At 41.0% G+C, this 144179-nt stretch overlaps 4 protein-coding genes across 5 annotated transcripts; all 4 read left to right on the top strand.

Moving 5' to 3' along the window:
- Positions 1–24390: 24390 nt before the first annotated feature.
- Positions 24391–27717, top strand: ccn2a (cellular communication network factor 2a). Its single transcript, XM_088906456.1, has 5 exons — positions 24391–24674; positions 24967–25183; positions 25313–25564; positions 26016–26227; positions 26517–27717. The coding sequence occupies exons 1-5, from the start codon at positions 24606–24608 to the stop codon at positions 26811–26813; spliced, it is 1047 nt and encodes a 348-aa protein (XP_088762582.1). The 5' UTR covers positions 24391–24605; the 3' UTR covers positions 26814–27717.
- Positions 27718–32056: 4339 nt separating this feature from the next.
- Positions 32057–36657, top strand: LOC148840203 (C-X-C chemokine receptor type 2-like). Its single transcript, XM_088939249.1, has 2 exons — positions 32057–32185; positions 34855–36657. The coding sequence occupies exon 2, from the start codon at positions 34865–34867 to the stop codon at positions 35831–35833; it is 969 nt and encodes a 322-aa protein (XP_088795375.1). The 5' UTR covers positions 32057–32185; positions 34855–34864; the 3' UTR covers positions 35834–36657.
- A 2874-nt stretch (positions 36658–39531) lies between these two features.
- On the top strand, positions 39532–116826 carry map3k5 (mitogen-activated protein kinase kinase kinase 5). The gene is made up of 30 exons (XM_088937449.1): positions 39532–40750; positions 66202–66341; positions 68388–68411; positions 74116–74309; positions 76255–76423; positions 78649–78755; positions 82455–82628; positions 83038–83150; positions 84729–84888; positions 86429–86582; positions 87868–87975; positions 88697–88746; positions 91427–91522; positions 91987–92068; positions 93200–93333; positions 94440–94567; positions 95742–95878; positions 97125–97230; positions 100740–100897; positions 103360–103537; positions 104234–104251; positions 104937–105117; positions 107148–107316; positions 107873–108058; positions 109854–109959; positions 111134–111380; positions 111925–112037; positions 113216–113328; positions 114414–114490; positions 115037–116826. Exons 1-30 carry the CDS (start codon positions 40309–40311, stop codon positions 115095–115097), a joined length of 4125 nt encoding a protein of 1374 aa, XP_088793575.1. The 5' UTR covers positions 39532–40308; the 3' UTR covers positions 115098–116826.
- A 1258-nt stretch (positions 116827–118084) lies between these two features.
- Positions 118085–143677, top strand: lrp11 (low density lipoprotein receptor-related protein 11). 2 transcript variants are annotated; one of them, XM_088909277.1, is made up of 9 exons: positions 118085–118982; positions 124746–124903; positions 130168–130309; positions 133201–133326; positions 133938–134156; positions 135536–135706; positions 137108–137164; positions 140717–140821; positions 141944–143677. In XM_088909277.1, the coding sequence occupies exons 1-9, from the start codon at positions 118361–118363 to the stop codon at positions 142096–142098; spliced, it is 1755 nt and encodes a 584-aa protein (XP_088765403.1). In that variant the 5' UTR covers positions 118085–118360; the 3' UTR covers positions 142099–143677. The 2 variants fall into 2 exon arrangements, with proteins under 2 accessions (XP_088765403.1, XP_088765405.1); XM_088909279.1 differs by lacking the exon at positions 133938–134156 and having other exon boundaries at positions 118130–118982.
- The last annotated feature ends 502 nt before the right edge of the window (positions 143678–144179 follow it).

Raw genomic sequence — 144179 nt, 5'->3', positions numbered from 1 at the left:
AGGTCACCCCACGTCCGCTACCTGAGGGCATACAGTAGGTTTCTATACGGCATTTCCTGAACAGCTGAGCCCGGGCTAACCCCCGTCTCGCCGCTACACATAGGGTCTTGTTCGCTCTCCTGCCACTCCACAGTTCGTTCCTTCCGACATCCGTGACAGGTAGTCCTGCAACAGCTGTGCCCCACCAGTTAAATTTTATTGCTCTATATCACTGTCAGGAAACTGCCCACACACACACACCCCAAAAAAACTACTCCTTCTTTCCCACAATACAGAGATGCTTGTTTTAGTTTTCACTGCTGATTTCCAGCTCAGCACAAAATGTTCTTTCCCTTGAGGTATTTCTTGACCTACCTAAAAGCAGTCAAATAATTTTACAGAAAATGAAAAAAACAAGTACACGAACCACACCTACTAAGTTTAGATACAAGAAGGAAACTCCAATGTCATCGGAGAGGAATGGAGGCTATTCAGCCCATGTAGTCTGATTGGCAGCTAGGATTGATCCAAGGATTTCATCCAGCTGTTTCCTGAAGGATGCCAGGGTTTGTCTATACAGTATATATCTTATATTATTCCATATAATTTTATGAATCTCCTAAAACACTCCAACCAGTAGTCATTTCTTCTGTTAATCCGGTAAAAATACAGACTCATCAGTATTTATTATGGTCTATACTAAAGCATCTAAAATTCCTTTAATTCTGTCATAATTAAACCTAACAAGCATTTGCATGAAGATGTTACAAAAATTCACATTTTGCCTTAAGAAGATTTAAAGAAATGTATTCCATTTTTCATGTGTGGAATCAATGAGTGGCTGTTTTTCAGTGCATCTAGATTTGGATCCCAAGTTTTAAGTTTGTATTCTGGATGGATTTCCAATTCCTTTTATTATGTTAAAAAGATAAAATACATCTGGATGAAAACTACAAATTTAAATTGTGACTCTTTCAAATTAGTTGTAATATCCTGTGAGTAAACAGAACAGGTATTTATATTAAACACATTCGTGTTTCTGTTAAACACATTCTACCTGAATCATTAAAATTAAGAAACACTTACAATTAAATTCAGAAATAAACAGTTTAATTTTTTCTGCCTTAACATATCTATATCATTCATTATGCCATCAGATTGTTTTCATGCCCATTGTGTTACCAGAATAAATCCTGGGTTTCAGCAGAGATTGGGTTTGAGGGATGTACAGTAGTTAAGTTTCTTATAAGTTCCAGTGTTGATTCTCAACAAGTGTATCGGGCTGCTGTGTTTAGGTTAAATTCAAATTTACAAACAACAATAAAAATAATATTTCCTTACATTTTTACAGCGCTTTTCTGAACACTGCACTCAAAGCACCTTACAGGTAATGGGAACTCCCCTCCACCACCACCAGTGTGCAGCCCCACCTGAATGATGTGAAGTTTGCCAGTATGCTCACCACACACCAGCTACTGTATCAGTGGGGAGGAGAGTAATTTACAGATGGGGATTATTAGGAAGCCATAGCTGGTTACAGGCCAAGGGGAAATTTGGCCAGGACCATGGGGTAACACCATTTAATATTATTCTTCTTGTTGTTAATATTTAATATTGTTGTTAATATTGTTAATGTAAAATAACCTCTGTTCCTTGCTGGGAGACTGTGAGCTTTGAGTGCAGCTAGTGAGATCTGAATCAGATGTCCACTGGATGCTATAGGAAAAGCTGTAGGTGAGGATTCAAAATTAATGGTGGTGTATAAAAAATAAGATTACAAAATAAGTTTGATGAAATCTGCAGCAGCTAGTGACTTAAGACAAATTTAACTGGCAACTTTTTTCATTATAATGGTGACTGGTGGGACTAAAACATGCTTATTCTACCTTGGTGAAATTATTGGAGGCTCAACCTGAACAGACATGTACCTGGCACACAGCTGAGGTCCTATAGTTCACACATCTGTTAAAATCCAGGATCTGCCACGGAATCGTTGGTGGCCACAGGGGTTCCCTCAGCAGCAATGCGCCAGTGGGAGAGCTCCACCCACAATGTACAGGCCTGAGCCTGGGTAGCCACGGCCTGCTACTCAGTGGTGACCCCGGTGACCTGGTAGTGTCTGTGACGTCAGGGACGGCCACATCACCACATCGAGTGGCGCTGTGGGCCCTTCGGCAGCTGCAGTGTGAAACAGATGGCTCTGACGTCTCACATTTCAGAGAAAAGCACATGCAGTCTCCGTCCGCAGTGTGCAAGAGTCATAATAAGAAATGTATACATGTAGAATATATGTATTATGATAAGAGAAACAACTAGAAATTCCAATAAAAAAACAGCAGTTTTTTTAAAAAATGTCTTTGCTGTAACCTGACCGTGAGTGTATGATGAAGCCAGGATAATGGATGTCCAAGATCACGATGGACTGGTGTCCCATCCAGGGGGTATCCTGCCTTGCGCCCCTACAGTAGCTTGCCTGGCTAGGCTCCGGCTTCCTCATGACCATGACTGGATAAAGGGGTTATAAAATGGATGGATGGTCACCCAAGATGAGCGTCATTTCATTAAGGACACCGACATCCAAGACGTAGGTGCTTTGTGAATGTTGGGATGTTTGGCTGAGGATGAGGAGGCGCGACGCTCGTTCAGAGAGAGGTTAACTGTCTCTGTTGGGCAGCTGCAGGGTGGAGATGGAGTGGAGGAGGAATGCTTGAGACGAACGCAAAGGGAGGCGTTTGTGTTCAATATACACAGCATAGCTTATTATTGTAACGATGGTGATTAGGTACAGCTGTGTGAGATGGGCATGCCATTGTTATCCCTCCCAAATTTCGGTTAATAACTTCCATTTTTCTGCAAACAAGAAAAGTGTGCTACTTTAGCTGCTTTCCTGTCAGGTTGTTAAATTAAAAATTGTCAGCATATCAAGGAAATTAAACCATTCAGAACAGAACTACAGTATACAGTTTATCTGATGCAAACACATGTCACCTTCTAGCACGAGTTACAGTACTTGTAACACAGATCTCTCTGAGCCAGAGGCAGAGCTTCATTTTAGTAGAAGCATGGGGCGTCTACTGTGCAAGCAGGAATACGTGAGATCAGATCCTCGGAAGTAAGGGAAAGAAATTTCCTTCAGTGCTCGTCTTTTATTTCCCCCAGAAAGACAGACATGACTTCAAAGGCGAAAAGAAAAACTGGAATTTACACATTCTTAAAAACTCAATCTGCAAGGTTTTGGCACTGATTCTGTGGGGCCCAAAGGCGAAATGTTCAAAAACACAGCACTTCAGTTCACCATTAGTCAATGCTGAGTCAATATAATATTGTTTCACATTTACACATCTTCTCACAGAAACATGCTCAAGATGTATAAGGTTTCTTCAAAGAGGACTCTGGCTGGCTTAGGATGTCTTTTATGACAAGAAAGTCATTGTATTTTCTTTGTGTTTTTTCTGTTCTCAAAGACCTGAGGTTTTTTTTTTACAGACTACTGAATCATCGGAAAAGAGATGGATTAAGGATTATCGGCTTCTAAATCAAAGGGCAGGAAATATGAGAGAAACTACAATAAGTTGCAGGTGCATTAAAAAGTACGCCCCCGTTTTAATATTTATTCTAAAGCACTCAGTGCCTGGGTGGATAACAATTTCCATTTGTTCAGGATCTAGGATTAAGGCCTTTGTACTTTGAAAATGATATATGCAAGCAAATGTTATTTTTATTACATGCTATATGATTTCGGTGTACATCGATATCAAAACTGTTTTAAGAAGTTACATGTTCTTATTTAGTAGATTTTCCATGTGAACAAAACAGATTACACATCAGATGTGGCCTAGTCGAAAAATAAAAAGATTTTCTTCACCACAGCACTCGTGAAAATACTGTATGTGTTTTCATTATTTGCTTCATCATCTACTACAGTACGTCTTTATTGGGCTTGTTTACAGGAAAGCAGTCCACAGCTCAGAGCTACCCCCTTCTCCAGGGTTAAACAATAAACTTTATTAACATGTGGTAGAGGGAGCCAGAAGTCTCTTGTGGACCGTGACATTGTTCCTATGTTCTCCATATGCTCCTTGCATTAGAATCTTACATTTGCAATTGTTAATTTTTGCATGTAACTAACATGCACACTTACAAACGCCAACTACGATTTGATTGAAACCTCTTATTGAAATGTCTTTCCTAAAGTCACACTGAAACTCACATGGGCATTCAAAAGTCAACAATTGCAACAGGTAAATTAGGTTGCTAACTGGAGTGGGGACTCGCCAATAATCTGACTTCAGTTTATCTGTGTAAAGCAGCTGTACTAGAAAGAACAACCCAGTTCAGATGGGAGAAGGAATAGAATTAAATGTCCTCATCACACAGCAAAAACTGGGAACTCTTTTCTGCTTCAGGCTACATACAGGTTAACAACATCGCTAAACATAGCACCTTATATATTCATTTTCATCTTTAATTTAAAAAGACAAAAAGATTAAAAATTCTTCTCAGGGGACCCATAACAATTCCCATCAACTTGGTCATTTTCACTTTCCTCTTTTCAAGGGGACATGTGGTTTATACAAATTCATGAAATTTTATATAAAACGTCCAGAATTTTACAACTCTATTTGTGAGTTTCAAAAGACAACTGTAGTTTTGTAACACTTGCAGTACCACTAACAGAGCCCTTGAAGGGACTGAATTTAAATAATCATCTAAGTCCAATGCTCAATTTTGCTATGCCCAGGCGGGTCCGAGTGCTCAGGCCCTGGTCTCCGTTGAGACCAGTCACATGCGCACGAGGAGCTCATCCCTGCCAGGCGCTACACACACCAGATCCAGGAGTCTGTCCCCACCACCTGCCGCCCATTAAGCTTCATGAGCACAGTAGCCCCAATACTCAGGGCTTGGTTATTGATCTGCTCTTAGTCAAGCTCTGTCCTGTCCTGCAAGTTCTGTGTTTCCTGGTGATCCTGTGCGTTCCTGCTTCTGATCCCGGCCCAGTTCCTGCTCAACCTGGAGTCTAAGAAGTCTTCCTGTTTCCAGTCCAGTCCTCGTTATCCTCTCTAGTCCTGCATCGAAGTGCAGTCCCACGTCTGTTCTCAGTCCAGTTCCTGCTTGCCTGGTAGTCTGCGCAGTCCTACTTTCTGATTAACCCATCAGCTACTGTACATCACTCCTTGTTCAACCACTCCTCTGTAAATAAACCAGCCTGTGTGACCCGCATGGACCCCTTCATTACTCAAAAACGCTGCTAGATACCGTCCATCTGGCCCCGGCCTAAAACAAGTACAGTATGTCTGAAAACCACTGCTTATGACTCCAGCGAAGTACTGCAATGATCACTTGCGTGGGCTCTGAGGATGAAGTGGCTAAAAGCTGTGCAGACTGCTTCGTTGTGAAAAGGGAAAGGACGCAGATACATCCACAACGTTAGTTCATGAACCAACAACAGTGGATACTTCCAGACTCCTGGTCCAGAGGGAGGGCTGGTCCTGTTATTTCCCACATCACTATGACTCAGAGCCCTCATGGTGACGAGGAGGAACCAAAACAACAGATTCCAGTCTCTCAAGAAGACCCCAGCGCCACCCTGAGTCATTGTCTGTCCCACACAAGAGCACAAGAGCTACATTTCTGAAAACAACTGGCACTCAGAGAACACAACGTCATATACTGTATAAGGCTGAATTAAATATCACCAGGAGAATGAGGCCTTATGTTTGAAAACAAAAGGTACCATGTCTATGGCTAGTGTTTAAGAATTAATGTTCCCGACTAATGAAAAATACTCATGTAAAGCAAGCCTTTGAGAGAAATAGTAAAGAAATCAACTGCTATACATGCTAAAGAACAGGAACAGCTGTGTATAAGCTGATTTTTGTCTTTATTTTAATTCAAATTTATTAATTGCTTGACAAAATATCATTTGATTCAAAATATTTAAAATCTTTAGCCTTCCAATCGAATGTTAGGAGCTGTCCTCTCTGTTTGCAAAATGTCACTCCTAAAGGTTTTTAAATGAGAAATTTGTCTTTTTACTGCTGGCAGACATGTGCTGTTTTGTCTCTCCACATGATGTGAACCTCTAACAACCGCAAAGGAAGGCTTAACAAGGGAAGATAATGTTCGTGTATGACATGTCAACCTTTTAAACTATAAAGTTGTAGCATATGGTTATGTTTAGATACTGTATGTACATGTATATATGGAAAACATACTGTTGCTTATTTTTGCTCAGGGCTTAACACTGTTATCTGTAAAAAACAGTTACAACATGCACTCATAATGCTTTAATCTCAAATAAGACCTAACAGTTGTATTGAAGTCATCCATATATATATATTCATATGCCCTTCATCAGTATGTAAGTCTTTCACTATGTTGGGAATGTTGTGGTGTGATAAACTTGTCCTAAAGATAAAATGAACTTCCTTTACTTAGGTCTCAGCTATGTGATAAATGTCTGCGTCACAGTTCCAGGGGGAAGTATTCTTATAATAATTTACTGTGGGCAATGACAGCTGCCTTGCCTGCAAACTGATAGAAGAATCTTGAAATATCCTTCCTGCGCTCTGAATAACCACATTAAACCCATGGCAGCTGTATTTGACCTGGAAACACTGGTATCCAAGGCAGGACCATGCTACCATCTAGGCAAACAAGTTAAAGTTCACAACTTTCTGACTAAGCTTCATGAGAGGGAGCTGTTGTGAAATTCCTCTAAAGCTGCTGGTAAAAAATTGAATAGTTCTTTTAACGTGTCTGTTGGCCAGTGCCAGAGGACAGTTTTACAGGCATTACTTAATGCAGATTTTCCAGACAGAATCAACACTGTCGTAATAGTGATACACATTTTCCTTGGTTTTACTATGTATTCAATTGAATGGTTGTGTTTTCTGAAATCCGTGGAGAAAAATGGAAACACTATTGCAGCAAAGTCTATGGGCAGTGAAAGTATTCACTATTTCACATTCCTGCAATACTTAGATATTGTAAGTTGTTTCTGTCATTTTTTTAATGATGTGTGAGTTACACTGGTTACTTGACAAGTGGAGAGTAAATGAAAGACTCTTTATAAAATATTTTGAGTGACGCAGACAGAACATACTGTAGCAACTAATTGGTGCCCAGACAGAAAAAAAAATGTATTTGTGAAAGCTCAGAAACAGGTTGACAGTTGTAAACTACTAGTTGCTGTTTGTAATATTCTGAAGTTACTCAGTTTCTGTCCACTTGTTCCAGTTGGAGCATCACCATTATAACAAAATGTAATAACTTATATGAACACAATATATGTATATATGATTATATACATATATAAATGCTATAATTTGTTGTATATGTTATGTTGTGTATATATATCAGATAAAATGAATGCCAGGTCTTTTATTTTCACTTTTTTAAAACAAAGTGAAAATACCAGACCCTTCATTCATTTTATTTGATACAGTATGTATATACAGTATGTAACATAATGGTTGGTATTATCAGGTTTGAAATACTAGGCTAACAAGCAATGTAATTCATGTATTGAATTTATTATTTGGCAGTTTCATAATTTTATTCCATGAGAAGCAAATACTATCAGAATGAAAAGCACGGCACATCAGGATCTGTTATGTTGCCATCAAGGTCTATCAAAGGTGCTCTTGTGTTTTATATACAGTATATAATGCACTCCTGTGACTGGCCTTGACACTGTGACAGTCAACGTAGCATTCATGTGACATTTGCAAACACCCTGTGGCTGACACACGCCGTGATTTTTTGACGTTGTCAGTGCCTGGCCCTGGCTCCTTGCCCTTCATAGACAGTGTCTTCTGCAATTGACTGTCAAGTCCTAGTCTCTGAGTTGCAAATGCTGTTTGTCTGCACAAACAGTCCGCTCTGTTGATCCAATACACAACTTGCTGATCCACAGACTATTTCTTCCAGTATTTTCTTGTGCTGTTGCCTTCTACCTTCTTGTGTGTGGCCTGTCATGATTGGAGAATTTTTTTTTTACTTTCTCTGGACATGCAATGTATGCTAATTGTTGACACAAGACCTCTTTTTATGTACATTATCATTCACAGATATCCTGCCATCAATAATGCTGACAGCAATCAGTCAATCTTTGTTATTCTCACAAAACCTTATTGTGTTTGTGATGAGAAAAAAAACGTTTTTTGAGAGAAATATATAAATGTTTTACACTAATTACTTGTCAGTTTGTACAGTTTGTGTGAGTCATATGATCTGATTATATCCATTGCTGCTGTTGCTGGTTGAAAAAACTGACAATTTACACAAGATTTATCTTTTTAATATTCCTGCTGACTTACAGTCATACAGTTTTACAGCCATGCAGATGTTCCCCTAGTTTAGTTCTAATTATTGTTTCCAAAGCCTTACATGCCAGAAGAAGATTTATTGGTCAATAATTATTTGATCTCTCTTGTTCCTCTAAGTTACAATCATTATAACACCACCAGACCATGGAGAATTGTTTATCTTCAGTGCCACTAGTACAAGTAAACACTTGAGTGGAATCCTCTTTTACAGTAAAAGGGGCAAAATGAATGTAAGGATATTTAGTTAAAAGTGCAGATTTTAAGCCAAGAATTGTACAATAGTAAGGTCTTATTTAAAATGTGCATAGCATTTTGCTCACCACATTACAAAAACTGCAATGCTGTTTTGGAATAACTCCAGAGACGATCAACCAGGTACATTACTATTACTATTATATTACAAGACTATATATATATACAGTAAAAATACTGTCCTAACTCAAAGGAATTTCCTACACTAATAGGACAAAAGAGCTCAACCATTTTAGTCTTGAACAGAGCAGACTGTAAGGGGACCTGGTTCAAGTATTCAGGTCTCAAAGGCACTGTCAAAGTCAACCCTGAGGAGTCAGTACTGATACACAGGGAAACAGAACACAAGTGGAAGCTACAGGCAAGTGTATGTAGAACTGGAAATAGGCAGCTCTTCTTAATACAACATTTTGTGAGAGTCTGGTACAAGCTACCCCCTATTCTGTAGACCCAAGATACACCAGACAGATAGACGAGATCCCTGGATCAATTAGCTAGCAAAAACCAAACCATCTTAATGGGCTGAATGGCTTATTCTCCTTTACAAACGTTTTATGTTTTTATGTTCTTAAAAATATACAGAAATATGTACTACAATAACAGCTGTGACAACAGCACTGAAGTTAAAAAGGCTCCATGGACTTTCCCCCCAACATTAAAGAACTGCTGTCTTAAACCCTATAGAAATAAAAAAATAAATAAGTTTAAACCCGTTTATGTCAAGGTCTGTCTGCACCCAGACTATAAATAAAAACACACCTGACACTACTTTGGTCTAGCTATAAAACATGAAGAGGTAACATACAGGAAAGCAGAAACCACATGTATTTACAAAATGGACATGGAGTTCAGGTTTTAACATTTTGAACGAAAAATAATATCAGGGGTTTATTTTAAATTCTGAGGGAAAAGGTGCAAGACTGTGGGAAATACATACCTTGCACGCCATGCGACACCTGCCTCGAAAAAGAAAAACAGTTCAAAAAACATTTTCGTGGTTCTTTTATGCGTTTAAATAACGTTTTCTTTGGCACATTATGAAACACATCAAGTATGTTTGACCAGCACCAATCTTCATGTTCAAAGCATTCAACAGGAAACCAATTAACACTGGAACCACTTCTGCGACCACTTGCCAAAGTGGTCCGAGAAACTGACATCGCTATTAAATCTTCTCAATGTGGTAGTCTGAAAACCGTGGGGCAGAGAAAGAAATATAATTGCTGTTTAGATTAATGGCTTCCTCCATTTTTAAGAATGGGGTAAAATGGCAGAATAAATGAAGGGAAATGAAGTTTCCTTTTCGCCACACCTATTTATTCAGCTGTGCCAATGAGATCTGTTTCTGCTTTTTACCTGGTCTAGTTAAAATACACAGTAAAAAGAAAAATACAGCATTCATTCTGATGGGAATATTAGTCGTGACGGGCACCTGTGCTTAAGTCATTTTAACTGCCACGATAATGTAAATCAGAGGGAAAGAGCCACTGTTTTGGAGTAAACAAGTACTTTTACATTATAGCACGTAGCAATACTCTTTTAATAGCAAAAAAGATCCTCTGACCAGATTGTGCAGGTCCATAGTTTAAATATTTTGTGTCTGTGATTTAATTCATAAACCCACAAAGTGTTAATTAATCATCACTTTTTTTTTTAATAATGAAGTCTGAAAAACTCTGTTCAAAGTTGCAGACACTAAAAATGATTCAGTTTGCAAAAACAGTGAATATTAGGATATTATTCAATTGCACTGTAATATCAGTTTGACATTCTTTCAAGCAGGCCTCGGCATTGTGAACTGGAGCTGTGATCTCATCTAAGCTTTCCTTCGCTATGCAGGACTGTTTCAGCACTGGTTTCTGATGAATAGGCCTGTCCTGGGAGCTTAAGCAATCCTTTTCATTTTTTTCTTGTTGCCAAAGGTTCCCATTTCACTGAATATGCTCCAAAACATCGCATAATGCAAAAAAATGCCTTTTAAGGGAATTTTAATCAGTCGGTACAGTACAGTATATCGGATAGAAAGAAAAATCGACAGACGTATGTAATGAAACGGATAGGCACAGCTTTTAATACCTTTTTTGTTGTACAGTATTTCCAAGAGATATTTCTACCACATTTTATAGTGACAGACCACTGCTCCATTTTTATGAAACACTACACTGTCTGTCAAGCAAATGAGAAAGGATAGTTCTGCGAATAACCAAAGAGCCTGACCCTTTCTTGCCTTCTGCACACTCCTGAAAGAGCATCGATTTTAATGTAGAAATTGTAATTATACTATACTGTATATGTTCAACAAGGCTGACAGTTTTTCCTGAATCTGTTTTCTTTTCACACTACTAAACAGAGCTTTTTGTACTCTCACTCAAGACTCGAAGCTCAAGAGAAGTACAGTAGCTGCAGCTCTCTTTGTCTTTAATCTTATGACTCAGGTTACAAGTGTGTCTACCGTTTTTCTACCCATCTGAAATCAGGTTTTAGATGAATGCTTAGCTCCATCCACAGAGCTCATAGATGTTTTAATATACTGATTTTTTGAAAAATGTGAAACCTGATTGTGATTTCTTTTATGTCAAAGTGGAATATAATTACTATCTATAAGCCACTGAGGAACAAGTAATTCCACAGTGAAAGTATTTCCGTCTCTTCACCTCTACTCTTTCTCACGTTCTCTGTCTTTTATCCGCATTACCCTGGTCTCATATTTTTGCTCTCTCGTGCTGAAGAAGACTACACTGGCAAATTATATTTTTTCTTCATTTGTGGCATGGGACTAACGCTGCTTTTTCCTATAACTCAGATCCCCATTCTTACCTCTCCTACAAATTAAAGGCCACAGTAGTTTTGAAAGTTTTTCAACAGTCGGTTATTTGGCTAGAGTGTATTGTGGAGCTTCGGCCCCAAGCCCAGTTCGGTGGAGACGGCGGCGACACAGACTAGCCAGAAGGCAGGTTGGCAGCTTCACAAAGGCAGGGGGTTTATTGCCCTTTTAGTTACAGAAGAAGGTGCTATTCACCAGGGAGAGATAAGGGGGGAGAGAGAGACCGCAGGTGGAGAGAAAGGGGGAGCACAGTTTCCCAGAGCCTGCCATGCAGTACAAAGAGGGTGAGCAGGGGGCCCCCCTTTTTATAGGGTGTGGAAGGGGTGGAAGAGCTGCTACACTGCAAGGTCAGGGGGCAACAGCACAGTTCATAACTCCATAGGCAGGAGCAGAACTCTGCAGTATTTTTCAAGTAATGTGTCATAACGGTGATACACATCTGCACTCTTTCTCATGATCCTGCAGTATGTTCTTGATCCGATCCTGATGAAAGATCTTTGGACCGTAATCATGTTTTTGATTCTAATTGCGATCCTGTCGATTCGTTCTTTTACCTGCAAGAGAGCAAAACGGCACTTAATTTGCTAAGATGATGTTTGCTGCAGGGAACGTTGAGTCGCAAATGGCGGATGGTGGTGTGCTGCCCGCCTTCAGGCTGGTGATGTGGATCTGGCTGTGGAAGACAGTGTCTCAGTCTGAAAGAGAAATAACTATTAGCAGGAGCGCCCTGTCTGCCTTCCAAAGACTGTCAAGAAACAAAAATGAAGACTGTTCACGAATGATTATAATTATTTGTTCTCATCAAAGTTGTTATTCCCTCTGGAAAGGAGCTTAAGTTGCATAGGATTTCTTATTTAAAATTTTATATTAAGATTAAACTTATTTCTCTTTTCACCCTCTCCCTCTTGACAGTATTACATATCATCCCTGGAATATATAAAGAATATTGATCAGAATTCTGGTTATAATTGAATCAGGGGTGGCACAGTGGTACAGTGGTACAGTGGTACAGTGGCACATTGGTACATTGGCACAGTGGTACATTGGCACAGTGGCACAGTGGTACAGTGGTACATTGGCACATTGGTACATTGGCACAGTGGTACAGTGGCACAGTGGTACATTGGCACAGTGGCACATTGGCACAGTGGTACAGTGGCACAGTGGCACATTGGCACATTGGCACAGTGGTACAGTGGCACAGTGGTACAGTGGCACATTGGTACATTGGCACAGTGGTACAGTGGCACACTGGTACAGTGGCACAGTGGTACATTGGCACAGTGGCACACTGGTACAGTGGTACAGTGGTACAGTGGCACATTTGCACAGTGGTACATTGGTACAGTGGTACAGTGGCACACTGGTACAGTGGCACAGTGGTACAGTGGTACAGTGGTACAGTGGCACATTTGCACAGTGGTACATTGGTACAGTGGCACAGTGGCACAGTGGTACAGTGGCACAGTGGTACAGTGGTACAGTGGTACATTGGCACAGTGGCACACTGGTACAGTGGCACAGTGGCACAGTGGTACAGTGGTACATTGGCACAGTGGTAGTGGTACAGTGGCACAGTGGTACAGTGGCACAGTGGCACAGTGGTACAGTGGTACAGTGGTACATTGGCACAGTGGTAGTGGTACAGTGGCACAGTGGCACAGTGGTACAGTGGTACATTGGCACAGTGGTACAGTGGCACATTGGCACAGTGGTACAGTGGCACAGTGGTACATTGGCACAGTGGTACATTGGCACATTGGCACAGTGGCACAGTGGCACAGTGGTACTTTGGCACATTGGCACAGTGGCACATTGGCACAGTGGCACAGTGGCACAGTGGTACTTTGGCACATTGGCACAGTGGCACAGTGGCACATTGGCACAGTGGTACAGTGGTACAGTGGTACATTGGCACAGTGGTACAGTGGCACATTGGCACATTGGCACAGTGGTACAGTGGTACATTGGCACATTGGCACAGTGGCACATTGGCACAGTGGTACAGTGGCACATTGGCACAGTGGCACATTGGCACAGTGGTACAGTGGCACATTGGCACAGTGGTACAGTGGTACAATGGCACAGTGGTACAATGGCACATTGGCACAGTGGTACAGTGGCACAGTGGCACAGTGGTACAGTGGCACATTGGTACAGTGGCACATTGGCACATTGGCACAGTGGTACAGTGGTACAGTGGCACATTGGCACAGTGATAGTGGTACAGTGGCACAGTGGTAGTGGTACAGTGGCACAGTGGTACATTGGCACATTGGCACAGTGGTACAGTGGCACATTGGCACAGTGGTACAGTGGTACAGTGGTACATTGGCACAGTGGTACATTGGTACAGTGGCACAGTGGTACAGTGGTACATTGGCACAGTGGTACAGTGGTACATTGGTACATTGGCACAGTGGCACATTGGCACAGTGGTACAGTGGCACAGTGGCACAGTGGTACAGTGGTACAGTGGTACATTGGCACAGTGGTACAGTGGTACAGTGGCACAGTGGTTAGCATTGCTGCCTTGCAGCACTGAGGCCCTGAGTCCAGACCTCTTATCTGTGTGGAGCTTCTGTGTTCTTCCCAGGTTTGTGTATGTGTGTGTGTGTGTGTGTGTGCCCTGTGGTAGACTGGTATCCTGTCCAGGGTGTGTGTGTGTGCCCTATGGTAGACTGGTATCCTGTCCAGGGTGTGTGTGTGTGCATGTGTGTGTGTATGTGTGTGTGTGTGTGTGTATGCCCTATGGTAGACTGGTATCCTGTCCAGGGTGTGTGTGTGTGCATGTGTGTGTGTGTGTGTGTGTGTGTGTGCGCCCTATGGTAGACTGGTATCCTGTCCAGGGTGTGTGTGTGTGTGTGTGTGTGTTTGTGTGTGCCCTACGGTAGACTGGTATCCTGTCCAGGGTGTACGCTGTCTTGCGCCTGTTGCTTGCTCTCATTGCTTGATCTCATTTTGTATAAAGTTCAGAATCATATAACTGTTGTTTTTTCTGCTAGTTTTCATTCAGATGTCCTTATATAAAAAGACATGCACTTTTGTAACTGTTCTGTTTCATTCAAGGTGTAAAAGAACAATGAAAACATACACCAGACAGCAGAAGCACAGTCCTAATCAGACTAGTTTAAGGAATACACGTACAGTAAGAATGATTTTGTCCGATTGCATGCCCCTTCATCTTATAGTTGCGAAATATGGAAAGGGTCTCTCATGACTTTGCAGGTTTATAATTATAATTATAACACACTTTGTAAATTTATTATTTTTTAGGAATCAAAATATTAAAATTGTAAAATGGACCTGTCTAGCTACATGTGAAGGTACAGCAAGCTACAAAAATCACAGTTTGGAATCGTGAGCAAATCTTTCTGAGGGCTGCTTGCCGACATTCACTTTGCCCACATCATTCCGTTTTCTAGAAGGTATGGCTCTGTATTTTTTAAAGCCAGGTATTACTTGTCCCCTAGGAGCGCTGGCCTGTTACTGTGGAGACTGTGTTTTCTGTGGGGCAGAGTTGTGAGGGCATTCCTATCCTGCTTATCTTGGCAACGGTGAATCAGTAAATGCTCCTCCCATGAATGAAAGCTTTTCAGAGCCATTAGCAGTTACCCACAGGTATCCACATGTGTTTTCTGGAAAGTCCAAGGAATGTGAACTCCAATGATAAAATCAAACACGAGTAATAAAGGCATATTATGTAACAGCTGTGGATACAAAAAAAAAACTTGTTTAAAAGTATGAATTGCTTTGCTTTTGTGGGACTGGAGTTAACCGCTCACCCTAGGTGCGTAGCCTGTAGAATGTTTGGCATTTGGTCCTTTTCACTCCAAATATAAGCAAAATAGGAACTAGTTTCTAAAACAGCTATAAACATACATTTTAAGAATGAAAATATTGAATTTGTGTTGAAAAGCATTAGAATATGGGAAAACATGGCACTCCTAACCAGAATTCTGTAAACAGGTCATACTTTGCAAAAAAAAAACTTGCATCTTGAGTTGAATTATCCCTTTAATTAAGTTAGACAATGAATGCTTAATGAGAATAGTGCCTCCCAGCTATACTGTACCTACAGAGATGAACAAGAATAAACAATCATCAATTTCGACAGTTTATTCTGCAAAATGAATGGTTCCTGGTCAAATATGTTAGACAATTTCTAATAACTCCATTGAGTTATTAATTTTCAAAAGTGTAGAAAAAATGATTGAAAACAATGATGGCCTAAGAGAAAATGAATATAAGGCAAGCAAAATATTTTTCATATTCCAAACCCCCTCTATACATTTATGTACTTACAACTTACTTAAGGCATGGGGACTTCTTACAGTAGCTCTGTACTACTTTCAGTCTTGCATACAGTATGTGTCATTTTTTTCAATTGAATTTAAACCCTGATGCAAAATGATAGACTTCAACATGCAGTCTGTGTTCAATGCTCTTTACTGACAGTGCTTTTGGAATGAATCAGATAACAGGTTGCAAATGAGAGGAGGCACCTTTGCCCATCTAGAGTTTCACAGCTTCTTCACTGCTTTGGCACTGTCGTCAGATTGACTCCAAGTCCAGGTTTCTTCCATTGCTATTTAACCATTGTAACAAACTGAATTTCCAACCTGTATTCCATCTAACATCAAAGACATGACTTTCATGGTGTTGCTTGCCGAGATGTTCAGTACCTACAGTATGTTAAATGTTTGATATTTGTCACATGAATGGGTAAAATGTCAATAGAATGAGATTTTACTTGTCCAGTTCAACTGAGTGATTTCCACAAAGTGTCATGATGTTCTGTGAATGGTGAGGTGATACTGGTGTTGGTCTGAGGGAGCTGAACGGACCAGGGCAGAGAGGTGTTAGCAAATGCAAGAGAGAAGAGAGAAGAAACTGACAGCAGAGTTGGCAGAAAAGGGATTTTCAGGACATTTTTCTTCTCCACCATCCGTCACAGTGTTTACACCAGCCTGACACCAAAAAAGAGCATCATTTTTCACCAATAGAATATGTTAGTAGGATGTATTTTATCAATCAATTGCATACTTTTTTATACATCTATTGCTAACACTGTGTCAAACCATTTCCAATGCTTCTAAAACAGAATTTTTTTTAAAGAAATGTATGTGCTATACTGTACATACATTATACTATAGGGACACTATACTGTAGTGGGCGCCGTCTTTCGCATGAGACATTAAACCGAGGTCCTGACTCTCAGTGGTCATTAAAGATCCCCGGGCATTTCTCAATAAGAGTAGTTTACCTCCTTTACCTCCTAATTGTCCTCATGTATGATTGGCTTGCACTTGCCTTGCGGTTGACTGGCGCCCTGTCCAGGCTGTACCCTGCCTTGTGCTCGTTGCTGGCCGGGTAGGCTCCGGCTTCCCGCAACATCGTATAGTATAAAGCGGATTGGCACATGACATGACATGACATGTGTTATAATCTATCGCCTGGACTCACTCTTTGAAGTTTACAGTAGAAACTTTCTGCAAGGAAGGTTTGCAACATTAAAATGAACTTTACAGTATGTCTGACTGTTAATTTAAAACAGTGACTTCCTTAACACTGTATTTGTACTGAGATTTAGAAGAATCTAAGTTAATTTTTAGTACTTCAGAGGAGGCTGTTAATATACATTTCAAATACACATATTTAGGTTAGACCCTGATGAATGTGATAGAGTATTTGGTGTCACCTGGCTGGCGGAGGGAATGGCAGCCTAGCTGTGACGATGAGGAGACGGAGGGGGAGAATGCGGCGGAGATGCAGGATGGGAAGTCCCGGGTACGAGACTTATATACATAGGCAAACGGAAGAGCGCCTCAGCTCTGTGAATGTAAAGTAACATTACTTTTGCCTTAATACCTACCATGCGTCATGCTGAAAAGCTAAATATTTATGAATCGGTTGATCTGTTTAACACTGTTTTATTATTTTAAAATATTTTTCTTTTTATAAAGTTACAGTGCAAAGGGATCATTGCAAAACCCAGTATTGAACTGTTTTAAGAACACTTCCTTCAATTCGTACTTTTCAACTCAAACCTACAAATGAATACATTTCCTTTTTTGTACATAGCTGGAAAAAGACATTAAAACGCAGTGTTTGCAAAAGATCATCTTTAAGACATGAACTCTGTACAGTGGCTTGGAATTCACAACAAATTCATACTTTGCATGGAGAATAAATCACCAAAAGATAAACTGTGCTCCCAAATGGGAAAAATAATCTTGCTTTGAAGCTTTAAAATTACACGGCATTTAACCGTCGCCCTCACAATCAGCATCTCAAAACACTTACTTCAAGGTTTCACAGCGGTCCAGTGATTATAATGAGAAAATAAAATATTACTTTTCTGCATGCATTACATGTAGCTTCAACCGATAGCAGGTTTATAAAATGTAATACTCAAAATGTTCCTTCGTTTTATAAATTTAAGGGTGCATATCAACTCGCTTAGATTAAATATTGAAACTGTAGGGTAAAATTGGGACTAGGATGTTCAAAATAGTAGTAAAGATTAGTGTAATTTAACATTAGAGGATATAGAATCATCATAACACAAGCAGATACCTGTATTTTGAAACAAGGCTAACCCCTGTGGTTAGCAGTGCCGCCTCAGAGTGTCGGGGCCCTGTGTTTGATTCCGGACCTGGCGTGCTGTCTGTGTGAAGTTTGTATGTTCTCCCTGTGTCCCCATGAGTCTCCACCAGGCGCTATCCCACAGTCCAAAAACATCATACGGGTAGGTTTATTGGCTTCTGTAAAACTGCCCCTGGTGTGAGTGTGTATCCTGTGATGGATGGGTGACCTGGCCAGGGTGTACAGAACTGAGAGGGAGAGTAGGACCAATTCCAAGTTTCCAACAGTTGAAGGACCTGCTCTCTATAGACAGTTTGGAGTAACTCCATGACCTATTGTTGAGTAAGAGCCGTAAGTGACCAAGTCAATACTGTAGAAACACACAGAATTGACTTCAACATCACGTTTATTAAACTACTTTTTAATAACTGGTCCATGTGGCAAGAAACAATGAAGGTAAATGTGTCTCGCAGACAGCAAGACACAAGTCAAAAGTCAAGAGAGGCAGGTTTACCCCAAACGTTTCTTATAACTGGGTATCTTTTTCTGAAACCTCCACTTCAGATGCCTGTGGTTTTTTTTTAAATTGACTGTTATTAGTTTTTCTTATAGATGGTATTCCACCAATACAAATGTACCCTTTATTTTTACTATAGATCATATCTATGCATTGGCTAAAAGTTTAAAACGTTGTTTTAACAATGCCTTCAGAAAAAGTAAGTTAAAAAAAAACGTGGCAGTGTTCCTTCTCAAATGTTACTTACAGATGACCTTTTCAGCTTTGTTAGCCTGCATTCTTACAGGACACTGCAAACATTTTTTTTTTTAAAAGAAAGATTTACTGAAAATGGCATTTGCATTGTCTAGATTTCAAAAGGTTAACACAAACAGAAATCTCTCTGGGCTACCCCAAAATAAAAGGCATAACCTGTGGAATGTAATTGAAAACAGTGAGAAGAAGTATCTGGTATAGCAGTTACACTGAGAGTCCATATTCCGAGCAGCAGACCACGCCATGACTGTTCAAACTATTATATGAGATACCAAAAAGAACACAGAGTTCAATAAATCTAAATGCCGCACACATGGAATTCAGTTCAGAGGAACAGTGGTTTTGCGCACATCTGCACTGCATAGATTTGAGCTCATTTGTGTTGTTACATCAGGGCCCCTGCTGGAAAACACGGTGGCTGTGGGAGTATCGAACAAGCTGCCCAGCCATGTCGTTAAAGCTGAACCCTGGCTCCTGTCAAGAAAGGTCTGGATGACATCCTGGGATAATATAGCTACTGAACAAATACATGTGCTGGGCTGTCTGAATGGCACCCACACAACTGTAACCATCCTTATGATCTGAGAGTATGCTGCTCTAAATATTTGTGTTATTAAATTAACTTCACTATTTTTCATTGAATGGTGCTCAATAGTGGCGCATACTGAAGGTCTGAATATACACCTGCATTTTATGGTACCTTTGATCAGTTAGCTCATTGATGCTTTTCAGCTCTTTGTGAAAGGTGCCTTTCCCCAGCTTTTCAAATTCTGTTCTTTCTTACCTGTGCTGTGGCATTGAATTGTGAATTCTAATGTTGGAGATTTTGTAGGCCTATAGGTATATAGTGCAGGTCTGTATTATAAATGCCTTTATGCCTGTCAGATCGCTGCTTTAAAAAAAGCATTAAGCTTTGATCCAACTAATTTGGTCATTTTGAGAACCGCACCACATGTTCAATTCAAGTGGTGGCAGGAGGCATGTGGCTTGCTGTATCAAAGCAAGAAACATTCCTCTGACATCCAGCCAGCAGTCAGTTATAGACCTTTGCTCTTGAGGGCATGGAGCAAATGAATGTGAGGAAAATATGTTCATTGATATTATGTTTTTAAAGGTTAAATGACCAGTCTGTACAGACGTTTTCAGACGTACCCAGTCACTCTTTAAATATTAAGATGCTGACAAAATGAAATGGCCCTTAACAGGAAATCTCTGCTTGAAAGAATTTCCAGTGTGCTTTGTTAAGCCTCTTTGCATTTATTTTTGAACTACGTGTGTAAAAATCAAACTTTGTCAGATAAACCAACTCATTTAAAAAAGACAGAAGCAGAAGGATTTAAAATTAACAAAATATTACTAAAGCCCGACCGTGTAAAATCCTATCCAATGCCAGAAAGTTTCACAACTGCTGTTTTCAGCTTTGTCGTTTTTCAGAACTCTGTGTTCTATGATCCCGAAATGTAGTGGTTTCGATTCCAAACTGAATAAACCAACTCAAGATTTTATGATGAAGATTTAAATAGAATTGATTTTAAGAGTAGGACATGAGAAGGTGGTGAGGAACACAGGCCGCAGACACAGTCATTCATCCAGGGAACTTGGAACATGCAGTGCGCATGACGTAAGCTACTGTAGTGCTGAAAAACTGCCATAAAGTCATTCACTAGGAGGGGACTAAACTCCTGTGTCCATATAAGGCCAATTCAACACTCTGTAATGTGTAATATGTAACTAAACTTCACAAATTAAATACTTTCTGGACTTGTAGCCTTCCCTAAAATCTCATCTTGTTTTAATGTAAAATATCCCTCTGTCAGATACTCAACTCAGAGAGCTCTCAGCAAGTTTGCGATGATCTGCTCTGCTGTTAAACCTACACGAACACCAGTTGCTTCCTGTTATTTCTGAACATGCATGAGGTCATCCCTTGAATGAGGTCATCCTCACAGGGAGACACAGAAACATGAGCCAAATCCCTGGAGGAATGAACAGAAAGGCGTCGGCAGGAATGTGCCTGGAAAATATTTGTGGAAAAAGAGGGGTATCCCTCACCTTACCAAATGTCGTCATGCAACATAAGAGAACATCTCAGGAAACAAATGTTGTCCACAGTAGATCCTGGATGTACTGTGGTTGTTTTGGTGCACACATTCAGGAACACATCACCAATGTAATCATCCATATGACTCCAATACAAAAAAAAACATTTAAAAATGTACTGTATCATTTTTATTTCGTTAAAGAAATACAAGTTTTCATCCATTTTCATATGCGTAATCAGTAAATACATTAAACTACAAATGCAGAAAGATTTTCAGAATGTTCTTATATTAGACAACATCTGTCTGCCTCTTTGTTGTTGTTTTTTTGTATTTAATTTCTTTCAAAACCATGTTGTATGTGTTTGGATTAATCTCTCAAAGCTGACAAAGCAATTCTTTTGAGAGACTTGAAGATATTCTTTATTTTTGTGCTCTTCACCTACAACAGGTAGCTATTAGACTCTCCATACAAGTTTAAAAGAGTTAAAGCCATTAAGATGCACTGATAACAATGCCAGGGCCAAATCGGAATTTCTACTTATTTTCTTTCAACTCAAAGTAACCTTTCCATTGAGCAATGGTCTTGTACTTTGCAATTGACAAATGGCTCAGTGTTGTGATTGGATACCAACATGAAATGTAATTGATAGTATATAATACTTAAATCTCCTACTGTTGGGTAGGAAGGTGTAACCAGGTTTTGAATTTCAGAGGGGAATGGAAATGTAGGACTTCCTGAATATAAAATTAGCCAACAATACTAAACACAAGACTAGATCTTTTCAAAGATGTTATCATAATTACCATAATAATGTCATATCCCAACAGCAGTTTAATTTTTTATTGATACACAAATAAAATGTAACATTCATAAATTAAGGTAACACTGAAAGGTAGAACATCTGATTTTGCTAGTTGAAGTGTTCAATTTATTTATTTTGCTTTAAGAATGCCCAAGTAACATACTGCACTTGTTATCTGAGAACTGTCACAGAAGCTGCCGATAAATATGAGGGAAGATGAAATGCAGTTTTATATAAAAGTGAGAAAGGAATCAGAGCAGTACTGAAAGATCTCAGAAGACTGCACCTTGTTGCACACGAGGAGTGCCAGAAAAAATAAATAACACTGACACACTGCGAATTAATATGAGCAAAAATATTGGGTTCGTTTTTTTCCTGGATCTGTTTTTGCATTAATCGGGAATGCTGGACACTTTTTCCAATGTACAGTAGGTTTAGTCTTTAGAAGAACTAAAAAAAGGAAGACTTAGGTGTACTATATACACCACATAAAGTCACATACCAGAGCTAAAATTACATTCCATTTGAGTGACCATGGAAAACCAGGGTGCATGACATTAAAGGTTAACAGACCTGAAAGTATTTTACTATGCTCCATTGACTGAGGAATTACTTGGAAGGTTGTCTGTCATAAGGCACAGCCTCTTTGTTAGATACTAATGGAACTCTTAGAGGCAGTAATCTAAGATCCAGTGTTAGAAACAAGATGATAGTTGCTTCAGTGTTGCCACACATGGTGTGGCCTTTCCTTCTGAAATGAATTTAATTCAAATGTCCAAATGCATGGACATACAACCACAGCCAGCCGTTAAGCATTAGGGTACGGACCACACGGACTACAACATATGGCATTTCGTGTGTTGTAGCAACAAAGGTTAAATTAGGATGCCCAATCCAGACATAATTAAAATTAAATAACCTGCTGCTTATTAAAAAAAGGGTTAAAAGATGTTGTTTCATTTTACCCCAAATGAAACGGTGTTGATTGATGGGTACACAACCTCTAAAGGTACGAGACAGTACAGCAGATGCTCTTGTACAGTACTTCTGCCTAGACAGAAAAGCTGAAAGTGAAGATTCCCATATATGACAAAACTTCCTCTGAGTCTGTGTGCTTGTAGTAATTGTATGTCTGCTGGCTCGGTTCATGCATTCCTTTGGCAAGAAGTTTTCTCTGAGAGTTTTTCATTTCCTATTTGGCTGGCAAAGACCAATCCTGGCTTTCAGAAGACTGAGTCTAGGGGCTGTGTGATCCTTTTTTTAAAATATACAACCCGAGAGTCTAGTCGCTTTCCTGCAATCCTAAAGTCTGCTCAATGTCTAGAAGAAATGTGGCACACCTGTGTTTTAAAACGCATAGACTAAACTTTATTAGTAAGGTGATAGCAGACTTCTATAAAAAGAATGTGACTAAAATTACACATTAAAGCCGGGCTGTGTATTATGGATTAATGTCTGTTTGAGCTATTAATATAAAATGTAATGTTAAATAGTTGAACCATTATGTATTTTACTTGTTGCGAAGAAATGTGTGCTTTCCAATAACTTTATTTAGCCATAATTATAAAAAAGCTATCAAAACACATAAATGGGACACATCTAGGGTATTTTGTCAGTTTCAATATAAATTGATTTATAAGAAAATACAAAGAAATGATAATACATGTATTGAAATGTTTCTTTATGTATTTTGAATGAATGTTTTGGCATGTGCATGAAATAGTCTCTGTGAACTCTGTCTTATCTAAAGTGAGGTGTACCTGTTCAGAATTGTCCTACTTATTCTTAATACTGTAATACTGTACTGCAGATACATTTTCAAAAGCAAACAAGGTGTCCACAATTAATGGGCTTTCTGCTTAATACAACACAAGTCAAGCACAGTGTGTATTTTGTGGAGTGTTTAAGGCCTTCTGGTACCCTAAATGAAACATATCTGCTAAAGTATTAGTAGTAATACAAGCAGTATTGTTTTTTCAAAATGTAGACATTTCTCATTGCATTAGAGCAAAACTGTGTTCTGAGTCATTTAATTTGAATTCATACCAATATAAAACAGGATGAAAGTATTAAAAACTAATTCACCTTAATTCCAGTTAGAAGTAAAGATAATTCATGGTTTTAACAATAGGTTTGGAGAAGTGCACTCTTTATATTATAGTATAGCCATATAATATGTTTAACTTATTGTCAGTGCTATGGAAGACATGACAATTTTGTATTGTACAGTACATGCCAAAAGGCTTACAAAACACAGCAACTGCTATTGATTCCTGTATTCATTTGTTGCATTTATTAATACATCTAGGTATATTAAAAAGCCTTTAGAAGTTTAAAAAGCAAAAAATCCACATTATTCCTAATGTTTATTTTAGAAATAAAATCAACACAGCAATGTTGTCTGCACGGTCCAAGTGACACAAACCCGGTGAGAAATAAACGCTTAAATGTATAATAAATACAATACTCCTGCGCCTCGCTAAACGACACCTTCTCAAATATCTTGACATATCCAATGGACTAAATAGTCTTGAGAAGCTCCGCCGCTAAAACAGAAAGTTGTAAGGACCTCATTGTGAGGTTAATTCTGTTAAGACTGCACTTTTATTTTGATACGTGTCAGCGCTTCGCTTCAGACAGGAGGAATGCAGGGTGTCAGGGGGTCACGAACAATCCGGTGCGAGTCTAGAAGAGGCAGGGAAGTAGGAAAGAATGCGAAGAATGTCCATGTTTGTCCAGGATGCCATTCACTCCCTTGGCACGTCACGGCAGCTCTCCGTGTATAAATACACGGCGAGCTCCCAGCTTCGGACACAGAACATTTCTCCTCGAGAAAGGCAGCAAGCAGCGGCTGATCTACAGAAAGCTAGACTTTAGCTTTGACCCAGAAGCAAGAAAAGAAGAAGAAGAAGAAGAAAAAAACCCAACGAGATCGACTTGATCGCAGAAAACCTTTTTGAGACTCTTGCTTGAAAGAGATTAAGGAAGCCCGTTCAGCAATTCACAGCAACTGCAATGAAAATGTCTGCTGGAATGAACAACCTGCAGTTTACTTCTTTCCTGTGCCTCGCACTGTTTTACTGGGTAAGCTCCTTTTAAGAAAACATGCTAAATCAGATTTGTAGTAATTGTTATGTTTTTATAATAACTTACAATAAAGTCTGCAAATTGGGGTTTCACAGACGCCAGTGTTATTTGTAAATTTAGATTTACAATAACATCTCCTGTAGCAGCAGGTTTCACTATTCACAGTACAAATAAGAAACAAGGACGTACTGCATGTATCTTTATGTCACATTTGTCTCGGTGCTGAATTGGGACTTGAAGCAAAGTAGAAGGCGATCTGACTGAGCGCTGGGCTCAATCTGCTCCACAGGTTTCTGCACAGGAGTGCAGCGGGCAGTGCAGGTGCCCCGAGGTGCCCCCCCAGTGCCCCCCCGGGGTGAGCCTGGTGACCGACAGCTGCGGCTGCTGCCGAGTGTGCGCCAAACAGCTGGGAGACCTCTGCACCGAGCACGACGTCTGCGACCCTCACAAGGCGCTCTTCTGCGACTTCGGCTCCCCGGTCAATCGCAAGATTGGAGTGTGCACCGGTAAGACTCGCTGCGGCCTCACCCCTAGCAGCTGGAAGGATGTAATCTGTTGCTCAGCGGTAGCTTGTCACGGTATCCGAGTAGACAGACGAAAATCTAAATTATTTCCCCCCTCCTTCTTTTCCCCAGCTAAAGAGGGCTCCCCCTGCGTGTTCGGCGGCATGGTGTACCGGAGCGGCGAGAGCTTCCAGAGCAGCTGTAAATATCAGTGCACCTGCCTGGACGGGGCGGTGGGCTGCGTGCCCCTGTGCAGCATGGACATCCGCCTGCCCAGCCCCGACTGCCCCGCGCCGCGCAGGGTGAAGGTGCCCGGGAAGTGCTGCGAGGAGTGGGTGTGCGACGCTCCGCGGCGCCAGACCATGGTCGGACCTGCCCTGGCCGGTGAGTTTCAGCATCCGCCCGGGAAAGCGCTCGGCTTTCGATTAAAAACTTTTAAAAAAATGAGGGGGGGTCAGGTTGGGTCTTAAAACGCAGCTCCGTAGCAGAATCGTCTACCTAAAACCAAGAAAAGGAACAAGATAAGATCACTTTATTGGCCATCTACAATTTCTTGCATTAGGAATTTGTTTTCTCGCATACACCATTAAACACAGACAGGGAGAGAAGCTGGGGGTCAGAGCGCAGGGTCAGCCATTTATGCAGCACCCCTGGAGCAGCTGGGGTTAAGGGCCTTGCTCAGGGGCCCAACGGAGTAGGATTCCTCTGCTGGCTGGGGGATACGAACCGGCAGCCTTCCAGCCACGGGCGCAGATCCTTAGTAACCAGAGACGGGGGGACAAATATCACTATTTCTAACCTTTTGGGTTGTTTTTTTCCTTCTTGTGCTTCACAGCTTACAGAGAGGAAGACACCTACGGTCCCGACCCCTCACTGATGCGCCAGAACTGCTTGGTCCAGACCACTGAATGGAGCGCCTGCTCCAAGACCTGCGGCCTGGGCATCTCCACCAGAGTCACCAACGACAACCGGGAGTGCCGGCTGGAGAAGCAGTCCAGGCTGTGTATGGTCAGGCCGTGCGAGTCTGACCTGGAGCAGAGCATCAAGGTGAATAACGGTCGCGTTGCATGAAGTACGCTCTGGTTTCTCAAGGCACCTTAGAGCTCAGCCTCTTCAATGAGGCTTTTGTTCCGAGATCTGCGTTATGAAAAGGCACTAAAGCCGTATTTTGCTGTAAAACACTTTCTATTACGTGGATTAACACCTCGGGACATTGCCCTTTTCCATTTGTATCGTCCTAGTACTCTAGGAGAGGTTTCTCCCTTCTGAAAGGGCCAAATGCACGAAGGTACTAAGCTGCAGCGAGCCCTCTAACCGGCCGCTCTGTTCCCCACAGAAAGGGAAGAAGTGCATCCGCACCCCGCGGGTCTCCAAGCCCATGAAGTTCGAGCTGTCCGGCTGCACCACCACCAAGGCCTACAGGCCCAAGTTCTGCGGCGTGTGCACCGACGGCCGCTGCTGCACCCCCCACCGGACCAGCACCCTGCCCATGGAGTTCAAGTGTCCCGACGGCCAGGTGATGAAGAAGCAGATGATGTTCATCAAGACCTGCGCCTGCCACTACAACTGCCCTGGGGAGAACGACATCTTCCAGTCCGTCTACTACAAGAGGATGCTGGGAGACATGGCGTGAAAGCCCCCCGGCCCCCCGCCGTGACTGTCGACTTGAATCACACAGATATCCATCTCAGCTGTAGCACACCATATTTCGCATTCTTTCCTCTTGTTATGAAGAAACGAAACTATATATATTTCTGTATTTGCGTGTATATTGACGTGTGTCTAAGGCTACTTGCCTTCTAGACTGTTAGCCCTAATGAGGGCATGGAAAGACAGGAGGCGAATATGGCAGCCTCAGTAGAATACTGCACTATAGTCTTATTAAATGGCAACCCTGCCGTTGACACTTATATATATAGAAAAGCAGATGCCATTTCTCATCCCTGTCAACCGTGGTGGGTATCCCACTGACCTAGCAGTTTTCAAACTCATAGCACTTATGGTAGGCAGATCGAAGGCTCTGAAAGGAAACGTGCTCCTTTACCCACCTGGGTGCTACATGAATGTGCTCTTGTGATTATTCACTGTTCCAGAACTGCGTCAGTGCAGGTGGCAGGTTCTGTTTTCGGCCCTCGCCGAAAACAGCCAACCAGCCATCAAGACAAGGTGCTTGGTGATTGTGCTGCAGTAGTTTATACAGCACTGAGAGAAAAAAAATAGTGACTTTGACATGCTGATTCAGATTACTGTAAGAGAATTGGTTTTCATGTCAAAAAAAAGGACTGGATGACTTGTTGTAGCTTCTTTCCTTTTATTTTATTATTGCTGTAAATATTGTACATACTTTGTACAGTTCTCTAAGTTAATTTAACGATGCATTTTTTGTTTATTGCTTTGATATTTGTATTAATAGCTTATTTGTTCAAGTGACTGTTCATTTTTGACAGTCTGTGTACTGTTTGTTGAGGAGTGTGACCAAAAAGTTACATGTTTTCACTTTTCTAGTTCAAAATAAAGTATTATATTTTTTATATAAATCCACAGTTTCCTTTCTGTTTATTTTCTGTACTGGTCATGTTTCCTTTCCCGCTGAGAGCTGGAACAAAGCTCAGAAAAGTGTTATCATGAGTGTGAATCTGAAACTCTTAGAGCTGCGGTACAATCAGGGATGCAAACGTTTTTTTCTCAAAAATGTCAAATGATGAATAACGGTGAATTTACAGGAAACACAACTAAGTTATTGAGGTCAGATTTGTCGTCCACACTTGTACCATTTTCTAATTCACGTTGTGCTACATTATGTCCATAAATGTAAGACCTGCCATTAAAACTAAACTACTGCATTACAACACTGCAAAGGCAGCTCAAAGCTTCCTCTCTCACAGACTCCAAAACAAACATAATGATCACATGTTGAAAAGCACCAAGAGAACAATTCTGTCTGCTTCCTCAGTGCTGTGACTGAAAGCCATAAAAGCCTGTGTGAGAGTATAATGCTGAGTATGTGGTTTTTATACGCTTATGACTAAATGCACATGTGAAATGCATATAGAAAAACATATACAGTATGACTATATGCTTATGACTAAACACCCGTCCACAGAACCAATCAGTATTTCATGAACTGCAGGCAATTAGGAAATTGAAAGGAACTCCAACAACAATGTATAGTACAAAGTTTGTGAAAGCAAGACAGCTGTGACTCGGGATCTTGTTCACCAGCTGCTGAATAGAAATACCCCATGATCATACCAGCTATTCACAGTATTGCAGCATGCTACAATATTTTTTAAAGCATTACCAAAACCGATCAATAATCAATTTGAAACATTCACCTCTGGATAACACATCTATTAACTTTTTCACAGACTCTGTAGATGCAATTATATTTTCTGTTCTTGGTTTTCACACAATATAAGGCTGTTTTATTTTTAACATTAACATTAGACAAAACATGCCCTTATTCCTACAGTGCGTTAACACCATCTTGTCCAAATGCAGTTTGGATGTGAAGATGCAAAACATATTAAATATGCTTATTTTCTCTCTTAACACTAATGCTAACTGTGCTAGTATGCTACCATGACACTGGGGGCTCTGCTTAAAGCCATCAATTGGAGTGAAACAGTTAGACCCATCTGGTTTAATTGATTCATTGACATCCAATGGGAATGAAATTCCACGGGTGGAAAAGAACATTTATGATTGGCTCTGTAGGTAACTAGGCACACCTGTAGATTGAAAATCTAGTGTGTATTAGAAGTCAAGAGGAGAAGGGCTAGAGACTGTCTTAGCTCCTGCAGGAGTGGAAGAGCATGAGAGATCAGAAATAAATGTAGAGTGTTTAAATAGTACAGGTGTAGCCTTGTGGCTCCTGTGTTTTAACATCAGCAGACAGACAGAAGGCAGGATTGCAGCCCTTGTGTTAGAGAGGGTCTAGTATGAGAGTGTGAAGGAAGAGCTCACAAGGGATTGAGATTAAGGATGGATGATGATTACTGAAAGGAAGATCAAGAGTGACTTGTAGCTCCTTCACTTGGATAAATATTCCAGTATCTAGTTTGTAAGGGAGCTGTGGTAGCTCAGACGGCAAGGCTGTTCGGCTTCCTGAGCGGAAGGTCCCGGGTTCAATCCCAGGTATGGGCAAGTGATGGAGCTCTAATTCCTTCCAGCCGGCTCCCAGGTCCACTCAGCCTGCTTTCCAAATGAGTACCAGGGGTTAATCCTTCCGGGGGTAGCAGGCTGGTTGGAGCGTGATGCTGACTACATCACCCCCACCTCCAGGGTCGGGTGGTTGAGGAAAATGGTGGCCCTTGCCTACCTAGTTTGCAAGGGTCCAGTGTCTCAGTAGAGAAAGTGTTCCTTACTGATTAAAGTATAGTAGAAAGATGGTATAAAGGGTTATGTCATGAGACCTGGAGTGGTGCAGAGGAATATACCTATTCTGGCCTTCCCGGTATTGATAGAAGGTGGAAGAGCTGATCTGAAAGGTGGAAGAGAATTCAAGTGACTGTGAACCTAGGGGCTCTGGCAGATGAGCAGGCTTCACCGGTGCACCCTGGAGCTCGGAGGATGTCTGTCTGCAGGGACACCACACTCAGATGGGCAAGTGTTAAGATGATTCACTGATTCAGAGTTGTGGTTTGTAGGTTGGTATTCACCACACTAATGTTTAAGTGCTTTCTTCCCTTTCATCTACTTTACACTAAGCATGTCATTTTAATATTTCTGAACTTTTCTATTCATATTTCTGTAACTTACACCACACAGCAAAGTTTCAGAAAGAAGTGATGTATGTTAGAGCCCATCACTCTACGTCCTTTGGAGTTTTAACTTCAGTGCTAAGATATCTGGGCTAAATCCAATCATATGTGGCAATTCTACTGTGAAGTAGCATTAAGAAATTATACTTTAAAACATGATGGTTATTGTTACAGTAAATCCTACTGCTTACCATTGATTTTTTTTTCTTTTTATCCATGACTGCCCCCTGGTGTACAGTCAAAAACGGGGCGTACTCCCCAAGACCTGCTCAATGAATATACACCCGTGTGCTTTCTGATATTTCATCTTTCCTAACCGCAGGCGGAAGAAAATCCCTTGAATCAAGACTAAAACCATGAACAAAATTTAAAATTAATTTCCGTATCCTAGAAACTTCTAGAGTTAACTTATCTAGGGAAAACAAGGTTGTAATTTGTGAAACCCTATACATAACTGTAGCAACTTTCAAATATTCAGAGTAGCACCAGCAGCCAAGAAGGGATTTAACCACCAGAGGCATGTATCATCAGAGAGGTCTGTTAATGAGTACCCTGGGGGCAGTATTGTGAGCAAAATCAATTTACTAGGAAAAGGGCAGGAGCACAAATAGACTTTAGATGGCAAAAGCAGTAAATAGAAATGGTACTGATACCTCTACATTCTTTTTTTATATGACAGAAATATTTGTTTGGGAATGTTCCTCAAAAGATAAAATGGTATTCTAACAAAGTAGTTAAACTGGACATCAAAAGAAAGTTCAGAGCTACAGTAGTTCCCAGCTATGCACTGTTGTGGACGGTATAATGCAGTTATCATCAACAACACGCAGAATGGGTGTGTATTTTCAAGTGCCTGTCCAGAGATGACAATCTGTTTTTCTGGCTTCATAATAGTCAATGAATTTCTGTGAAGCATTTTGTATGTGGAGTTAAATCCTTGTGTCTTATGTAAAGTGAAAAGGGAAAAACCGCTGGACAATTGCAAATACTGTTGTTATGACCAGAATTTGTAATGCATTGAAATTATTATTCCTCTTGATTTACACATTATACAAAGTGTCAAACCTTTTGCAACAATTACAGCTTCTTGGGTATGTCTGTATCAGCTTTGCACATCAGGATCCGGGGATTTTCACCGTCTTTTTTTCTGCAGATGTGCTCAACCTCTGTTAAGTTGGATGGAGAGCATTGGTGAACCACAATCTTCCACAGATTGTCAGTGGGATTGAACTCTGGGCTTTGACTGGGCCACTCAAGGACGTTCACCTTCTTGTTCTGAAGTCACACCAGTGTCTCTTAGGCTGTGTGCTTGGGGTTGTTGTTTCGCTAGAATGTGAATCTTTTCCCCAGTCTGGGGTCTTTTATTGACTGTAGCAGAATCTCCTCAAAGATTTCCCTGTATTTGGCTCCAATAAATGTTTCCTCTATCCTGACAAGTGCCCCTGTCTCTGCCACTGATAAACTTCCCCATAAGATGATGCTGCCACTGCCATCTGTCATGGCAGGGAGAGTGTTACCTGACTGTGCTCCTGAGAACTTTCAACACCCGAGATGTGTTTTAATATTCATACCCAGATCTCTGCCTCCTCATAATTCACAGAGGTGTACAGACAGCTCCTTGGTAGAGTTCCTGCTCTGACACACGCTGTCTACTGGAGGACCTTATACAGACAGGTGTGCTTCTTCAGAAATCATGTCACCTAATTGACCTGACTACAGGAACCCCATTCAGATTTCAGAGCGATATCACAAGTAAAGAAAAGTACATGCAGCAGGTCTCAATTTGGAGGGTCACAGCAAAAAGAGAGAACACTTATCAAATTAGGACATTTCAGTGCTTCCTTTTAAATTCCATGTACGATATGTTCAGAACTTTCATTCCACTTAGACATTACAGTTTGTATACTGTAGATCCATATCAACAAATCCCATATAAATGTATTTCTAGCTGTGTTTTGTTGCAGGCGACTGTCACATGCTTGAATCAGCCACCTTCCTCTACATCATTATACCGTCCTGCAGCATGTCTTAAACTACAACACGTGGGCTTACTTATCTAAGACCCCATGACCTGTGTGGTTATCTAAAACCTACCACACCCCATGGCTTTTACAGGATTTATGTGGTAAGCTTGTTTTTATGTTTCTCCATTGCACTTAAGGTTAATATTGCATTATCGTATAGCCTACGCTGAACAGCATAGCAAGTCCCAGTTCCAGTTCTTTCTTTTGGGAAGTTACAGGTAAAGACGTTTTCATCCTTAGTATACCTTTAATGTCATTGGATGTTAAATTGTTGAACCTAGAAGAATTAGTCATTTGTAGCTGATGAATAACATGAATAACATAAGGCAACTTATTTTGCAGTGTGAGTTGAATATCGTTTAGTTTATTTTGTATAACTTTTTAATGATCTTTTTTCTAGCAGAGAACAGAGTGTCGAAAGCAGTGGTGGTAATATCGATAAGCATACATTGTCCTTTGGTTGACACCATCGAGAAGATCTGTACAGATCGTGCACATCTGTCGCAGAGTCACATTCTGTACAGGCATTTACAGAATGTCACAGGTCATTTAAAAACGCGTAGACAGCATGTCTTCACACTGGGGAGCAAACAGGAGCACTCAGAAAAAACCCACACGGCCACAGGGAGGACATACAAACTGCAGTGAGAATAAAACGGGTTTGATGTAAACAGTAGGTGCACCGACATTGTTCTTCCTGCTTTTCAACAGGGAATCAGCCTTTACCGTACATGTGTGATTAATGCTTAGCATCGCAGTTCTTTAAAATAATGGTATTAATGCATATATTTCATATGTTCATTATTTTCTAAAAATATCCATTAAAAATGTTCCACCTTTCATTTAAAAGGTGAAAAGAGATAAGAGAGAAAAATAAGTTGCTTATACACAGATAATCAGGGGATTTGTTATAATAATAATAGTAGGAAGAAGAAGAATTGCTTACACTTACATAGCACTTTTCTGGACACTCCACTCAAAGCTCAAAGCTCTTTACAAGTAATGGGGATCCCCTCCACCACCACCAGTGTGCAGCCCCACCTGGATTATGAGAGGGCAGATTAAAGATAAATGTTATTGTCCCCTAGGGGAAACGTTTTATGGACACACATTGTTTCTATACATCTGAATACATTTCAAAACATATCATATCTTTTGCACATGGGTAACTTATTACAAAAATGTCACAACATATTACACATACATAGTTTGTTACAGAATAACAACAGTTTATACTGAAACAATTGCATTTACCATCGCCATTTATTTGTATTAACTGCTTTAATAGCTAAGTGAACAAATGGATATTTGTATCTATTTGATCTTAGGGGCCATGAAATGTTCTCCAGAGGGAAGAAGTTGATATTCAGGATTTAAAAATATGAAAAGGATTTTCTAGAATTTTTTATGATTTGATTCAATTTTGATTTGATTATGACTTGTTCAAAAATTGTCTGCAAGGAGGAGAGCTGTTTCACTCCCATAACCTTCATTGCTCTTTGGGCAAGACAGGTGATTTTTTTATCCTAATGGGACTGATAAATGACCAAACCACACACTTACACCATATCTAATAAAGCACTCAAGAGGAGCTTTTTTTTCTGTCCAACTCCAAACACTCTTAATCTTTGCAAAAAAAAATACAAATGTTGCTGTACTCTGGAGCAAAAACAAGTCTGACTTGGACTGAGTAGTCTAGCTCAGGTTGTTGTTTATGTATATCCCTAAACACTTACTGTACATGAACTTACCTACTGTAGGTACTAGGTTCCTCGTGAATCACTACATTAGAAGGGTTAACAACAGCATTCAGATCGTAAACCATTTCTTTAGTTTTTTTCACATTCAAAGTTACCTTTGCTTAGTCACACAAACCTATGCATTTCTGACATACAGTATGCACAGATGAACAGCTTCCTCTATACCATACATTACACCAAGCACAGCTTGTATCATCTGAAAATTTAACAATATAGTTGCCTCAACTATTACTTGCACATTCATTCGTATATAGTGTGAAAATAATTGATGGACTCACACAGCCCTCTAATAAATTGTATATCAGAGAGAGTTACTTTCTGATACTATTATTGCAAATCACTTGATTGTCATTAAAATGGCATTCATAATGAAAGTTTGTGAAGTCAAGCCCCGTTTCTGTAACTTCTGTATCTTCTAAAATGTTGTTACAGAGTTAGGATGTAAGATTCCATTCTGAAATGTGATTCTGATTCATTTTTGGAGCATCACTAGAACTGATTTTTTAAAAACTTTTCTGAAAATGTTTAAATAATGAAATGTCATCGTTTCAACACATTGATTGAACACAAAAAGTGCAAAACATACTGCATATAGACACAGAAATACCATGAAATAAAAGGTGACATTTTGTACTTTTACCTCATATTCATCTTTTCATCTCGACTCCAAATGACTTGGGTATACAGCAAAATTAGCAATTCTGACTTCACTCTCCCAGTTCCAATGTAGGGAACTATATATTGCTGAAAATTCTAGGGATCAATAGCTGTATTAAAAATATGGAATGTATTAAAAAGAGGTTCAGTAGTAGATAGATTTTGTACTTCAATCAAATGACTGTCTTCAGGCTTCCTGAAAATATTGAGCTCATATGCCTGAATACTTAATCAATCAACATATTTCATTTTTTCTCTTCGGTTTGTGCTGATATTTACATTTTTTGTTACTCTTACAAGTCTTCAGTATCCATATTTTGAAGAAAATATTAAGTTTGAAAACAGACATTCATTTCCACAAAATAGGGCACCACCGCAAGGAGCTGTGTACACTAGACAACCTGTTGTTCTTCAGACAGTCTAATTGCATTTTACAATGTTTATTCACTTGTTGTTTTTTCATTTCACAGAAAATCTAAGATGAGCTTCCAACTCTCTGACAAGGAACTTGAAGATCTTTTTCAGAATCTCAGCTTTGATTATTCATACTTAGAATATGATCCCAGCACCTCCCCCTGCCCCGATCCTCTGTTTGAGCTCAGCGGAGGTGCCGTGGTCGCCATCTTGTCCACAGTGTTTGTCTTGAGTGTTGTGGGGAACATCTCTGTGCTGCTGGTGTTGGCTACCATGAGGAACCGCAGAAGCTGCCTTGATGTCTGCCTGCTGAACTTGGCTGCCAGCGACCTGCTCTCCTCTCTGTCTCTGCCCATCATGGCCCTTGCTGTGGACTCTGAGTGGATTTTTGGAGACTTTCTGTGCAAAGCCGTCTCTGTACTGCTGGATCTGAAAGAGTACACTGCAAGCCTACTTTTACTCTTCATCCATGCCGGCATCGTCAAGCCAATGAACAGGGTGGCTCTCTGCTTAATGGCCTGGCTGGTTGGGACCTTTCTTGCTTCGCCAGCTGCACTTTTCCACAAAGTCTCCATGTCATCGAACGAGACTCTCGTCTGCCATGAACACGACCACCCTGCAGGCCTGGAAGCACTCTGGCTTCCCTTCCACATGTTCAGATATGCAGTCGGTTCGGCTGTCCCTCTGCTGCTCCTCCTCATCTGGGCAGCATCACGTGGCCGCTCTGCAACCAGCAGTCAAAACGCTAGGAAAGAGAAACATGTCGTCTTTTTGGTGACGCTGGGATTTATTATGTTTCGGAGTCCATATAATATTTGTGCCTTTATTAAAACTTTAATAGGAGCAGAAATATTGGATAAGACATGTAAGATCTGGCAAGAGATTATGACTGCTTCTAACATCACCATGATACTCAGCTTATCACACTGCTGTATCAACCCTGTTCTTTATGTCTCATCCTGGAGGAAATTCAGAGAACACTTCCTTAAGATTCTTACAAAACAGCCCAAGGGCCATGTAACTGCTGTTTCATAACTTAACATCATAATGGCTGGTGTCAGGAGCTTTTGTCACTTAATACCTGTATCTTGCTCTCCTTAGAATTAATCCTTTGACAATTTAGACCTTTCGCCTTTACTGGTATTGTTGTCAGACTGCAAGAAAAAAAAAGTATTGTTCTATTGTGGGTAGAAAAGTGATGTGAAATATATTTTAAAAAAATCTAACATCAAATTGAAATAGTGAGCAATTAAAGGGCTTCAATAAAAAATAATAATAAGAAGAAGAAGAATAGAGCTATAAAATAGTCTTTTATTTTGCAAATAAATATTTAGTATTTTCGGTTGACATTAAAATGTTAGCTTGCATAAATAATAACCAATAACTATACTGAATAAGCATTAGTGGTAAATTTATATCAATTACACAGTAAGAACTGTAATCTTTATAATATGATATAAGATATGTAGTCAAATTTTACAGAACAAATCTTGACTTCCAATTTGTCAATTAAATATATAAATTGTGTGGAATTTCACAGCACAAAATGTCCGTAGCTGATGTATATATTGTACTCTATATAACATTGGATTAATGAAATATATAATTGCACATAAATATTCCACACAGGACATTTGGAAACTAAATACTAAACATGAAAGCGTGATAAACCTAATTACATATGATAAGGTTTTCTGTAATTAAACATTTACTACATACATTCCACAAGGGAGTGTTTTCACATTTATATTGAAGATCAAATAAACCAGATCAAAGGAGCGTGTTCAATAACTGTTAAGTGTAAAATTAAAATTGAAAAAAAGACGTTCTAAGAATGATTAAACATTACTGTTCCTCGTGTGCTCTGATGCGTCTGGTTCAATTATTAGCAGCGGGAAAGATCGTGGCTGAGACGGGGTTGTGGACAGCTTTCTCCAGCAGGTGGCAGCAAATCCAAGGGTTGAGGTCGATAAACGCTCAACTGGGAAAAGAACTGGAAGGCTGCGCAGAGTCAGCTCCTACAAACTAAGGATGGGAACATGGGATCTAAAAGAATACTTATAGGCGATTACTCGAGTTCATGTCCTTTTCTTTTAAATTGAAACAGGCAGTGTTTTAGATACATCTTTGTAACAAATATGTGTATCTGCCAGGCATGGATTGTTGGGAAATTGTTCATGTTTTGACTATTTTGTTGATTTTCTTTAAACTGCACTACCTTGCACATCTACAGTAAAGGTAGACATATTAGAATGGAAAATGTTTAGACAAAAACACACGTGAACTTTGGAAATATCATACGCAGTGATCTTTGTTTAAGAGAAGAAAGAAAACACAACATTTTGGCCGTGGAGCCTTCTTCGGGTGTCACCTGAAGAAGGCTCCACGGCCGAAACATTATGTTTTCTCTCTTCTCTTTTCAGCATAGAATAAACCTGTTACTTGTTCCTTTGCAGACTACGCTTGCTGACGCAGCTACCCACCTGATCTTTGTTTAATATTCACCTTCTTGCTTATGGCAACGTGTGCTCTAGCTGAACACCAGTGTCAAGGTCTCCCAGACCCTACATGGTTTCAGGAGAAAGTGCGTGTCGTTCTGTTATTCCCTTCCTGAAGGAGCAGAGGCTACAGTGACGGCCCGTTGTGTGCGCTTACCTTAATTTTCCATCATGGAGGAGAAGTGCGCGTCGTTCCCTTTGTGCTCTGGCATGGCTGACGGCTCTCCAGCGTCTGCACAGTGTCAGAGCCAACAGGTTCAATGCCTGTGTCTTGGATAAGGTGTTTATCTGGGATGATCTCATTGTTCCATGCTGTTGGCCAGCGTTCTCCCGAGTCCTGGTGCAATTCTGCTCAAGGGCAGCGGCGTGTTCCCAGATTGAGGAGATCAGGGTTGATGCGTACAGTAGAGTAGCAGAGTTTATTGCCATGTGCACACATACAATAGAACTCTTATTCACCCTGATATCTCGGGATGTACACAGTACACTGACAACACCACACAATGTAGACAGTACATTGCAATATAATAAATAGTAACAACAGGAACAATAAATATGATGGTAGTCCATACAAATAGTGCAGAGTGCAGATGTGTATTGACTCTGAGGCACTGCAGATAGCTGTTGAGGATGTGCACTGCAGTGGGATAGAAGCTGTTCTTGAGTCTAGTGGCCTGTGCTTTAACAGTGTGGTACCACTGGCCAGAGAGCAGGGATGGCTGGGATCCTGAAGGATGGATTGGGCGATTGAGCCTTATTGTGACAGAGGATGATGTGAATCTCACCGATTGATGGTCAATCACATCCTATGATCCTCTGTGCTGTTACCACAGCCCTTTGTAGTGCATCTCTGTCATGAGTGGTAGTACTGCTGTACCACACAGTGATGCCACTAGTGAGAACGCTTTCTAAGGTGCTGTGGAAAAAGTTCATGAGTAGCTGCTTCCCCAAACCACATTTCTTTAAGCACCGCAGAAAGTGCAGGTGCTGTTGTGCCTTCTTCAGACTGGCTTCAGTGTTGTGAGACCAAGCCAAGTCGGTGGAGATGTGCAGACTGAGGGACCTGAAGCAGCTGACAGTTTCCATTGGGTACAGTAGGTTGTTGTTGGCAGGGCAGCCGGTAAGCTCCCTTACAGCTTGCATGGGTCTGTGGTCATGCTGGGGCAGAATGTTTGCCCCCAGAGGGAGCTGCCACAGGGCTGGTGTAGGTTTCAGAGCTCTGGGTATGATGTGTATCGCTTTATTCAACTGCACAGCCAAGGCCTTGACACAGTGCACAGAGAATCAACAGACGAGAGACAGGGGCAGCGGTTTGCAGCACTGATCGCTCATCAGATTACCGTTACCAGGTCGTTACTGCAAGATACTGTATCAGAGCCGCTCTGAGTTCGACCGTTTCACAGATCTGCTCTATATAGGGCCTGAATGGCAGGCTTTTATCCAGGATAACCCCATCATGTTGGAGTGTGGTCATAGCTCACAGAAACAACTCAGAAGCGGAAATCAAGGTAGCTGTACGATTGGTCAGGAGGAAGGCGATTGCGGTGGTTTTGGAGGGATAGGTCAGGGTCTCCGGTGAGGAACATACCCCCTAAAAACCTTACGTCAACTCTTAACATTTTGGTAATGTTTCCTGTGCAGCAAAGACTCTATCATCTGTACATATGAATTTAGGAAGCCATATACATGGCAGGTCGGGTAAACTATACTTAAAGACGTTCAGGTAGGTAGGTGTCAGCGTGCGTAGGCTGCAAAGGAACAGCTGAAACGTTGTGTCTCTTTTCTTTTCCTTTCAGCATGGATTTAACTTTTACCTGTTCTTTTGCATACTGTACACGGTCGAATAACAACTGTCGTGAGTCTTGAGATTTTCTGTTGACGCGGAACACCGGCTTCTAGAGAGGCTTAGAGCGCAACAGGTTGTTCGCAGAAGCTAAAATCAGTGGGAAATTCCTCTTGGTGACCCGCAATTGAGAGTCAATACTTTCACAAGCAAGTCAGGGACCATCCGCTCAGCAGTTTGAATAGGGATTTGAATCTGTTACTGGAGAGCAAGTGATTGTTTCACTCGAAATTCCGCGTGTCTGTAGGGTTACTTTTTTTTAATCTCCCCTCACTGCACGAACAGTGAAGCAAGCTGGCGCTGTGGCTTTAAGAGGCTCGGCACTACTCATTCCTAATTTGGTTATCAGCCCGCCTCAAAATTAAAGTTCAGCCCTCTCGAAGCGAGCGTGTGTGTCCGTGTAGGGGAGATAATAGAGCTGGAGAAGGGCAGGGTCTGGGTTGCTGATATTGTGCAGTAGCTCTGAAATATTTTTCAACTTGTTTGCATGCTTTGTTAGTGACATAAGACTTGAAAATCGCAGAGCTTTACGAATAAACAAGTTCTGCCTTCTAGGAAGATGGCTTCAGTGGAAACCTGTGCAAACAGTGGAGACGATCTATAGGAATTGAAACCTTCTTTCCTGGTGAACTTTTCAAACTACACAAAGCGCAGAGGAAACGCGCAAGGGTGAGAAGACAGATTAATACAGCCGAGGAAGGTTTATTCATCTCTAGATGTTTCATCGGTAAGAAATCAAAAGATTTTTGGAAGCTGAAAAAGATAAAATCCCGGATTTTTTTAAGTGCTTGGCTTGCAACGATGACGCTGTAAAGCTGAGTGAAATGCGTCCGGCACAATTCATTTCTGCAAGAAGGGATATCTCAACTTTGAACGCTTATTTGCGTCGCTTTTCTTTTTAAATACAAACTGCATAATATACGAAGTGCCGCATGCATCGCTGCCCCATGCCAGACGGAAGTGATTTGAGGTCTGTTTTGGAAAGCTGCGAGAAAAGCCGCTGATAACCGGTGCAGAATGCTGGTGTTAGAATTGCGTAACGCTACAGGCGGACAAACTTTAAAAACACCAACAGGCGTCGAGGGGAACACTGCGCTGTGACTGTGTCAGAAGTCGACCGGACCCCGTAAATATCTCCCCCCCTCCCTTCCCCAACTCCCCACCCCAGAATGAGTGAAGACGTCGAAGGAATATCACTTTCGGTGCCGTCTTTCTGGCCTTCTCCTGACGCAGAGGATGAGCCGAGGAATCCTGCTCGCTCCCTTGGGGACTGTAGGACCGGCCGCGCCGGTCTGGTCCCCGCCGCCGGCACTTTCTGGCGAGACCCTACGTCCGGCGGCGGGGCAGGTGCCGGGGCCGGGGCCGGGGCGGGCGCCCTGAGCTGCCCCGCTGACGGCGGGGGTCTGTTATCGGTCGGGAAGCGCCACAGCAGGGCGATCACCGTGGCATATGTGATCAACAGCGAAGTGAGCCAGACGCACGCCGCCGAGAACATGGCCCTCCAGTGCCTGAGAGACGCCTGTGACGGCGTGGGCAGCAAGCTGGTGACCGTGCACTTCGGCAAGCTCGACTTCGGGGAGACGGCTGTGCTGGATCACTTTTACAACGCAGGTAGGCAGTGGTCCGTCTGTTGGTTAGACCGCCGAGGATGCTCGTAAGGATTTGACATGTGTTAACTTGTTGGGGTTTTTTTTCCCCTGCCAGGGAGTTGAATCATTCCGTTTCAGGTCAAGTGCTTTTTTTTGACAGTATTTTGTCGTCCGCCCTGGGCAGTAATTCTCCCGAGCGACGTGAATGTCGTGCTGGACGCTCAGCAGGGTCTGTAGGGTCATTAAACTAATTAGCAGCTTCGCCCGTGTTCGGTCTCATTCAGTGGGTCTGTGTCGTAAATGCACTTTAACACCAGGTGAAAGGGAAATGCATGATCCATTTTACCGAAGAGTGACAGTCGATCAGTGCTATTTTTAAAGCACTGAAGTGGTTATTTTGTCATGGTAAAAGTCAATTAGTTAGTAATGTATAATACGTTCTATTTTTTACCAAGCAATGTATCGTGCAGTAATATACTGTATTTAAATTTCTCCCATTGCCTTTAATTTAAAATCTAATCCTTAATGTTAAAAGGTTTTTTAAAAATATTTTGAGAATACTCTGAAATGGTAATAAACAGGAATGAATGTTTTAGCAATTAAATACTAAATGCTTACAGTATGTGAGAAAATGTGAGCAATTTAAATGTTTTTTTTTAATTTTAAACTTTTGCATGCACAGGGATACATTGACAACAGGGAGTTGAAAAGTAGAAACTGTAGCCTTGCATAAATGTTGACTGTATGTCAGAAACTGGATAGTGGAAGTGTAAGACATTCAGTAGCAGAAATTAATGATCAAATAACAGATGAAAAATTACTTTTCAGGAGTGGCAGAAACATTCAAATGTTTACGTGCTGCAATTAGACATAACGCATCTAGCTGAAAATAAGTCTTTATATTTAGTTGAATGCTTTCGTTTGTCCTTTCCTGCGCATGATTTCATTTGCCTCTTCTTCAGTATTTTCAGTTTTGTATACGTACTTTATACATTTTAATAAATGATGGTACGTCAGGTTTATTTAAAAGTCACTGAGAAAATACTGTAGGAGTATATTATTTACACACATCATAAGCTAAATAAGTTGTCCCTTGTACTTAAGTTGATTTAAGTGAATATTCGTCAAAACCATAACTAGATATTATTACTGTAGTACTTCATCTTTTTCAGTATATGTGAGTACTTTAGTATTTCAGTATAAGAGAATGAGTTGAGGAGAGGTTGCTTGGACACCGAATGACAGTACCGTTCACGTTCATAGATAAAGCTACCAAAGTTAACTGGTTCAGGATCTCTGCACAACGGTGCAGTGAATACCTGCTAAGATGCAGCAGGTCAGTCTGGTGGGATGATTTAATGAGTTGCATTCTGTCCACTTTCGACAGACTGACAGATCTAGATTTTGCTGTGCGGAAACTGAGGATGTCCGGCCATGGGGACTTTCACTTTCTCATTCAATAGGACAGGGTGGCAGGCTGGCACAGTGTTTAGCAATGATGACTGGCAGCGCTGGGGCTCTGGTTTCAATTCTGAACCCGTGGCGCTGTCTGTGTGGAGTCTGTATGTTCTCCCGATGTTCCTTCAGCTGCTCTGGCTTCCTCCCACAGTCCAAAGACCTGCTGGTGGGATAATCTGTTTCTGGGAGAATTAGCCCTGGTGTGAGTGTGTGCATGCTTGTGTCTGTGTGTGTGTGTGTCCTGTGATGGACTGACGTCCCGTCCGGGGTGTATCCTGCCTTGTGCCCGTTGCTTGCTGGGATAGGTTCTGGCTCCCCTGTGATCCTGAATTGGGTGAAGTGGTTGGAAAAGGGAAGGATGGAATTAAAGAGGATTTGCCAGACGAAGATAGTCTAATACTGAAGCTCCCAGTCCAATCCAGTGCATGATTTATGTACTCGCAGTTCTTGAAAGGTTTTACTATCGTCATTATTTAATCTGCATGGATAGGCCTTGGCACCCCTGCAACCCTGTATTGCATAAAGCGGTTAGGAAATTCTGTAGAGGGATGTAATTAAAAGGTAGACTGTATCAAAGAGTTTCACAGGGATGGATTCAAGGTCTACTGTTTGACTGACTACCCCTGTGTGTTGGCTGTGAACTCCCTTCTGTCTCCTCTCTCTACTCAAGCCGCACCTCCAGTCGTGCCAAGAGAATCCTCTCGGACCCCCCTCACCCAGCTTCTCCCTTCTGGAAAGCATTTCAAATCCTCTCTCAAGGACTGCCTGCTTCAACCTCAGCTTCTTTCCCACTGCCATACGAGCTCTGAATTCACGTTGAGCTCTGAATTCCACTGTAAAACTTACGCTGCTACACGGAAAGTTGTTCACATATGTATGTGACGATGTTTGTCTGTCTTCTGTCCTATTTAAATTTGTACTGTATGTGTTGTATGTATGTCTCATTTGTGTTCTTGCTGTACCGATAGCAAATTCCACCAACTATTGTTGTGTGGCAACAAAGAATAATCTAAGAGTCTGCATTAGACACACACTGAAAATCAAAGATTTGCCCTCTCCTTTTCTTTTTGTCAAAGATATTTTTAAATCTTTAAAAAGAAAACGCACCTTTGCGTCCTCGGCATTAATGCAGAGGTATTAAACCTCTCTCGGTGAACCAAACAGGATAAACCTCTAACCTATTGTGCAACCCGCCACTCCATCACCTCCTGTGTCTATTAGACAAATTGCAAATTTATTGCAAATGTGGAAAAGCAAATTGACATAAGTGCAGAGAAAACCAAGAGACGCCACATGTTTAAAGGGAATCTCTGGTGTGTGGAATTCTAGAGGACTGAAGAGCTTCCAGTAAAATCTGGTACTCAAGGCAGCTGCAGCCAGACTTGCGGTCCACAGTTTAAAGAGCTTCAGACACATATAACAGGTATCATGTGTATCATTCAGGGCAAGGCTGTGTAATGTTTCATAGCCGTTCAGGGACGCCAAATATGTAAATGTAGTGGCTCTCTGAAGGCACCAGTTCTGTAGGGTTTGGGCATTTACTGAGACAATTATTAATTGTAGCAGTAAATCACAAAGTTGATTCTTGCGATGGCTTTAGAATCCAACCATGCGACATAACTCAAACAACGCACACACACAGGTACTAATACACGAGGATACATTTATTAATACATAGAATATGCATATAAACCTAACAGATCTTATCGAGAGGGTTATCAGAATACAAAAGGTATATATTCAATCAGTTACGAAGAGTTACATATATCAAAAGGACATACGTTCAGGATATCATTCATTTAGACCGTTTCATAAATGAACTTGGTTATAACTTCTACATTAGATACTCAAAACAAGTACATAACTCTTAGGAATTAAATTGATATCAACTGGTTTGGATAACAATTGAATTCTCGAGCTGTAATGCATTGAAGTTGAATACTCATCCAATTTCTGGGGATTCAGATCTCCTGCGGGCACAAAGAAACAGTTGCAGGCTTGTTGCTGTCCAATCCGCGCTCTCTGGCTCGGTGCCAGGCTGTGCTGTGCGGCTTGCGACGGTGCGCTGCTGATGCTCACTGACCGGCTAGTTAGTGTTGGCTTTAACTAGCAAACTTTGTGCACAGGAGAAAATATGACTGTGGGTCCCAGCAAGTCAGGAAGAGGACCGGTTCGTTCCTGATGAAGAGCTAGTTCTGAATAGTGATTCAGCTGTCCACAGTTCCGACCTGTTCACGAGGCCTGCTGCTGGTTACTCTCTGGCAACCTCCGCTCTAGACTCTTAGAACAAAGGAAAGTTCTGGCACTCGGACACACTGGCCGTTCCGTGGTTGTCCGGGCTGAGTCTCAGGATGGTCAGGAGGCGCGCTGCGAGAATGTCCTGCCCTTGGGAGCTTTCTGCTCCTGGGCCGTCCTGCCCTGGAATTCTCCTTTGAATTCCCTTTAGAACAGTCCACAGAATTCTCCTGAATCCCTTCTGAATTTCACTGAATCTTGTTGAATCTCCCCTTCTGAATCTCTCTGAATCTTTTGAATCTCTGTGTTGCCTGTTTTTACCTGGAGGAACTTCAGCTCGTTCATTGGCTGAAAGTTTCACGGGCATCAGAGACCCACGTGGGTTACTGGGCCCTACCAGTCCCTGATTGGTTGATCAAGGTGAGATATGAGTCACTTACTCCTGACACTTACAGTAGGAATGCAGTCCAGATGTCCATCTGGCACTCCCTAGACAGATAGGCGCCAATGGATGACCATTGATCATGATAGCCAGGCTTAGCTAAGTGCATCCCCCTTTGGGAGCTGTCCTAGGAAACCTTATCAGCCTGCATGAATAGCTTCTCTGTGGCTGCACCACAGAGATGAACAGAGAAATGGGGCCTCATTTGGGAAGGCTCAGAACACTTAATTCTGTCTTATTATTAAGCCTCACCGCTACAGCTGTTATAATCAATAGGATGGAAGGACCTGCACCAAACCCGGTTCTGGTGGGAAAGATCATTTCCCTTCTATTTGTAGAATACACATCTTCTGTATTTCCCTTACTGTTGCCTCAGGAAGCCATGTTGTGTCAGTTGTATTTATTGCAGGGTAGGTTTGATTACCACAGGTGTCAGCGGTTCCCACAGGAGAAAGGTGAGGCCAGGTGGTACCTTCTCTCCTCCACACCGAGCTCTCTCTCAGCTGGATAGAGGTACTAGTTTGTGAGCTGGCGATGTTGTTAGTGTAGCTTAACTACACTCCAGTATTTGTCTGTGGCTCGGTGGTTCAGCTGTGAGGCAACCTTGCATTTATTTTTTTCTCTGTCGATTACCAACAGCTCTCAAGGGCCCTAACGCGTGAGATTTTTCTTCGAAAATTGCGCTTTGCATGCTACTTCTGTTAATGGTTTCTTTTACCGGCGTGCAAAAAAGCAGCTAGTGGAATTACGAGTTTGTACAAAAGTTTCAAAATTACACGTTCATTACTTCCTTTTTTTTCTTAGTCATCCCAGACTTGATGCGAATGTGTGAGGTTTTTAGACCAAGGCGTGAGACCCTGAGACTTATTCCCAAGGCATGACCCGAGAGTAGTGTGAGTTCGTACCGTCGCTGCTGCTGGCTGGCAAATGATCTTGCGGCGTATCGCTACAAGAGCAGAATTTCAGCAAGGATTCTTTGTGCGCATTTTGTCACACCTGCCTGGCCTGTGTACAACTGTGGGAAACCAAGATGTGTTTTACATTGCTCTTCATCCCAGTCTCAGCGCCTGGACTACAGTAAAAAACAGCATGCACTGTCCCTTGTGAATCAGCATTCTGGAATATACAGAGAAACTTCATTTACAGCAGTAAGAGCTCTAAAAGGATAAGCTTTTCGTCTTATATTAAGACTGCTGTTCATGCTTGAAAGATCGCCCAAAATCTAAACCCTCTTTTCCTATATATGGGGAGAGAACAAATGCAAATCAGGATTACGAGGGATTCTTCCCTTTTCATATTGATTTTAATACTGATTACCAATATGTTTGTGCTATAAAGAATGCCTTTTAATCAAGACTTTAACTTGCGAGTTTCACAAAACAGATTTCGAAAGAGGTCAAATAGTTTGTACCCGAATCGCAGGTGTGTCAGTCACAGAACCAGCAAAATTACACTGTTCCCCTTGAATAGAAAATCAAGATGACCTACATCAGGAAAGAGGAGCAGTGGTCACAAGTCAAAGCTCACTGGCTACAAAAACTACAAAACAAGAGCCTCAGAAATGAACATAAAACAGAATCTACATCTTCGTGATCCAGTGTCAACAAAAACTGTACGTCGTAAGCTTCACAGAGCTGATGTTTGCGGTAGGGCTGCCATTTGTAAACTTCCTCTAAGCAAGGCCGGTGCACAGCAATGCAGAATCTGGTGTAATGAGCGCATAACATGGAGAGTTGTCTGGATGTCTTTTAGCCTTTGTCCTCTGTCTGAATGGGTTCAGATGCCTTCAACCCACGCAGCGTTTCCAGCAGTTAAACAGTGCTGGTGGGTCTGTTCTGGCATGGGCAGCTATGCCCTGGAAGTAATCGGGTCCCATTATTGCTCTGCATGATAGTCATATCCAGGAAATATGAAGCCATTTTAGGTGACCTGGTGCACCCTATGATGCAATCGTTGTTTCCTCAAGATATTCCCATATTCCAAGAAAATAATGCCCCATACATGCTGCTGAACAGATTCAAGAGTGCTTTCACGAACACCAGGATGAAGTCAAACACCTTCCATGGCCTCCCCAATCACCAGATCTAAACGTTATTGCGGAACCTGCGTATTCCTCGAAAAGTCTTACCTTATTGAACTTTTATGAGAAAGTTTGGAAAATAAGTTGCTAAAGTTGATTTCCACCTCCTTCATTTTACCCTCTTGATGATTGGTCCAGTATCTCACTAGGAACAGTTCAGAACTTGTATAACACGACTGAAAGAAGGATTGGAGCCGTTCTGTATGGAAAGAGTGGTCCAAGTCACTATGAGTCAGAAAATAATTATTCATTATCTTGCTTGTTGTTCCCATCATTTTGTCCACCCTCTGTAGATTGTGCAAAATAATTTAATTAGGCATTTAAGTATTGAATGCGTTTAAACTTTTATTGTCCGACTCATTTTCTCCACAAAATATAGCATGGACGCTAGGTGAACGACACTTAATTCTGTTTTACATTGGCATTGTTTTTTAGTAGTTCCAATAAATTTGTCATGATCTTCCTCTTCCAAAATATTGATAGGGTAATTATTTTTAACTTTCCCCCAGGATAGCTGATGGCAGTGCCATCCAGTGCAACATGCAGCCTGAGACTGCCTTACTCGGTGACCACAATACAATAGTACATGAGATCTAAAGCATTGGAGAATGGCCAGGATGCAGCTCTTGCTGCAAGCTTACAGGTGTCTAGCAAGAGACAGGAGCCGCTGCTGTACAGGAAGCTCAGGATATCCTGTCCAGATCCTGCCAATTGTACACTGCCCTGTGTATTCGCAGGCATAGCTGGCTGATATATCTGGGGCCCAGACCATGGCTCTGTGGCCCACCTGTGCTCTGAATGGACATGTTTATTTTTAAAGCCACTCGGGAGACCCTTTTCATTGGCTTCTTTTGCAGATATCTTTATTCTGTAACTTTTTTGGAACCACATGAAACAAAAACCTTTTCAAGAATGATTTGAAAACAAGCTTACCGAATGCGTCCTTTTGACGATGGCCAACAGTCAAGCGTGCAAGAAGGATTGAATCGATAAGTTGTATCGATACCCTTTCTCCTCAAAAATGGAATTTTAACAGAACGAGTTTCCTTTTCTGTACTCGTATCACGTATGACTCACTAACTCTGTGCGTTATTGAATTGTCTCCTTCCGGTGTCTAGAACACTGGTACAATGCCATGTGACACTGGGTAGTTTAACATGCATGACCAGTTAATTAGAAGGCACCCTGCAGCAAGTGCAACTGGATGTTATAAAAGGAAGGATGAGCCTTTAATTACTTCCTGCTTTGGGGAAAAAAAGGGTAACCAAGCCTTGATTATGAATTTGATTTTGCATGTTGTGACAAAGAATATAACAGTATTGTTGAGGGAACTTGAGGGTCCGTGTAGAAAAATATGGCTCGAAACCTTGCACCACATACCAAATACCTTATTGAAAGTAACTGTTTCTAGTTACTGTGCAACACTGCTGCCCTGCTGTAATTATTATCATGTTAGCAGTATTGCACAGTAATCCAGTGTTTTATTGCCTTGTTATTCCCTGCTCATTACTCATTGGTAAACTAATGTCATTGATAACTGATTTCATGCTTACAAATAATCATCCCGGCATGACATTAAACCCATCTAGCTGGTTTGGTTGCTCATAGCTAACTGATCTGGGGAGCTCCACTAGTCCTTTTTTTTTTTAAATAAGCCAGCATATCAGGTTCAGTAGCATGCATGGGTGTTTTATTTCTGTTTGTCTCAGCTTTTTGTGTGACAGAGTGCCCCACCTCAGTATTAAATGCTTTTCTAATTACCTTCTTCTTGAGTTCTCTGGTGTGCGTTTCACTGCCGAAGAGCTCCACTGGGTTAAGGTTGGGACGTTTTCTCGAATCTGGTCTCCTCATCGTCTTCTCGGTTCCAAAACTAAAAAGGCTTTATTTTCATGAAGATGCATGCTCAAACACACCCTTTTAGCTTGTACAGTACAGCGCACCCCTCATTGCGTGAGCCTAGGAAAGCCCATTTCTGTACGCAGTTCTTTAGACATAGATGAAGATCTTGTGTTGTACAGTTCTTATCTGGCTGCTGACATTTAGTAGCATGCACAGATTACATCCTTTGTTTGTACTCAGCTCCAACCATTATTTTATAGGGATTTGTTTCCTGCCTTTTCCCTTAGTTCCTATCTACATATTTGCTTAATCGATTAGAATCACCATTGTTCTTCTACCTAATTTTGCATTGATTTATCTCTCCTGTAGTCCCAGAGCTATTTCCTTTGAGATAAGACATCAAAGACCTGGTAGGAGCTGTGGTCATTTTATGCTTCCTGGTTTTTGCAGTATGATCTCTTGCTTGCAGTAAGCAGCTTTTTCCAATAAAATTGCCTAAGAAAGCCCTAAAAGGATTTTTTTTTGTGAAAGATGATCCAGAATTTCTTCTTGTTCTTAAAAATTATTTTCACAAATACCATCGGCTAGTATTTAGTATTTTAGTATTTAGTACCATTGGCTTGTATTGTTTTCTGTTAGATAGGAACATAAAATCTTAATCAGCTTGTGGATAGCATTATCAACATCCACAGCACAAGAGTGTTGCAGCATATAATGCGGGTTCAGAGAATCAGCCACTTAACCTCGACACATAATGGATTTGTAACTTCAGATTGTTTTTTAGTTTCATTTTTCTCGTGTGGTATGGATTCAATTTTATAAAGTAATACAGTAGTCAAAAAAAAAGACTACACTACAATACTGTCTTCCTGTGTTGTGTAGGATACCTATTATAACCTTTATAGTCCTCCAGATGTAGCTAAACAAGGTCAACTTGCTGTTTTTTTTAAATTACATTTTGTCTTGTTTATAGTACATATTGCTGACATAACAGGTGGTTGTTTATTGCTAAAAATATAGAAAAGCATAAATACAAGGGCACTCATGGTACCTGAATTTAAATCATAATACTGGTTTTTCTTCTATGTTTTTCATTGTTTTTTGTTGTGGAACATTTATATTAATAAAACTCATTTTATTTATATTAATAAATGAAACCAGTGGAATATTTAATGTGTTTATTAGTTTCTGTCCTCTTGCTAGGGTGAAACAAAAAAAGGCTTTTTCTGTGAGGTTCTTGTTTGAACTTAATTATTCATTCTTAAACCAATTTTAAGCAGCATTCAGAAACTGTCATACATTTGGTGCATTAACAGTATTCGAAAAGTAGCCTACTGTTAATGCAAGAAATCGATTGGAGAGTAAGGGAAATGGTGTGGGGATGCAGTAGCGTACAAGAACATATAATAATCAAAGAAGATCAGGCACATTTAAGTTCTTAAATTAAGTAGATTTGTATGGTGGTGAATTTTATGTCTAAAATTTAGATTGAAAAAAGCTAACCAGCAAAGCATACTGTATTTCAAAGTGAACCATCTGGCCCTTTGATCTTCTAATAATTGATCAATAATGCTAAAAACATTCAAACCTGGTATGTGTACTTTTTTAAAAAATCATGTTTTCCCAGACTTTGTTTTATGTGAGCTATTGGACTAAAAGACTTTTTTTTACGTAACAGGATGTATTTATAAGCTGTTAGGAATTAAAACATTATCTGGGATGATAATAGTTGTCTTATCATAGTTGTCTTAGGACTAAAACCTATAACAACAGGGTAGCAGGCTGTCCACTCTTTGGACATAAAGAATTTCACCCCAGAAAAAGCTCCAAAAATATGAATGCTCTTACTTTCAAATGGATTATTAAAAGGAATTTGAAGTCGCACGTGGCTCCTTTATCATTGAGCAAGTGAGTGCATGTTGCTTGAACAGTAAACACCAAAGCTGCATTTTGTTCTGAAACCTGCCCTTATATTCAACTCCTAGAATCAACCAAAATGGTATTTTATGCTTTGCCTGCCATCTGTTCTCTAACTGTGCTATCCAGTACAGGGTCGCGGAGGAGCAAGAGCCCATTCCAGCAAGCAGTGAGCACAAGGCAGGATGCACACCTGTCCGCACACCTGTCCGCACACACCGACACCAGGGCCAGTTTTCCCAGAAGCCAGTTAACCCTCCAGTATGTCTCTGGACTGTGGGAGGAAACTGGAGCACCAGGCAGAAACCCACACGCACGCAGGGAGAACATGCAGACTCTGCAGGTCCCACCCCAGGACCCCAGCACTGTGCCATACCCTACCGGTTTATCCTGCTGTTCTTAATTCATGAGGGTAAATCGACAAGAACAGTGAATTTGTGAATTATCCGCCAAATAACCTCACTCCAGTTTTATTTGACAGCATAGTTCCCTGGTACATCCACCACCTCTCAAGGGTAGAGATGCCCTCAGAATGTAGTAGTGTTTCATTCTGAGCCTTCCCCCCCACCCCACGGCTGCTCAGCTCATGCTGTCATTACTCAAATACCCATCTTGCAGGAGCCCCTTAAATTGTTTTGGGATGGTGTTTGGGTGTGTTGAGTGACGTCTTCCTCCCAAACGTGTCGTAGCTCTGGGGCTATTTGGGTGGCCCAAGCAGCAGAGGGGATGGCTTGTAGCTCAACCCCTGTTGGGGTCAGCCTGGGTCCCGTTACTAGCTGACTGCGACCGGGAGTCTCCGAGGGCCATCTCGCCGTTGGAGCAGTGCCATCCAGGGTTAAGTAGGGATTAGTGGGCCAGGGCTCCCCTGGCTCTTCCCAGGTGTTTGCAAACAAGCAGTGATGTCATTCCGGGACGTGCTGTTCTTTCAGTCAGCACTAAACCTGCCTTTCGGACTTGTAGCATGTCGGGGACAGGGTCAAAGGCCAGGGGAGCTTGTCCCCATGTGCTTATTCTCCCTGAGCAGTTCTGGGGTGATTCTAGATTGGTATTAATAGAAAAGGAGAAAAAAAATGTTGGAATGTGATAGCCGGCATGTTAGGAAGTCCAGCCGGGATTGAAATATTTATTGGACACATACATTTATGTACATACATTTCTATAGTTATTGCCTAACACATTTATTTGCTGATGTTATATCAAGTACCTTTAATTCCAAAGACATGAAAGACCCATTGGATGTACAATATATTTAGATACTTTTCAGCAATGCCTTTTAGATTTATTTGGAATTTGACATCGAAAAGGCTTTCGTACTTTATACTTTAAGGTGTATAGCCCAGTGGTTTTGAATCATTGGCTTCACGAGGGTCTTTACAATGCTTTTGCTAAGGATTTTAATATTGGCTCCTTTTTATACCAACCACCTGTTTTTAGCACCACTTTTGGTCTGTTAGTATTTTGAAATCTCACCGAGGCCTTTAGACCTCGGACTGTTGTTTCAGTTTCATTCCACAGAACAATGTAAGATTCCTGGGGAGGTGGGAGGGAAAGGGGTGGGGGAATCGCACGTATATATCAAAAAGAGTCTTGAGGCTCAGGAACTAAACCGAGAGGAATCGAGATACCAGGATCACTGTATGTCAGACTCGGAAAATATTCCAAAGTTATAATGTCAGGAGTATAGATCACCAATTCTGAAGTTAATTGTAATTCAGAACTATATCAAGAAATTAAGAATTTGAGTGCAAAAGTAGTAGTAGGTTTAAATGAGAGACTTTTGGAGAGCCCACGTAGACTGGGGAAAGTCCTATAGGAACACCAGCAGGAGAAGTTGAAAAGATAGAATTGGTTAATAACAGCTTTTCTCCTTGGTGAGAGAACCATAACGGACTCTGGCTAAAATATGTTGCAGTTGGATTTATACTTTGAAACTGTGTAGGTCTGGTCCAGTTCAAAAGATAAACAATGTCAGAAAGGCAGAGCTTACAACAAGTAAAATTGCAATCGATATAGACACGGAATCGGTGGCTAACAGTTTTAAAAATGATTCTGTTTGAAGAATATAACACTCTGAGTTAAGAGCAAGTAAAACAGAAGCTGAAAACTGCATTCCAACAGGTTCAACAATTCAATTCAGACTGTAGTATTTCCTGAGGAACACGACACGCCACCCGTCACTACAGAGCAGCACTCATTAAATAGGTCAAATGTAACAGAAAAGGACACTTTTTACATATTTTACAGGCAATAGTTCCGGGTAAAAGGATATTAAAAAGGCCCGGGGAGATAGGCAAAGAAATATTGGGTTATAAAGGTTCAGTACTACAACTGGTTAGGTTATTTCAGTACTGCAGCTGCAGTCATTAAGGATTAAGTCAGATGCGTTCAGGACAGTCATGGGCAACGTCTACGTTGGGAACAGAAATAGATGGGGAAGTAGATAATGTCTGATATGAGTATTTAAATCAGGTGTTCATTATTACATCCTTTTAATTGCCAGTAGCTACATTTAAAGTCCACAGAGAACATCTCTGCTCTTTTTTGTTTCTCACACGCATATGAAATAGTACTGAGGTGTGAGATTTCAGCATGTCAAGCTTTGCAATTTCGAATGCGCAAGACCAGTGACATCTTAACAACACCTTAAATTTTAATACATCAAATAAAAGACCATTTCCGAATAATTATTTTCCAGAGGTTTCAAAATAAGCATTATATAAACTTGTGATTCGTACAGTATGTAAATCAATCACAAATCATGGTTTCAGACATTTTTCATTCATTTTAGATTACTCTGGAAATGTTGATTTTTGAATGTTGTTGAAGTGAAAGAGTAGCCTGTGAAAATGGTTCAGCATTTGGCAAAGTGATAATGCAAAGTTGGTACATCACCTCACTTTATAGTGAGCAAGCATATAGGCTCTTACATCCTTAGAAAAACATGTGCAGCAAACGGATAATCCTTTGTGCTAATGAGCACATTCTCAGAGGAACATCCCATTTCCTATAGGAGGCTGAACTCTTAGGTACACTATTTGTTCTGGTGTGCTAAAATTCCTTTAATTATTTGCTGAGACCAGGGACATTCTTTCTTGAGAAACAGGAGGTAAATGAGAGAGCATGCAAAAATGTTGGTAAGCATGCAATTTAAGTGCATTCTGAAAAGTCCTGTAATTTATTCTTTTAATCTATACCATGCAAGTGATAATGCTTTGTGTTTGGTTTTCGAAAATGCCCGTCCATAATCGGGGTCAGTGTTTTCTGGCACTGAAAACATATAACGATGGAAAGCTATGGAGCTCCATTCTGTTTAATGTAAACAGGTTGCAAACAGAGGGCCTATCAGCTGCAATACACACTCAGTCTCCTTAGAAGAAACCATTCTGTTTTGTTAAACACTAGGCTATTTTTATATATTGGTGCTTTCGCTGTATGCCTGTACCATTTGCAAGAAGCTGGATATTCAAAAAAAGGTTTTCGTAATAAAATGGTGGCTTGTTTCAGTTAGAAGGCACACTGTTTATGTATGTATGCTTTTTGTAGCAACATCGGTTTTGAAAAATGTTTCAATCTAAATAATTTCCCAACCCACATCTGTGAGCAATTCATAAAGCCTGTGTCTTGAGTAAGACTGTCTTATTCTGGGAGTTAATATCCTCAGTATTGAACTGGGAATCAGAGATTGCTGGCTCAAAACTTTAGAGATTTGAATGAATCACATGAATGAGTCCTGTTCCAATCAGTGCTCAGTTACTGTAGTTACAATCTCTGTAAGAGGAAAAAAGGAAAGGTACTTTTGCAGAGAGGCCAAAGAGAGAAATAAATAAAGCAGATTTTGGAAGTTATATATATATAAGTCATTTAGGGTAAACCCAACAGTATTGGTTGTGTCTGGCCCTTCTCATAATGAAACTGTTGTTTTACTGTGGGAGAGGGGTATGTAAGGCAAGGACGAGCTCAGACCATGGATAAAATTAGAGTCTGTCTATAAACAACTATTGCCAAGCATGAATAATTAGTTAACGTGTAAATATGTTGATTTAATAAAATATTGTAGCTGTGGGTTTAGATTGATAATGTTTTTTTTTCAGTTCTATGTGTTAAATTCTTTGACAAGTTCTGCAAGAGAGCTTTAAAAGAAACTCTCTACGGGTTATTTTCTGAGTTTTGTTGATGTGTACGGGTAAACACGTTTGCCAGAATAAGAATCTTAACATTTAGAACTTGGCGTTAAGCAAATTAATCTAAGAAGTACATTACGTGATTCATCTTGCTCGTTTTATCTTTTATTCAATTAACTTAGGGATTGGAGTATCTTGGAACATATTAAGGCATAGGATTGTGATAGTGGGGTGAAACAGATTAAACCATTATTAATTATGGCAAATGGGTTTGAATTAAAAACTATAAAGTCTGAAAAATTATCTGGTGCTTGAAATCACAACCTTCTGTTCACAATTTTATAATACTAAATTGTAATCTGCTGTGTATAGTTAATATACTGTGTGCAAAACAAAAGGTATTTCTCCTGATGTAGTGACAGTATAGCATTCCAGTCTTTCTGGTGGTTCTGTGATTCTCTGAGTTGTGCAGTATTTGGCATCTGTTTAGTTGGTTCCAAATATATTTCTTGACCTTGCATTTCAGATACTTTTACCCCTCTGACTGTGGCTTGAATCAGATTTTAGAAGGCCTTTGTTATAAAGTTGCGTAAACCATCTTCATCGAGAAGAAATAACTCGTTCTTTTACTTAAAGAGGAACTTCAAATGAAACAGAGCAAGAATTGATATTAATGTGGTTTATTTTTGCAGTACAGCTATAGCTTGTAGAGGAAACTGCTGCTTCACACTAGCTTTCTGAAAATGAAAGCTATAAAGCGAATGTCCTGCACTGCATTAAAATTTAAATAATGCCTTTTAATGATGGAATGAATTCTTCTCCACTCTGACAAATCCTCAAAACCTAGATTTTCTGTCTTCTGTCTCTGTAACATTTTATGAGTACGGTAGCTTAATTGTAACGTTAATTGTGTTGCGGTAGAGACATTTAAAGAAATGCATGAAGCTGGTTTTATTTGTAAGTGTATATATATCACTAATTAGTGCTCGAGCCTTCATGGTTGAATCTTGGCATTGTCACAGCTCGCAGAAGCGAACCAGGGCTGACAAGCTTGAAAGACACTAGCTTCAAGGTCTGTTCCCTGTAGCATTTTTTAAATTCTGATGTAAATCATGTTTCCTGTCTTACAAAATCTCAGTACTTAATGAGCTAATTCATGGTGTGCAAAGTCAGCATACCAATAAGGGGAACAAGGCAACGTTAGACTGCATTCATAAGAATTGTGCTGCTGATATTACGATTCCAATCTACAGTATTGTCTGGAAGCTTCGAGGGACTGTGTACAGTTTCCATGTTTACTTCAGTAACTTAAACTGATTCTGTTCAAAACCTTTTGGTCAGTAATACGAATACTGTGCTTCAGTTCTGAATCCCTAGTTATAGAACTCGCATCTGGATAAATTGTTTCTGCATTAATCAAGGTGGCTCCCTAATTTCTTAATCGATGTTTTAATTTTTTTTATTTAAGCTTTCAAATTCATACCACTGGTCTTGTATCTTGCAGACATCACTGATAACCAAACATACTTCAGATTCAGAAACCGTTAACCACTGTGATAAATTGTGTAAACAAAAATTGGCCCTGTCAACCAATGAGAGTTAATAAAGATCTTAAATTAATAGACTACAAATTGTGGCTAAATATAGCTGAGTCCTTGGTACAATGAAGAATATGCTGATTTCACTGTCAAATGTTGTTTCCCTTAGCCACAAAGAAGTTCAATAAGTGAACAACTGAATTATTCAATGACTTTTCCTTACCAACCATATTGGTGCCCATGGCAACAGCCCTAGTATGGACACTTTTGACATAAAGATTTCCTGGCTTTCTGAGTTCAATTAAGTGCACTGCAGAATTGAACACCTTAATTTTCTTCTAAGACAGAATCTACATTCACCACCTTACTGTCAGTACGTTTATCTAGGAAAAAAACACAGTGGGCATTTTCTAGTTTGTCACTATTAATTGAATGATAATAATGACGTTTTTTTTTTTTACAACTCTGTTGGCATCCACAACCATTTCACTTGTAGATTAAACTGGTAATCACACTGCTGTTTTCCTCAGCAGCGATTACAATCTCTTCAGCTCTGGGACAGTGGCAGTGATTGACACTGACATCATGGACACCCCCACACGAGGGGTCAGCAAGTATTACAGTAACTTGCTTCGATGGGGGTGAATAAAGATATAAGATGTGAGAAAGGGGTTAACTGATTTCTTTCTGCACAGAGACTTCTTGTGACACAAGATATCCCATGCTCAGGCACCTTTGAGTTATGGCAGGGATGGGAGTTAATTGATATGAAATTCCAAGTGCAAGCTAGAGACCCCCCTAACTAAGGAAAGATAAAGCCGACCATTAAAAGTGGTCAAGGTCTTGGGAATGTCCAAACACATGTGGCCCCCCCATTACCATGGTAACAAGTTGCGTCAGAAGCGGCTGAAATTTGCTATTTAAAACTGGAAGTTTTGTACCTGTATTCCGAAAAATACTTTGGTCTTATTGTTCCTTGCATGCAATAAACTCGATTGTTTAAACTTCATCTTGGGATCCAGAACTTATTTGTCTGTGACTACAAGAGAAAGCCGTATTGGGATCAGGTCACTCCTGGCGGCGTAGTGCCGGTGTCCCTAGAGCAAAGGTGCTTCAGTCCGACCTCTCCAGTAAACATCCCACGCTGTAAATTTGCAAGATTGTCCGAGTCCTTTCATGACACTAGGAGGCCAGTCAAGTAGGCAGGTTCTTAGTCATGTCTTGAAGCACACTATTGCAATATATTTTGGCTGGTGTATTGACCAATGTGCCATTTTTATTCATGAAATAAAATTCTGGTCGCCCGCTGCCTCCTGTTGACTGATTCCTGCTTTGGGTACTCGATCCCGACAGTCTCTTTTTCTGGTGGAACTTGGGGGGTTTGTCAGATTTCTCCCATCAGGGGAAGTTGCGCATGTAACTCTCACAAAGAGAAAGGACATTGACAAATGATCGTGGGATAGTTTCGTCTGTAAGATCTGAGAATTATTATTTAGAATGGTGTCAGTTTTGTTTTAAAAAAAAAACCCAGCAAGCTGCTAGTTCCCTTGGTAGTTCTGCATCGCTACATTTTATATCGTGTCACAGGAACAAGAAGTCAGCTGTCAGTGCTGTGCTGGCATTGCGTTTCGACTGTTTTCACATACAGATTTGCTGTTGGGGAAAAAAGCATGCAATGAGTGCACAGGCAGCGAAAAGTGCATCTAGACAACCAGTCAGATGCACCATCTGTTCAGGCTTTCCTGCAGCATCTATGCATTTTTTTATCAGAGAGAGGACGACATTTGCAAGCAAGTCCCAGAATCATGGTCCTGCTGAGGTCTGTGTGGGACTTTGGAGGATGCTGCACTGAGAGGAGTTACAGTGGTCCAGTCTTGCTGGAATTAAGGCAGCTATTGATATTTTAGCATCGAGTGGAGCACAGGCCTTAAGTTAACAATATTATGCAAAGCGAAGAAAGATACCCCTGTAATTAACTTACCACCCAGACAGCAGGTATTAGCTCGGAGAGGCCATCCTTACATTGAAGGAGTTCAAGCAGGGAGCTGCGTCAGCATTTGAGGCTGCAAAGGAACAAGTAAGGGTTTATTCCATGCTGTAAAGAGAAGAAAAGAAACACAACGTTTCGGCTGTGGAGCCTTCTTCAGTTAAACCTTTACTTGTTCCTTTGCAACCTTACATTGTCAGCTCTTCACAGACAGTACAATCCCCAGGCAGGAACTGCTGGGCAGTGAGACAGTAGCCAGGTTCTTCCATGAGTCTCCGTTCACAGTCAACGTCCATGATAGCTCTCATGGAAGACTGGTCACCAGTGTCCAGGAGGGACGTTGTTATCTCTGCTGTGGACATGGCAGTGTTACTGTCTAACGAAGAGTCTCAAAAACCAATACAGCTGTCAGGGCAGCGTCGGCACTCTGTACACCAGTGAGCTGCCTATGATGCCTCATGGCATCACCTTGGGCAGAGTTATAGAGCCAACGTGAGACCTTTTGTACTCCCAAGCTCATCAGACAAAACGTCCTCGGTTTTAAAGATCGTGCCTCCAGCTGGAACCTTTCTGTCCGAATTGCAGTTCTCAAAATCGGCCTTTGTCACCTACCGTCCCAGGCTCCTTTCGCTGCATCAGAAACGGCTCTGTCGCCTGCGGACAGTCACACCGCTGGGAGGACCTCTTGCTTCTCAGACGGATTCTCTGATTTATTGACTCTCTTTAACGAAAGAGCACTGCCATTTCCACTGGGACTGGCCAGCACTTACAGGGGAGAGCAAATCAAGAGGATGAAGCCAGCAGTCTTCCAGTTTACCTCTTCTATAGCCTTGTTTATAGCTAGTGTTCACGTTAACAAGCTTTGTTCATAGTTTTATCACCAAGGGAGAAGAATTCTCAGACTTATTGGAATCCATTGTTCACAAGCATATGAGATGTGCCTTATATTATTTCAAGAAAAGGAGTAATACTAGGAGAGTAATTTTCAGCTCCACAATGTAATTTTCAGCACAGTACAGAGAAGGATTGTTCTATGAAAGTCAGTCACTACCCAAGTGATCTAATTATGTTTAGCTGTAAAGATTTTATGTTGATCTAAAATATTGACTGTATAAAAATGCTTTAGAAATGTGTTCGGTTGTTAACAGACTCAGTGTGAGGAAATGGTTAGATTTTAGTTAACGTTTATGGTTCGGAGATCATTGTGTTGTTTTTCTGAGGTGCTGATTCCTGTGGTGTGAGGTAAGATGAGGTTTTTTTAAACACACCACTTGTTGTTTTTCTGTTTTTCCCTCAGTCGTTTTAAATAAAGTCTTTGTGATTTTGAACTTGCTACAGTATATGATCTTTTGACACATTTTGTGTGCTGCAGACTCTCAAAGTGCTGGTAACTGTTGGCAACAAAACTGAAGGACAAGGTTATTATGGATCATTAAATCTGATACAACAACTGTCAGCTTTAATGCTGATATGAAAAATACCTAACCAAATTTTCTACTGAGTAAACCTAGAACCTTACAAAGAAAGTCTAAATAAGAACTGATTAAAAAGGTCTGTTTGCCACAGTTGCAAAATATGGAGACGGAATATGCTGTTGTTAGGTCCCGTCTTCCTGCTTGTGAAAACGGAATTTGATTGAATTGTTGAATTTACTCAACATTAAACTGTCATTTTTGTTAATAATATTGCCCTTTAAAGCCTGTCCTTTCCTCAGAATGTGCTTTTGAACACTCATAAGTTGTACGAGTAATAAGGTAGAATCTTAATTTTCTTCAAAGTTAGCTTGCTTCTTGTCATGGTGTGCTTTTCCATTTGTCAAGGGTGTTCTTCAGAGGTTTATGGGAAGACATCTATAAAAATGCTTACAGTGAAATTGTACACGTCTGTTTGCCTTCAATCAAATAAAAGAATAATCTAAGATTCCCAAGTGGTTTTGTAGCTGTGAACTGTTAATTGTTGGAATTTAAAAAAAATATTTCTTAAAATATGTCCTTTAAAATAATATGGACACAAAGACCCAAACGCCATATGTAAGTTATCTTATCTGAGAAATTAAGGTTTTGTAATATATCATACCCTTCCTTAGACATTACTATTTGCACTTTAAACTTTAAGAATTGGTCATGCACATCATTTATTAGTAGCTGTAAACCATAACATTTCACAGACTGCAATGTGTGCTGCCAACGCCTTCAGTGCTCCTGTGTGCAAGTATGGATTAACAGTAATGGCTTTATTATCACAGCATAACACAGGCTGCAATCGAAAGAAGGCCATGCAGCCTATCCATTTCATTTGGTAGTTTAGTAGCTAAATGATTTAAGGATCTGATCCCATAATTTCTTGAAAGAAACCAGGTTTTGGGCTTCAGCAACATGTTTGTGTAGCTTGTTGCTTACTCCCAGCGTCTGTGTAACCCTTGTTATCAGTGTTTAAATGCAATTCCGTGTACGGTAGTTTCCACCAGAATTGGGGGTAGTTCCCACGAGCTGGAGAATTGCTGATGTAGTGCCCCTCTATTAAAAGGGTAGGAAAACTGAAATTAATTTAGCAGTTTAGTAATCATAGCCCAACGAGTGTGACTTCTGTTCCATGTCATGTAATGGAAGCAATTATATGAACTAAACCAGAGGATTGCTTACAGTATATAGAAATAATTTCCAGGGAAAAAATCAGCCTTCTGAAAATCTAAATAGTAATTCATGAACATAGTTCATGATCTGTGTATTGCTGCTGGCTCAAAGGACTGTGTGGGTAGGTAAGACCTGTCTTTTCTAAATCCATGTTAATATATTAATGTAGCATAATATTGACTGTCCCATAGGATGCTATATCCCTACAGGTCAACAGCGAATGCAGGATCACATTGCTTACTTTCAAGGCGACTGCGAAAACCTCTGAACGTATCCAGTGTTCTGTTCACATCAGACACCGCGATAGTCTGAAACTGACCTGCCCATCACGTCCTCTTTTCAGCACTCCTTTGTGTGGATATTTGTGCTTTGAAACCATCTGCGTAGAGACACCAGGGGCATCTTCCCACTGCCACTTTTTAAAACTGGGATGAAGTGTTTTTGTTTGATCAGGACTTGAGCTGGATTTTTATAGGTATTTGATTTTAAGGCTGGCCAGTCTTCAATCTGAAATTAATGAGCGAGTAGTACCATAAGTGTTCTGACATTTGTCATGCTACAGAACAAGAAGACGTACAGAATAAGTAGTGGACAATGGAAATGGAAACACCAGGTTAAACCAGGGGTATCAAGTGAACTCAAAGCATGGGCTTTCACACACGGCTCATGCATCCCAGCATGCTTAGGGTTATGTATGAACATGTTGGACTGTCCGCATAGCTTATAATTATGGGTCGCTTGTTTGCAAGAGGAGACCTCAGCAACTTTGAATGCGGGGTGATTGCTGGGGTGTGTTTGACAGGAGCTCCAGCTCAACTTGCGGTTTCACAAGTCACAGTAGCTAAGGTGATGTCAGAGCGGAGCTCTGAGGGAGTGATGTCGGCTGAGGGCACCAGCAGGTGGAAGAGCACGCTCCGGTCTTGTGATGTCTGGGCTTTCGTTCGAAGTGGCGCGCTACAGAAGGTCATTCTTGCCTTCTGCTTTGAGACTTTACAACTTGGCCACTGTGGGTCTGGGTGCTGGCAACTTTGACTTGTTTTGGGACTTAAACATGAATTCTCTGTTTTACAGCTGGTTTTCTGTTTACAACTGGTGTGCATGATTGTGGATAATGTGCAATACATCTTCTTGTGCACTGTTCATTGTGGTTTGTTTTTGTATATTTTGTACTGTGTGCAATTCTCTTCGCTCCATTTTTACTGCACTTCTCACTGGCTATACTTGGTGTATTGTATTGTTGTATTATTGTATTATTACATTACACTGTACTGTGTTAACTGTGCCAGGCTGCTGTTGCACTGCAGTTTCCCTCATGAGATTAATAAAGTATCGATCTATCTAAGTGCAAGGCAAAACAGGCAGGCAACTACAAACCAGTCGACTGCACGTGTCGGCCTGGGACGTGAGCAGACGGTTTAATTAAAAATGGCTTGCAGACAGCTCCGCAGAGTGGGATACCGTAGCTGGGTTGAGTTCACAAACGGCTCCCCACATCTGGCCATGCGTCTTTGCGAGTCCAGTGCTGCCAAGGGTGCGGGCAGTGGTCTGCCAAGTAGTATAGAACTGTAATGTGGAATCATCCTTCACCATGCTCTCAACACACTTGGCACTGGTTGGTGCCAAGCTGTATAGCTCCACAGCCCTGAGTGCTTGCTTCCAACAGAGAAGGGTTCTGGGGTGGTTCCAGGTTGAAAGGTGCGTTTTTCCTGCCTGGCGTGTTTTGGGTACAAGGTCAGTGCAAATCTTTGTGTAATTGTACTTGACTATTAGCTCATCCCCCGTGTTACAGCATTTCTTTCTGGCTTGGAAATGTGCCATCCAAAAAGTCAAAGCTCCCACCCACAGATCACGCGAGATTGCCCAATGGTTTGATGAGCTCAGTACTGGTGTTATCAGTCACCTGATCTGAAGCCAACTGAGCATTTATGGGATATTTCGGAAAAGCACATCACACAACATTTTCCGCCTCCATCTGCCAGGTGTGATTTGATTGACTTTCTCATGGAAGAATGGAATTCAGCAGGAGGGATGTGGCAGCAGATCTTGGCAGCCTCTGTGCTGTGGTACATACAGGCTCTACTGGCTACACAGGGTGGCTCAACAACCTATTTAGTGATTTTGCAGCTGCATTTCCGTTTCCAGTCTGCTACAAAAACAGTAGATAAATAAAAGCACATCCATGGGTTGCAGAACTTATAGCAACATAACACAGATGGCTAGACCTCTACCACATCATTGCACTTTAAACTGAGAAACTACTTTGCTTCGACATTCCAGGAACTGATGTCTTAAATGATCAACTAAAGAAGCTACTTATCCCTAAATGAAATTGCAATAATTTCATATTATTATACAGAATGCCTAAATATGCTTTGTATTGATGGATAAAGGGTGTCAACTACATGCTTACAAAATAACAAAACTGCCGTTGTCTTCTTTTAGGTCTGTTTCATGCTGTATTTAGATGAAAACAGGTTTTCCAAAGTTGTGTCTGCAAGCGTCCTCAAAGGCAAGCATAAAATCTCCATGTTTTGAAGCCTATACAATCGGTTCTCCTTGAATCACAGGATAACAAGGAAATTAAACAAGCAATAACTAACAGTGACATGAAGAGAGGGATGTACATTCAAGGCATGGGGCTTGCATTCATGACCTCACTTAGACAGGTACAGTCTTTTCATTTGACATCATTTTGCAGCGTATTCCCTGCATAATAGAATGCAAGAACATAATGATAGTTAAACTGGGTACACTTTGTGCTCAAGAATTGCCTGAATTATCGGTAATAGTCCTAGTAGAATAATGTATCCATTGAGTGGAAAAAAAGAAAGAAACTGTAATGGGATTTTTCATATCGTCTTTGACCTGATGGCAAATTACTGTTAAATCCTACTGTGTTAACGCAGTTATTTTAGCAATTATCGTGGCCTTCAAAAGCTGTCAGAAGTAATGATAATTTAGATGTTGTTTAAGCTGTGGGAAGTTCGGCTCAAGCTTTACCGACGGGCAACTCTCCTTCTCCTCATAACTCACTAGTAAGATGACCTTAAGAATTTCAGTTTTAGTCTCCATGCCACATGATTGGACCGGATATTGTTGTTTTTATTTGAACTTTCTATGCCTTTGTATATACTTTATGTAGGTTAAAGGAAGAGCTGAACATCTTCAGTCTACAGCAAAGGGGATTGTGTAGAGCTTTGATACATTGTATAAAATTGATACAATTTATATTATTTATACGATTGATACAAGTGTATAAAATCCTAGAGGGAATAGTTAGGGTCGACCCAGAGAACTGTCTCGCACTCAGTGGTGAAACAGAGACACAAGACCATGATGAGAAACTGTGTAGGCTAGAGCATAGGGAAAGAGTATGGAGCGTCTGAATGTGTTAAAGTTTAACGTAATAAAATATGGGTCTCTGTTATCTGCCTTGTCCTTAAAAAATAACTTCCAGTATAGTATAAAACATTCTTCCAATATAAAATATTCACATATCTTCCATTATGCGAATTTCACCTAATTTCAATGCTATAATAATAAAATGCCTCTGCACAGGCTCATGTGGATTTCTCTTAGCATTAAGACTCAGCTGGACAAAGATCAGCCTACACACCCGGGTGTTTCTCTGGCATTTTCTGTTTGAAGGGTTTCATATCTTTTTATGAGCTCTCAGACCTGCCCTGCCCTTGCAAAACAAACATTTTAATTGGCACTTCTTCTCTCAGTGACTGTTCTGTGAAAAGCTGATTTCGAAGCAGAGATTATATTTTTTAACTATCCCCAGAAGCTCATTGGACATTTAATAACCGAACTACTGTGCTGTAGAGAAGTGATGATTTGTGTACATAAATCTTGGCATGCATTTAAAGGAATCAATGTTACGACTGAGCTTATTCAGCCCAGGAAAGCTGCAGATGCTTTTTGGGTCCTTTCAAAGCAATTGTGAAGGTTAGAGTTAACGACCAAGGTTATTCTACTGTACTTTCTGAAAACAAGCCGATAGGTTATCGTGGCACAATCAACGTGTTTTTGTACCATCTTCTTCCAGTGAGGGTTGATTTGTTTTCCTTAACCTGTTTGCAGCACATCCTGTTAGGTGGAAGAACATCGTTTGAAGTTTATCTTGCATTTCTGGTAAAAACCAAAGAAAAAGTGTTAAAATATCCGTCTGAAGCACAAACCACTTCCTGGTGGCATTAAAATGAGCAGCTTGAAGGGTGGAACTCCAGGCAGCTGGGGACAGCCCCCTCCGATTGCTGTCTTGCAAAACAGCCCTTTCAGTGGCATGCTGCATGTGCAGCCATCGGCTTAAACATGTTGGTTTCTGCGTGTTTGAATTGGAATAAACTTGTCGGTTTGACGATTTAAAAGTCTGCTTTCAGGGTATTTTTTTATTGTAATATATGAATGGACTCATGAATACACCAGCTGTATATTGGGGAAAAATTACTGCAGAATGCACTTTAGTTTTAGATTTTTTTTACGGTATACATGCTGCTTGCCGTGAATGTCTCTGTGGATTCGTAGGATTGTATTCATTTCTACGTTGTCATGTTTGAATTTTCTATTGTGAAGCTGCATATGCATTTCAATGGAAACCCAAAAAACTGCTTTCAGTTGTACTGTATAACAATATCGCATAGAACTGCCGCAAGTCATTTGTTTACTGGTACTTAATCATCATTTAAATCAGAATGTTTACATACTTACTTCTGTTTGCTTACGACTGATTAGCACCCTCAGACAGACCTCTGATCCTCACCCACCCAGACACTTCACACATTTTATCAACTGCTTTTCCCATCCCGTAGACCAGATCCTTCTGTCACCCTGGCGGGTTGTGAAAACCGATATCGCAGCACGAACCGAGACATTCCTGCGGCAGCGCCTGCGTTCAGGCTGACAAGAAATGGAATTTGAGCTTAAGAGTAGCTTGATGTTCGTTAGTTCTTTCAGCATTTTTTTGTCATGTTTATTTCAATGAAGAGCTAGTTTTATTAGTCTAAACACAAATGCACGCTTTTTATGTAATGTTTAAATACCCGCTTTCTGTAAATTGCCCCATTGTTATGGCGCCACAGGCAGGGGAGAGAGAAACGTTTCTCTTTTTTGAGGAATCGGGATCCGTCGTTGGATGTTTTTTTGGATTGCCGTCTGCCTTTCCCGTGACACGTGCCGTGAAACGTTTTGCTTGACTCTTCACTCTTCTTTTGTCTCCAGACATCGCCGTCGTGGAAATGACGGATGCGTTCCGGCAGCCTTCCCTGTTCTACCACCTTGGAGTGAGGGAGAGCTTCAGCATGGCCAATAACATCATTTTATACTGTGACACAAACTCCGATTCGCTGCACTCCCTGCAGGTACACGTCTTAAAATCTTCCCTGTGACACCTGTGCTGCGTTTTTCTACATCACTTCTTCTTAACTTCCAAGTTAAAAAGTGCCATTATCTACCGAAGTGTATTTGTATTAATAATCCGTTTGGAGCAAGTGATGCACAGAGCCCTCTCTGTTGGGGAGAAAAGTCCCTTGAAAGATGTCGCCATTAATGATTCTTCATCATCGCAGATTAGATCATGTGTAATGCACAATCTTAATTTAAATGTTTTGAATATTTATAAAAAGAGACTGATAAAGAGCCCCTTTATAAAGCTGTGAGCAAAAACAGGAACTGCATCCCAGAAAAAAAGGTGGAACGGGGTTAAAGAAAATGTTACATGATTCGTCTACAACAGGACAAGCACAGAAGTAACAGAGCAGCAGGTAAGGTTGAATACAGAAGACAAAGTTAATTCATTTATTTGGAGTTGTCGTTGGCTTAATCTACTTTGTTTTAGACATTTAATATGCAACAGTTACATCTTCCATCAGATCTGTTGGAGACCCCACGCACATAGACTAGTTTTGCACTAAAGTGCTGGAGTCTTGGTAGTGTTTCTAAATGTGAAGCATAAAGAACATCAAGTAAAGGTCTATTTAAACAACAAGGCCATTTGTACCTCTTGCACTCCTATGAAAAATTCAATATAGAATATACCAAAGTTAGTACAGTATGCCCAACCAATATATACAGTATAGCTTATACCAGTAAGTACAGTATGACCAAAGCTTTTTTTTGGTCGGGTAAAAAATAGTTTGGTTTGATTTCACGATAATTTAACGGATTGAGCTTGTGGTCTTCCAGCTATAGATTGTAAATCTGTAAAAAAACAAACTGAGCATTATGCACTGTAAAAAACGTAATCTTAAGATCTAGGTCAGCTTGAGTGGATACTTTGCATTCTGAAGAGACCAGAAGGTGATCTTCCAACTTCAGATATATATTGGAGGTGGAGAAGTGTTCTTCAAAAGCAGCATCCAGGCACTGAAAAGTATCCTAGATTAATCTGTGCTTGCAGAATCTATAAACTACAAGGGTCAGACTTACATGTACCACACAGGCTATACTGTCTGAAGCATCATTCAGGCCACCAAATTCAGATCTCCATCACAATGCTGTGTTAAATAATGCGATCGGGGATGTACATACATAGAAGAAATTGTTACCATGGGAGAATTTATGTTTGTATAGAAATCGAAAAAACATCTGCCTTACAACATGTTGGAAGAAAGAACTGGAGTCTATCCCAGCTGCAGCAGGGGCGGGGTGGGGAACACCGGAGACAGGCTGCCAATCCGTCTCGGGGCCGACCCACAGACTGAAACACACACTCGCAGTTTTACATGGTGTCAAAACAGAAGAGAGTTATGAACGGATGAAATATTAAACCAGAAAAACAGGCTAAAGATTTTTAGAATGTTATGTAACACCTGTAGTAAAATATAAAAAAATGTAATCTGAAGGACTGGGAATATTTAATACATACAGAAAATAGGGTACATTTCTGAAGGAACAACTTCATCCCGTTCCTAATCAGTATACACTGTCCATAAAAAATGAGATTTGTGGATGAAAGGTTTACCTTTCAACAAGATAATGAGGCTAAACCTAGATTGCTTAAACCAGATAGTTAAGCAGCAGGTCTGTAATAATGGAAAGCTTGTCATGGTTGCAAACAGTATAAATTAAGAAAATTAAGGTGCATGTGGACCGTGCAAAAGTATTGGATATCTTGAAAGCACAAGAATTTAAAACATCTCATCAGTTGGACTGATTACATATTAATTTATATTATGGTGATTTCTCAGCAGTCATTTTCTACAATATATCATATTCCTCACCTTCCTTAACTAAGCATAAATGTGGGTTTTTGAGAACAGAGATGCATGAAATGAAAATTGTGTTGATCATTTTAAATGTGCAATTTTCCTTTAATTTACAGTTTTTGCTGCTTCATTGTTATTTCTGAATTGTGTCGAACAACGATTTCTTTGTTTATTGATGTATTCACTTTTTGTCTTTTACAGGATATAATATGCCAGAAGAACACTGTGAGTATAAATGCATATTCTAAATGATATTGATTGTAGTAATTGTACGTTATACAGTTGTTATAATAGTGATTGCAGTTATTGAAAACAATTATTTTGTCTGCTAATAACATTTTATTGTTTAATATTATACCCTACGGAAAACCAAATGGATGCTTTTATTTCTGCTGGGTGTGGATGGAAGTTACGAGGCGCTGTAAAATTGACGTGGTCTAGTAACTCCAGATAGATGGACAGTTCAGCAGTGACTCGTATTAATAACTGGTCCTCTGTCTGGCTGCGGTATTTTCAATCGAACCTGCATTTCTCCTTCTTCCTCTGCCTTAGTTTTGCCATTGACACTGTGAGTCACAATATAAAATTAAAGTTGAAAGCCTGACAGTGCGCATTTGATCCTTTTCTAGAGCAGGTGGTGTATGAATGACTTAAACTTGGGCTCAAAAACATCAGTTGTGCTCCTTCTGTATTGACTCCCAAATTAAACCGTTAGGTCATCAACAATCACATTAATGATCCAAATTAAATTTGTTCTGGTTTCTGGGTTTCATAGATATACTTTTTAAATAAATTTTACTCACCTTTTTGTTCTCCAGTATCCATCCTTTTGTGTTTTTATCGCAATCACTTTGAAAAGTTAACTTATCACTAAGTATTGGAGCGTTCAGTTCTATATTACATATTTTCTCTCTATTTCATAGTATACTTGTACTATGAGAGCAGTTTGACTCATGGTACCTGGTTTCACTTGTTTTGCTTCCACTAATTTTGCATTCAGTTTCTTAAATGTGAAACCTCACGTTAGTTTTTTGTCTTGCTTTCCCCAAAAAAGTATAAATGTAAAAATACTATCCGCTTCAAATGACCTGCATTTATAGGGAGATGCTACAGCAGTATGGCAGCTTACATTCCTTTAAAAGAAGTGGTTTTGGCACGTATTTGCTTTTTAATTTTATTAAAATGCATGGTTTCTTGGCTCTCACTGAGTCCCATTTTATAATAGTCATACAATTCAGAGACTGATGAAATGGAATCATTGTAGCAGTGATCTTCAGAAAAACTCCAGTTTTGGAGATTTTGTTTGCCTGTGAAAGCCTGGGCTGAGTGATGTTAGTTTTTCAGCTTTAAATATACATTTGAAGATATTCAAAAGATCAGTTTCTGTATCGCATGGCTTCACACCATAAGGTAACTGCTGTCAAAGGGTATAATTTGTCCTTAATATGGCCCAGCAGGTGGGAGCTCTGCTAACTCACATTGAAAGCTTAGCTGAGGTAAGTGGCTTTGCAGTGTAAAATAAGGTGGCTTGATATTAAAGGGACAGACAGCCTGGTTTAACATCCCCAGGCTTTTGTTGTGAGAAGTATTATGTTTTTTTTTTCCCTTTTGTAAATAGCCCCTGTAATGGAGATTGCACATATAGGTTAGTTCTTGATTGTTTTATCGGTAAGTGTTTCAAAATAGATAAGACTTTTAAACTGGCACTTTAAATGAATATACAGTATTATAAACGAGAAAACTGTGAACAGAAATTAAATAGAGTGGCTGACCGGCAAAAGAGGATTTCTCATTTCAGATGTAAGTTAGCCGGTATTTATAATAACATTTTATCATTTACAATAACGAGGTGTAAGATTTTTAACCCGTGCTTTGAGATTAGGTTTAGTGAGCACCAAAGAGATTGGGGTGAGTAATTGACAGTCAGTGAAACTAAAAGTTGTGAGCTTCAATCCCCTGTGTTCTGTAATGTACTTTTGATGCTATTCTAAGGAAAATGCAGTAACTGCAAAAGCATCTTCTGAAGTTTTCTGATGATCTTCTCAGATCTGTGCTTGTCAAGATACCGTGTTTGGGACTGTACCACTTCTTCATCCTGGTTGCACCTGGTGATCGGTGGCACCTTGTCACCCTTGAAAGCCGTCCTTCAATGGTTCAAAGAGTGAAAATGCACTGGGGCTACACCCTGAGCGTGGGGAAGTCATGATGCCGTTGAGGCTGAAACATTTCAACACTGTTGTGTACCCCTGCACACAGGCACTACCTTTTCGAAGTTCTTGTGGTTGCTCCTGTATTAAAAAGTATTATTATTAATCAAATTTACATTACTAAGCAGTAGAAGCTTTTCTCTGCCCCCCTCCACAGATGAACACAAAATATTTACAAAACTCGTCTTTATTAATAGGAAGAAAGTGTCAAGAGAATGACCCCTCATGACGTTACTGTTGCTCGTTGATACAGAATCCCTGTGAATATGCGGAATGGAATTGCATTTCGGTTTTAGCAGCAGAACTGATCACTGCACGTGCATTTTGTCTGCCATTACACACGTTATTTTGTTACATTTTTTATGGTGACAGTCAAATTATTCAAGCTTTCTGTCACATTGTCAAACTCATTCTCAGCAATTGGCTATGCTGCCTTTGTAGAAATCTTTATTTTGCTCCAATCTTTTGCATTTTAATTATTGCAAGAAGCCATTCTCCTTTTATCATTAAGTATGAGCCACTTGAATGTTGATTCTTCCAAAATGTCTGACCTTCCTTAAGTATCGCTCTGGTGCTGGTGAAGTAAAGATTCTGGCTTCTTGGCCATCAGTAGCTTCACTAGAAGGTCACTTTTTTATATCCGAAGTTGGATTAAGTGCAGATAGAGGGGTATTTCTGTAAAGCATTTTTTGGGAATTATAAATGTATCTGTTTCACAGAATCCCTGTGGTTATGTGGCACAGAATTGCATTTCCATTATATACAGCTCCTTATTAGGAGCAGCAGTCACCGTGCATGGTTTTTCAGTGTCAGCTTTTTTATAATTCGGTGATTCATCATTAAATGACGAAGCAACTGAATGGTAATTAGGCCTAACAGTCCAGTAAATTGATTGGGAAGTCATGGAGAACACATAATTGTTCTTTAAGTTTGTGTATGCCCAAGCCTTTGCCAATCTCCCAGACATTTACAAAATAAAAACACTTTTACTCCTGCTTTGATAATAATTGGATCAAAACTCTCAGGGTTGCTTGAGCGCACACAGCACTTAGGAAGCCTGCGCCTCAGCTCCTGTATTCACTTTTGAAAACTTGTGTGGTTCGTAAAACACGATTGTGGTTCTTATTGCAGTTGCCTAACACCTTGACGTACTGTGTTTTATATCAAGGGTTGTGACTCCACACTTGATAAAACGGGCACATATTTGTCCGGGAGAATCCCACAACATGGTCAGAATGACCTCACCTGAGCATAGCTGTGAAAACACCACACAGCTCTCGGGCAGCCATTGATGCTTAAAATCTGGATTACGTTCAGTTTAGAGCCCAGATTCGCCCAGCAACCAGAACTCTATGACTGGGATGGTTTTGGGAACCTTATGAGTTATTAGAATGCATAATATATGTCCACTTGTTTCTTTTTTTCTTGTAATCTTGAAACACCTTTGTAATTATAGTGTACCATTAATTTAGAAGTACCAACAGACCATGCATTTTGTATTTCAGTCATTGCTTTCAAGATTTATCTTGTTTGTGGTTTTTTGTGCTTGCACTTTTACCTCATGCTTGTGTGTTTGATTGTATTTGCAAAGAAGGCGATGCTAGAAGCTTTTTGGGACCCACTGAGTTAATCAAGAGATGTTGAAAACATTCTTTTGCAGGAAAGCATTATTTTAAGATGAGAAGCGTTTTCTGCTCATACTCCTCTCAGTGGAAAGGCAGGGTTAAAAATAGAACTGGAGTTTCCTAATCAGTAAACATAAATAACTGTCATGAGTTATTTATAAAAACATCCCTTATGAAACAGAAGAGCGAGTGTGAAGTATGAGAAATCATTTGTCTAGAAATTAGTGCCTTTGTACATAGTGGAATTTACTTTGTAACTTTATTAAGCATGTATTTATTTTGCATGTACTTATTTTAAAATACATCATTCATCTAATACCGTAAAAGAAAATGGTAAATAATTTAGTTTTCAGGCCAGGTCTTTCATTTAAAAATGCAAAAGAAAGTACAGTGAGTTTCAGAAAAGCTCAGAGAGGCACAGCTGTTCAGTGAAGGAAATGGCGACCGTTGCATAAATTAATGAAAGAAAAACTTGTGCATAGATGTCTCGTGTTATAAATGTTGCTTAAAATGTCATATGCAAAAAATTCACAGGAAGGTAAGCACTTTGTTTTGAATTCATTTCCATAAGTGCCCAAATGTATTTTACCCAAAATAACATGAGGCATTAAGCACTTAGTAAAAAAGCAAAATGCTTTGCACAGTGCAGGATGTTTTCCCTTTTGGATGTTTTTCTTGAGGCCGATTTCTGCTAGGCGCAGTTTCATATAAATAATAAAAGTGTGCTATGCCTCACAATATTTGGAAAGTAATGATTTTTTATGGGGTGACCGTCTCCCGACCGAATGCCTTCCTTCAGTAAGAGTAAGAGAGGACAACGGGTCATTCCCATTTCCATTTGATTCCCATCAAAAGCAGCAGAGTGATGTGGGAGATTCCCATCTTGTCTGAGCCCTCCACTCACTGGCAGAGACGGCACCTTGGCCGTGTCGTTAGCTGACTATGACTGGGGTCCACCCACGGTGCCTTACAGCTGGTTGAGCAAAGCCAGGCCTGGAGCGTCTGTATTTCCTGTGCCACAAGCCCTACACCCAGCCCGGCGCCTGTGAGTTTCACAGTAATGTCACTGCGTGTGGTTCGCGCAGGTGGGGCCGTCTGACAAGCAAGCCTGCTGCCCTCACCCTCCCAGTGTGGTATAGATACAGGGTTTGTAGTGGTACACCAAGATAAAATATATAAATAAAAATACATAAATCAATACATACATTTTAAAATGCTAAGCTTTTAAATAACGGAAGGACCCTCAGTTACAAATACATACCTGCTTAAAGCTCCACACTAAGCTTTGAAATTGTGAACAAAATTTTGGGAAAAGACCTTAATTTAGAAGAAAGGCTAATTGATTGGAATGCAGTTAAGAACAATTTACTAAATGAATCTTAAACTTTTAACCATCAACTAACCCACTTTAAAGTTTTGTATACAGTAGATCCTATTGGACATCATGCAAGAGATATGAAAGAGTTGCAAAGGAACAGGTAAAGGTTTATTCCATGCTGAAAAGAGAAGAAAGGAAACACAATGTTGCATTTCTTTTCTTCTCTTTCCAGCATCGAATAAAACCTGTACCTGTTCCTTTGCAGCCTACACATGCTGACGCAGCTTCCTACTTGAACTATCATGAAAGAGTTGACTCAGAGCCTCTTTGCAAACGTTGTTCAGAATTAGAAAAGGTACAGAATTGGTACTTTTCCGTGCACATGTTTTGGGACGGCACAGAGGTCAGTTGTTTTGGGGATCACCACTGGATCTTTTTGTGTTACTACTTCATGAGGACTCATGACTCAAACTAAGGAGTGTTTAATGGTAGCAGAGAAACTGTTGAATGCTCAACAATATTGTGAAAATATGGTACAAATATTTTACAAACAATAAATATTATAATAAATATCTTATCATATTTTATAATAAAGCCTGCTGTTTAATTTATCTGAAAATATTTTAATTCCATTACTTTTAATATTGAGGCTACAGTTTCCTGCAAATACTTTCAAAATGCTGACTTACTGCTGTTACCAAGAAACCTCACAAGTTGCCTCACAGGATCTGTTCCTGAAAATTGCATTCCAGCTGAAATGCTTGTTTTGTTTCTTCCAGACCTGTACAGGGAATTATACCTTTATACCGTATATGGTGACGCCGCACAATAAAGTCTACTGCTGCGAAAGCAGTCTGATGAAGGGACTGACGGAATTAATGCAGCCCAGCTTTGAGGTGCTGCTCGGGCCCATCTGCATGCCTCTTGTGGATCGCTTTGTCCAGCTGCTGAAGGTCTCGCAAACCAATTCTTGGTAAGTTTCATAAGCACCATGAAGAACTATGCACCGTTATCCATATTTAGCTTTGGTTCCGCCGCGGTCATGTGCTAAAATGTAATGTTTTAGGTAGCGAAATGAGAAGTCTCATGAAATGTGCATTACCTAGTTCCCTCGTCTGTTATACTTTCGTATACAAAGCCAATGAAATCGAAACGTTCTCCGATCTCCAAACAGTGATGTTACTGAAAATGTGATGGATGCATCATGGCTTTAAATGTGTAGAATTTGATCAAGAGCCTGTGATGGAAATGACCTAAAAGAGCACTAGTGTTTAATGGGCATATTGAGATATAACATTCAGCCATAGTTCAACTGTAGGACTCATCTCATTAGCTATATATTTCCAGTACTGTGTTCCATTCATTGATAGGTAAAGGAAATGTGCAGTTTGATGCAATTGTGCTTATGACCGAAATTGCTAATTTTACCAAAGGTTACACATTCTAAAACACTTGATACTGATTAAGCTGTCTTTGCATTTAGGATGGTGTTTATCTGTTTTTATTCCTGCATTTTTAAAAGTACAGGACATAACAGTACGTATAAGCAACAGGACATAAGCTGTATGAGCAACAAGGAGGAAATAGTACAACATAAGAGTAATTCAGAACAGGAAATGTCTCGGCACTGACTGCTCACTAATAGGGTTGGTACTCCTCATTATTTTCGGTTTACTCTCAAGCCACACTTTAAGCATGTCAGTTGAGGTACTGTAAGCATTAGGAGAGCTGCTGTTGCCAATGCTGAGGTTTACTTCCAGGAAAAATGAGTCAGGAAAAGTTGTATTTGCACTTTGGCTGAATTCTGTTCCAATAAAAAAAAAAACCTTTACAGCACGGGAGGGCTATAAAACTAACTTAGTTTTGGTACAGATTTGAAAACAGGTGCAAGACGCAATGAATAGATGTGTCACTAAAGAAGGCGGTTAAATATCTCAGGAAGCTGTAAATGTTGTTTTATATATTTTACCATTTACAGGTACAGAACATGTTTTTTTAGGATTTCTTTTGAGCTGTCTTCATGATTATAATGCTCAATGTGTCTAGTGATACTTCACCAACACAAACTGTATCTTTTGATAGTTACGAAAGTCCAGGCCAGAGCTCATCCTGGATTCTGCAGTGTTAAGCAGACTAGAGAGCACAAGAATGCCCCCTGGATGGGACACCATGCCTTCACAGGGATCACCCCCAGCAATGTGGGAGAAACTGGAGCAGCTGGGAGTGTGCAGCTCCACCTGCATGATGCGACAGCAGCCATAGTGCACCAGAACGCTCCCCACACACCAGCTCTCAGTGGGGAGGAGAGCAGAGTGATGAAGCCAGTTCAGAGATAGGGATTATTAGGAGGCCATGATTGGTAAAGGCCAGGGGGAAATTTGGCCAGGATGGTGGGGTAACACCACTATTCTTTTCAAGAAACACCCTGGGATTTTTAATGACCCCAGAGGGTCGGGACCTCGGTTTTTCATCTCATCTGAAGGATGGCGCCTTTTACAGTATAGTGTCCAGGACATTATAGTGGGGTATTAGGGCCCACACAGACCACAGGGTGAGCGCCCCCTGCTGGCCTTACTAACACCTCTTCCAGCAGCAACCTCAGCTTTCCCAGGACATCTCCCATCCAGGTGCTGACCAGGCTCACGCCTGCTGAGCTTCAGTGGGCTGCCAGTTGTGAGCTGCAGGTAGCCCAGTCAAGAGTACAGAAACGGTGTCTGCAGCAGTGACCTGAACCCACAGTCTATCGGTTGAGTCTAACGGCTTACCCACAGTGCTACACTGGCCCCAGCTATTGCAGTAAGTTCATATACTGCAAGTGAGACGTCAGCTGGGGTCATTGAAAGCTGCCTGATGTTGTCTGAAGCTACGCAGGCGCTGTTTGAACTTGTTCTCTTGTGTTACCCTATGCTTTATTCTAGCCAGTATTTCCATGAAACCATTTTGAATAAAATCCGAAAAGCCCGGGAAGTGTACAGTGGCGCGGAGCTGGCGGCAGAGCTGGAGCGGATCCGGCAGCGAGTGGACAACATGGAGTGTCTGTCGGCAGACGTCGTCATCAACTTGCTCCTGTCCTACCGAGACATTCAGGTACGAGTAAAACTGCCGCCTGAGAAATGTGCGACGGAAATGCGTCTGGGTCGTGTTGGTTGGGAGCCCTGAATCCGTGATGTTTTCCACTTGCTCTCTGTAATTTGTCTTGACTCCTGCGGGCCAGGAAGCGCAACTTCCTCTTCACCAGTTGGTCAGCTGGGGCAGGAGAGGATGCAGAGAGCTTTAGTAGTCTTCTTCAAGCTTAGACACAATGAGTCAGGTATGATAGTTACAGATAGGGGGTTATGAAAATAGAAAATGTCAGGAAATAGGCCGAGCCGATAAATCAATAATTTAAATAATCATAACCCCCAGTTTTTAAAGTTTTTTTCCAGGAATATACATGAGCAGTTGGTATATTGTAGTTAGAGGCACATAAATTCTTTGTTCTCTGTCACAGCTTTGGTGAGAAGGGTAGTAATTCAGGCACACTTGATTAAGCAAACATTTATTAAAAGTGACAATGCACGCACTTAACAACACACAACATAAACATACAACACAGGTTACTCCGTTTACAAATTTACACACACGGTGTCCCAGAGGCCCAACGTCCTAACCACCCGGAAAAATCCCAAACAGCTGCCAAGTATTTGACTCTTGCAGAACACCTACAAAGGCCGAAAGAAGAGGCGAGCTGCCTTCTTAACCTGTGGTTAAATCTCTCTCCCTCTGTAAGCCCGGATGCCACAAAATGAACGTGAACCTATCTGTCTGTTCTAAAAATGCACCCACAAACCAGGGGAGGCTGTTTTTAGCCAAGAGATTCTTTACACAGGAAATCAACGTTCCCTAAATATCACAGAAAAGCAAGCTCCCTTGACAGGCTTCATATACTAGGGTCTATCTGATCTCTCCAGGTGATCTGGAAATGAAGCTCCTGCTTTCCCCTTTGCTTGTCCCTTGTCTTCTTTTTCCTTGTTTACTGTCCTTCACTTTAACCTCGTCTCTTTCTGTACCTGCCTGTTTTATGCTGTCTTCCTGGACTGTTGCTAGGCCCATAATCATTTACCCACAGCTTAATGAAGTAAGGTAAACCACAGTAAACTTCACAATTCCCTTGATCACTGAATCTGGCAACCCTATGTCTCGGTCAACATCAGCCACCAGCCATGTGTTACCCCTTGTATCTAGATTTTTAAAGACACTTCATAACAATCTAAAAATATACCCTTTCCAGTGGTTAACTGCACAATCCAGTCCTCAATCTCTGTAGGAAACAGTGAAAGAAATGACATTAGACTCAAAATGAAATCTCAAAGTATAATAAGAACCGAAGACAAGAATGAGAACATCTTGTCATTTCATTCGACTTTTTTCCTCTTAAGCATCTTGACCCTGTCCTGCCTGTGTGCTCGCTGTTGGAGAGACATTGTTTTAGATTAGTGTTCTTTGCAGATAATTATGCTTCTTGTTTTGAACTTCTTTCACAGGTATTAGACTTTTTCTGAATAAAATCTCTTACCACATTCAGTCACTGTATGCCCTGAAAGATTTTTTTTCCATTTTATTTGCTAGGCATTTATACTGTATCCTTTTGTTTTACCGCAGTTTCAGAATCAATATTTAGATTTGCTTGAGGTTGTTTACATTTTCCAAGCCTAAATCAGGCCATAAGCATTCCCTTATGTTTCTAAAATAAAGTCTGATTTTTGCATCAAAGCAAATGTCACATTTTTCATTTCTGTTTCTTTGCACTAATTTAGAGTGTAAATGAAGAGCATGAGCTCATGTTTCGCGACGTGTTTTACTTTCACTTGCTGCTGTAGTTCCTGTCCGGTTATGTCAAGACACTCATGGACAATATATTCAAAGTCTTATTGCCCAACTGCTTTCAGACCGGCGTCATTAATGTTTCATATCCTTTCCTTCCAATTTACAATTCAGTCCCGAGAGGATTGTTCTAAAGGCAATGAGCTACATGCTGCTTTATTTCGATTTCACCTCTCGTGTACTGTGGCACTCTTGTATCACAGACGTTAATGGTATAAATAATTTATGCATGTGAAATCCAAACTGTTACAACATATATGCCCTTAAATGCATAACAGTTGTACTTTTAAAAAATTAATGGTGCTGTATACTATGAAGCAGTTAAGCGAGTGAAGGAGTGTCGCTTTTAGCTGCTAGTGGGTTCTTTCCCTCTTGGGAAATAACAGGCCTGTCCATTCTTCCCTGTGTGTGTGTGTGTGTGTGTGTGTGTCCCTGATGGCGGCCTCCAGGATTACGACGCCATCGTGAAGCTGGTGGAGACCTTGGAGACGCTCCCGACGTTCGAGCCCGCGGCCCACCCCCACGTGCAGTTTCATTACGCTTTTGCGCTGAACCGGTAAGAGCTGTGGGCTGGCAGCGACATCGGCTGCCAGCGCGGCGGATTGCGTGTTGGTTGGGGGGGGGGGTATTAAACAGGACTTTTTTGAAGCGTCACTTCTTCAATTTATTCTGTCCTGCATTTTAGCGCAAGTAACGTTGTTGATAGCTTGGTAAATTGCTGCATCCCATGTTGAAAAGAGAAGAAAAGACAATGTTGTGTCTCTTTCTTTTCCCTTCAGTGGGGAATAAACCTGCAGCTGCTCCTTTGCAGCCTCCGCACACTGATGTGGCTCCCTACTTCAAATTCTGAATTGTCACACTTTAATTTTCAAGAAGCCTAGGCAATTTGGTGTAATTGGGTAATGCTTATTTTTTCGCTTTTTTGGGAAACAGGTACTTTAAAATAAAGTAAACAATGATAATATCACAGCCTATTAGTGTTAGTGGAATAATTCTGCATGATAAGCTTACAGAGTGTCTACTTCATATTGCTGAATCACATTCCCCGATCTGGATGACATCCCTGGACTAACAGCAACTAAATGGGCCTCCTTTCATCTGTAACTTTGCTTAAAGTCTTTGAATCCTTGGGATATTATTGGTATTTGGGATAACCCAATAATAAAAATGTTAATTTAATTACATGTTATGTTTTTCAAGCCTCTTTCTGATGCACACATTTTTATCACCACCTCATTCATGGATAATTATGGACTCATGAGCTGGCATGATGATGAGGCAGCTGTAGCTGCTCTTTCAGATCCAGCGTCAGGAGGTACTGCCAGCTGCTTTCTGTCTTGTGTTGGCACTGACATGACGAAGTGCTTTCGGCTCATTTCCACTGAGAAGTTTACCAAGCTTCCATGGAAGTACTTTTTGAACCTTTGCGGTTTAGTTAACACAAGCTTGTGCAAATTTCCTCAGCTTCCATGTGTGTTTTATAAGGATACAATAGATATCCGTGAGCAGGATATGTGGGGCGTATGCTTAGTGCTCGTTTTCTGCCAGAAGTATTGAAAAGAGCACGTCTGAGCAGCGTTTCTTTTGTTTCACTACTGTGTCCTTTGTGCTTGTGCGCTACCTGAAAAAAGGAATGAGAGTTTAAGAGAAGTAGCGTGGAAAAGGACAGATGTGGAAAGATATGGAGATCGGATGTTCTTCCAGTACTCCAACAGAACAAGAATCACAAAGAATGAAGTCAAATATAACTGCGACTATGATGTGAAACGTCTATGGCTGATGTAATACAGAAGTATTTCATTGAGCTGTTTACTGGGGGAAAAGTCACCAACATGCCTGAGGCAGTGGAACAAAGTTCTGTGTGTGTTAAATAGTATTAACAAAGGAATGACACAAGAGCCTAGGGTACTAAAAGCACTCGGTAATAAAAAAATCCCCTAGAGCCCCATGGCATTCTGACAGTTGTAGTTGAGTAAACAAGATGTTATTCATAAGTCATTAACACAACAGTCACTCAGCACAAGGGCAGTATTATGGAGTGGAAAACTGCTAATGTAGTGCCCATCTATATAAAGGTTGAAAAAACCGAACCAAGTAATTATAGACCATGCATGACATCTCCACTGTTTCTCAGATAAGATGGTGTTCTTTGCAGCATCTGTAGTTCCTTTCTTTCTCCACGCTTTGATCTTTGCTAATGGTTTATCTTTGAGATGTCTAGAAAATGGTGCAATGCATCCCTGGTTCATCTTTCTATTGCTGAGAATTTTGTGAAGCATGTAATAGAAAGGAATGTCCTGGCCCAGGCGTCCATGTGTGATGTCAGACCTCTGATGCTTAAGGGAACATTTTGTCTGCTTATGTAGAAGAAAATGTATCCATACTTGCTGTACAGAGTGATGGTAACCCAAAACATAGGGTCAGTGCAACTGAAATGAAGGAAAAAGTCTTGGCGAAGTCCTGAATTAAGTCCAATTGATATTGCGTTTTAGAAGATAAAGAACAGATTGAAGTATAAAACACACCAATATTAGGCTACACCAAAGCATTTCAAATTATTTTGCATTTAGTGAGCTCAGTGGGTTGTAGACTTCATGTCTCCAAGGGATATCCTACTAAATACTGGCTTTTACACTCAGAAATTTACTTAAAGTGAACTTGTTCCGATAATTATATTCACTTAAAATGAATCAGTTGAGCACAAAGAATGTTTTTGATCTGATATGATTGAATATACACATGTAATTTCTGATTACTAATTACAAAGAATAAAAAGTATATTTATATAATACTCATGAACATTAATCTCATAATCACAAACAATGGCTTGAATACTTTTGGAATCTGGATATTTTATATAAAAAATAGGGGGACACATATTCAAACCATTTAAAAAAATGGTGTGAGCATTTCTGAAGGCTGAAAAACTCTGTGACATATTGCTTTCTAAGTTTCTTTTGTGTTAGATCCCTGTTAGAAATAATTTATTTTATTCTCTATACTCTTTGAGTTGAGAGCCATGCAGTGTTTCGGATTTAAGTTCTGTTTGTCCTGTAAATATTGATGCTTGAAAGTCCCCCTGTCTTGGCTTTCACTTAACTCTCCGTTCTCCTTACAGTCCCCCCAGACTTCAAACCTGCCCTGTAAACTTCCACTTCATACACTGAGCTTAACTGTTTTTCAGCTGTCGGAAGAAATGAGCAGTCTACGTGTCTGTTCAGGTTGACAGAGCATTCACAACACCTTTGTGTTACCTGTGTTTTCTAAACATCCGTAGAAGAGGTGAAATTGATGAAGGTGAAATGACTTCTAAGTGTACAGCATGTTTAATTTAAACTGTTTGCGCTGTGAGTGTGTCATTAATAGCTCATTTTCATGTAATCTTTTCATGAATACAGGCCTCGAAATCAGTGTCAGTATCGATATTAAAATGTTTCCTTGCTATCAACAGTAAAGACAATTGGATATTACGTTCAATAAGGTGTAAAACTGATGTGACAGTAGGCTGACATGCAAGACAGTCATGCGTTCGTGCATGTGCAGAGGACCGAAGAAGGAACGCGTTAAAGACATCATAGTCTTACAGATCCGTTCCTTCAAACATGAGTCATAAGAGTGATTTCTGTGGACTTCTGTAGGAATGAACCGTGCAATGGAGGATCAATGACGTGTTACAGCGGGGATATGCACAGATTGTTAGAAGACACTCGAATAGATGGCCTAGATTTTATAAATGAGCAAAATGAAAGTTTCTTGAAATTGTTCCTCTAATAGTGATCACACTAAACATAAAAACAACTTTTCACCCTACCTGGTTTGCAACACACATACTGTATAGAGGGACAAAGGTACAGTCTTCGATTTGTGAATAATGTTACATCTGTTCAATTTTGAAGAAATCCTGTGCTTTTTAATTGTTTTATATGTGGCTGCTACACATATTTGTGTAAAACTTAACATGTTCCACCGAACATTAAACAGAATTATTTTGAAGCCGTTATAACATCACACCAGCTGTGTGTTCAGTGTAAAATATTTATTTTCAGTAAAGAACTGCTGATCACCATCGCATAATTGGCGCGTGTACACCTTGGAAACACCTTTAGTGTTAAAAGGAGAAATAAATATTTATTCAGTATATTTAACCGGTTGCAATATGGAGGGACTAAAGGAAACCCTCTAATTCTGAGGGCTTATTAGCCATAGGAAGCTGATATATCGAATTGAATAGAAACACAGATTCTCTCTTTCTCAGGAGGAATCTGCCTGGGGACAGAGAGAAAGCATTGTCGATAATGCTCCCCCTCGTGCGGTCGACGGAGCAGCAGGTGGCTTCTGACATGTACTGCCTGGTTGGCCGTATCTACAAGGACATGTTTATAGATTCACACTTCACTGACATGGACAGCAGAGACAGTGGTGCCCAATGGTAAGGCTGGTTTTCATGTGGATTCTGAGCTTAACTAAACAAGAGGCACTTACCGTAAACAACAGTGAAAAGTCTAAGCCATTTTAGGCACAAAATTTGTCTCCAGTAGTGTTTTTTTGCTTTTATTTAACCTATGATATTAATATACAGTATCTTAGTTTGGGAGAGAAGAAACCAAACTTGTCCTTTAGGAAGGACAACCCACATACTGAAAGCGATGCTCCTGAAAGTTGTGGCTTGGTGTGCATGGTTCATTTTAATGGTTTCTGTGACGGTTTCTACAGTAAATCATCTGGGATTAACTGCTAATGAGGTAGGCTGGATGGCTAAGAGAAGCCCTTCTACTGTAGCTTCAAAGACTTTTCTAAACACTTATGCAGAAATTCACTTTAAAGTGTCTTTTTCCCAGGTTTAAGAGGGGATTTGAATCAGAGCCAACACTACATTCGGGGATCAACTATGCGGTCCTTCTCCTGGCAGCAGGACACCAATTTGACACATCTTCTGAGCTTCGAAAAGTTGGTAATTATCAGCATACAGCGACAGTGAGAAAGACTGTTTCAGGGGTCATGTACAAGACACTGAATGCATGTGCATTTTAACATACTGTTATATATTCATTCTTATAAAATACAAAACAAACTTAATTACTCAGACCTATGCACCAACAAAATGTAAAAAGATGAGTGCTTGCAATAAGAAGAAATCCATTAATTACTGGGCATCAAACAGAGGCTGCTTTGTGTGTTCGTCAGCCTTACACACCAAATGACTTGAGTTTAAGAATGAACTTTGAGTGTCTTTGTGAGAAGCCGTAGGTATAGCAGGTCATGCAGTTTGCTGTCATCTTGTTTCCATTCATCTTGGTGATTCTGATTTAGTTTTAGACAAGTTCTTTGGACAAGATCCCACATTTATAAACCTGTGATCATGCCAAATATACAGTTTGACTCCCCATTCACAAAAATGGAGGCGTACCTCCATGTAATCCATCTACACAGCTCAGACAAACGCCAAGCCTGCCACATTTAAACACCACATAGTTGACATAGGGAGTTTAATATGCTGGACAATTAAATGACTTTACTATGTCATTCATATGTAATTCTGATCATTTTATATACTGTATAATTTGCAGTATGGAATAAATAGGGTTGACTTCAAACTCATGACCCATGATAAGTACATTTCTTGCTACTAATCCACTATTAAAGGTTGTGTGAGACTTTATACTGAGAATAACAAACGAAAGGAAGAAAGAACTGTCAGGGCAGATAAATTAAGATAAAAACAGAATCAAAAACATGATTTGCTCTGTTGGAGAGCCATATTGTAACATTAAAGCACATTATACATAGTCTTGGGAAACTGTTTGCTCCCTACAGTTTCTCTGGAATGAAAAACACGTGAATGACAAAAACGTAACCGCAGTGCACAAAATACTGTGCAGCCGGTTCTTGTCTTTGGTCAGATTCTCTTGTCCTTTATCTGAAGCTTCATGAACATACATGTATAGTCGCATGTGTCCTGTAGTCCGGCCAGTACAATAAAGAAACACTATTTACTGTATTGCAGTAGTATTTAATGACTTTAGATTATTTTTTCAAGAAATGTCCATCTTTAGTTCAGTTTATTACATTCATATCATTTTGGACGCTGGACTATGGGGGAAAATTATCCTGTTTCGTCAAAACAAGGGAAGAAAAGATCTGTTGTGTTTATTTCCAATTGTTGTGCCACACAAAATGACAACAATTTGGGTGTCTGTGTAGCAGAAGTCTTCTTTATTACATATGCATATGGGAGCCCAGCTCTTGCAAGCCAGACTCAAGAAAAACAGCAAAATGTTTCTCTTTTATACAGTGCAATCAAAACAAGTTAAAAGGCACTCCCACTACTTAAAGTATGACTATATATGGTCTTACTGTGTGAAGCTACTATGCAAACTTCTGTAATGCTATTCAGTACACAGTTGAAGTACGTGACAAGCTGCCTTTAGGCTAAAGTTCCTTCGGTTCGGTTAGCAAGAAGCATAAGTACTTATTTTCAGATACCCACAATATAATGACAGTGGCAGTGTTTTTCCCCCCCCCTCTGCAGGCATGAAGCTCAGTAGCCTTCTTGGTAAAAACGGAAGCCTGGACAAGCTTCAGAGCTACTGGGACGTGGGGTTCTTCCTGGGGGCCAGTATCCTGGCCTGCGACAACCTGAAGGTGGTGGAAGCCTCCGAGAGGCTCTTTAAACTCAAGGCCCCTGTGTGGTAAGGACAAAGCCAGGCTTGTGCGAGATGTATGTACTGTATATAAACCAAGTGTGTGTACCACACGCTTCTATTGTAAAAACAAACAAATCCAAACATTTACAGTCCATATGTACTCAGAAGGAACTTTGTCGTACAAACGGCAATATATATTTATATACACATATATATATGATCGTGGTTTACTTTATGGGGACACATGTACCTTAATGAAATGTTGGTTGTAAAGAGAATTAATGCATAAACCATTAGCTTATAATAATAATAAACTTTATTTGATATGGTGCCTTTAAAGGCGGCTTCTCAAAGTGCTTTACAGAACGACAACAACAATAATAAAAAGAATACACAAGATAAAACACAGTTACAATATACAGAGGAGACCGTGGATGGTGGTACTAGGTATAGTAGGAGCAGAGGGGTGAAGAATGGAACCAGTTAGGTAAAGGCTCTTCTAAAGAAGAAGGTTTTGAGTCTGGATTTGAAGGAGTTTAGAGAAGGTGACTCTCTGATATCCTTGGGCAGAGAGTTCCAGAGCTTGGGGGCATAACAGGAGTAGGCTCTGTCACCCATACAATGTAGACGGGCTTGGTGGACAGTAAGGAGAGCAGAATTAGTAGAGCGAAGGTTGCGAGGTGGGGAGTTGGGTGATAATAGAGGTACCAAGCCATGCAGAACCTTATTGGTGAGCATGAGGATTTTAAAGTCCACATGGAATTTGACAGGAAGCCAGTGCAAGGACTCCAGGATAGGAGTAATGTAATCACTTGCACTAGACCTGGTCAAGATTCTGGCTGATGTATTTTGGACATACTGCAGTTTGTTCAATGTAGATTTAGATACCCCAGCGAGTAGTATGCATTACAGTAGTCAATTCGAGAGAATACAAATGTGTTGATCAGCTTTTCAGCCACAGTTAGTGATAACATATGGCATAGTCTAGCGATATTTCTGAGGTGAAAAAAAGATGTAAAAAAAGCTTATGAAAATATTCATAACTGGCCATGTATATTGTCAATTTACAAAGAAAAAACCCTAAATATAATTTGTACAAAATGCAAAATGGAACACTCTGAGGCAGGAAATTTGAGTCTTGAGTTTCTCTAGATAGATTTATAACACCAAGGGACAAATAGGCAGCTATGCAAACAAGAGATAAAAAGGGGAAAACTTACTGCTGACTAGATTTCAACATTAAAAGTCACTTAAACTCAGAAAAGACATTGTGGAAACATGCTGAAGTAGGGAGCTGCGTCAGCATGCGTAGGCTGCAAAGGAACAGGTAAAGGCTGATTCCCTGCTGAAAAGAGAAAAGAAACAACGTTTCGGCTGTGGAACTTCTTCAGGTGTGGAGCCTTCTACATCCACACCTAAAGAACCTAAGTTGACTTAAATATAAGCATTTACTTTCTTTTCTAAGTTGTTTGAACACCGAGTCACATCCTAGTCAGTTATGAAGATTTCGAGGCAATCAGTAGGAGAAATTGAGCAGCTCTGTGTTTTCTGTGCATCACTGAGCTTCTGTTTCTGTGGAATTCAGGTATCTGGGATCTTTAGTGGAGACTATACTGATTTATCAGCATTTCAAAAAACCTTCCGGAGAGCAACCGGGCCCTAAACAGGAACTGGTGGACTTCTGGATGGATTTCCTAGTGGAAGCCACAAAGAAGGATGTCTCCTCTGTGCGTTTCCCAGTAAGTGCTCAGCTCCTTCTGTCTCCCTCTGTAACTAGTGAGCTCTCTTTGTATTTCAATAGGTAAGTTTGGTGTGGTCGATTAAAAAAAACTTGACAAATTAATCCTGAAAGTGAATATTTTTATGTGTTTCACTGTGCATAATGTGTAATGTTCGGTATCGTTTGTGTCAAAAGTATCATTGGACTTTTCTCTTTTCAGAATTCATCCATCTCACATTTTACTGTAACAGATGTTGCTGTAGAGACGTCTTAGCAAAGAATATGTACATTGCAAAGCCAATATCTTACATGTGGGAGAGTTCGCATTTGTTAATGTTATGATAGGTAAACTCTGCGCATCTCTTTGAAAAATGTAGAGTTATTGGTTATATAAATCCCCCAAGATTGACAGTGAAAGGATAAAATTATTGTGGTGTTTTAGTAATTTTGAACAATACACTAAATTTCTCTAATCTCTATTTTCCCCAAAGCATTTTCTTATTTACAGTATATGCATTTTCAAAAATGTGGTATTTAACCAATTTGAAAAGGTGTAAAAAAACACAAAAGGTGATTTCTGGTTAGTTGTAATTATTCTATTGATTGAGATCAAGCTTTGTACTGAAGCATTTTGTTCTTAAGACATCTTTACAAAGCCTTTTCAAGAGCAGTATCATATGTAAGTACTGTATATTAAACATTCGGAATTGTGCTCATAACAATAGATCGGAAATTGTAGATGAAAACATTCAGAATTGTGTTCATAATGCATCCACTACCAAAACTGTTTGTGAAAAAGCAAACATAAACTGAAGCATGCATGAATCATTGATGTAGGCAGTAGACCTTTTACTTTAAATAGTGTTTTAATGAGAACAGGGGTGAGTTGCATTTATTCAAGAGGACAGTATTTCTGAACAAGTTGGGAACTTGTTCCAATACCTTTAAAATTATGATGAAATTATTTATTATAAGTCAGATACTTGTACCAAACCCAAGGCTGTTCTATGCAACTTCAATCATACGTCTTAATATTTTATCAGAGAAATCATATAATTGTCATCTACTGTTTTGCCTTTATTTTCTTCAAGCTGTTCTAACTACAGCATCCGTAACAATGGTGTAGTAGCAAACTCGTGAGAGTTGACATGAATTACCGACGCATAAGGTTTGGGCACGTGTTAAGACTTTTTTTCCCATTGCTGCAGTAGGCTATTTTGTCTTTGTTAATACGTTATATTTTAGAAACAAAACTGTACTTTGAGTATTGTCTTTCAGACATTTCTCTTTTTTGATCAATCTAGGTTCTAATACTAGAGCCCACTAAGATCTACCAGCCTTCGTATGTGTCTATCAACAACGATGCTGAGGTGAAGACCGTGTCCATCTGGCATGTACATCCAGACGACAAGGTATGATACAGTTCCATATGTTGCTAGTAAAACGGGTTCTTAAGTATCATGTTCAGTCCTTAGGTAACGTTTTCCATGGGCTCAGAACATCCTGTGAGTTCTATAGAATAGGGAGCCTTCAAGGAAACGTTGATGATTTAAGTACAGATTGTCAGACCTTATTATTCATTGGGTTGTAGGTTTCAGTCCCACTGGTCCAGTCCTTGGATTGCTAGAGAGTACAGAGTGGTACCTGCAGTTGTATGTGCAGTACAAAACTGTTCTCAAAGGTAAAGAATAGTTCAGAACATGAAGTATACATTCCAAGATGGTTTTTTCCTTGCCTTGCTATTTCATGGTAAATACGTAGTGTATCTAGTAATAGGAGCGGTAAAAATATTAGATCTGATATTGGACAGACTCTAATATATAGAGCATATTAGCAGTATTATTATTATTAGTTTACATGACAGGTGGCCTGTAAGCATTCTTTACATTCCTTTCATACATTATTTTATATTATTGGGAACCATGATGGTAGAGAAATGACCAGCATTAAAAATGGCAGGAGCATTCAGAAAAACATTGCACTATTAAATCTTGTATCGTACTTGGGAATTGGATGCTGCACATAGCACTTAAATGTAGCTGTGTCAGCTATGTTCTAGTTTCTTGTATGAAAGTATAAAATATTTTGTTTTATGTTCTTTTTTTCTGTTTTGCCTCTGAACTGAAAAAGCAGAAAGGTATTCATGAGTGGAACTTCACTGCTGCATCCATCCGTGGTGTGAGGTTAGTGAATTACTGACCACCAGTAATATTTTTATATTTTATTTAAAAACACCAGTAGTGTTTTTATTTTAAAAAAGTTAATTATTCTGAGCTGACATGAATTTTATGATAAGTAGGTTTATGGAAATTTACAAACGGATATGTTGAGTGAATTTAGCAGTAACATTCACCACATGCCAGTTGTGCCAAGAATATATTGCTATAGTGTATATATTTTTTCCATGTTTTGTTTGAATCAAAATCTGGATCTCGTAATGGGTGAGGTGGGAGTCAGAAAAACAGAGAGCCTTTGTCCTGTGATTAAAACTATACTTAACTTAATTAACTCATTTTTCAAAGCTCACAAAACACATCTGACTGCTTAACCTTCAGTGAGTTTGGACATGAAGGAAGTTGCAGGAGCTATTGCCTGTAAGGAATATATCCAGAAGCTCTGATCATTTTCAGCCCCTTGTTGCTAGGAAACGCCTACGTGTTTATACCCACTCTCCCTCCAAATATTTAGGGAACAGAGAGGTAAGAGAGCATGACAGATTATGCTGAATGCAGATGCTATTTTATTCCAAACACCATATGATAAGAGTCAAATAAATAGAGGGCGAAACTGCGGTAGCACCACTGATGAAATCTTTACATGTAGGCCCTACTATGTGTTCAGAAGGTTAGTAAATTAATTTCTTGTGTGCCCAGAAAGCAAAGCAGGTCCAGAGTTAAAAACTCTAGAATCTCAGTTAATTTCAGCTCCTCATTTACTGAATCTGTGATATGAGACAAAATAATGTAGTACAGAGATGTGTTTGGTATCTGTTTCTGCTTTTGTTGTTCTTGTTTATAAACTCCAGCTCACAATTGAAAAATGTTTAGTTTTAAATCTGGAAGGGTATGAAGATTAAATTAAATTTGTGCATTAGGCGAATTGTAGATTTTGATATTGTGTGGAGTCATTTTATTATGCAAGAACGTCTACAAATGAGAGGAAACCATTTGGCCTGTCTGGACCGTTCGGCAGATTCATGTTAAGTGATACAGTAGAGTCCCAATTATCCGACCTAAACGGGACCGATAGTATGTCAGATAATGTGGAAACTAAGTAGACAAATCATAGATTAATGGAAGTGTGGTACTGTATAAGTCTGAAATCTGGTTTATTTATCTACTGTAAATCTGAGCTTTCAAGCTTCAAGCTTCAAGCTTCAGTTCCATGGAAAGAACTACTTTCTTTCTCTTCGCACTTGTCATATTTCTCAAAAAATAAAATTACAGATACGAGCGCAGACGAACAAGCGAAGCTGCGTCAATGGCAGTATCTGACGCACTGAGAGACAAAGCAGCATGGGATTGGGCAAAATATTATTCCTGCCCACACGTACAGTACATAGCATGTATGTACAGTATATACAGTAGCATGTTGATTGCTATGTCAGATAAAATGGAATGTCAGGTAATCAAAGGTCGGATAATCGCGACTGTACCATCGAATTAAGATTGTCCACTGAGATGAGTGGTTTAGATAAGTAAGTGGGTGAGATGGATTACCTGTAAGACTGTAAGCGCGACTGTCAGGATGAGATTATCGAACCCCCCTCACACACAAGCTGGAGCTCCTGTGAGGTGCTGATGGAGTGCCGGAACAGGTGTTCTCCAAACCTGCTACCTGCGCCCAGGTGAGCGAAAGCAGGTGCGGGTGCGGTTTGAGGCTGTCCTCCTCCTCCCAGGCCTTTGGTTAATCCTGTCGGGAAGTGGGTTTTGAGAATTGCGCAATACCACCTGACTGGTGAGACTGCTTCAGGGTGGGGAAGAGCTTCTGTGAAGCAGATTTTGTCTCTGATTTGTTGTACATATAAAATCTAGTAAATAGAATTGAAAACTGGGAACTGGAGCCAACGATTGCCTGCCTATGTTGACGGCTTTTTCCATGTTACACATGGAAAATAAACTAGTCACATACAGCGGACATTGTAACAGATTGCAAAATGCATGGATGGGACTTGGGATGTTGGTCATCGTAAGAGGCTTAATTAAAGAAGATGTTAAGGTTACAAGGTGCAGCAAGGTACCAAAAGCCTTACAGCAGCAATGCCACAAGAGAAGAAGTTTCTTTACAATGGAAAGAAAACACAGGAGAGTGAAATACACTGCAGTGCAGTTTGTCATCATCAGCAGGAAAGAAAATGCCACCTTGACCTTAAAGAACGAATTTGTGGACTTCAAGCCTTGTAAACGTTCAAAGTGCTAACAGATAACCACAGCTGCATGTATAGATTTTGCTTCGAGAAAAGCTGAATCAGAGAATGGAGATTTTAAGGACACATCTCGATGCAATAGATAAAAGATAAAATGCTTTAAGTCAGCTTTTAGACAAGTGCCAAGTTTGATTCCTGCTAAATGGGTTTGCACAAGCCAAGATGTAATATCCTTTAGCAATACATTCTTGTATGACGAGCTCATTAAATAACAAATTAGTGTTTTGAAAATGTTTGCTTCTGTATGTTTTATTTTATTAAAGGAACTTTACAGAAGCGCTTGTAGGAACGGCCGTGAAAATAGGTGTGCTGTAGAATGTTTTGAAAAGGTTTGAAAACTGTCTCTGGAAAGGGGCAGATGAGGAGTCCACTGTAAGACGGAAGGAGTATTTTTAGGACAAATGGATGACTGTGGTTTTTAATTTCTTTTGTTACAGTGTGTCAAAATTTGATGAACGTAGTTCCTTTCTTTACATTCTGCACAATGCTGAAGACTTTCAGATCTACTTTTGCACTGAGCTCCACTGTAAGAGGTCGGTTGCCGTTTTTTACTTAAATTATTTCCATTACCTCCCACCTTATGTACTTATAGAACCATTGAATAATTAAAAGTCTGTCATGATCCAAAAACATAAATACTTTAAACAACTGGGTGACAAAAGCAAAGAAGAAAGCTGTAAGAAGACAAAACAATCCTAAGAAAAACCTTAAGTTCAGCCTTCCTATGAAGGGCTTTTTTTTCTAGCCTTTAGCTTCATATTATGCATGAAAATACAGTGGTTTGCATTTTGCATATTTCTTTACGCTGCTTATTTTTAGAACCCTTTCTCAGATAAATGTTGTAAATAAAAATGTTGCAACATTTTTGTAATGAGGAGTAGATAAGACATGAGTCTGTAACCCACATGTATCATATTTCCCCAGACTAATGAACCGTCAGCCCTGAGCCCTGAGCCTTGCAGCTCTCAGGTGACTGATGTCTCCGAATTTTTTGCAGGTTCTGTGAGTTAGTAAACGGCATAATAGAGGAAGCTGGGAAGGGTCCAGATGAGGGAGACTGCGAGACGGACGCCCTGGAGGTAAAAACGGGTCTTGCGATGAGCGCTTGCTTGTGATGGCAGTTCATCTTTCTCACACGTCCGGTTTTGTATTTTGTGCTCAAGGTACCTTATAGTTCAGAAAATGCATAGAGAATAAAAGTGGCAGGCACCATTTTTTCCACTTTTTTTCTACATTGTTTATATGTTTTAGATGATTAGGATTATTGTTTGGACCTGTGTGGGATTAATAAAGTTGACGTACTGGTCAGAAACAGTCCTTCCGATATCGATGCATTTCAGTTCGATTATCATTTTGACTTTGTTATAGGACAAAACTCCTGTGGTTTCCTCAGATTTTTACTTCATATTAATGTGGGCATATGTAAGTTTAGAAAATAGCAAAGGCTAGTTGAAAAGGGCAGCTTGTTTTTTTTTTGCTACAATGCAGTGTGTGGCACGGCACACTATCTTTTTGGAATATAACTACAGAGGGAATGGAATAACACTGAAAACAGAGGAAGTCTTTCTGACCTGCTTGTTTAGACTATAAACACCTGTGGCTTGTTCGTACATTTGCCTGATCCTCCCGAGACAACAGGTCAGTGGGTTGGGCAAGTCCAGCGGATAAGATTCTATCACTTTTTCAGTCCATACAGTGGCAACCCCAAGACTAATAATTGTGGACAGAAAATTTGAATTCAGGAAAAGAAGACTTTTTTTTTTGTCAGCATGTGGATTTAATAGGTTATGGGAAGGATATGTTTTTCTCCTAACCTATTCTGTTTTCCAATTAGCATATTTTGGCTACATCTATCTATAGCCTGTACATGTTGAGGCAATTCCAGAAGAGTCTTTATCAGGTTTTTATTGGTTTATTTGATATCTAAGCAGTTAAATATTGGATCAGTGTGAGGGGCTTCATTGTCTTCTCTGGTGCTCTTATTGATACGCACACAGCAAAGTTTTACTCCGTTAATAAGCACTTTGTATTTCATATCTGTTGTGGAATATTTTGAAAGTACATGGAGTTTTGCTGCAAGACTTGAAGGTAATAACTGATGTTGCTGGAAGGCGTGTTGGCTCCCAGTTGTGCACCACATGCTTAAACAGAAATGTTGAAATCTCGCCTTTGTGTAACACGTCTGCATCCCCTGACGCTTGCTGTTGCAGTACGACTACGAGTACGACGAGAATGGAGAGAGGGTGGTGCTGGGAAAGGGGACGTATGGAGTTGTATACGCAGGCAGAGATGTCAGCAACCAGGTCAGGCTGGCCATCAAGGAGATCCCTGAGAGGGACAGCAGGTGAGCCCTGAGCAACAAAGCCCAGGTTGTTAACATTGGCCTCACTTTATAGGCAAAACCCGCAAACGTCTGGGCAAAATTCTCAGAGAAAGCATGTCTCCTTGCAGAGATGTTTTCAGCCAGGGTATGGCCAGTGTATGGGTGACACGTGAAGCAGGCAAGTTGTTTTGATAGACACATGAAGTGCTGCAATTATGGTAAGAGGTGTGAGTTAAAGTAGGATTTTATTTTAACAAATAATGTGAGATTAAACATTCTGTCTGAAGATCACGAGAAGGTGGACACGTTTTCACAGTGGTCTGTGGATGACCTTTAATTCTAGGGAACTTCCAGCATAATGACCACTTTCTTCGATAGTTTAAATCACCCTGAAGACCACCAGGTCCGCAGTGCCTCTTATTTTGAAAGGGATGCTGCTTTAGACTGAAGGAAAAGAATTGCTTAGCAACCACAGAAGTGCTGCCACCTCTTCTTCATTTCCCACCTCCTCTGCTGAGCATAGTTGTGAAATAATATTTTTGAATCCACAAATGAAACCAATATGTTCTGAAGCTGAGTTGTTGGTTTGTAGTACCTTATAGTGCAGGTCCCAGTCCTGCTTTCAAAAGCCCAATGTCCAAAATACAAAGACACAAAATGTAGTACCTCTTCTATTAACGTCAGTGGTAAATATGAAAAATCACAGAATAATATTAAACTATAAATATGGTGTGTGTTTCATGTTTAGGATAATGTTATACTGGGATATTTCACTAATATAATAATCTTTGTAAATATCCACCCTGGCTCTATGAATTGACCACAGCACACAGGGGTTTTCATATAACAATTACCAGTATGATAATTTAAAACTTTAAAATTAACTTTAAAGTTAATTTATCTTGTAAATATACTAGAGACCAAATCTTAACATCAGCCATTGTACATCATAGTGAAAGTGCAGCAGATTGTAAAATGAAAGCATTGAGAAATACCTTAGTATTTCTTCAAGGATGATTTTTTTAATGGTTTTCACCATTTTGTTTTTTTCAAATGATTTAAAAAACCCACTAGGAATGTGTTTTGATGTCAGGCTTGACGTTAGTTCAATTTCTTTTCATTTCCAGGTATTCTCAACCTCTCCATGAGGAGATTGCGCTTCATAAACATCTGAAACACAAGAATATAGTCCAGTATCTGGGCTCCATCAGTGAAAATGGCTTCATCAAAATTTTTATGGAGCAAGTGCCTGGAGGTTAGTGGTTGACTCCTGTTTCAAAGTGTTTCAAGACCTTATTGCATGAGAGGCCTGGCCGAAAAGTCATGCTGCCTTAGTCCATGCAGTCACCAGGTAACCTGGTTCAGATTTGTCACCATGGAGACGCTTAACTTGCAGAAATGTATCTTGACTACTTTTGTTAATTTTGGGACTGTGTAGGCATATTTCGTAAATTATGTTTAAAAACGAGGCACTATAGAAAATTAATTTTGAGTACATAAGCATTACACCACTAGCCAGATTTGGAAAACTCAACAAATCTACATTTGAAGTATTGATTTGAAGTTTTGAAACACTGTAAGTATCGTATCATGTACAGATCAAATAGAGGAATTCTAACTGCTGAAGCTGTTTTCCTCCTAAGTAACGATCTAAGAATGCTTATGAATGAGAGGAGGTCATTTGGCCCATAATACTTGATTATTTCAGTGCCTGCACGACTTCTAGCCACATTAAAGATCATCCTCCTGCTGTTTGCTCAGTCCTGAATTCGGTCTAAGTCCTTTTAAACTTCTGTGAAAATGGCTTAACAGGTACAAATGCATTTGTCACTGAGGGAATTAACTAAAAATATGTATTAGATCTTGTTAACTATGTGTCTTTTTACTTATATTTTACTAAATCCGTCCCAGAATGTCTGGTCTCAAAAGATAACATAGCCACATGATGTCTTTATGCATAGCTGACATAGTTCTCAGGGAAATGACTGAGTGACCTCTCCTGGAACAAATGGTCTATTCAGCTGAAGGGGCTGCTTGTCACGCAAGCCAGCAGTAAAGAATATATATGTAATGGTCAGTTTTTTAGAATGACCATATACGGTATAGCCACAGTACAAGCAGAGAGTCATGTGGGAGTGTGTCTTGTATCATTTGTTTCACTGTATAAAAGAGCTCTGTAAGCATTGTCTTTAAGTCTTCTGCCACACGACGCAAGACTTCCATATGCATATGAACAAAGACGGCTTTCAACACACAAGCGCTCAGCTGATGTCATTTTTTCTGGCACTACAGTCCCCATTCCAAGTTATGCAGTCAAGGGGTGTAGAATCATATCCAAAGTGAGCTAGCATTGCATGGAAGAAGAAAGCGTATAAACAAATCTTCGGTTTGGTTCCTTCTACGTGGTAACGTGTGTTTCTCAATTACAGGAAGCCTCTCGGCACTTCTCCGATCCAAATGGGGGCCTTTAAAGAACAATGAGGCGACTATAGGATTTTACACCAAGCAGATCCTGGAAGGTTTGAAGTATCTGCATGACAATCAGATTGCACACAGAGATATCAAGGTATTACAGCAGCTGGCAGAGCAGACTGCTTCCATCGACACCCTCGTTGATCTTTCTGATTATGAGAACGACGAGGAGGAGGAGTGGGAGCAGCCCAGTGTCGGCCTTAGCCGTGTCTCGCTGTGGCCATTGTGGCGCCTGACTGGAGAGGGAGTCGTGCTGCGCTGGTCTCCACCCCCTGTGGGCTGGGCGGGGGAGGGTGACCAGTTGATCCTGGTGGCCTCTGTGCTGCAGGTTGAGCTGCTTGTTGAGCCTATGAGTCAAAGGTCTGGTCATGAGATCTGGCAGCTCGCTCATCATCGCCAGGGCTTCTGATTACTGGCTTTCGGCTAATATTGAGTTGCAGTTTTGCAGCTTGATGTGTTGCACCTTTGGATTGTTGTGCACACCAAACGATAAGTCAGAGCTCGGCCACGTATATATCCTGTGCCATCAGCCAAGGGGCAACGCCTGTGTTTGTATTTAAAACCTGATAGGGGTGTAAAAATTGACCATCGTAGGACTGTGAACCTGTAGCTCTTCACTGCTCTTCAAGTGTCATCCAAGGTAAAAAGGTTATTCTCTACTTCTCTACGTGTTATAAATCTTAATCCTCTGTTTCAGTGATGTAACACATCACTGCAGCATCACCTTCTTCCTGATTTCTAATCTGTGGTCCACTGTGGATTTTTACTGACTTTATACAGTGGAAAAGATAGCAATGATGTTATATTTCAGATCCCACATTCTTTATGGGATTTTTCATGTCGGTCAAGCTTCGCCTTTTAGGAAATTCAGTGGCTTGTGGACCGGCGTGTTTCCTGACTGGTTAACAAAGGACATCTTCCAAATGGTGTGGATGAAGTTGTTTAATTACACACTTTCACATCGCAGGCAGGCCAATCGCAGCAGGCTTCTGCAGTCATGGGCAAATGTTTGTAAAAAATTAGAAAGTTAATTTTAATTAAAAAGGAATTAATATTGATTACAAATAGCAATGTGAGCAACCAGTGTTTTATTTTAAGAAAGCCACATATTCTTGTTTTTTGCTGAACAAATGTCAAAATTCTGCTCGCAGCAATGTTCTTATTTTGAAAAATTTGTCATTTGTTATGGTCTCATCTACTGATATAAATAACCGTGACTTAATTTGGTATAAATGGGAACAAAAGGCTGATTCTTTAAGGTTCAGCACAAAGTTGGGTTTGCTGGTTCCTACTTATACAAAGCTGGTCTGATTTTCAGTCCACATTGTTTGCAATTGCAGGGTGACAACGTGCTGATAAACACATACAGCGGAGTTCTTAAAATCTCTGATTTCGGCACTTCCAAAAGGCTTGCTGGAATCAACCCTTGCACAGAAACCTTCACAGGTATGTAGCAGCTCTGCTACAGCTCCCCTGGAGTTTGGGTAAAAAAGGTCTTTGCGAGCCGCGCGCGTGACGTGACGGCACGTCTTTCCTGTAGTGACCGTGAGCCAAACGCAGCTGAGTTGCAGCTGTACCAGGAGAGAAGTGTAGCTGGCCGTCAGCACCAGGGTGATGAGGGAAAACATGGAGGCCAGAGTGAGTGAAAACAGAAACAGGAGGTCACATAAAAAAAAAATCAATGCTTGGACATGGAAAAAACAGTTTTCAGAACTAGACTTCATTCTAAATAATAATACATTTAGTATAAAGCCTATTTGAAAATCAAAATCAGACAGAGGAGTCAGTACCTTCATATCCCATTGTCCCACCCAAGAAAATGAATCGGCTTCATACAAAATTAAGTTTCTAGGATCCTTTATGTGTACTATTTAATTTGTCATTTTAAGATTCATTTTAGAATAATCACATTTTAAACAACTCATATTAATACAGTCTTCAAGAAATAATCCAGTGTTTCATGCTGTTACTGCTATTTACATGGTTAAGTAATGTGTTTTTTCATCTCATAACTTCAAGATTAAAAGTGCCTTTGCCTATTGCCAGGTAAATAATGATTGTTATTTGCTTTGTGCTTTTGTCCTTGCAACCTCATGAAGTCCTCAGCTGTAGGTGTGCCTTCATTGTTAAAGTGATTATTCATAGCTGTGGCATTTCTGCACCTCCAGTGCCAGTGCTGTCAAACAAACATTAGCACTCGGCATTAACTCCATTCAAACTCCTCTCGACAACACCTCAGTGCACTGGCACACACATCAGATTTAGCGAACAGCAGTATTACTGTATCTGGACAGTATACAGGCCTGTAGTTGGCAAAACTGAGCAATATTCCTGCTTTTAACAGCCCTAATGCTGTAGGGTAGCGGGAGATTTCAATTCTAGAGTATCGCTATACATCTGAAATTACATAGATAACCCAAGGGAGGAACAGCATTCCACAGATGGTTTGCTGTTCGAAACTTTAGCACTTTGACACATTCTCTTTGTGGAAATCTGGAAAGAAATGTTTTATAGTGTGCAGTAGCGCATCCCTGTCCCCTACAAAGTGCATGTTCTTTTGTTCCCCTCACTCTGGCAGATTGTAGGCTGCTGTCAGCAGTGAATGCAGGAAGGGAGAGGACTCAGAAGGTCAGCTCAGAGTGAATATTGTTAAATAACTCCCTTCTGAAGTCTGTATAAAGGACTTTGTCAGATCAGTATGACTAAGAAGCATGAAAGAAAGAACACTCTCTTTAGAAAGAAAATTGGATCAGAGGGTTTTCATTAATTTACCAGAGAATATACTGTAGGTGATATAAGAAGCTATGTTAACTCTTTAAATGGGAAGCAATATTAACATTGTGTACTTGTAGCTATATAAAGTTGATTACTCTTTACTGTCTCCAATGTATAAGCAGATAATGTATGGGACAAAGAATGTGTTTCCTCTGGTAGTTTGAAGCCTTCCCATTTTATTAGCAGTAACTGTAGTGTTACTTTCTTGTAAATCCTTTTTTTGGTCCTGTTGCTACAGAAAAAACATGTGAGAGAGGAGGAATTAATGGTATTAGATCTTTAATGTGGATTTTCTGGTTTGCCGTTAATGCCACAGGCGCACAAAATGTGCCGCTCATGGCAAAGCACAAACCACAGAACACCTGTCGGAGAACCAGCAAGGAGTTTCATTCCTTTGATGAGTCGTAGACAAAGAAGGGAGCTGGTGTCTTCTTTTTGTATAAACGTATACAGTAGGAGGATCTTTTCTTTCTTTTTTACTTTACTGGCTTGTGCTGTCAGTCAAAGGAAATTGTTCCCATGCCTTTTTTTCTCAAAAATATACGGTTCTTTATTTTGTGTCGTAAATCTACTTTATAAAATTTGCAAATACAGTTCGCTAACGTTCAAAGCACAAAATACCTATTCTAAGCAATTCGACTTCCCCTATAGGGCACCATTCAAATTCCTGCTTTTAGACCTATTTACAGGAGTGTTTTTTACAAAAGATTTTGTTTATTGTTTTATTATTTTTCTGAGATTTCTGAGATTTTTTTCTATATTTTTCTATATACGTCTAATTTTTGTATACAATACTGTACATAACTGTACTGTAGCTGTGTTTTGTAAATACATAACGTATTGCATAACAATATCACACTGTGATGAACTCACAGTTCAGTACATGTACTTCAACAATATTTTAACTTAAATGTGTTTTACGTCTCATTTAAACTTTTATTTATTCTATTTTGCCCTATTGTTAAGTAAACCAGGCCAGTTTTCTGACTAGCTATCCCTTAACCAGGCTTTGTCTGTCATTGCGGGGAATGCCCGGTATTTCGGCTTTTACAGAAGAAATTCCCCTTTAGCAGGTAAATCTGAAGTTCTTTAAAGCGAATTTAAGGTGAATCCATTAATCCAAGGGTGTCCTGTAACAGTGAGTGGTACTTGATGTCAGTCAGAGAATTGGTGTGGCTAGTCAAAGGGTCAAAGTGCTGTTCCTCTTTGGATAAAGGTTTGAGGGCTGGTCCTCTTGGATCGGAACTTGATTCATAGCTGTGATGTCATAAATGAGTTTATTGTTCTGATATAGGAAACAGAGGAACTGGCCGGGTTTTGTGGTCCCTGTAAGTGTTTTTTTTTTAGCATGGGATCGTTTACACATGACACAGTGTCAGCACTCTGTCTGAATCTTTAAGAGGTGCTGAAAGTACTCATTTGGGCCAATTCCTTGAACAGAATGAAAAATGACAGGAAAAATGTTGCTGGATACTGTCTGGTCTGCTGCTCAAAGACCAGTGCCAAATGTAGCTTATTTCATAGTTACCAAGACATAGAAATATTATTACAGATTTATGGGCCACCTGCTGGTAAGGAAAAAGAGAATCAGACAGTATGCTGAAATATATCTATTTTAGTCAATAGATCACCCGTTCTCCTCACAGGAACACAAGAAATGCTCCATTCTAGCGTGTTTGGTAGTTGAGAGATACAATAGTGTTCAACTTTTCAGATGTGCTATTTTTATATGCTTTCATTGTAACACAAGCCCATTTGTTTATGTTTAGTACGGCATCATTTTCCATTCTGTAAAATTTTCTGATGGGGGGGGAACCATGCCTTTTCATTATTTACAAAAAGTAACAATCTATCATTGGACCATCCAGTGTTAAAAGAGATTGCATGAGACACCACAGACCCAGTTTTCTGCTGGTGGAAAAGTTTGTCTGTCAGTGTCAGAAGTAAGTCTAGTGCTGGACGGTCCAGTGGTACTAAGTTCCAGGTGTTACTTTCACTGAAGGAAATATCTTGTGGTTGCACTCTTTTCTGCAGTTATTCATAAAGCATTGCTTTTGTCTTACCTACGTCCAACAGTCCCTTTCCAACTGGGGATTTGAAGCGTTCAGCGGAATAAGATTGCTTCATTACACAGCATTGCAGGAGACTCGCCGTGAGCTGTTGAATTTTGCATTGTACAGGAACGTTGCAGTACATGGCTCCAGAAATCATCGACAAGGGCCCCAGAGGCTACAGTAAGCCTGCGGACATCTGGTCTTTGGGCTGCACCATTATTGAAATGGCCACAGGGAAGCCACCTTTCTATGAGCTGGGGGAGCCACAGGCTGCCATGTTTAAGGTACGGTTTGTTGACATAAGTAAGACTTCTGCATTAACTTAAGCATGATGTTACTCTGATTTGCTATAGGAAAGAAAAGCACGTCCTGTAAGTCTCATAAGAATTACAACATAAATGAGAATATTTATATTTATATTGTAATTTAACATTCACAATTTAATATGAAATATTCCTGAGGAAATCTATAAAATCAGTAACTGAAGAAAACAGCTTTATCGCACATAGATTTTATTTTTATTTCTTATATTTGCAAAGGAATTTCTTCTACTTTCTCTGGAACAGCAAAATGGCTAACATAATAGGTGTTTTGATGTCTGTTTTGGTCTTGAATTTTTCCCATTTCCTCTACTTTTCAATGGAAATTGTCATTGTAATTTGAGTATTGGAATGAATTCAGGGAGAAACTTGTAAAAACGTAAATGTTTCCTGAAGGAGGTATAACGGCTCCCATCACAGTTTGCTCCCTCAGGAGTTTTGTTATCCACAACACTACATGCTGCCGGGTTCAGTGTTTACTTGTAAAATAAACAACACTTTGCTGCTCCCCAACAGAAATAGGAGGTATTAACAACCTCGCATGTCCAAGCAGAAGCCGCACATACTCCAGGCTCGTGAGCTGTAGCCCAGGAGAGTTAACTTTGTTGGTATAGGAGGTTTAACAGGATGATTTGTAAGACAGATTGATCAGGTACCTCTTTATCCATTAATACATTAATACTTCTCGAAATCACTACTAATGCTATGAATGACTGATTTAAAAAAAAAACATTATTTCTGAGTAACGGACATTAGTGGTTTTATCAAAACCTGATTAAGCCGCCTTACTGTAAAACCCAAGATGTTGCAACTACCCATATCTATTTGTGTGGGCACCTGCACACATTGGAAATCAGAGCTAGCATCTGTCTAAGAAGCCACCCATGTCACACAAATCAGTTGAGTAAGACCGGTAGAGCTGTTTTTATACTGTTGTACTATTTTGATCCTGTAACATACCACCAATAAACTGAATTAGGTGAGGCCACACTTTTTTAAATACAACATGTCAAACGTTAGTTATGGAGCTTTGTTGGCTAGTGTTACTTTTAGTGTTTTCTAGCTATACAGTACCTGAGTCATCTCGCTGCCTGTTTTTGTTGTCCAGACTCATGAAGGGAGAAAAAGGTGGTAAATTTGCTGTGGCTCTGTAAATCCCACCATCCACAGCAAGGCACGTCCCTGAGTAAAAGCAATTGTGCAGAGTCTCGCATCACCAGGATAATATAAAACAAACTGAAAAATATATGTTATTGTTTTAAGTAAATGTATGAAACGGATTGTTTCGTCCATTCACCTGTTTTCTCAGTGCTTCATCCAGTACGGGGTCAAGGGGCAGCCAAGGCCTATCCCAGCAAGCAACAGGCGCAAGGCAGGATACACCCTGGACGGGACGCCAGTCCCTCACAGGGCTCACACGCAGACGCAAACATACACACACACCTAAGATCACTTTTGACAGAAGCCTGTTAACCAGAGCACCTGCCGAAAACTCACGTGAACACGGTCAATGCAAACTCCACCCAGACAGCACCCCGGGGCTGGAATCGAACCTAGGGCCCCGGTGTTGTGAGGCAGCAGTGCCGACCACCGCACCATTGCGATGCCCCAGACTGTTTCAACAGATGTGAATTACAACAGATGAAGTTAGAAAGCACATTTTGAGAATTAAGTAATTGACAAAATTGGGACGGAACGATGATTAAGACCAACCATAAATATGATCTGAGTGTACTTTAAAGTACTTAAGCTTTATGAAGCTCTTTCAGGTGTTTAAGTTTAATTTCCATTAATTCATCGATCACATCCTCTTATTTATGGCCCTCTGATGACTTGGTCAGTAATGCTATAAGAAAAAGTATTTCCATATAAGCATTTTTGGAGAGCCTGACTTGTCTGAACTAGATATATCTTAAACAAGCCTATTGTTGAGTTTTTATCTTTTATTTCATTAAGTTAAAATTTTCTCCAAACCTGTAACTTAAAAGTTGTTTTAGTTCTCTTCAGACTATACAGTTGTTTCACAATGAACACGCTACAGATAGACAAAAACTTGAATTGAGATAGACTTGCTGTTTACATACAGTATCTCCACCTACAGTACGTAATTTCACACACACGAGGTACATACTGTATGTGTGTGTATATAGATGTATGTGGAGTATAAGAAGCTTATTTAACTGTGATGTAGAGCTGCTTGTTTACCTTATTTCAATAATGTATAACCTCTTTAAAGTAGTCATTCACAGGGCTTATGTTTGTACATGACGATGACAGCTCTGTAGCTTAAACTTTCAGTTCAATCATGCCAGAAAATAGTTTAATGCGTTGGTTGGCCGCCAGCGGGGTCACTTTCTGTAGCGGAGCTCTCGTTTGAGGACGGTAACGTCTTAGCGAAGCGCTGTCTCCCTTTCGTGACCCTGCAGGTGGGGATGTTCAAAATCCACCCCGAGATCCCAGAGTCCATGTCTGTGGAGGCCAAGGCTTTCATCCTGCGCTGCTTCGAGCCCAACCCCGACAAGCGCGCCGCGGCCGTCGACCTCCTGACCGACGAGTTCCTCACGGTCACCAGCAGGAAGAAGAGGCCGAAGAGCAGCTTCACAGGTGCGCCTCTCGCGCGGCTGCTGCCGCCGTTTCGGGAGCAGCTTCCCGATGAGCTCCTCTCGGCACAGGGCCCTCCCCTTGGTACCGTGCACAATAACGTGCTGGTTCCTGCTGTGTGTGGCAAGTACAGTACGTTAGTGTGGACATAGTGTTCACGTGCTGTCACTCGAAATTATCCCAGGGCTTTGATGCGACTCGTACACAGCCTCTTTGACTGGCTTGCTGAGGTGTAGATCGGTGTCAAATCTAACCGAAATAAAAAGAGAGAATTTTGTCATGTTGTACGCTGTGTTAAAAAAGTAAATCCACCCTCCTTGAGGTTTTACTTAACTGGCACTTTTTCCACACAAAGATATTGAAAGCTGGCTGATTTTAAACAAATATTTAAATAAATAATGACAGAGTAGAATTTGTGTGTGCTATTTGTCACGTGAAGTAAGTATTATCTACTGTTAGGACTGGGTGAAGGTCAGATATCTCTAAATATGTTAAGCCATGAAATCTTAAGGCGGTGTATTTACTTTTTCACCACTCTGTGTGAAGAAGCACAGTAGAATTGGTGGTTTCTTTCCACTTTCTACTCACAAAATCTTTTTTAAAAATCTCTCATTTTTACCTTTTGCTGATTTTTGCTATTTTAATTTGTATTGCTGGTCTCCATTATGCTTACTGTGTGTTACTGTTTTTCTTTTGTAGCTCTTTCCCCAGGATCAGGTGAGTATCACTGGTTTTTCCTTGTATTAAGTTTTTATATGATTATTACGGTTGTTTAAGATGTAAATACCACTTTTAAGTGTTTGTATAACCACATTCAGAAGGATTTGAGCTGTACAGCCACACAGTACATTCAGAGGGATTATCTGAAGGTAGCACTGAGCTGCCTCTCTGCACATTTGGTCAGGCTGAGTTTTCTGTGCTGAGCAGGTGAGATCATGTCCTTGTGCAGCTAATGCAAAACCAAGGAAACCTTAAAGGCACGAATCACACAACACAACAACATCTTTCAGCTCGTTCTAGCTACAATGTACAACAGAAGGTGGGTAACTATAAATTTGTGTATAAGAGAAGAGAAATTAGCCATGTGCCTGCTTAACCGATGGCCGATTTATTATCGTTCGCCAGCTCTTTTATCCAAAGCAACTTGCATTTGTGCCTATTTATTCAGCTGGGCATTTCAGTGAAGCAATCCAGCTGAAGTACCTTGAGCAAGTGCAGAGCAGCAGTGCCTCTTTACGGATTAGAGCCCCTGAGCTTCCAGGGGCAAACCCAGAGGCCTATCTGTCAGCACTACACAGAGTAGTACTGTGCTCCCCTGGAGGCGAGCTCTGACTCTCCCGCTCAGTTTCGGGCGTTCCCAGCTTCCTGGCTGTGAGCTCCCTGGCCTTGCCTTGCTCCCCAGAGTACCTGCGCAGTATCTCCCTGCCAGTGCCCGTGGTGGTGGAGGACACCACCAGCAGCAGCAGCGAGTACGGCTCCGTCTCTCCCGACAACGACCTGAAGACGGATCCCTTCGTCTTCAAGCCCAGGGCCAAGTGCTTCAGTGAGCGGGATATAAAAGGGAGCAGAGGCTTATACCTGAGGTACTGCGTGACAGAGCTTTTCCTCGCTGCCGATATGCTCGATCTCTTCGGCTTCGTCCTGCTTCCTGGTTGTTCAGGGTTTGCAAGTGTTCTGGAAGAGGATAAGAAGTTAAAATGGAGAAAAAGCCCTTTGGCTCATTTCATAGTTCGGGGTTCATTGATCCAAAAATGTCATTCAGCCATATCTTTAAGGATAGTCCCTACTCCCACCACTGTTTGGGTAAAGAAGAGACTCCTGTTTTCTATTCTGTGATCTAAAAAAGCTAAGGAATGCAAGTGTTAGAAAGAGAAGGCAGCTGAGATTTTTTTGCTACTTGCAAGGTAAAATGCATACTTCCTAAAAAGCTTCCAATAGTGGAGGGTGAGTGTTTTAACCCAAAGCATTGAAATATTTAGTTTCCTCTTCTCCAGCTGTTAGTCGCCTCAGTGTAAACGTATATTACCTATCAAAGAAATAAAAAATGTCTCTTTCAATTATACTTAGAGACTACCACATGAAGAGTCTCATCATTATTTTATGAAATGAGAAATTCCTGCAGCAGTGTATTCTAATCAGATTTCTGATGCACTGCTCAATTTTTGAAGTAACGATCATTCTAAATCCTTCTGATATTTTTGTACTTATTAAGTACAGGAAATTGGGTTTTTCAAGTCGCTTAGGCCTGGGGGAGGACCAGTCATTGGAAATATTTTTTATATTTGTTTTTTAACATCATAAAATTGTTTTTTTAAAGACCAATGTAACACAGGACTTGGTGTTTACCATTGGCAATAAGTTCTGTTCTCATGATTGCCCTCCATGGGCTAGGCCCTGCTGTTGCGGGTCGTACAGACCTCTTTTTAAGAGCGTTTCCTTGGCTTACACTGTTCTTCAACGTGAATGGCACACGTACCGCTGGGCCTGTAACTGCAGCAATCTGAGTGAGGATCTGAGCTCTAATCAACAGTGCTGCTTATATTGGTGAAGCTATTAGGAATTATGCTATAAATAGGCCCATTTCTTTTTGGCTTTAAAGTATGTTTTTATTTAAATCCCAGAAGAAATGGGCCAAAAAGCCTCAATGGTATGCATCAATCTGAGTACCTTGCAGTTTAAAAGAATTCCTCGTCTATTTAAATTAACACCACAGTTGCGATGCATTAAGACTTGCAAATTAAATACATTCAGCATTACCCCTATTCCAAAAAAGTGTATATGTCACAGTGTCCAAATTACAGGATTTAATGGAGCTTTGAATTTTGGATTTATTAAAGAAAAAGATACACGGTTCTCATCAGTTATGATTTTAAATGATAAACCCTACAATCTTCAGTCAGACCAAGAAAACAATTATCTGGTATCCATTTTGAATATTATTTCTTATTTAAAACTTCATTATTTTTTATCACACTTAATAACTCCACATGCTGACTGTGCATTACACTTGAAGCAAAATTATGGACAAGAAATCAAATAACCAATTCTGAAGCACTGCTAGTTGAATGATCTTCTTAGTTTTCCAACTTACTGTCAGTGTCACAGGCATTTCATTTACTTCTGGCAGGATCTTGAAAGGCCCTGCACAGAAAGTTTTGGAAGTTTTTTTTCACCATATATTTGTAAAAAATCCCAAAAGCATGGAATAGTTTTAACTGGAAGTATCACTTCATTAAATTAAAGAGGATTGTGGAGAAATCAGGAAATCTAGTGGGACAGAATTATCAGTGGAAACGTTGCCATGGCATTCCTCCAGCCAAGCCCTTCGGTGTGTCATCTGTTACAATGCATTATGTATTATTGACTCAGCCCCTCAAGAGCTTGGGTTTCTTAAATAAATGTTTGTGCTCCATCAGTTTTTAGTGAGTGAGAGCCATGCAAACATTTTTCATCAGCAAATTCTGTGAAACATGCAAACCTGGAATAAAAATCGATCTTGAATGTTAAGATGTTAATGCAGTAATCCGCACATGTGTGCTGCTTCAATGTACTACTGGAAGAAAAGTTTCTCGAGCTGGGAAACAATGCTCGCTGTCTTGGCATTATGTTTCAGCATTCCTGTTGAAAATTTTGAGGACCACAGCGCACCCCCATCTCCTGAAGAAAAGGACCCTGGGATCTTCATGTTGAAGAAAGACAGTGAGAGACGAGCCACACTGCACAAAATCCTGACAGAGGACAAGGACAAAGTGGTGAAGAATCTGGTGGAGGCCCTGGCACAAGTATGGAAGCCTTCGATCTCGTCACTTTCCTTTCTGGTTTAATTCTCCTGATGCGTCTTATCGAAACAGGTTTTATGAATATTAAAAAAAATAAAGAGGCTGATGAGCTACCAGAAACAAAGTGCACCTGCACTGGGCGGTGCGGTGGTTCTGTGGCTCAGGATCTGCGCCTGTGGCTGGAAGGTTGCTGGTTCAAATCCCATGGCCGGCAGAGGAATCCTACCCCGTTGGGCCCCTGAGCAAGGCCCTTCACCCCAACTGCTCCAGGGGTGCTGTATAAATGGCTGACCCTGCGCTCTGACCCCCAGCTTCTCTCCCTGTCTGTGTATCTCATGGAGAGCAAGCTGGGGTATGAGAAAAGACAAATTCCTAACACAAGAAATTGTATATGGCCAATAAAGTGATCTTGTCTCTTATCATATCTTAGCCTGTGAACTGTAGATTATTTCAGAACGCAACCAAGATTTGTTCCCTCTTATTGACTCAATGCAGGCTTCAAGTAAATGCCAGGCAAACTGTCTTACTGTACATCTCCATCTTCTGGTTCCAAACACAGGGGACAGAGGAGACCAAGCTAAAAGAAGAACTCATTTCCACCCTTGTGGTGAGCTTGGGTGAGTTTGTGAGGACCACAGATCGCAAGATCATTGCCAGCACCCTCTCTCAGCTCAAGCTGGAACTGGACTTTGACAGCCCCGCCATCAGCCAGCTGCAAGTGGTGCTGTTTGGCTTCCAGGATGCTGTAAGTCTTTGCTTTTAGAAAGAGCGCTTAGTCCTCTGGGGCCGTACTTGGGAGGAGGGGTGGAGGGCGTACATGGACACGAGTGCTTGACAGAGCGTGGAAATATGGGACAAGAGTGGAAAATTGGCAATCCCATCCACCTTTGTTAACAGGAACAGGCCAAGCAGCAGTTCTCAGCGATCTGCTGACTAGATAGAGGTAAACTCCAAACTAGAGCTTATATACAGTATGAGCTATAAATGAGGGGAGGAAATTTAACTCATCCGGCAAACTTTCAGGGACATTCAGCATGTGAAGGCTAGATTTGCTAAAAAGCAAACTTATTGAAAGAAAATCGGTCACGAGTACAAGCTGTGACACTGAACTCTCGATTCCTAATAATTTGAAATCATCTGATCGTACACTCTTGTCTTGAGTTCCGTCTCTCAAGGCTGCATTTCACTATAAATGCAGAACACTCTTTCATAGCCTCCTTCATAGAAGTGCAAGCAATCCAATAATACTGTGAAAAGCGAGTTCTAAAATGTCTTTTTAAGTGATATTTATTGCAGATGCGTTAGGTTGGGTTTTTTTAGGGTTCCAGGTATTTTCTGTCTTTGCTTTTAAAGGCTTACATGAATAAGAACTGGAGCTGTTCTGTTGAACAATGCAGAGTCGTTAAGTGATCCGTGTGTTTTTTTTACATTTAGTATATGATACCTCATGGAAATCCCTGAAGAGAATACCGTTTTAGAACTTGGGACTTTGTAACAAGTTATTTTGTTCTTAATCACAAAACATTCATCAGGTGATTTAATACCATGTTACTTCTTGTTTGGAAACCTGTCACTTTCAGGTTTTAAAACTGAAGAAATGCCAAAAGCTTAAATTTTTGACTACAAGATGTGACTACACTGATGAAACTTTACACCGGTTTTGCTTTATAATTAGGTCAGTAATGGGAAATGGGAGAACCTGAGAGGTTATGTGGTTGCAGAGTAGTTCGTTTACAAGAATTGTCACTTGAGGTCAGCACTCACCCTCCCTAGACCTCCCTTTCTCAGTCACATCTTGTCTAACATTCAATTAACGGTACCATAGGGTCTGCAGTGCTCTGCTTTGACATGAAGATTTCAAGGGGTTCCAAGACATGCTTAATTCACTTTTTTCATTTGGAAATTAATTTCACCAGCTTAAGATGAGATTTCTGTCAACCTGTTTCAAAATGGCCTTTTAAAACATTGGACTTTAAGTGCTCTAAAAAGAAAAAGAATGCTGCCTTGCCTACGTGCCCTAACAGAGTCCAGCTTCCTGACAAAAACACACAGAAGCAAATAACAATCAAGTGGATAGCCAGCAGCATGTCCTTTTGATTGTGCAAAATATTATGTAATCCACTTAATGAAGAGCTGTTTGGCTCCCTCTTGTGGAAAACATATGAAGCAAGCAGCTTGCACATCATCATTAGCTTATAATAGCAATAACTGGGAAACCCTGAAGTTCAAATCGCCAACATAGTCCAGTGCCTCATGTGTGAATTAAGCTACTCCATTAAAGCTGATTGAGAGAACAATTGTCTCATTACATATTCACTTGCTGATTACCACAATTTTCAAAGTACAGTTATAGCTTATACTAAGCTCACGCGTTAACGGGCAAAACATAACAAAAGTCAGCATTTTCTCACAAAAAAAACAGAAGGGAGGAGGCCTTATATATTTCTAAATAAAAACCAACTTACTTTTCCCTTTTATTCAACCGTCTATATTCATTTGGGAAGTATTAATCAGTGGGTGTTTTAATTTTGTGTCACCAGGTGAATAAAGTTTTGAGAAACCATAACATTAAGCCTCACTGGATGTTTGCCCTGGACAATATTATCCGCAAAGCGGTCCAGACTGCCATTACGATCCTGGTGCCAGGTAATGAGACTCATTTCGTCTGTTAGTATGTGTGCGTAGATATTGAAATCAGTCAGTGCCGTCATGCTTCACTACAAAGCACTGTTGTTTATCTGTTTAATTATAGCACATGCTGAGTTTGAATGATGTAAAATTGCTCTTTGCTTATAGCTGTGTACCCCGACATGCAACCATTTACTACATAATACATTTAACTGAATGTAGGAATCGGGAAAAATTCATCTTCATCTTAAGAATCACTAAAGAGTGAGCAGCTGAGAAACAGTGGTGGCTGTGTTTCTTTTACTTAAAAAAAAAAGGTCTCTTGCCCCTAACTAAAAAAAAATGAATTTGCCTCGTTAAAGTTATGTTTTTTCCTATTTTTAAAATAATATTTATAGTATAACTTCCTAATTCAGTACTGGTCTTGTGCTACTTCCTGTTTGACAAACCATAGTGTACTTGGAGAACAACGTTTCTGAGCAGAGAATTTTATGTGCTGTGTTCCAAATGTTGTAAAACTAATCTCATACTTTTTATTAAGAGCTGTGCTCAGTCTCACATGACTGTTAGATGCGTGATTTGGTAGAATGTTGCTGCTGTTATTTTACCGTATCTGTACAGGAAAGTGGTTTTGGAAGCAGAACAGCTTGCATTTCTGTGCAAATCATGACTTCCTTGTAAGATTTTGAAGCTGAGTTCTGCGATTAGTAGACATGTTTTAGTAAGAGATGATTGAAGTTGGATTTCAGTACGCTGTGTCATCTGTTAAGTCCAAAAGAGTATTCTTGCCCCTGTAGCAATGTTCCATCCCTAGTCCTAGGACACAGAGCTTACAGTATAAATGTGTACCACATTTTTTACTTGACTACCGTATGGCATGCTTGCTATGCATAAACAATATGAATCATGAGGATACTCCGGTGATTAATCAACGTACAACTCATGAATCCCTTCATGGTCATGTGCTATGACAGTCAGCTGGGAAGCGAATAGTGCCAAATAAAGATCAAGCTGTGCCAAAGTCACATGAAACTGATGTAATCCGGACCAGCTATACCCCTCCAGTTTCTAAAGTCTGGAAGTGACTTGTGATTGTATTTTGCACTACCCAAGCCAACGTCCGATTTACAACAAAAAAAAAATACTTGCAGCCCTGTCACCTCCGTTACAAAAGCGTCGGGGCTTTTTGCAGAGTTGAGGCCGCACTTCAGCCTGGCTTCGGAGAGCGACGCGGCTGACCCGGAGGACCCGGAGGACGAGCTGGACCCCGGCGGCGGCGGGGCCGCACCCCAGAGCGGCCAGCGGCCCTGCGTGCGCCACGACGACACGGTGCCCACCTCCGGCGTGAGCACGCTCAGCTCCACCGTCTCCCACGAGCCCCACGCCGGCCCGCGGTCCATCAGCATGGAGCTGGGCAGGATGAAACTGGAGACCAACAGGTGTGCAGCTCCCCCCCTGATTTCAAGCGAACAGTGACTTGTAGAAACGGGATGGACACTTGGAAACGAGAGAGGTTCTTCCGTGGTTTCTGCAAGTTATTAGTTATGCATTTCTTCATTATGAAAATATATTCTAATATGTATTTCTTCATCAAGTAATTGATTTTACTCATATAATAAGACCATGATGAAAAAGGCGTCCCTCTTTAGTTAAGTACTGTTATCTTTTCTTCCATGATTTCCTTTCAGATTTCAGATTTTCCTTTCCCTGAGTTTTGTGGAAACCCTCTTTTCTGTTCGCATTTTAGTTTTTTCCTAGTATTCTGCTGATTTTTTCATTCCTTTCTGATTATAGTCTTCACATATTTATAAGTACCCTATGAGTGGCTACATATTTAGTCAAACAGTATCAGCACTGTTGCACACAAAGGCATGCAGACCACAGCACATAATCTGAATCGGCCACATGACCATAAAGGAAAATGCTCTAGAAAAATTGATCTTTTCAGCAGATGCATGCTTTTCCCTGTCGTTTGTCTTGAAGGTTGCTGGAGGAGCTGTTGGAGAAGGAGATGGAATATCGGAACATCCTTCAACAAGTCCTGGAGGAGAGAGAGCAGGAAATCAGACTACTGAGAATGAAATCTGAACCAATTGGTAGGGACATGTTCCCATGGCCTGTGCAGTGATCTATTGCCTGTTTATTTAATATGTGCCTTTTCTTCTAAATTCCGTGATTACGAGTGTTGGACACAGACTGGCGCTAGCTATCACAATGCAGACCACTGCAGAAATGTCACCTGATGTTCTTCCGATGTTTCCCAGTGGAGATGCACTTGCTCCTGAGGCATCAGCAAGTTGAGCTATCTTCTGTCCTCATCACTGAAGGCCCTGCTATACATGACCTCACAATCACCCATCTTTCAGAGTCACTGAGGTCTCCTCTGGCAGCCGTAACCGTGGACAATTAGGCCTTCCTGGGCATATTTCTGTACGCCCGTAACCAAAGGTGGATGTTAATTCCTTGATTGACGCATGAGCCACTACTGTGTGGAAGCCCTTGCTATCAGTATGCTTGGTGTCCCTTTTTCTATTGCTTTGTCTTCTACCTGTAGGCAAAGGGCTGAGATCCCATCTGTAAGAGGGAGTTAGATATATAATTAGGTGAAAGCTGAAACATTTGGGGGGGGGGGGGGGGGTTGCATAAAAAGGCCAGCTGGCTTCCCTCCATGTTTCCAGTGAATTTGCACTGATTGGGCTCATTCAAAGGGAGAGCCCCTGTAATCCAGCCATGTTGTAAACATTGCTACACTGTCCAACAGCAATATTGACGATTAGGTGCAGTCGGGCTGCAGAGGCCCTGAAGCACTGTACAACTGTCAGACTGCTTGTCCCTCCAAATAAAAAAAATATGATGGAACTGACTAGTTCCCAGTATTCTGCTAGAGGTCAAGTGGAGATCATGGAAAACAAGATGGTAAAGGGTGCATTCATTTTTATTCAACTGTACCATGTAGTGTAGCCTTTAAAGGTGACTTTTTAGTGTGATCTGTTTTAATTTATTCAGACCTTGAGCATTAGACCTCTCGTTGGAACTTTAGGGAAAAATTAGGGGAAGCCTTAATGCTCAGATAAACTGAAATAAGTAAAACCTGAGAGCAGCACGGGATGCAAGGGGAGTGGTCATGACAGAGGGAACTCAAAGGCGTAACATTTGGTCTTGATTAATTTACATGCACAGAGTCTGCCAAAAGGATCTAGTGGATCGAGAGGATCGAGTGGATACTGTGTTACCAAGGCAGTGCTGACAGCTGTACGTACCTGTCTTAATGCAGATGTACCTGCCTCATCAGTGCGCCACCACCGTCCCTCTACAGCGGGCCGCGGGGACCCCGAGCTGTCCGAGTGGCTGAAGGAACATGGTGCCGATGACGACGCTGTTGAAAGGGTAACGTACACTTGGAAGTCGTTTTGTTATGACGTTGAGTGAAGGTTTGATGTGGGTTTGCTTATTTATCACCCATCATTCTGTGTGTGAATCTACACTTTTGGCAAGTTTAGAATTTGACGAACGCATTGTCTTGGAAACGGGATGCGAATTTTGTGGGCCCATAATGCTATATTCCTCTTGAAATGCTAAATTCCTCTCCTGAGTGCTAAAGAGCCTTTTTCGTCTGGGACTATGTGAGCGGACGCAGTTAGACAGGAAAGCAAGGCTATTTGAGCACACGGATGTCTTGAACGCTCTGAAGGAAACAGCTGGATTAAGGTGCCAGATTATGAAGGAGATTTCCAGAGATCCAGGCCTCGGTGTGCTTCGCATTAAGGCAAATGAGAAGGAAGTGATGCATTATTCTAAATATAGGCAAGATCTTTGCTGTTGGTGGACATTGACTGAGGCATGTGCAGCTCTGGGTGCATTGGATAACATATATCTGAACAGCACTCATAAATTATTGTAAAACTGTTGTTAGCCCTCCATTACTGCCTGCAGGCCTCCATGACATACTCCCAAGATCTCTCCAGCGCAGGAACACCAGAGGTTATATTTGCATGATCCTGTTTTGATTTACTTACCCTTCTTTGCATAACGGTATTTCCCAGCTTTATTATACATAGCAACCACGGTTACTAGGGAGAATATATTGGACTTTCTCCATTTCCTTTTTTTCCTCATTAGGCGCATCAGATGTTCTTCATAAGGTTTAACGTTGGCCAATTTTAAGTAGTTATGAATAGAATTTAAAAGGTGTTCAACGACAATAACAGCCGGAGTCATATTAGTTAATGCTTATAATAATAACAGTAGGATATCCCGAAAGCATTAATCCAGATAGCTCAAAGAGGTTTTTGGGATTGTGGTGCCATAGCTGACAATGGTGCAGAACTGCAAGGGGATGAATCTCCCTGAGTCCTGAAGCTTCTACTATTAACACACTTGCCGCTCTTTGAACAGTATATTCGAGGATAGCTGATTTTGATGGTGCTGTGTATGAATAACAGAGGACATATTTCTATCTCCACATCTCCTAGTTCCTGGCGGAGGATTACACGTTGACCGACATTCTTCACGATGTGACAAGAGATGACCTGAAGATCTTGAGATTAAGGTATGTCTGGCATTGTTTTGGAGTCAGTGGAGTTGTGTTTTAATGGGTCTGAAACTGTTTTGCCATTTTATAATAAGGGGTTTGGAAGTTTTTCTAAATATATTTGCTTAACCTATTTCAAGGTTCAGGAGGTTCTTGTCTTTAATAGCTAAAGTGAAAAGAGACTGGGTAGATACGGTCATAAAACACGAAACAAGCCAAGTCTAACTTCCTTCCATCCAATTTCTAACTCCTTCTTCCAGTTCAGGGTCACAGGGAGCTCATCCCAGCAAGCAACAGGCACAAGGCAGGGTACACCCTGGACAGGACGTCAGTCCATCACTGGGGAGACACTGACACGCACCTACTCACACCTAGGGACACTTTTCCCAGAAGCCAAAAAAATCACCGTGCAGAAAAAGCCACCTGTTAATTGGAGAAATTTTGGCCATGTTGCTTTTTTAAAAAAAAATATTCACTTCATTTTTTATTTTTACCGCACACTCCAAGTATTATGAAGCAATGCATATTTCTGACGGGTGTTTTGGGATTGCTTTTGTGTTACAGGGGAGGCATGCTGTGTAAGCTGTGGAAAGCAATCACAGATTTTCGAGAGAAGCATTCGTAGACACCTTGGGATACCGATGTGTTTATTGGACAAAGACCTTAATCAATACGGAACCAGTATTCTTTTTGCTGCACTTTATTTTTCAGTAATTTATTAGACCAAATTAGACTCATCCTGATTTAAGGAATGATGTGTTATGGGGGTAAATGCTTTAGTTACAAATGTACATATTTCTAAAATATTGAACAAGTACTTTCATACCCTGGGTGCTCCAGTTTCAGGCCCTTGAGGTTTCCAGCTGTAGAGCCACTGGAACTATTTCCTGGGGTGAATGAGACAGGACTACGTGCAGGCTGCTGTAGCCACAGAGTTGACTGTGTTTTTATATGAATACACGAACCAGAATTCTTCAGTTGTTCCAGCAAAGAATTCAGTCTGAGTTATGGCGCCATCTATTGCAATTGTGACAAACAGCAGCTTTTGGAGTTGAGTAACTTTTTAAAACAAAAGACCATCTGAGAAGGTATTTTTAAGTCAGACTTCAGTGAGTATTTGATAAAATAGATACTGTTTGCGTTTCTTTGAACATTAAAACTTACCTTGGTAACTAGTTTATCTTATTTTTCTTAATATTTCCTTTACGTTTATTGGAACTGAGACTAAAAATTATTACAAACAACAAAGCTTGAGTCGATTTATTTTTGGAATGGACCGGAATATCTTTTTTGCGCTGTGTTCAAGCCCACCATGCCCTGTACTCTTTCTGTTGATTGAAATTAATTATCCACTTTCTGTTTTAAAATTTAAATACATTTGTGTGAGTAGTACCAAGATGTGAGAGTTTCTAAGTTTATATGAGTTAATTGATGTTTTCTTCCTAAGCAGCACAGCTTGGATCTGTAATATAAAGGTTTAAAATCATTCTCTTAGCAAGTAATCATTCTTGGTATGTAATTACAGATAACACCTGAATTTTGTTTCAGAGAGCTTAATTTGTAACTGTGCTGTTACCACTTTTTGTGTGCAATGTGGTCAGCAAAACAGTGAACATATACATTTTAATTCTGAGATAAAAAAACTCGCATAACTTGCAGTTGAAAACTGACTGTACATACTGAAAAACTGAGACAAGATCATAAGCACCATATCTCATTGCTCAGTGATTTTGTCAAAACACCTGCAGCTCTTTCGTTTTTCCTTTAGAAGTAAATGTGACAGTGGAACAAAACTTTGAGAACTGCTTTGAAGTACATAGATTTATATACTGTGTTTACACCTGTACGTAACAGATTTAAATATGCAACGCAAAACAAAATGTTTGCTTCCTCTTTTTCTGCGTTTTAGTTCAGTTTAATAAATTATTTGACATACATGAACTTTTCAGTTGAGCCATAGCACATACAGATCGGGGAAACAAACATGTTTTTATAGTGCAAAATGTAGGAGGATCATTGTGCCATTATTAATAAGGATGCATATATAGAGAGAGAGAGAAACTTAACAGACTAATGTCTAATGCTAATGTTAGATTGTGTAAAGACCTTTCCAGTTATACATTATTCCCTTTTTCTTTTTAACTTGCATATCCGAATGGAAAATGCAAATATGAACTAATGTTTTTTACACATTTTCAAACTATTGTAATGTTTGAATACTCGTTTTTAACTGATTGCTTGTCTTTTTTGTTTTTATTTATATCTGTAATGTAAACAGACGAGATTGTGTCTGTGAATAATTTTAATGTTTCAAGGTGTGAATGAACTGTAAAAATAAAAATGAAATTTTGCAATCAGATTGTTTTTTTTTCTGGGTCCCACATTCCAGTTTCATAATTAAATCCCTCAGAGTCCAGATATAATTCTTTATGTTCCATTTTGGGGAAATGCATACATTTTGGTATTGAATAAGGTTATTTAAATAACCTATCTAAACATACCCTCCTCAGGTATCCTGAAATGTGCACTGATGTTAATCCCAGTATTCGTTCAATGAAAAATCTCTCTTAAGCAATCCAGAAGTGGTCAGTGCTCTGTGCTGAAATTGTGCACTGAACGTCAGAAAAGTGACACTTCATTCATAATACAGCACCTGAAATCACCCTGCAACTAACAACTGGCAGCCCACTGAAGCTCAGCAGTTGTGAGCCTGGTCAGTACCTGAATAGGAGACCTCCTGGGAAAACTAAGGCTGCTGCTGGAAGAGGTGTTAGTGGGGCCAGCAGGGGGCGCTCACCCTGCGGTCTGTGTAGGTCCTAATGCCCCAGTATAGTAACGGAGACGCTATAACTTGTAAAAAGGCGCCATCCCTCGGATGAGATGCAAGACCGAGGTCCTGACTCTGTGGTCGTTAAAAATCCCAGGGTTTCTTCAAAAGTGTAGGGTTGTCACCCTGGTGTCCTGGCCAAATTTCCCCCTGGCCTTTACCCATCATGGCCTCCTAATAATCCCCATCTCTGAACTGGCTTCATCACTCTGCTCTCCTCCCCACTGAGAGCTGGTGTGTGGGGAGCGTACTGGAGCATCATCCAGGTGGGGCTGCACACTGGTGGTGGAGGGGATCCCCATTACCTGTAAAGCACTTTGAGAGATGTGTCCAGAAAAGCGTTATGTAAGTGTAAGGTTTATTTTATTTTTTTTAATTTATCCGTCCAGTTTTGCCAAATCTATACACGTAGAAGGTATTCCTAGTAGTTCAGGTGGGTAGCTGCGTCAGCATGCGTAGGCTGCAAAGGAACAAGTAACAGGTTTATTCCCTGCTGAAAAAAAGAAGAAAGAGAACACAACGTTTCAGTAGTGGAGAAGGTATTCCTACTTCTGAATATTACTTCTTTATAAAACTGAATTAATACATGTAATTTGATCAAATTTATATTCCTATTACTTTCAGGGAAAAGGTATTTTTAACATATTATATTGTGCAGGAAACAGTCTATTAATCACACACTACACGGTGGGTACTTAACTACAGTGCGGGCGTCAGGCAACGAAAGACAGCGGGCGAGTGCGACCGATTCCGCATTTTGCACGCTAATGACGTCATGGGTCTGCGATCTCTTCCATCGCTGGATGGAGCTGTCTGTCCTCGCCAGTGCTGAGCTGCTCAGGGCCACCATGTTACCGTCAAGGTAGCGCACAGCAGGGTTTACACAGAGGACCGTGGACGACACGGTGCGTCGCGCATCTGGGGCTGTGTTTACAGTGCAAGACGTCATGTTTTAACAAAGAGCGAGTGGTCCTCTTTTTTTATTATTTATTTAGCTCGATTTGACCTTCAGGGATGATGAAGAGGTGAAGATTACTTTCCGGGGAACCTCTGATTACCACATGAAAATGTTACATGCAAATATGCCACGGTCGCCTGCATCTCCGCAGTACCACCGTCTGCTGTTCTGTGTGACGCTGCTTTTCACCGGCCAGTGCGTTTGGGCCAAATTCTCCCAGATATCGGATTTGAAATCACAGCTGTCTGGGGTAGAGGAGCTCTTGGAGGAGTTTCGGAAGCAGCTCCAGCAGGACCAGGAGCACAGGAGGGAAGACGGGACAGGGGACGAGTGCCTGAACAGCTACAACGCCATAGAGGACTACATCATCAGGGCGAGGGACTCCATTGAGCTGGGAGCCACCTTCCTGACCGCGCCGGCCCGAGTGTACAGCTGGAGAGACTGCCTCCACGCCTGCTGCTCCGATCCCCACTGCACCGTCGCAGTCGCGGAGCAAGAGCGGGGAAGGTCGGAAGAGAGTCTCAGCTGTTTCTTATTTAACTGCACTTACCGGGGCAGGAATATCTGTAAGTTCTCTTTGCAGGAAGGCTACAACAGCTACAGCCGCGTTTACAACGCGACCCTGCGCCCCGCTGCGGGCGGGTCGAATTCGGACCTTCCGGAACACCCGAGTTCAAGAGGGGGACCCCGTGTCAAAACCATAGAGGACGATTCAGCCATAGAAGGTAAGTTACTCTTATTCCTTTTGACCAGTTAAGCAAATGTATGTAGCCTACACTGTAATACTGAATATCACTGTCTTTTGAAGTCGACTGGTAAAATGCTTATGTGTTTGAAATCGAGTATTAAAAACACTTGGTTGGAGGGAGTACTGAGGCTGAAAACCTTAATTAAATTAAGGTGCTACAGTAAATTAGTGTGCCTGGCAGTATTATCTGCATAGAGTGAACTGGGTGTTTCGGTAATTCACGTTTTAACATGAATTCTAAAATTGCTTCTAATGTCTGGAAAGGAACTTTTGTGCATATCCATACCCGGTAATTCATGCCAAAGTACAATATTTTCTGATAATATGAAAACAACACTTAATATTGCACAGAAATTACAAATCCTCAGGCATTTTTAAGTGAAGAGGGATGGACGTTCTTTCTTTCTGAATACATTATGTCTTTCTCAAATAAAAGCTTCTTGAAGTGTACATAATGGGACACGATCATACTTCCTGTTGTGCAGTGACCCAGTCCATCAGTTGTCCAGTTTGTCTAGATGGCCTTATTTACTGTCCATATTGTGGTGGAGGCGCTCAGTAAAGATATGCTCTTACATTAGAGTATTCCCAGCATAGGATTTAGACCCCAAAAGATTCAACTGATGAAAATAAAAACTGAAGCAGAAAATCCATTCGTGGCAGATCAGAGCCCGAGTCTCGTGTCCCAAAGACTGGAACGATTGCACTGTGAAACTACTGTCTGAAATCATTACTCAAGGCAGTAATAGCAGAAATTGACTAATTTCTGGACTCCGTCCACGTTGTGACTGTGATGCTGGTGGGTTTAGCAGGATTTAGAAAGCCGGTGATAATCAAAGGAAAGGGTTGACATGATTTGAGCTGTGAGTTGATGGATGACGTCAGGAGGCTTTTAGGATTGTAGGCCCCAGAGATCACTGGCAGAAAAAAAAACAAACAAGGCTCAGCATTACTGTGAGATACTTAAACATGTCTGGAAAAAACAGAGTTGAGAAAACATGTAGTTGAGACCTTCCACCACCCTATAACTAAATATCCATTTGATCCATGGCTTTTCGCCATACCCTGCCAGACACTTTCCTGTTTTTCCTGCTGTGCCCCTGCTGTACCTTGGTGCAGGAAGTGTCCTCTAGGATTGTCACATCCACTCAGTCCGACCCTACCAATGGTCCTGGAGCAAGGCCACACATATAGTTAATGGAAGATTGCAAACTAGAATTGACAGCACCATACTAGCTGTTGTACTGAGGGGCCTGGCTGCTCCTAATATCCATCGCGGCCTCAGCCAGCCCTGTGGATGCCAGGGCTCATGGTGTCTGGGGAGCATGTCACTTGTCACCCTCTCAGCTTTTGGTAACCAGTTTGATAATGTCCTAGGGTGGGGGGTGGGGGGGGTTTGTTCATCTGGGCAGGCAGAAGTGTGTATGCCTCATATGGGGTCAGATCCAGAGTCAACTGCCTGTACGTCATATGCAAAAGTACCCCAGTACTCTGACTTTCTGCACAGACTGGGTGCCTGGAAAAGACTGCAGTGCTGTGGGCCAGAGTTACTAAGCTTAGCAATACAATAGATAAGGTGTTGCTTCCTTGTGTAGGGCATCAGCAGCTGTTTAATTAGTCTGCTGCAGTGATGTTTTTGCTGACAAATCCTACACCATCGATGACTGGTCTTCAAGGGTAATAGATTGGTTCTCTTGTGGACTGTGGTTTGGGCTCAAAGTATGATTTTACCATCTGTGTATTTTTATGTTGCTTCAGTTAAAAGGCACAGATTATGTGTATGCAAGGGGTATTTAAACCTTTTTTTGAGTGACGCAGAAGGACTTACTTTGGCACATCTTTCTTCTGCATAAAAATCTGCATCTGTATCCACACTGCATGATAATGTCAAGGTTAAAAAAAGGATATGCTGCACCACAAATTGTATTGAAGGAAATATATTGAGACAAACTCTTACTCACCCGCCGAGAAGAGATTCCAGGAGAAGCCCAGTATAGAAGACGCTTCTGTCTGACATACAAGCAAAATGCTCTGATATTTCCGCCTGCAGAAATTTCTGCTTTCATCCGAGAGTAAAATCAAAGAGCTAAAGACCTCATATACAAATGATTAGAAAAATACTTTTTTTAAGAGGTATCATTTTAATTTAGTCATAATGTTGTAATGGCGTGCCACTGAGGCAGGACTCGTAGCGCGATCCAGGAACGTGAGAGAGCCCACTTGCCCTGCGAGAGGAAGCTGAGCTGGGGAACCTGCGAGTGGCTCACAGGGAAACCAGGAGCTCCGAGTTATTACAGGGACCAGGCTGCTCGCTGACAGGCGAGCCGAGTAACCTCGCAGGCAGGCGGGGCTAGCTGGGGAGCCGGGGCGCTCAGTCTGCAGAGAGGGCGAGCCCGGGAGTCGTGGTCAAGTGTCGTCTGAGTCCAAAGCTGGGAAGACACCGGCAGACAACAAGCCATAGGGAGAGACCCGTCAATGAGGCCAGCGAAGGTCAGAGCCAAGGAAGGCGCTGTGGGACGAGAGGCTCAGTGTCGAAGCTCAAATACAGAGCCCAGAGCTCCGACAGGTCTGAGTGTTTATACTGAAGAACACCTGTTGGTCATAACCCCATGTCGGGAGGGATAGTCCCTCAGGCAGCGTGAGGGCGAGAATGACAGGCGTGAAAATTATTATCTCGACTCAAGTGACATCGGTTTTTCATTTTAAACGTGAGCAGGGAATTTTGCTACAACAATGTGTTTTGTGAGTCATTTTGGGGGAAGACAGGACTGACTGTGCATCTACAGGCCTATGAACAGCATCACCAGACCTATCGAGACCTACCACCATTAAGGCAGCCAAAATCTCCTTCTGTTCCAGGCTTAGTGAAAGGTGCTCAGACTTCTTTTTTAATGCTTGAACCTTAATTCAATCTCAATCTTAGTTATCTCCCTCTCCTGAACAATGTAACACACTTTGTTACTATGTTTACTTACCTGAAGAGGAGTATGTTTATTCTCCTGGGATCCCAACAGGACTATATTACCATTTTAAACTTCCTATACGTTATGAATGCCGTCATACACAATGTTCAAATTAGGAGCTCTGTGTTCTTTTTGATGCAAAGTAAATAGTAAAGTTTAATTTCAGGCTGAAAAGTAGAAAGAAGAAACCAAATGTTTCTCCTGTTGAGCCTCGACGCCTGAAAAGGTTCAACAACAAATTTAAAGTTGTGAATTTTTGCCATTGAACAAAACAAAATAGTCTGTAATGTTAAAGTTAAAAACACAATTCTACAGATCCCTCTAAATTGTTGTCATAGGAACAGTTTCTCCCATCTCAGCGGTGGAAGACTGTAATTCCTTTAGAGTTGTCTCCTCTTGGTGAGGTCCCTGACTAGTGCTCTTCTACCTTGTTCTGCACAGATTCACGGTTGTGCCATATTTTCTACATGTCTTTATAATGGACTTTACTGTGCTTTGGGGGATATTCAGTGCCTTGGAAAACGTCTTTTCCTGTCCACTGATAGGTGCTTTGAATGTTCTTCAACTGTGGGACCTCTCAGAGATGGGTGGATTTAACCTGAACTCATGTGCAAAACCATAACTGCACACAGGTGGACTCCCATTCAACTAATTACAGTATGTAACTTATAAGGACAGTTGGTTGCACCATCACCTACAGCTGTACAGGCACTTCCAGTCAGATTGTATGTATCAGTGAATTGCTAAGTGGGGAAAAAAGCTGGCGTAACAAACTTAAATACGACATCTTTCTGGAAATTATAATGAAATTTTAAAGAAACAGCATGTTTCATTGGAATGTTATTAGAAATAAATGCTCTGGGTGGATGAAAGAATGTTAGATCATATAGAATTTCCCTCAGTCATCTTTGAAAGAGGTGCACTGCCATGTTGCATACAGTCTGAAGTTACAGTGATGCATACTCAAGATGAATTCCATTGTTATAGTCTCAGACAAATGGATGCACATTTGCTTTATGTTTGTTCCAATGGAAACCTTCTGCAGCATCCTGAAGAACAAAGGAATGCTTCTCAGAAAAAATTATCAAGAACAGAATATTTAGATAAGATAAGATCACTTTATTGGCCATGTACAATTTCTTGCATTAGGAATTCGTCTTTTCGCATACACCAACTTGCTCTCCATGAGACACACAGACAGGGAGAGAAGCTTGGGGTCAGAGCGCAGGGTCAGCCATTTATACAGGGCCCTGGAGCAGCTTGGTGAAGGGCCTTGCTCAGGGTCCCAATGGAGTAGGATTCCTCTGCCAGCTGCAGGATTTGAACCCGCAGCCTTCCAGCCACAGGCGCAGATCCTTAGTCACAGAGCCACCGCTCCACCCAACATATTTTTCTAGTTTAAGGGATTCTTGCACTTGTTTACAAAACGAGGACAGTTTATGATCTGCAAGGGAATTTTAGAACTAATTTTGCTGAGATAGCTCTCAAACTTCTCGCAACTGTTTATTGGAATCCATTTTGAAGGGGTCGTAGCAACAGTATTTCTGTTTAAACCTGTAGAAATCTTTTTTTGATTACATAGACGTCTTTAATACTGTAGAACTACTTTCGTGTCTGTAAACCAAACTTTCAGCTATTTTCTTTCAGCGCTCTAATTGCTGCTGAAGTTCTTTTACCAGGTGTGTGCTTTTGATAGTCCCCCGGTGACTGGATCACTGGCATGAATGTCAGGGCTGTCAATTAACTGGTGTTTGTCAGGAATCGAGAACCAAGTTTTGAGTTTCTTGCATGTGACGAATGACACCACAATTGGTCAGAGCTTTTGAACAACTAATTTTCTGTTTTCATATAGCAGAGTCTGTAGAGCATACTAAAAAAATGAAAAAGAAGACCTTTGAAAGTTTTAAGCTCTTATTTTTTAAATAATAAAGATGAATATTCATACATTCTAACCATTACATTGTTGAAAGGATTTAATCTTTCGGAGCATACAAAAAGCTCTAAAATTATATTAAAATTGTGGCTATACTATGTGTCGATTACAAGTAGCAGTGTCTTGACAGAAACTTGGGTATATTTTTTTAACAAGTATTTTTATGCTTCATGTTTTTGGACAGATATGTCCAAAAGCGACCACTTTAACTGTTCAATCCCAAAACCTATTGGAAAGATTAACTTGAAATTTTGTGATCCTTCTTTCAGGGGACACAAATGTGTGTGAGTCATATTTCAGGCTAATATGAGTTTCACATGTAATAACCCTGTTCTTTTTATAATGATTACTCTTGTTGGTGTGTCATACAGAAATGTTTTTCTGGTGTGATGCACACAGCTGAAAACCGCGCGGCTTTAACACAAATTTGATGCCCTGTGTTTTACAGATTGCCCTTAGAGAGTCTGTAGTGACCCATAAGATCATGGACTAGATCCTCAGTACCAAAAAATAAGTTTTTTTTTGGAAAGTAAATTACTTCCTATCCTAAATTTTACTTAATTTTATCAATTAGATTTGCCTTAAGAGGATCAGAACTTTGGGCTTTTTTAAGTGTCCTCTTGTATCTATCAAATCCCAGAGGACCAAATATAGTCCATCAATTTCCCTACGGGATTAATAAAGTATTATCTATCTATCTATAAAGAGGTTCCTAAGCACCCAACACAGCAGATGACCTCCAGCAGGGGATCAATAAGTAAGAACGACCCGGAGGATCCCGAAGTGTTTTGACAGTACAGTGGAGCGGATCGATGGGGCTTCTCTCTCTTGTTTTTCCACGCAGACGGTGATGAGCCCCCCCGCAGCGATGCTGGGCAGGACGTGGTCATACAGCTGCCCACGGACTGGGCAGTTCTGGACGGGAGGGACAGCGTTGACGATCACAGAATCACACACTACGAATGGACTTTACTGCAAGGTGATCCCTCTGGAAATACCAAGGTAAGGAGCTGACAGAGGTCATTTCAATATGCCTCATGATAGGAACAAGCACCTGCCACTTCCTCAATTACTGCATTGCTATTTTATGCATTCCTGCATGGCTGGCTTGAACCTTGGGCCAATGAGCTGCTAGAGGCCATACGAGTGGGATGAGATCAATTGCCTTTCCGTGCCTGTAGTCTCTGTCCTTTGCTTTTTTAAGGATGGACAAAATTGAACACTTTTTTGTTCTTCTTTCTCAGTAGCATTTTCCGGGTTTATTTCTCACGTTTTGCTAAGTATGGTTTGTGTTTTCTGACACACCATTTTGTTTTTTGTCCTGCTGGTCTGGCACTCCACCCTGTTTTATGGGTAACTTCTAATCCTCAATGGGCAAAGACTTGGAAAGGGGTGAAAGAGACCAATTAAGTGAACGTTTCATTCACAACAAGATTTTCAGGATGATAATCAGAAGACACTGTGTAAAAATAGGCTCCTCATGGTATTGTCCTAAACCTTTTTAAAGTAAAGAAAACATTATCTGAAGCTGAATAAACAAGTGTCCATTTACCTGGCATTGTGGTGAGTCACCGAAACTACAGAGCTGCCCAGTAGAATTAGGCTGTCCGAGAATTGTTTCCACATTGAGCCCGATGTGGGATCGTGTGACAGTTTGTACTAAAACGTACTTTATTTTTTAAGCCATAGGTCGCTCTCCAGAAACAGAGGACACATTCGCCACAGTGGAAATTTTATATTTTTCACAACAAACTGAATTTGTAGGTCAGTTCTAACATCCACATGCTAGAAAAAATTACGCTCGCAAAACAACTCTCGTAACATGACATTAAAAACATTTACCAAAACGTTACAAATATGGTCTACACATATAGTAAGCATTTGTTGACTTAAAAGCTATAAAGTGGATTCATGCCTTTGAGGTGAGTCAAAAAAAAAACAGAGTCAAACTATTTTGTAATTAACTTATAGGACTCTGTTGGATAAGATTGCATTTAGAAGAATAATCTAATTCTTGGGTATTTAGAATTACATGTAAATGACTGAATTTCTGAAAGAAAAGCACTAATTTAAGAAATCTCAAAGTGCTATCATACCTCAGTATTAAAGCATACAGACTGGGTAGGTAAAGACCTAATCCTTGTTATAAAAGGTGTGATGCTCATGACAAATTGAGGAGGTTCTTTAAAGTAATCAGAACAGATGCAGCGTGTTTGGTTAAGATACAGCTGGGCTCAGAAGCAGAGTAGGACCTGCATGTGGAAAAAAGGACAGATTGAAAATGCTGCAAGGGTTTAGATAAGAAGCTATTACATTACAACCTCTTTCAAGGACAGAGGCCCTATTGTGTTAATACTCTCCTGTGAAATCAAGGTGAGAGATGGATAACGTCAGTGCTCCTTACTGTCCAAACTGAAGAGCCATGTACTGCAAAACACAACAACCAGTCGATGGAAACAGTTCAGTTATATTTTTATCAGTGTTTTGATTTCCTCATTGCAGTGTTCAAAGCTTTTAACAAGTCTTCTTGTCCTGCTGGGTGATTTGAACCCCTCCAGAACAGACTGAGCTACGGTCGTGAGTTCAGGCGCGAGTCGTGTCGCTAGCCAGCTGTGGCCGAGAGCTGCCAGGCGGGTGGGGGGCAGTCAGTCAGGCTGGACTCTCTGAGCGGTGCAGAGCCCGCTGCAGACGTGCCTCTCTCCCTCCCGTCGTCTCTGAACGCCCTGGACGGGGCTGCGTTGCCTTGTTAGAAGAGACGTGTCCTGGACACGGGTGATTGGGGTGATCGAGCTTATTCGGGATTGAGAACAGGAGACTCTTTCTGCAGTTTGCTCCTCAGACCCACTGGTTGATTGCCTAGGAGCCCTTAAGAGAAGGGGTGATGAAGTCCTTTGATCAGTGCGCTACTAGTACAGTATGTGGTCATTTCTTGTTTGTAGCCTTCGTATGTTACATTTCATACAGTCATTACAGTCATAAACTTTGCATATCTTATATATATGTAATACTATCATTGGTTAAGTTACTACTCTGAACCACTTTAAAACATTAATATGTGATTGTCACCAATTAAATTAAATTGAAATTAAAATCTCCTGTTTTAAAAGGAATGCTTGGTTTTACAACCCACTAATAATGAAACTAAGCACATAAACAGTTAGAATCACACTACACACTCCCTGAGTGAAAACACACATGACTTCAGTGATGAGGGAAAATATTTGATGTTAATCAAAGGACTGTTCAATGGCAATGTTGCAGCTTTTCATGTATTCACATTTTATATCAGCTCTTTGCGTCCTGCATGGCTGTTATCTCTTATAATTAAGGGAATTTTTAAGATGACTTTTTATTTATTTGGATTCCCTAAACAGATTCTGAATTTTGAAGACATTCATCAGATATTCTGCATGAATAAATCAAAAGAAACAGAAATATAACTAAACAGTCCAGTGTAAAAAAAGACAAAGCCAGCGTTATCAGTATTTTGGTTTGAATAGATCATAAGAAAATAAAAAGCTAGGTTCTCTACTAGGTGGTTGTCTAGAAAGATGCTCTTTTTGTTTGAACTTTACGAAGTGACACATCTCAGTCCCAGTACTCCATTGATAGTGTTGTCACTGAGTGCTCATTTCTCAACAGCCACACTGGAGCAGAACAAAAAGATGGCTCTAAAACTGCCATAATTGAGTGATAGTTATGATAAAACTTTGTCTTCCAGGATTAATTTAAATTCAGTTTTACTGTTCACATTCTAGTTCAGAAATATGGGCTATTTGACCAGATCTGGGGTTTTTGTTCAGTCATGGGCATTTGTCCATGGTAATATTATACTTCAATGAATTCTCAAAGCACCCTAGAAAGCAGCTTTACAAATTAACCACATATCTTGTTTATGAAATAATCTGTCCCATCCTATAATATACTTTTCCTTTATCGTGGAGTCCTACTTTATATGTTCATTTTTGACATGGATGTCCATTTTCTGAAAAAATGGCATTGGTTTTCCCACACAGCACGGGTTTCCCATAGAAAACAAATCGGAACATCTTGGAGTTTTTCTCAGGGACCCTGCCTGCACCGTGGAAAAGGAAATTATAAATGTTAATCTCTAAACAAAACTAGGTTGAGGGCATGGTGTGTTAGAGAACATTTTAGGAGCAGTGCTGTCTCATGCCCTGGATGTCTTCCTATTGCAGTTGCTGTCTCTGAAGACATTAAGGGTTAAATGAGACAGGCAGCAGACACTTAGGGGCAAGGGACTACAGAACAGTTCAAAACTTAAAAGGCGGGGGCGCATCCAAGGAAATCTTCAAAGTGTAACCATTGCGGTTCCGCGGCCCCAACACCTGGGCGCAAACCCGGGTCTCTGGCATAACGCAACAGGGAGCCAGCCGAGTGAGCTAAAGGAGACCTCCCTCAGCCCAGGCGGCTGAGGTCCCTGCTACGTGCAGGGAGGGCGATGACGTCACCATGCCCAAACTAACTCCGCTACAAAAGGACACCTACTGTAGGATTCTGTTTCTGAGTCAGAATAAGAACCTGGGGGAAAGTAACACAGAGGATAATTAGGTGCTTATACCTAAATACCAGATATAGTAACTTTTATCTCTGGCACTTCCTGTTCCTGCCTCAGCATGTGCTTACAATGGAACTGAATCACAGATAAATGACAAGCAGGGAGTGACAGTAAAGGATACAACATTACTGGATATAAAATGTGGGAAAATAGGAAAGATGGAAATGGTGTCGCACCATAATCAGAAATTTGAGACACAGGATCTTAGATGCATGAAGAGTCTCAAAATATACAGATCACACATAAAAAATCTATCTAAGGGATAGTGTTAGGACTCTGCTACAGAAAACAAAATGTAGCTATTTGCAGGCATATATAACTAAATCAGGAATATACTGCAAGTGTGAAGAAAGAAGTGTTAGTCATGGGAGAATTTAATTTTCCTCACAGAGTGAGAAAAATCAACAGCAGAGTCAGCTGCTCACTAAAATACTCAGGAATGAGCTCTGCAGTTTAGCAGAGGGGATATTTGTTTGAAACACGAGATCAATACAATTAATATGGAATAAAAAAAGCTCTTGATAAAACCATCTTTGATCAGTTATGCTTTGAATAATACTTTGAAACTATGAAGAGCGAGTGGGCCAAAATTCCCCATTGGCCTTTACCAATCACGGCCTCCTAATAATCCCCCTCTCTGAACTGGCTTCATCACTCTGCTCTCCTCCCCACTGAGAGCTGGTGTGTGGGGAGAGTACTGGCACATCATCCAGGTGGGGCTGCACACTGGTGGTGGTGGAGGGGATCCCCATTACCTGTAAAGTGCTTTGAGCGGAGTGTCCAGAAAAGTTCTATATAAGTATAAGGAATTAATAATAATAATAGTAAAAATAATAATAATAATAATAATAATAATAATAATAATAATAATAATGATAATAATGATAATAATGAGTGCAATCCTTGGACCAGACAAGCTAGAATATCTAAGTAGAACTGAACTGTCCATCCATTTTCTGACCTCTTTATCCAATACGTAACCCTGGGGGAACCCAGAGCCTATCCCTGCAAGTAGTCTGTGCAAGGCAGGATACACCCAGGACACCAGTCCTTCGTAGGACACACACACACAAACACACAAACACACACACACACACACACACACACACACACACACACACACACACACCCACCCACTGTACAGATGTATCTACCTGGAGGGCCAACACAGAGACACACAATGGCAAGTACAGCAGCACCAGCCGCCATGGTTGCAGCAGACTATGATGTAAGGTGTGAGTAGGCTAGGCTGAAGTAATAGGTTTTCACTCTGGATTTGAAAACTGAGATTGACTCGGCATCCTGAATATGGGGTGGGAGACTGTTCCATAAGCTAGGGGCCCTGTAACTAAAGGCTTTACCGCCAACTGTTATTTTATTAATTTGTGGAATATGAAGAAGACCTGCATTCAGTGATCTAAGCAGGCGACTTGGATGGTAAACAGGTTTCATGGTGGTACAGTAGTACTGGGTTGTTGAGCGCACGTTTCTTTGGTGCATTGTGAAGTTGTGAAGACCTTTGTTTGAGTACAGTAGCTTTTCTCTCTTTCTTGTGGGCTTTTCATCTGCTCAGGCCTCGCAGGCCCCCTGAGGAGAGGGTAGCCTGCCACATTTCGATTAGCCAGTACTGCTGTCAAAGTGTGCTGTCCATGTCGCCTCTTGGTGACTGTGCTCTTTTATTGGGCAGGTCACCCAGCCCGGAGTTCTGAAGCTGAGTGGTCTCCAGGAGGGGTCGTACTGCTTCCAGCTGACCGTCACGGACACTGCTGGACAGAAGAGCTCAGACAACGTCACCATCACTGTCCTTCCACCTGAGCACCAAGCAGAAGGTGCAGCAGAGTCCCCAGAGTCCCCAACAGTGCAGCGGTCACTTAAAGAGCTGCAGAACAGAGCGTTGTACACTGCAGTTATTTAGGGAATCGTTATTTCAGGTTGTGATTAAATCATTCATGTCCAATATCTGTTTGATGGCTGATGCCCATACGTACTGGCTCAGCCCAAAACAAACAAGCCTACATACATCTGTTGTGAAATTTTGACCTAGAGTAAAGGACTTTTCTTCAAAATTCCAATCTCCGGTTTCAGACAAATACAGTCTGAAGTATTTTACATGTACCACTGTTTATCCACAAAAGCAGCGATGGAGTCCTTGACAGAAGCTCGCATTTCTCCAGATTTAGTCGAAGATGCCAAGAAAAGATTTTCAATGTGTAAAAAGCTTTCTGGTGTCAGCCTGCTGAGAATTAATGAAGGCACAACAACAAATTCCTTTCTCACTTCCTTAGAAGGATGTATTGTGGTGCCATATTCCAAGAGAGGTCTGATGGGCGGAGCAGTGGCTCTGTAGCTAAGGATCTGCGCCTGTGGCTGGAAGGTTGCCAGTTCAAATCCTGCGGCCAGCAGAGGAATCCTACTCCATTGGGCCCCCGAGCAAGGCCCTTCACCCCAACTGCTCCAGGGGTGCAGTATAAATGGCTGACCCTGTGCTCTGACCCCAGGCTTCTCTCCCTGTCTGTGTGTCTCATGGAGAGCAAGCTGGGATATGCGAAAAGACAAATTCCTAATGCAAGAAATTGTATATGGCCAATAAAGTGATCTTAATCAGTGAACACTGAAAAGTGGTATTGGAGAAAAGTGTTATTGCACCGTACCATACAATAGGCAGCAATACTCTACAGTCACCAGATGAATCTTCAAATACACCAAAATAAGACTTAAACAAAAAAGATGTTTAACCCACAATTAAAGTACAGCAATCATTGGTCCTATGTCCCTCCTCCAAGACAGGACACCTCAACTCTCATTCAGAGTCCTGTGGAAGAGACCTACCTGAGGTCATGTGGCTTAGGGCACCTTTGCACAAACCACTCTGTAATCCTCTGTAACTAAAATCCCTGGGCTCATTTAACATGCACCTGCAGGCTACGCCAGATCTGTCTTGAGCACCCCAGCCCCTCCCACCTAATGCTCTGAGACAACTAACCTCTCTGTCCTGAAGCAGCTGCCCCCACCGCTGCGGTCTACCAACCCAAAGTGACCAGGGCAACACCCTTATCTACACCCCTCCCCAGCTATTGCTCAGTCAACCACTAGTGCGTATGGGTGGGTCTACTCTTCAAGCCAGTATCCGGGCTGTTTCGGCAGCCTCTCCTGGCAGATCTGTAATCCCCTAAGATGATGTCTGACTGACACTTTCCTTTTTCTCATTGGAATAATGAGAAAGTGTGAATAATGAGAAAGTTTCTCATTTTAAAAAACAGACCCCCAAAGAGAAAATGCCCATCCATGAAGAACTCGCATGGAGCAAAAACAAAAAAGACACAGGAGTCCCCCAAGAGCCGGGTTAGGAGCCCTAGATCTGGAACTGAAATGACAGGATCTGCTCCCACATGTACTTCATATTATATCTGGAGTTTGGGAGTCTCAAATTTAAAAGGAGTTCAGGAAAATAACATCATTTACCAAAATGTGTTGATGAACAATTATGGATGTAATACTCGGCTTCATCCAACTTGGAAGAAATTAGCATGGCTTTGTTTTGATCTTGAAAGCATATTCATTTTTCCGTGGTGTATTAGTATCATTATTTATCATTATTTCTTGATGGTATTCAATATCTATTAGACTGTAGGCACTCAGTCAGGGCAGCCCCAAATGAACCAGACTGGAGACAGCAGAGAGACAAATTTTCTTCTTTTGTTCGCGATGTGCACAATGGGATAGCCACAATACAAGTAAAATGTGCACAAGTAAAACCTGAAGCAGAAATCGAGCATCAGAGATTAAATACACTTTCAGGTGGGGGTGGCTGATTAACTAGTCTCCCACCTACAGTACTAAATACTGTCCTCTTGGTTTGTGCAGAACCGCATTTTTATGACGTATCAAAACCATGGTGTTGTGCTCTGAAACTTCTTTTCATGCTGTTTGGATTCTGATGTGTGACAACATCAGAAGTGGTGTATTGCTAAGCCATTAACAATAATTAACAGTACAATGCTTAACTTGGCTAGACTAGTGACGAGTCAGATTCTTATTTCCTAGAGAGCAGGAAGCAATTTCAGCCAGATTACTCTACAGATCACTCGGCCTTTGTCCATAATGGAACATAATTAAAAAATGAGCATTAATAAATGTTACTACTGCATGAAGGTCACTGAGCCAGAGGCAGAAGTATTCAGACTGCAGGAAATGTTAATACCCTCTGGGAAATATTAAGTCAGACAAAATAGATGTGTTTAATAAAATGTAACTGCGGCATAGTCCATTTTATTTTTTAGATGTGTTTTAGATGTGATTTTTTGTTCTCTTTTTAATGGATTGCAAAATGAATAGATTTGTTTTTAGGTTCCAAAGCATTGAAAAAAAAATCACTTTCATACATTGTGCTCAAGATGAATGAAGCATAATGATACTGCATGTTAATGTGAATATGTGACTTTGAATACCAGACTCTAAATACCTTAACTCTGGTATAATATCGCTCAACAGACAAAAAAAAAAACAGACACCAAACTATCCCAATCAGTTGATTAAATAATGGAGGCTGTTATAAAAGAGCATTATGTTGTATTTGGCAAAAAGATATGATTCGTGTTCTTCTGGAGCACAAAGGCCTGCAGGGAATCGAAGACACATTTGTGTCCTGCATGGCATTTCTCATCTGATGTCTTTCCTGCTGGATGCAATGCTTCACAGCACATGTTTCTCCTCTCTGCAGCTTGTACAGGGCGCTGTTCCCGGTACCAGTTCATGTGTGATGATGGCTGCTGCATCGACATCACGTATGCATGTGACGGGAAACAGCAGTGTCCAGACAGGTCTGATGAGGCCTTCTGCCAGAGCTGTGAGTACTGCGGCGGTTTGCATGACCAACGTTTCGTGGAGCTGAGTCACCGAGGCCTCTCGTGCTCAGGTCTCGGTTTAGGAGTGATTTCAGCAGTTACAAGTGATTTAAATGCAGTACTATATCTTTCTTTTTCCTATTTCTTAAAAAAATCCCAAACAAATAACAGTAATATAATCAACATCGGTAACATAAAGCTGCAAATAAACATTATTAAAAACAGATTTAGTATTTTAGAAACAGAGCCAAAGCCTACTTGATAAAATAACTTTAACTGTAAACTTTTATATACAAAACAAAAGGCTTTTTTTAAGCTAACCCATTTTACCTCAGAATCACCAAGTAGGAGTCGACGAGAGGAGCCGAAGGGTGTGTATTTTGAGCCCTTGATGGTAAACAGTTGGACGGAAGGAGGGGTAGCAGCTCCACTGCTGCGGGCCCGCAGTCTGTCAAGTTCATCTGCTGCGGTCTGGGCTGCTCCAACCACCCTGGGAAATACAAAAGTCAGAACCTTTTGGCCTCCAGACAGCAGACAGCGTAAACACGTGCGAGAGCTGTTCCCTGGCGACACGCTGGCTGAGTGACGGGCGAGCCCTCTGTTTTGCCTCTAGTTGATGGAAGCCGCAAAGCTGTGAGCCACTCCTCGGACACCGCCGGCCGCCTGGACACCGCGCCCTACTCCGAGGACGGGGGCGACAGGGTGATGTTGCTGGGGGAGCCCCGAAAGGCAGTGGAAGACCTGAATTCTCCGGTCCATTCCTATAACAGGGGGGCAGCCTCCCCTCCTCGGCCTCGTACCCAGACAGAGCAGGACGGCAGAGAGGTCTCGGGTACGCTTGCCTGAGGGAGAGGTGGGGTCTGTCAGCTGTGCCTCACAGCCCTGAGGTCCTGTTAGCGTTCAGCGAGCACTAGAGATCGTTCTCCCTGCGTCTTCTCCTCGGCCCTCCGTGAGCCGAGCACTCGAAACAGAAGCAGTAGCCTTGCAGTGGGTGCTGGGGAAATAGCCATTTCAACAGCGTAGCATCAGTAACATTGCAAAAACCTCCGAAACCACCTGGACACACAATTTGATTGAATAGATTCATTTAGGCATACCACAAATATTATATTTATGTGCTATTTATTTATATTTTATGTGTTAAATGACACAAGATGCACCAGGAGCTTACCTCAATGTTGTAAACATTAGTGAGATACTTTTTTACATTGCACTACATATTTTAGACATTTCAAGCATTTCATTAAGAATGTGTCTGTTCTACTCTTTATTAATAAACTCTCTATCTCAGTCTCACTTTATATATATTCTAAAAGCAACATTACTAATGAGGAAGACCTGAAAGCCTCCCAATACCACTTTTGAGAATGTCACCTTCTTTACTATATTCAATCACACAATATTTATTTATACCTGTGCATCTATTGATTCAAATATTAAAATAAAATAAATTGAGTTAAAATTATGAGTTCAAAAAGGAAGGTAGAAAGTAAAATATTAAAATATTATGAGTTCAAAAAGGAAGGTGAAAAGTGTTTGCAGTTGAAAAATGAAAATACCTGAACTTTCACAATGAATATGTCATTTCTTCAAACAAGGAATACATATATATAATTTTAATTAAATGACACTGTCATATAGGTTAACTGAATGCAGGTGCTAATTAATAACATGCAGGAAAATGCTGACTGAAGTTGTCGTCTTAGTTGTTAATTGGTTGAGAGATTTTTGCAGCTATATGCCACTGTTTTCTAATGCAATCGTTACGAGAGTTATAGCAGAGCTCAAAATGACTAAATAGTAATACTAAAACAGTGTCATCATTAAAGAACAGAATAAGACTCTGATGCAAGGATATAAAATGAACTGAACATATTGTGTTACCCCATTGTGTTATGGGGAAATGTAGGTATGGTGGATAATTTACCATGAAGGGATTCTCTGTAATAGGTAATACTTAAATGGCTTAACAGAGCCTTCCCTTCTGCTCCGCTGTGTGCTGAACACTGAAGGCAGACTACAACAACGTAATATATTGTTCCTAGCAGCGGAAGGGCAGGTGGTACACAGTGCACCTCAGTTTTAAGTTATCCGATCCTCCAATTACTGTGAGATGGATCTGTTTCTCTCCCTTGCATGAGAGGAAAAGGACCCACAACAGTCAACAGTTTTACCCTGGTTGTGAGAGAAATAACGTTTGTGTGTCCGCAGACTACTGTCTGGTGCCCCCTGCTGTTGGTCCCTGCAAAGGCCTTTTCCCACGCTGGTATTTTGATGGGGCCGACGGCACCTGCAAGCATTTCATCTACGGAGGCTGCAGAGGCAATGGGAACAACTTCCTGCAGGAGGCCGACTGCGTCAACGAGTGCGTCAGGAAGCCAGGTGCCCCAGCTCTTCCGGTCACGTCTGTGGCCTCAGTCATGCAACTGCACATGTCACAATTGAATCTTACACACCCCTTGCATGTGAAATCCACATGTTAGAGTTGCAATATCTTTTCGACCTACAGTTAACCCAGTGGTGCTTTTAAAAGTGCACTTTTTCTGCAGGCGTTGCCAACAGCCATGTAGCGGGGATTTTGCAAGCAGCAAAGGAACAAGCCGAGAGGGAAATCCCACAGAGTGAAACTTTTTTCCCCTTGTAATCCCACTTTTTTCTCCGGACAGCAGCAGACAAAAACAGGACACATTGTTCAAAAAGCAAAACATGACGCTAATATTAAGGAGAGACAGTCCCCCGCTTCGCGAAGTGGGTTTCAGACGTCTCCTAGATTGTTTTGGGCTGTACAGGAATTTTGAAGTAGGGATTTTGAGTTTTGAAAGGAATTTTGAGCTTAAATTTGACTAAAACTGTATTTTGATGGTAGTGTTGGAAATCACAGGCATGTAACTGAAGGGTTTGGAATGGAGCAGTGGGTGAGCCCCTGGACAGGTAGTGGGTTCAGGTCCCTGCTGCAGACCGAGCTGTTGCGTCATTGGACAAGCTGCCTTCCTGCTTTTGACTAGCATTGTTGGGGACCTTCCTCGCAATGGGCCAGTCCCATCCTGGGGGGAGTCACCTGCTCTGTGTTCGCGTGGTGCTGCAGTAACCAGGATGAGTCCCATAGCTCACCCAGTGAGCCGCTGTGCTCTTTCACGGCCTGTGCCAAGCCTGTCCCTCTCTGTAGATCAGACCTTATGTCGCTTGTTTCCTCTAGCGGTGGTAGTAATTGATCTGGGTTGTCTTCTGCTCTCTACTTTTCAAGTGTGGAATTTCCTTTGGAAATTTAATTGCATACATTAAGTGCTCCAATGATCTTCCTTCTAGATCAAAGTCTGAGCCTAGGTGTAAAAATACACACGTCACTTGAAGTGGCAAAGCAGATCCTTGCATAATTTTCATTCCGCGCAGCAAAATCCAAGAAATTCAGCCCTAGTAAAATAATATCACGCAATGCCAACCAGGCAGTGAGAAGGCTTTCTGAAATGTTGCCTTTGACTTGCAAAATTCTGTTTCATCTAGATTGACCTGGGGTAAAAAGTCAGTAGACCATGAATATTCATCAAAACATGGCGTGAAATGTTCAAACACCTGAGGCCAAATTCAAAATAATCATCACCTTGAAACTGTACGTAGATTTGATTCAAATGTAATTTTGAGAACTGTGGTATTTCATACCTGTGCGCTGAACTCACGTGGGTCGTTAATTGGGTATGAAACATGATGGGTCAGGACAGAAGTGTTCAGGGAGCAAAGGGAAAAAGCCGAAGTAATAAGCCCATGTTTGTCTGTTTATGTTTTTAGGAAGAGCTGTACCAAAGAACACCACGGACCCTCCCTCTAGAGTGGAGTCGGAACCTTGTAAGTTCACAAATGTAGATGCACGTCCAGATGGAGAGACAGATCGGTTTTCATTCATTAGAGCGAATTGCAGCAGAAGTCGGCAAGCACTTCGGCAGACTGGTGGTGGTGGAGGGGATCCCCATTACCTGTAAAGCGCTTTGAGTGGAGTGTCCAGAAAAGCGCTGTATAAGTGTAAGCAGTTATTATTAATGATTATTACTTCAGGGGTGTCCAGCTCATTTGTTTGGCCCAAGTGACAGGTGTGGCCAGGGCCTGAGTGACTTACTGTACCTGCATCTGCATTGTCCGAGTCTGCACACGACGCAGGCGCCTTTGATGGAGTTGGCAGTCTCATCCGGCAGGGCAGGCGCTCGATCTCTGATCTCCGTTTGATGGTGTCGCAGATCTAGTTTGGCAGGAGAGCGTTTTTGCATGAAAACAGCGGGACACAAAACCACAAGGCCCCGGTGCTCACTTCCTCCTCCTCGTGCTGGAGCGACGTTGGCGATTGGGCCGCCTCTGGTCTCACTGAACTGCACCCGGGGTTCTTTTCCTGCTCACTACCTCAAGAGTTAGTGTGGTTTGAGAGAACTGGAAAAAGACATTTCCAGTGTGTCACTGCATATTTCCATTTACAGTACATGCAAATCCTTCAGAAGCCAATTAGTGCCGCAGAGAGAAAAAATATCGTTTAAACGAGATAACATTGCGTTTAGTTATTAAACACAATGTTATCTCTTTAAATTCAGTAGTAGTAGTAGTAGTAATAATAATAATATTATAGCATGTAATAGAACTGTTTATTATTTTATGCCATGTAACGTTTTAATTCCATTAAAACATATAATGGCTGTGCAGAGTATTTTGATAAATAATGGTACATATACAGTAGATCTCCTGAAGTACATTTAAATGAGTTTGATGGTGCTCTGTATAGCTTATCAGGGTTCAGAGTAAGACTGATCACAGTTTTCCACTTGGCTTAAAAACTGGAAACAGTGCAGCTGCACTCAACTCAGGTTAGCTTTCTAGCTCAGGCTGTAAACTGTCTGTTGTCTGGATTGTTATTTAATTTGTCTGGTGTTGCTTTACCTCCATATTTGGTAAAGCAAATACCTTTTGACATATCAACGTGTAATTTTTTAATGTCTAAGCTCTCGTATACTTAAATTTCTTTGTTAATTAGACAGATTTTTACAAATTTCTTTTCTAGTTGATAATCAAACTTTTAAAGATGCTACAGATGAAGAGTAAATGCTCAGATTGGGGTAATAGGATTTGTAGAGTACCTCAGGCAATTGTGTTAGAAGCACTGCTTTTCCCGAAGTATCCCTGATCAGGATTCTGGTACAGTCAACTGTTGAAGTTTGCAGATAATAGCACAGGTGGAGGATTCACAAACTGCCAAGTCTTTGTAGAAGCTGAAAAGAAATCTATACATAGACCCAATTCACAATTAGGCAAACACCTGGCAGATAACATTTAATGTAGCAGGTGGCAAAAATAAAATTCCAAGCATAATGTGGAAAACACTGACCTTAAAACAGCTGCCTACGAAAAAGACTTTTCTGCTGACATCACTTTCATCTTGCAGGCAACTTGATAAAGCGATAAAAAAAAAGAATATTAGAATGTGGTTAAACCACAGAAAGTAAGAGATGTTATTTTAAAACTATACAATGCAGAATTAAAACCACGGTTAGAATATTATGTGTCATGTGGGGCAGCACAGTACAAAAGCATTACGTCATTAAAAACAGGCATTGAGTCACCTGGTCTCCAGGACCAGATATCCAACTTTTCTATAACCCCTGATCTTGTCTGATGGTCTTGTGTGGGGCTGACTCTCTTCTCTGATACCCTCTTGTATTATGGATCTGTTTTCTTTACAAGGAGCCCTGAGGTTATGCAACAGCCAGATGGCTGTAGTTCTCCCTCACACTTTATGCATCTCATTTACTAGCTGCCTTCTTCAGTAGGGCTTTTTCCTCAGGGCAGACGATATTAGCTGCCTCCATTCCATGAATAAGGTCTGTGTTTTTGACTGCCTCCCTCTCGGTAAGTCTTACACTGCTGGATCAACGTCTGCCCTTCTGAAAGCCCCCTCTCTCCTCTAAAACAGCTTCTCTCCCTGTGTGGGGCCCGGTAGAGTCGTTCCAGATGACTGCTCACTCTTTATGTGTTCTAGGACTCCTGTCTTCCCCTCTATAATGGCGTGACGCGGGGGTCCGGCTCTCCCTGCTGCGTCAGTGCCGGTTCGGGGTTCGATCGCTCCTCCTCTCTCAGGTGTCCTTCCATTCCCCCGCTGGTCCAGCCCCCTCCCCCATCTCTAGGTCTAGCTGCGCCTTCTTCTCCCGTAGCACCGAGCTCCTTCAGCTCTGTTTTGGAGGAGAATCGTTCTGCTCAGAAGCTGTGAGTTCCTTCCTGTGCTGAGGCTCGGGACAGGGGGGTCAAAACACGGTCTTGCCCGTGTCTGCCTACTTACGTATGAGCGTCACATTTCGTGCCGACTCGCTCGCTCGTTCCTTCTTCGCCCCCCTGGCTCCGGCCCTTCATCGCCCTTGCAGCAGCTCTGGGGCACGGCCTGCATTACACAGGAGGGGGAGAGGGCTGCCGTTCCCCTCAGTCGAGTGAGCTGCCCCATCAAAGCTCGCTGTTCGAATCACAGCTCTTCTCCACCTCGATTATGGAGCAGACTGCTGAGTTACTGCGTCACTTACTGTAAGTTCTGCAGTTGAAGCTAAAATCCAGTTCGGGGTCATGGGGGAGCTGGAGCCTATCCCAGAAGGCAGCAGGCACAGGGCAGGGTACACCCTGGACAGGACGCCAGTCCACCTCAGGGCAGACACAGACACACGCTCACACCAGGGCTAATTTTCCCAGAAGCCAATTAACAGTACTAGTGTGTTTTGGAATTGTGGGAGGAAACCGGAGCACCCGGAGGAAACATGGGGAGAAAATACAAGCTTCAAGCAGAGAGCACCCCAGCAACTGAACCCAGAGCCCCAGAGCTGCAGGTCTTGCTCTATTTGCTCTATTCAAGTTTAAATAAGACAGATTATTTTAAGTGTATATTTTTATAGTCTGTTAAATGAGTTGCGGTTGTCTTCTTGAGTAAACAATATTTATTAGTTACCTATTACATGCATTCTTTTTAATGCATCACATCACAATCCCGCAGCCAACAGAGGAATCCTACTCTGTTGGGCCCCTGAGCGAGGCCCTTCACCCCAACTGCTCCAGGGGTGCTGTATAAATGTCTGACCCTGTGCTCTGACCCCAAGCTTCTCTCCCTGTCTGTGTTTCTCATGGAGAGCAAGCTGGGGTATGTGAGATGACAAATTCCTAATGCAAGAAATTGTACAGGGCTAATAAAGTGATCTGAGCTGATCTCCCTTGTATCTGAGTAGACATCTGTGGATCAGCATGTTCCTGTTCCCTTGCAAACATGTTTTCACACCCGAAGAGGGCTCCAGAGCCAAAACGTTGTGTTTCCTTTCTTCTCCTTTCAGAAGGGAATAAACCTTTACTCGTCCCTTTCTTTTGTAAAGTGCCTGTTGTTTCCCGTAGCTCGCACTGCCAGACCGGATGTCCCGCCGGACAGTGGAGGGGACAGTGGCATCTCCTTGTCAAAACCGGCACAAGGCATAGGTGGACACCCGGCCCCAGAGTCAGGTATGTTGTTCTGGTGATGTAGTGGTTAATTATTCTATAAAACATGTTCCAGCAGCCATATCACCCTACAACTCACAGCTGGCAGCCCACTGCCACTGGTCCTGGAGGGGAGACTCCTGGGAAAGCTAAGGCTGCTGCTGGAAGAGGTGTTAGTGGGGCCAACAGGGGGCGCTCACCCTGCAGTCTGTGTGGGTCCTAATGCCCCAGTTATAGCGACGGGGACATTATACTGTAAAAAGGCGCCGTCCTTTGGATGAGACATAAAACCGAGGTCCTGACTCTCTGTGGTCATTAAAAATCCCGGGGTGTTTCTCTAAAAGAGTAGGGGTATAACCCTGGCGTCCTGGCCAGATTTCCCATTGGCCTTTACCAGTCATGGCCTCCTAATAATCCCCTTCTCATCACTCAGCTCTCCTCCCCACTGAGAGCTGGTGTGTGGTGAGCGTACAGGCGCATCATCCAGGTGGGGCTGCACACTGGTGGGGGTGGAGGGGAGTCCCCATTACCTGTAAAACGCTTTGGGTGGAGTGTCCAGAAAAGAGCTATATAAGTGTAAGGAATTATTATTATTATTATTATTATTATTATGATTATTATAATTATACCAGATAAAGTGACAAAAGTGCTTCACACATGATGACTAAAAGTAGAGAACCTCTGCCTAGTCTGTACGTACAAAAGCAAGCTTCTCAACATATGAGACCTGAAGTAGCACGCGTGGTCAAGTCATGCATGCAGCACTCCACAAAGCACCTGAGCCACACCAGGCAATCACTGAGCCGTTGGCGTGGGGAGTTCGAGCCACTGTCAGAATATCTTGGTTGCTTTTTTGACGGAAGCGATTGCAGAAGCGATTTAAGATTCAAGCATTCATATGAGACTTGAGAACAAGTAGAAGTGCGTTCCCCACCAGGCCAGGGTGTTAAATTTCTCCTTTAGGTACCGGCTGGAATTTTTATTTCCCCTGCTGCTGGTGCGATTTTAAACCCTCGCTGGGGTAAAGCCCTGGGACAGTCTCCTCCAGGCCCTGTGCGCCTCTGTGTTGATTCGTGTGCCTCGTGCGGTGTGTACGTGACCGGGCGGGCCCTCTCTCTCTCTGCCCCCTGCTGTTCCCCTCTCCAGGCGCCGTGGTGCCGCTGGCTCTGGGCCTCGCCATCACCGCCCTGCTCCTGCTCATGGTGGCCTGCCGGCTGCGCCTCGTCCGGCAGAAGCTGAAGAAAGCACGGCCCATTACCTCGGAGGAGTCCGACTACCTGATCAACGGCATGTACCTGTAGCGACCGGACCAAGAGCCACCTGGACAGAGGACCCCGCCTGCAACACAGAGGTGGTCTATAGCTCCCCTCAGAGGTTTCCAAAACGTATTTGTACCCCCAGGCTCGACGGCCTGTGCTGAAAATTCGAAAGCGGCTACGGGTTTTAATCATCATAAAGGTTATTCCTCTCCCTGCTTGAGTACATTTCCTGGAGCTGACAGTGTGGTGGGGGGCTGAACTGGAAATCGAGAAAAGCTGTTTATCTCCCGATTACCCAGCTCTTACCATAAATATCAGCACTGCTGTCCTTATAACTGTGCAGCTGTTCCATGAACACGCGCTCTTGTCACGTCTCCATTTTTTTACTGTATGTCTGCCCAAATCATCCTTCAGCCTTGTCAGCAGTTTGGTAAAAAAGGTAATTTTTTCAGAACCTAATATTTCCTTGTTTGAGTTTGAGTGACATTCGTCTGGTGCATTCTCGGGTTTGAAATGCTGAACGAAGCCCTAAGAAATAAAATGTACAGAGTTCTATAATCGTGACAGTGTTGTATTGCATTTCAATGCTTGTGCCATAGTGTCATGGTTGTGCCTTCAGTATAACAACAGTGTCTCATATTCAAAGAAGAATTGATGTACGCTGAACAGCATACTATAAACATCTCACCCATCATGCTCATCAGAGTTCATTTTGTACATTTTTGTGAAGACCAAAGAGTGAAGGTGATATCCTGAAAGTGTCGTTTCTGGCCTGTATTCCCCTTCTTTTGTAACAGGGTGGAACATTTTGAATGGTACAGCCTTGTGAAATACAGGCCAAATTCTCCTGACACCTCCCGTCTTCTCGCAGGATGCTTCCAAATGAATTACTTCGAAAGAAAACAAATCTGGATTGGTTTTTTATTGACTAATATATACAGAACTCTTTGAAAGATCTGTCCAATGCATACAAATTAAATAGTGTACTTTCACTTGTAATTTAGAAGTTATACCCCCTTCCAATATTACAGCACTACAGAAGTGGAGCCAGTGAGCAGTTAAACAGGCAGTTAAAACCATCTTTACAGTAGGACTGTTGTATGAAAAGAATCACGTTTTCCTGTTTTTTACAAGGGCTTGGAGCATATGGTAAACATTAATAAAACATTTACTGTAATTTAAGTTTTCACCTGCTTCATACCAACAAACAACAATCAGTTATTTCTCATATACTTGACAGTTCAAAATGTTTTTTTTTCCATTTTGTTAACATCAAAAAGAGGTGTGACGAGTGTTGTGAGACATAAAACGGTTTATAAATGGAACCTAAAAGTGTTCTGCCAGACAAGTACAGCCCTGCTCTAGACAACACAGTCAACTTCGGAAGAGTGTGGATCGGATGTACTCGTCTTCGGCAAGCTGTTTGCTCATCAAGCATCACATCCGTCTGCTTCACTGTTCAAGGTTTTCAGCTGCTGCATTTGCCGGGGCTGTTACTGTTCTAATTATTGTTAAATGGTATATATATATATAATATAAATTCTTTAAATATAAATGTTGGATGTAGCGGACCTTTGAATTGTGAGATGTCAGTGTGTTTGGGCATTAAAAAGATGTGCAATATTCTACGACTTTTCACTGAATTCAACAGTTTAAACTTTTCCTGAGTTCAGTGGTTTCAAATCTGAAACTAAATAACCTATCTCAACGTCAGATTAATTTTCTAAAATGCAAATTTTCGTTAAAGACATAAAAATTCAGCTGCAGATATGAGACCTTGTAAATCAACCAGATGTATGATCAGGCTGAACTAAAATGTATATAAAATGTATATTGGCCTATTAAGCATGGTATTGCAGCTCTGGCTTTATGAGAAAATTGCAAAAATACCTGCTATCATAGAATATCATCATGCAAAATTTTATACAAATTAGATTTAAAAATTTATTTGTAGGCACTGCAAACTGTCAGGTTGTGCTGAACTGTTGGGAAAATCTTAATTTAAATGATTTATAAAACTTACACTGGCAAAATAGAATAGAAATATCGATATCCATCTAGAAACAACTGCAATTTTCATGTTTTTATGGGACAGCTGGACTAAAACCAATTGTTTCCATACA

This window comes from Atractosteus spatula, chromosome 2, assembly GCF_055471065.1.
Source record: "Atractosteus spatula isolate fAtrSpa1 chromosome 2, fAtrSpa1.hap1, whole genome shotgun sequence".
Classification (NCBI taxonomy): domain Eukaryota; kingdom Metazoa; phylum Chordata; class Actinopteri; order Semionotiformes; family Lepisosteidae; genus Atractosteus; species Atractosteus spatula.
This window is presented reverse-complemented; position numbering and strand designations above follow the sequence as displayed.

Excerpts from the sequence above, each read along its gene's own strand:
- ccn2a (XM_088906456.1), top strand. The coding sequence starts at position 24,606 with ATGAAAATGTCTGCTGGAATGAACAACCTGCAGTTTACTTCTTTCCTG. Across the intron at positions 24,675-24,966 it reads GCCTCGCACTGTTTTACTGG|GTTTCTGCACAGGAGTGCAG; the intron begins GTAAGCTCCTTT and ends TCTGCTCCACAG. Across the intron at positions 26,228-26,516 it reads ACCTGGAGCAGAGCATCAAG|AAAGGGAAGAAGTGCATCCG; the intron begins GTGAATAACGGT and ends TGTTCCCCACAG.
- LOC148840203 (XM_088939249.1), top strand. The coding sequence starts at position 34,865 with ATGAGCTTCCAACTCTCTGACAAGGAACTTGAAGATCTTTTTCAGAAT.
- map3k5 (XM_088937449.1), top strand. The coding sequence starts at position 40,309 with ATGAGTGAAGACGTCGAAGGAATATCACTTTCGGTGCCGTCTTTCTGG. Across the intron at positions 88,747-91,426 it reads GCATCCATCCGTGGTGTGAG|TGTGTCAAAATTTGATGAAC; the intron begins GTTAGTGAATTA and ends CTTTTGTTACAG. Across the intron at positions 100,898-103,359 it reads CACAGGCTGCCATGTTTAAG|GTGGGGATGTTCAAAATCCA; the intron begins GTACGGTTTGTT and ends GTGACCCTGCAG.
- lrp11 (XM_088909277.1), top strand. The coding sequence starts at position 118,361 with ATGAAAATGTTACATGCAAATATGCCACGGTCGCCTGCATCTCCGCAG. Across the intron at positions 118,983-124,745 it reads GGACGATTCAGCCATAGAAG|ACGGTGATGAGCCCCCCCGC; the intron begins GTAAGTTACTCT and ends TTTTCCACGCAG. Across the intron at positions 134,157-135,535 it reads GGACGGCAGAGAGGTCTCGG|ACTACTGTCTGGTGCCCCCT; the intron begins GTACGCTTGCCT and ends GTGTGTCCGCAG.